Raw genomic sequence first — 135,200 nt, 5'->3', positions numbered from 1 at the left:
ATTTGTTATTATTAAAATTTATTATTATTAAAATTATTATTAATTTATTGTTATTATAACTTTGTTTCGCGGACCTTAATTTAGTTCTCGCGGACCCCTGGGGGTCCACGGACCCCTGGTTGGGAACCAGAGCTTTTTTTATCTTGGCTAGATTGAATGCTATTGTTGTGGTGTTGGAGGAAAGAGTTACGGATTCTGTGAACTGCCCAAAAAACAAATCAGTGGGTTATAGATCAAATCAAGCCTGAACTGACCCTAGAAGCTAAAATGACTAAACTGAGGCTGTCGTAGTTTGGTCACGTCATGAGACGACAAGAGTCACTGGAAAAGACCGTCATGCTAGGAAAAGTTGAGGGCAGCAGGAAAAGAGGAAGACCCAACAAGAGATGGACAGACTCAATAAAGGAAGCCACAGCCTTCAATTTGCAGGATCTGAGCAAGGCTGTCAAAGATAGGACATTTTGGAGGACTTTCATTCATAGGGTCACCATGAGCCGGAAGCGACTTGACGGCACTTAACACACACACACAGATTGAATGCTAACTAAACTGAGGCTGTCGTATTTTGGTCACATTATGAGAAGACAACAGTCACTGGAAAAGACAGTCATGCTAGGAAAAGTTGAGGGCAGCAGGAAAAGAGGAAGACCCAACAAGAGATGGACGGACTCAATAAAGGAAGCCACAGCTTCAGTTTGCAGGATCTGAGCAGGGCTGTCAAAGATAGGACATTTTGGAGGAAAAAGTTGGTTCTTTTTCACCACGTTTGGTGGCTTTGTGACAAAGCGAAAAACCTTTTGGGATATGATATATAACGAGTTAAGATTAATTTTACAACAAAATATCCCTAAAACTTCGGAGATGATGTTCTTAAGCATTATGCCAGACCATATTTTAACACAAAGAACTTTTTGACTTTATGCCGCCACAGCTGCAAGAATGGTCTATGCAGCTAAATGGAAAATGACTGAGATACCGGACAAAACTGATGGGATAAATAAAATGTTTGAACTAGCAGAAATAGCGAAACTGACGGCGTTAGTAAATCAAAAAGACAATGATGAATTTGTGAAGGAGTGGGAGGCATGGATTGTATACTGTAATGATGAACTTAATATGAAAAATGTTAAAAGTTATGATTTAGGCTAATTCAATTGTTAACATTAATAATAGCTATATTGTAGTAATAAATGTATGAGGAAGTTAAGTTTTTTTTTAATAATTGTAGAATGTTTTATAATGAATTAGAAGATAACTGCAAAGAGGATTACGGAGATAAGTTAGCGATAGAAGAAGGAAGAGGGGAAGTCACAGTAGATTCGGATGTTAGTACTATGTATAGTAGGTTATACAAAGGTTTAGAAGAGATCAAAGGATAATAACTGAATGTATGAAATGTATAATAATTTTTTTTTTAAAAAAAAGATAGGACATTTTGGAGAACTTTCATTCATAGGGTCGCCATGAGTCGGAAGCGACTTGACGGCACTTAACACACACACAGAGATTGAATGCTAACCCTTCTTTGGTAATGCAGGGCAGAATTCTGAATATACCATACTCAGACAGGATCTGCCCTTGCTCTTCTGGCTTTATTGACTCATTAGCCCATGCCCTTTTGGAATGCCGCTTTTACGAGGAACTTCGGTCGCACTATATTTCCCTCCTTTTAATATACAAATCCAATCTGTGACTGACATAATGCCTTTTTTACTAAGCGATAGGGACCCCAAGGCTACATTGTCAGTGGCAAGATTTGTTTCAATCCTTATATCCCTCCAACACTAGATATATGCTGCTGAAGATCAATGGAGCAAGGAGCTTCTAAGGGATAAAAGGAAAGGAAAGGAAGGCGATTGCGACGCTTTCTGGGAGCCGCTGGTGCAAGAAGGAGAAATGCTTTGGCCGATTATGCACGGGAGGTTTTTGCCTCGGGTTTGCTGCTCTGTAGATGCACGCTTTCCCCATCCAAAGGCTCAAAACTAAACCCCCGCGCAGAGTTCTGAGAATTCAGATGGGGGGGGGGAATGTGCATCTAGAAAGCTGCACGTCCAAAGCAAAACCTCCCATGTATAAATGGCCAGTGATTCATGGCGATAGAGATGTTAAAATAAACATGAGCCTTAAGACCTTTACCACGAGCTACAGTATATATTCCTTTCCTTTCCTAGTGAGGCAGAGAGATAGAGGGGACAAGACACTGGGGCATCCTTTACTGCTCTGACCTATCCCTTTGATATGTAGATTGCTACTCTTAGGAAACTTCCTTCCTTCCTGTTTCTTCCCCACCTCCTCTCACACACCGGCACTCTTCTCTATCTTGCCACCATGAGGGAAGGATGCATGTCCTGGATCTCCCTCCATCCTAGTTAGTTAGAATAGATAGGCAACTATACTTTATCCTATCCAGAAATGGATTTCCTACAATAAATGAAGTATATTAGTTAAATAGACAAAAGGCTCCTAGCAATTTTGTTCCTGGCACTCACAGAGGTTTGGATGGGCTTCTCTGCGCACAACAGCCTTTGTGCACTCTGCTGATTTAACAGGGATTTGGGCATAACAAAGCCCTCACAATCCAACAAACACTGCCCTCAAGTTTTCAAGTGTGGAAGTATCTTGGAATGAAAAATCATTACAGAGTACTAGGCTTGCCAGGTCCCTCTTCTCAACTGGTGGGAGATTTTGGAGGTGGAGCCTGAAGAGGGCAGGGTTTGGGGAGGGGAGGGACTTCAATGCCATAGAGTTCAATGGCCAAAGCGGCCATTGTTCTCCAGGTGATCTGAGCTCTATCGGCTGGAGATCAGTTGAATTAGCAGGAGATCTCCTGCTGGCAGTTGGCAACCCTACAGAGTACTAATGCAGAATGTTTCACGTCTCTTCAGCCTTGAGCATAGAGTAATAGCAAAACATTAGAGAGTACTGGAAAAATAAATTTTGGCCTCAGTTAATGCTTATTTAATCATTGCAGCTATTCAAACTACTTCCCATTCATTTTCCACCACCACCCTGCCCTCCAAATTTTCTTGCATCAATTCTTTTTTTCTAAAAACAAAACAAAACTTGAGTTCCAACAAGTAGAAGAAGAAGAGTTGGTTTTTATATGCCGACTTGCTCTGCCACTTAAGGGAGAATCAAACCGGCTTACAATCACCTTCCTTCCCCTCCCCACAACAGACACCCTGTGAGGTAGGTGGGGCTGAGTGTGACTTGCTCAAGGTCACCCAGCTGGCTTCGTGTGTAGAAGTGGGGAAACAAATCCAGTTCACCAGATTAGCCTCCGCCGCTCATGTGGAGGAGTGGGGAATCAAACCTGGTTCTCCAGACTTCTCCACATGAGCGGGTGGAGGCTAATCTGGTGAACTGGATTTGAAGTGAAGTGTCTTAGGGCTTGAGAGTTTGTAAATCATCATGACCTCCAAAAGATTTATCACTTTTAACACATTGTCAATGTTTATCATACTGGAGGGAATTTGTTACATGTCTGTAAAAATCATTTTCTCCCTGAAGAGATCCTTAGTCTCTTTATAGTTAGAGGCAAGCATTGGCTTTAATGTGTTGGCGTGATAGTGTTAAGCTTATAAGACTTTAAAAAATAACTTCAGGCCACTACCAATGTAATTTCTAGTCTTCACAAAGTTACTTATTGAGGCACAGCTACATAGAATTGCTATGCTGGCATTGATTAGTGCAATATAGACCCCAAAGGCAATGGTTCTTGGTTCGTATAAGGGCATGCTTCAGCTGCAGAAAAGCCACATGGAAAAACCACCACAACAGTGTCTTATAACAAATTAAAGACTGACAGATTTATTGCAGAACAAATTTTTGTGGGTTTATGCCAGAATAAAGCTGTTAGTCTTTAAAGCATCACTGCTACTTTGGGGGAGGCTGAGCCGGAATGCCTACCCCCTCCAGTATGGGGACCCCCACAAGGGGTCTTGAGGGTGGGGCCATTCTGCATTTTGCCCAGCTCAGGGGCTGGCACCCAGCTCCCATCCTCAGGTAGCAAGGGAATCACGCAGTGATGTTCTCCCATGTGGTACCCCCGTATGTGCCATCCCACAGTGCTCCCCCAGCAGGTGGGTTGGGGTGAGGGGTTGTTCCATTGGCTGACAGGCAGGTCACTTGATTCTGGATCTGTGTCCCATGCTGCTCCTGCAATTGTACTCAATATTCTTCTCTTCACCCTCACTCCTTCCCATGCACCCTCAGTCTGCAAGCACTATGAGGTTTACTGCACCAAGTGTCCCAAACGTTTTCCAGGCCTTTTAAACACCACATTTTCAGCACTCGCCGCACCCCCCGTTTAGTTGTGGAACCATTTCCAAAGCGCTGAGTAATCGTTCTTTCCGGAAACCCTTTTCTGGCAATGTTTTTGGATGCTCCATCTCCATGATGTTTTCTCCACAGGTGCGAAGGGCCGAGAACGTTGCTGCGAATCCCAGCGGCTACACCCACTTCCCCATGTTTCCCCTCACTGACTCCACCCCCCTCCAGTTCGTCCCAGTTTATAGGTTCCCATTTCACTTCCTTCCATCTCCTCCGTAGTTTTTTGTTTTTTTTAACTGAACATTTGAGTCTATCACTGGGAGGAAAGAATGTCAGGACGAAGGGACAAAAGGACGTTGGGCCATTGGCAAAAAGAGTACAGCTGCACAATGACTTGGGACTCCCCGGGCCCCGCTCCTCCCCCCCAAAAAAAGTTCTGCTCACCCTGGTGTGTTGGAGAAATATTACGTATTGGTGCTAGTGTTGAAAGCATCAGTGTGGGAAAGAATGGTGAGGATTTCCCTAAACGGTTTAAAGGGTTGGGTGGCGAGGAAGCACAAATTTATTGGTGCGATGTCAAAACACTGCAGGATGTTATATAGAACTAAGGGGGGGGGGGACATGAGGCTGACACAGTTGTACAAGTCTCTGGGTTTGCCTTGGCATTTCCTCCCATGAAATGGACACAAGCCCACTAGACCTTTGAAGCAGAGATTGATCAAGGCAAACATTCACTCCATTTCTTCCAGTCCCCCCAGTTCTTGCCTTTCACGCTTTCTCACAGTGTGTCGGACTTTTTAACCCTTCCTTTCATAGCTGGGAGGATTTCTCTTTGACGTGTTCTGAAATTGGGTTTGAGTCCCCACCTGTGCACCTTTCTCCAGTCATACGAAGGTGCATGTTCCCAAACCTTTTATAGCCCAACTCAAGACTATTCAGTCTGGCAGGTGGGCAAATGGTGCTCTCCATCCGATTTGTCTCCCTAAATGAAAACTCATCTCCTCTCAGGCTGAAATCCAAGGCGTTTATTGCTTTGTTCCCAGGAAATAGCGCTTTCTCTGAAATCAGGGCTTCCTGTAGTTTCAATCAAGGTATCCTGCATCCCTCATCACAACATTCCCAAGTACATCACTTTATTTTGATGTTCTAATAGTATACATTAACTTTTGCTCTCTGCTGAATCACTTCCATGAAGATAGTTTCAGAGGGTAGCTGTATTAGTCTGAAGTAGCAGAGCTAGATTTGAGTCCAGTAGCACCTTAGAGACCGACAAGATTTTCGGGGTATAAGCTTTCGAGAGTCACTGTAACTGCCATCCAAATTAGCAAGAGTTTCCAGGGCAGAAGATACAGTTGTCAGGAAAGCATGGGCATTGCTGCCTCTCATTTTAGAAATTAAGAACAATACATCATCTGTTCTTGTAGGTTATCCGGGCTGTGTGACCGTATTTTCTTTCCTGACGTTTCGCCAGGAAGAACAGTGTCTCTCAGGGTCAAAGTGAGTTGGAAGAGACACTGTCCTTCAGTGTTACTCCTCTGAAGTTGCCTGCCACAGCGGCTGGCGAAACGTCAGGAAAGAAAATACCAAGACCACGGTCACACAGCCTGGATAACCTACAAGAACTGATGAACTCTGACCGTGAAAGTCTTCGACAATACATCAACTAATTATTTCTGTAATTTTGGCCTTCTTTGTCTTGATGGTACTTTGCTGATGGAGCACTTTTCTGTAGGGACCTGAAGCAGTCCTTGCAGATGGCTTGGCTCCTAGTGATGCACATATATATTTTAATTTTTCTAAAGGACTAGTAATTAAAACACCTTTTGTTTCTCTAGGAACACCTCAAGTTACACAGCTGCTTAGACCTTACAGTAGGATTACTAGTATGTAGAAGTTGTTTTTGGGTTCTTCTAATCTAGACATTTAATTTATGATCCTCCTAGCACTCAGCACTGTTGATTGTGGTGACAACCATATCCTACATTTCCCTTTCTGTATAGTGGGTAACAATGGCAATAGAAACGTGTCTTCCCGTCTGCCTGTTCTCTCACAGCATCTCCTCCCCCACCCAGCATAAGCTTTTTTGGAGTAAAACCCACTTCTTCAGAGGCAGTGAATGGCTCCTCAATATGCTGTTGTTTTGTGTAGGAGCCAGGATTCTGGGCCAGAAATGCCTTGGTACAATCCATTTTTAAAAGCACTCCAACCAAAGTTATTATGAGCTGCATTACTCTCTCTCACCTTAAAGGTAAAGGTAGTCCCCTGTGCAAGCACCGGGCCATTTCTGACCCATGGGATGGTGTTTATGGGGTGGTTTGCCAGTGCCTTCCCCAGTCATTTTCCCTTTACCCCCAGCAAGCTGGGTACTCATTTCACCCACCTCAGACGGATGGAAGGCTGAGTCAACCTTGAGCCGGCTACCTGAAACCTACTCTCTCACCTTACTAAATAAAAAACACCAGCATTCCTACTCTCCACAGCTGTTTTTCATTGTAAGAATGCCTCCACTTCAGAATTTTTACTTTAAAAGCTTTAACCTAACTGCATTAGTCACCTCTTGGTAGTAATGGAACAGAAGTCTTGCCTGAGGTGTTATGTTCAGAATGTGCTTCCAGAACAAGAGAATCAATGGTAATCACAACTGAAAATATAGGTGAAACAAGGTGAAAGAAACTAATATCTGAAAAATGGGAAGCTTATTCTGTGCCAACTCTTTTGAAGATGTATAGTTCTTCTGAATAGCAGCTATATGGAACGATGTGTTATTGTAAAGGGCAATATTTGGAGAAATTGCTTGAGGAGGCTTCATCAAATACATATCTTAATTTAGGATCAAATCCAAATATAATGGAACATAATGTGGGGGATTCTGCAATGATACACGTATTATAAATATTAAAATTAATGGGAGGTATGATTCAGAACTCTTGTAGAGTAGGAAGGCGCTGTGCGGTTGGATGACAGGAAAACAGTAGTTAAAGGATGGCTGGGGTGGTGGTGGATAGGTTTGCCAACCTCCAGGTGGTGGCTGGAGAACTGTTGCTATTACGACTGATCTCCCGTCGACAGAGATCCGTTCCCCTGGAGAAAATGGCCGCTTTGGCAATTGGACTCTATGGCATTGAAGTCCCTCCCTTCCTCAAACCCTGCCCTCCTCAGGCTCTGCCCCCAAAACCTCCCACTAGTGGAGAAGAGGGACCTGGCAACCCTAGAGATGGAGACAGAGGAACGGAATAGAAAAGGATTTTCAGGTCAGGAAATTCACTTCTTGCTCACCTCTTCCTATGGCTATTCACCCCCCACAGAGCTCAAGCAAGGCAGAAGGATTTTCTTATGTTGCCGGTATTTTTTCTTTTTAAAATTATCCTTTCACCCCCAGGCACATCTTCCTATCCATCTCCCTAATGCTAGGGAAGGAGATGAGGAATTTGGATTGTGCCTATTTTCCAGGGCTGCAATTCCTGGCTGGGGATATTTATGCTTCTTGTCTCTCATTAAACCAAAGTACGGCTATCCATAACTTTATTTCCAGGATTATCTTGCTGTGGGTTTGTTCGTTTTTAAAAACAAACATCATATTTGTGGTTGACTGGTCATTTTGAAAGAGATAATTGTCTCCCCATGGCAACCTGGGTCATGTCCACACTTGCCATTTGCGGCGCCAACTTCCGCGGGCTTTCCTTGCATGTTTGCACTTCAACTCACCCGAAGGATGCCGGACACGGCTTCAGTACACAGTTTCTCCGCGGTAAGAGGATCCGCTTATACGGCGAAGTATTAAAATGAAACGTGTTCCTCACGCGGAGCTGTGAAGTGCGATCATGCAACCCCGCTGAAAGTCCACCGCTCCGTGCCCATCCTTCCTAACCGCCCACACTTGTTCCCCCCCACTTTTCAGCTTTGCAGTGCTTAGATGTGAGAGGGTGGGATGGCGGCAAGTCACTTTCGCTTTCCCCTCGAACTCCCACCATGCAGTACAATTCTCGGGGTTTTTTTTCCTTTTTTCCCTTTTTTGCCACCATTTTTTAAACAGCCTTCCCCTTCCTTCGACCTCAGTACAGCGGAGAAAGGCGGCGCAGTGGGGACAGAAATCTTGCGGATTTTATGAAAAAACGGAGAAATGCAGTGCAGTGGGAACAGAAATATTATTTCACGTTGGATCCTTTTGTACTCGACACGTATAAATAGCGAGGTAAGTTGCTGGTGCGTTCACGGGCCTGCATTATGCTTTCTGCCTCTGTTCTTCTTATATAAGCCAATACTTAACTGAAACAGAGAAGAACTAAAGGAGTTATTGGCCCTTTAAATTCCCAGCAATCCACAAATCCCAGCAGAGATGGGTAGTTTAGAGCTCTGGCCAAATGTGATTATTCAAAACTTCAGAGCACCGGCTGGAATCACATTAGTTCCTGCAGACAATCGTTTAACAAAATCAAATCTTGGTTAAGGGAGCATAAAAGTTTGTAACTAATTTGAGTGCCTACTGCAAGCTCTTAGAAAGTTCAACCAGCATCTCTTTAACCTACTTACCTTCTAATAACCTTTTATTACAGATGAACCCTCCATTGGTTTTTTAAAAGTGGAGGGTGTTTTTTTTTTAAACATACTTTTTTTCTTTTGCAGATATGATATAGCCAACCATGCCAAATACCCTGACAACTGTTACAGTCATGGCAACAGCATAAAATTTAGTCAGAAACAAAGGGATTATGTAGGAAAGGTTTAGTGCAAAGCCGTTGCTCCTTACAACAAATTAAAGATTAAGTTGTTTTTATTTTTGTTAGTTTAGGCAAAACAGCAATCACATGAGATTAATGTGAGTTCACTATTTTATTTTCCTGTCTTTGTCAAGGTCGATTGGTTTGGTGGGGTTAGAAAAGATTTGTTTTTCTCAAATTACATAAAGATTTTTTAATCAAGCTAATCGAAGATATGAAATCATCAGCAGCGAAAATTGTTAGGTAGTTTGTTTAAAGGTAAAGGTACCCTGTGCAAGCACCAGGTCATTCCTGACCCATGGGGTGACGTCACATCCCAATGTTTATTAGGCAGACTTTGTTTACGGGGTGGTTTGCCAGTGCCTTCCCCAGTCATCTACACTTTACCCCCAGCAAGCTGGGTCCTCATTTGACCGACCTCGGAAGGATGGTAAACTGAGTCAACCTTGAGCTGGTTACCTGAAACCAACTTCCGTCGGGATCGAACTCAGGTCGTGAGCAGAGCTTGGACTGCAGTACTGCAGTTTACCACTCTGCGCCACAGGTTTAGGGTGTTTCAAAAATACATTATGAATCGCCATTTATAAATACAATGATTAAAACCTGCTAACAAAGATAAAATTAATAGCATTGCCATGATTTCTAGTCATACCAATCCAGACTATGACTGGACTATGGTAGCACATTGTTTGTGAGGCTGCTTTTGAAGACACAGGTGTTTTATGCATGGTCGCTTTAACCTCCTTTATTCCCCATTTCAGCCAGGATCAAAATTTTCAGTATGCACGATATCTCATTCCTTGGACTGTCATCATCATTAAACTATTCCCTCTCCCCACAAGACAATTATTTTTTAGTTCTTTAAAAAAATGGCCCTGAAATATCTACATAATGCTGTAGTGCTGTAATGATAGTTTAAACAAGTTTTCTGAATTCCCAGCCTTCATCTTTAGCTCCTTCTCTCGCAGAGATATACTTTTTTTTCTTATATCTCCATGAGGGAATGACTTACTTTTTTAAATGAAAGCTGGGAATTCAGAAAATCTGCTTAAACTATCATTACAAAACTACAGCATTATTTTAGGGCCTTTTAAAAAAAATAAGGGATGCTGTGACAACAACTGATGACGACTAGGGTTGCCAAGTCCCCCCCTCTCCTCTGGCGGGAGATTTTTGGTTCGGAGCTGGGGCGGGGATCACACACGCCGGCTGCACCGACGCGATTACATCACTTCCGGTTTACACTCGGAAGTGCCGCATTGCGATGGGCTCCTTTACCACTCAACCCCCCAAAGCGTTAGCATTTGGGAAAGTTGAGTGGTAAAGCGGCCCATCACGATGCAGCGCTTCCGTGTGTAAACCGGTAGTGATGTAATCTGGTAGTGAGCCAACCGATGGATTGGCAGGCAATTGAAAATCCTCATTATTTAAGCCACACGCGGAAGAAAATAAACTGACTCCACAACTGTAAAAATGCACAGGGGACAGAGGTGTGGAAGAACTCTGCCCAAACTGATTCCAATGCTTGTGGATCGACTCCCAAGAAAATCAGGAGTAACTTGAACATGTGGAAAAGGTCTATAACATGCCCAGTAAAAGCGCTGTGTCTGCCACACTCTTGCATCTCCTGAGATGAGGGCTTAAATTACCTCCTGTAAGCACATACAATTTTGACAGGAAGACTCACATGGCCACCCCTACCATATCACCCAGATACTTCCATGGCTCATAGATTCCACAGCCATGGCCAGTCCCACACAAAGGTTCAGGTTCTGGAAGGGAGGTTTATGATACAGAGAGTGGTAACATTTTGCAAGGCATGAGGAGGACCCAGACACTAGGACATCAACAGAAATATACAACTGAACATTCACAGAAAGCATTCCTGCAAGATCCCTGAGGAAAGTGCTCATTTGGAAAATAGGAGTGATGGGCTTTGAATCCAGCATGGTGTTGTGGTTAAGAGCGGTGGTCTTGAGCAGTGGGCGTTAATCTGGAGAACTGGGTTTGATTCCTTACTCCTCCACATGAGCGGTGGATGCTAATCTGGTGAACTGGATTTGTTTCTCCACTCCTACACATGAAGCAAGCTGGGTGACGTTGGGCTAGTCTCTGAGATCTCTCATCCCCACCTACCTCACAGGATGTCCGTTCTGGGGAGGGGAAGAGAAGGTGATTGTAAGCCGGTTTGATTCTCCCTTAAGTGGTAGGGAAAGTCGGCATATAAAAAAACCAACTCTTCTTCTTCTTCCTCCACTGCCGTGGAAACAGGAAATAATGCAATATGCAGTTAAGTAGGTAATCTTTGAGCTATCCTTGGCCCAAGCCATTTATCACTAGGGCTGTCAATTCGGTTCGGCCCGAACTGAAAATCAACCGAATTTCCCCTGATTCGGTGCTTTTCTGTTCGGACGGATCCGAACTCAAAACTGGCAGGCAACCGGGGGGGGGGGGCGAATTCAGCGAGTTCGGGAGTTCGCGAATAAATACGGCAAATTCGGCCGTCAGTAAGCAGCATAACCGTCAGTAAGCAGCATTCTCCTCCCCCGGCCAATCGGTGGGCAAGCTGGGTCTTCTTCTGGCCAATCAGTCAGGATTGAGTACTGGAGGAATCAGCTGATGTGCGGCCCGGCCAGGGAGAGAGAGAGAGAGAGCGAAATCCTCGTGTGTGTGTGTGGGGTGCTTGTGCACATTCGCTCCTTTCTGTGGCTGCAGGGGGCGTATTTTTTGGGGTACAGACACAAAACTTTCACTGGAGCTTCAGATGAAGCTTCTTAAGGTACCCCCCAAGTTTTGTAAACATTGGGTCAGGGAGTCTCGAGATATGGGCTCCCCCCTTTTTCTTTCCATGGCTGCAGGGGGCGCATTTTTGGGGGTACAGATCCCAAACTTTGAGCGGAGTTTCAGACCAGTGTTCTTAAGATACCCCCCAAGTTTTGTGAACATTGGGTCAGGGGGTCTCGAGATATGGGCTCTCCCCCTTTTCCCTCCCCCCTTTTTCCATTTATGTGGCTGCAGGGGGCGCTTTTTGGGGATATAGCCCCCAAACTTTTAGCATAGCTTCAGTGAATTATTCTTAAGATACTACCCAAGTTTTGTAAAGATGGGGTTCAGTGGGGGCAGAAATATCGCCTCCCCCCTTTTCTCTTTCCATGGCTGCAGGGGACGCATTTTTGGGGGTGCAGATCCCAAACTTTGAGCAGAGTTTCAGACCAGTGTTCTTAAGATACCCCCCAAGTTTTGTGAACATTGGGTCAGGGGGTCCCGAGATATGGGCTCCCCCCTTTTTCTTTCCATGGCTGCAGGGGGCGCATTTTTTGGGGTACAGATCCCAAACTTTGACCGGAGTTTCAGACCAGTGTTCTTAAGATACCCCCCAAGGTTTGTGAACATTGGGTCAGGGGGTCTCGAGATATGGGCTCTCCCCCTTTTCCCTCCCCCCTTTTTCCATTTATGTGGCTGCAGGGGGCGCTTTTTGGGGATATAGCCCCCAAACTTTTAGCATAGCTTCAGTGAATTATTCTTAAGATACTACCCAAGTTTTGTAAAGATGGGGTTCAGTGGGGGCAGAAATATCGCCTCCCCCCTTTTCTCTTTCCATGGCTGCAGGGGACGCATTTTTGGGGGTGCAGATCCCAAACTTTGAGCAGAGTTTCAGACCAGTGTTCTTAAGATACCCCCCAAGTTTTGTGAACATTGGGTCAGGGGGTCCCGAGATATGGGCTCCCCCCTTTTTCTTTCCATGGCTGCAGGGGGCGCATTTTTTGGGGTACAGATCCCAAACTTTGACCGGAGTTTCAGACCAGTGTTCTTAAGATACCCCCCAAGGTTTGTGAACATTGGGTCAGGGGGTCTCGAGATATGGGCTCTCCCCCTTTTCCCTCCCCCCCTTTTCCATTTATGTGGCTGCAGGGGGCGCTTTTTTGGGGATATAGCCCCCAAACTTTTAGCATAGCTTCAGTGAATTATTCTTAAGATACTACCCAAGTTTTGTAAAGATGGGTTCAGTGGGGGCAGAAATATCGCCTCCCCCCTTTTCTCTTTCCATGGCTGCAGGGGGCGCATTTTTGGGGGTGCAGATCCCAAACTTTGAGCGGAGTTTCAGACCAGTGTTCTTAAGATACCCCCCAAGTTTTGTGAACATTGGGTCAGGGGGTCCCGAGATATGGGCTTTCCCCTTTCCCCTTTCCCCTTTTCCCTATTGGGATGAATGGAGCAGCCAATCCTGTGAGCATCTCCTCTCCAGAGCAAAACGTCCGTGCCTAATTGGAATCATCTTGGATTACAGCCCCTCTTGATGGAACAGAAGACAGTAAGACCCCTTTGGGGGCTTTAATCTATAATTTTTCTCCTGTGTATGTGTGTGTGTGTGGGGGAAAGCAGAGTCTGTGTGTGTGTGGGGAGGGAGCAGTTTCTGTGGGTGGGGGGGAAGCCAAAGGGGGCTTTCGTCGGTTCTGCCTGGGGTGTGTGTTCCCCCTCGAGTCTCTCGCTCCCTGGTTTGAGGGGGGAAGTTTCAGTTGTGTGTTGCAAAGGTGTTGTTTAACAAGGTTGTGTTTGCAGTTGTTTTGCTAATTTCTCCGCTGTTGTCGGGGCTGGGAGCTTTGTGCGTGGGCGGCAAGCTCTGCTGAGAGATGCACATTAAGGGTGGGGGGGACCCCTTTCAGGGCCCATATCTCAGCCCCCCCCTGACCCAATCTTTAAAAAACTTGGGGAGTCTTTCAATAAACGTCCATTGAAGCTCTGCCAAAAGTTTGGGACCTCTAAGCCCAAAACTGCCCCCCCCCAGAGCCGCGGAAAGGCACGGTTGTGTTTTTAATGGCTTTATTCGGCCGAACTTGTTTCCGAACTTTGAATTCCTGCCGAATTGAACGGATCCGAAGTGGGGGAGTTCAGACTTCGGCACGTACCGAACCCACAAGGGCCAAATTCGGCCGAATCCGAACTGTACCGAATTTTTTTTTTGTTGACAGCCCTATTTATCACTTCATGAAGTGTGAGGGAATTATTATGGAGGGAGAAGAGTTAACCTTGCTGGTGTTTGGTGCTTCTTTTCAGGTACTCAATGCAATTCACAGTAAAGAAATTGCAGTCTAACTTAACAACAACACAAAAGAATATTTTATAGGAAATGGTGTTAAACTAAAAAAAATAAACTATATTAAAAGGTCACACACACACACACAAACCCTGCTCTGGCACAGCAGTATCTTAGCATACAAAAGAATTTGTCATGAACACCGATGTTATGGGTACTATCCAATAAATGATCACAACACTTCTGCCCAACATTCACTATGACAATAGACATTCCTGTTTGGTAAAAAATGCATTTTTCCAGCAATAATAGACTGTGGTTTGAGTTCCTGGAAAATGCTTTTTTTTCACAACAGACATTTGGAACCTTCTGCAATACCTGTGCAAACAACTATTGTACGTAAAGCAATTACCTGGAAAGGTTCTCTGATTCCTGTACATGCTAAACAGAATGCAGGAAGATCATCTCAATGCTTCTCAAGCAGCTAAAGTAATCATCACATTAAAGAACACCTACAACAGTTGTGCTAATCTTCTCTCATAAAACACAAACACACAAATAAGATGCAAGTAAACTTCCTCCAGCTGACTTTTAAATTTGAGCTAAAATGCATACCTGTGGGATTTGTAAAATAGTACTGCTACAAGAAACAGCTGTTTCTTTTGTACAGAAACTATATGTATTCCTGCAATCTTTCCCCACACCTTTAATTTAGCATATTCTATCTTCAGTAGATGTTGACTTTACATAAGCGAGCTTTTGGGGGTCTGGGTAGGATTGTTTACAGATAAACTGTGATAAATGTGAGCTTTTCAAAGAAGCAGATACATACTGCAGACGTACAACATATCATGAAGGGTTATATAAATCACTTAAAAATAGCAGCAAATAAGATCACCTAACCTAAAGAAGTCAGGTCATTGGGTTTGCTGACTTATCACTGTACATTTCCCCCCTTTCTGGCAAATGTGCTCTGCCCACTGGACCTGGGGCTACAGAAAGGAAACTACTAGGAATAGACTAGAAATGTGAAAAAATCTTCCTAGAAGCATGTTTCAAAACAAACATTACCACCACCAGATGGGAACGTTTCATTGATATGCCTATGGAATTGGAGAAATGATTTCACTGAGATCTTTAATTCTAGCAGAATATGCCAAGACAGGCTAGGTAGTTCTGAAACTGGACTGGGATGTTAAGTTACTTTATTTACATCCCACCTTTCTCCTATGTAGTAAATATATATTTGCAACATATATATATTTGCATCTCCTATATATTTGCAACATAAACTCTTGCTTTCCATTTTTCATCCTCATCTGCCCATTATATAAAGCCTCACATTGTAAGCAGATTTAATACATTTGTTGAAGATGCTCCGTGTCTGTTAAATAGACCCTCTGGCATTCATATTTGAACAATCTTACTGACAGAGAAGAAATAAAGAGATAAACAAGCAGAGAAACCTGCCTCTGCCCTGGGGAACCAAACAGGCAAAGAGCTGAGGGGAAATGCTTTGATCTCTCTAGGTTGCCAAACTCAGAAAAGATTAGAGCATCTGGGCAACATGAGGTCTTTACTGACTGCAGCTAGAGGCAAAAAGGCAACTTAAACAGAAGTAACATTCTGCCTGTTTCCAACAGTAGAAAACAAAACATAGCTTACTAAGTGTGTAGTCCTGACTGGAGATGGATGTCTTCTCACATCACAGCACCCGTGAATGCAACAGAGGGTTTAGTGAGGTTCCTTTGTGCAAATGTCTGCCATTTTTGTACATATTACTGGAGCAAGTGGATTGTGGCAGCCTTCCCCTTCTATACCTGCACCTCTTGCATCTCTGGGAGTCATTTGCCTTTGGAAATCCTCTATTCACACATTACTGTGTTCTGTGTCAGACATTAGTTGTAAGTTCTCCTCAATTCCCACATGCATGGTACCCAATTCAGGATAGTGTCCCCTGTACCCAAACCTGGGATCTTGGAATAAATCTCTTTCTGATAGTTTGACCGAATCTGAATTTGGACTCTTATACACACAGTATAACACCAATAACAGCAACAGGCTTTATTGAAAAAGATTCTTCTTAATTCCCACATGCATGGTACCCAATTCAGAATAGTGATAGTGGTAAGCACGAAGAAAACTCTTCAGTCTTGTCTTCAGTCTTGTCAAAGACAAGGGTTTCCAACCCACCTGTCATTGCCTGGATGATTTGATTCCCTGTTCCCAAACCTGGGATTTTGGAATAAATCTCTTTTTGATAGTTTGACCGAGTCTGACTTTGGACTCTTATACACACAGTATAACACACCAATAATAGCAACAGACTTTATTGAAAAAGATTAAAGAGTAAGTTCAGGCTTAAGCATAAGCCAAGAATGAGCAGGCGCAATAAAAATAACAAAACTAGCTTCCTGACACACACTTACAGACGTGAAGGTAGGCAGGTTACAACATCTTGAATGCAATATAAGTAACAAGCCAGCAGTTAGGAGATGCAGCAAGATGGTCTTGATGCGATCGGTGGGCCATGCATGGCAACGTGTGCCACTGACCCCTGGGCAGTATAAGCCAATGAAGAACATGATCCAGAAGGTGAAACCAGCTGAATATGCAGTTATGGTCAAACTGACAAATATGGTTAATAAAAGATCAATAGAAGAACTTCAGGAGAATTGGAAATTATATTATGAATATGTGACTAGTCAACCCCTGTGAAACAAGCTTATAAAAGGGAAGTTTTTATTATTACACAAAGATTCTAATGTAGGTTATTAATTGTAACCTATTAAAGCGGAAAGTAGTGATATGTAAATGAAGATCTTGTTTTAGATATGGAGCCACGTTTATGAATGTGGAGTGTACGTTGTATTGTTGTGTGTGTGTTGATACTTTATGTTTGAAATAATAAAAATTAATAAAAAAAGAACATGATCCAGAAGATGGTTTTCAAAGAGGAGCAAGATTCCTCCCTCCCATCTGACATCGTTGAGAGCTGTTAAGTTGGATTGCTTTGAAAGGTGCAATCTCAAGCTTTTCATCTCAACTTGGAAACAGCGGAAGAGTGGTAAGCGCATGTTATGCAACTCTCCCCATTTTATTCTTGATCGCTTGGATGACATATCAGGAAACAGGCTATGGCTTTAAATTTGTGACATGGCCAAATGCTGATATTTAAACTGTCAAGTTGAAATGCTGACATTTGAATACTGATATTTAAACTGCCAGGTTTAAATGCTGATTTTTAAATGCTGATATTTAAACTGTCTCTCCAGGATTAGAGGAGCGTGTCTATTATATTAGATGCTGTGGAATACAGGCAGGATAATGCTGCTGTACCAGCGTGGTGTAGTGGTTAACAGCGGTGGCTTGGAGCGGTAGAGTCTAATCTGGAGATCTGAGTTTGATTCCCCTCTCCTCCACATGAGCGGTGGAGGCTAATCTGGTGAACTGGATTTGTTTCCCCACTCCTACACACGAAGCCAGCTGGGTGACCCTGGGCAAGTTACAGCTCTGTTAGAGCTCTCTCAGCCCCATCTACCTCACAGGGTGTCTGTTGTGGGGAGGGGAAGGGAAGGTGATTGTAAGCCAGTTTGAGTCTCCCTTAAGTGGTAGAGAAAGTCGGCATATAAAAGCCAACTCTTCTTCTTTTGCTTGTGGGCTTCCTAGAAGCACCTGGTTGGCCACTGTGTGAACCTGATGGGCCTTGGTCTGCTCCAACATGGCATTTTTATGTTCTTAGGATGACTGTACAGAGGAAACCATTTCTCTTGACAAGCCTCCCCACACACAACTTTTTACCAACCTGAAATGTTCCCAGGGGGCACTCCTGGAGGGAAATCCATGTGTACATTCAATAGGGTTGCCAGGTCCCTCTTCGCCACCGGCGGGAGGTTGTTGGGGTGGAGCCTGAGGAGGGGGGGGTTTGGAGAGGGGAGGGACTTCAATGCCATAGAGTCCAATTGCCAAAGTGGCCATTTTCTCCAGGTAAACTGATCTCTATCGGCTGGAGATCAGTTAAAATAGCAGGAGATCTCCAGCTAGTACCTGGAGGTTGGCAACCCTAATATTTGAGGATTCCCAATGGAACAAATATTTTCCAGCCATTTTCCAGGCATGAGAATGCCACAAGGTAAGTGATGCCAGTCACTTTACCTGCAGCTGATGTCTGGGAACAAGCTAAACCACTGGGGAGCTTCTTCACTGGGCCACCCTGGAACCGGTTCTTATTCTCCACTGAGGCTCCCACTTCCCCCTTTCAGTTCCTAGTCAGAGGCCCTGTTCAGATTACCGTTCTAAACCGGACGTCATCTGTTGTTGGCCCATCTTGGAATAAAGCGATACAAAGATGGGTGTTCACACAGCTCCTTTCAATCCATCTATGAGCCGTCTCTAAAGCGCTCTGGCCGGTTCAAACAGCACAGCGATTTCCCCCCTGCCTTTTTTGCGGGCTCGTTCTTTTCCAGCTGTTTTTATAAAAAAAAGTTCCATCAGCACCACTGCTGATAAAAAAAAAAGTCAGAAAAGAATGCACCGCAAAAAAGGCGAGAAAACTATAGCCGTCTTTCCAAAGCACTCCAGGCAGTTTAGACAGCACACTGGAGCGATTCAGAGGCTAAAGAAAGAACTGAAAACGGTTGAAAGCAGTTTTCATAAAAAAAGCCTCAGCCTCGCTTTGCAAATGGGACACAAGCGGCTTTGTCTGAACAGGTAAAAGAAATCCGTTAGCAGCCAGAAGCCCAAGCGGTTGTGTCTGAACTGACAAAAAAAAAAAACCATTAGCAACCTGCTGCTCAAACGGATTATAAAGGCTGTTTGGATAGTAACACAGACTCAACACCCAGGTTCTTTGCGCTGCAAACAAGCGCCTCTTTACATGCTGCTTCATGATTGGCTGTTTCCCCTGCTTTCCCATCTGCACGGAGATTTGAGGTTCAGGTTAGGCTATGCATGGGAAGTTTGGCCTAGGATTTGCCACCTTTTAGGCGCACATTTTCCCCATCCATATTCTCAAAACTCAACAATAAGCCCCCATGCAGAGTTCTGAGAATTTGGACGGGGGAAATGTGCATCTAGAGAGTGGCAAATCCAAGGCAAAACCTCCCGTGCATAAATGGCCTTTGAAAGAAAAGTCGGATTAGCAGAGGAATGGGAGGAAGAAGAAGAGTTGGCTTTTATATGCTGACTTTCTCTACCACTTAAGGGAGACTCAAACCGGCTGCCAATCACCTTCCCTTCCCCTCCCCAGAAAAGACACCCTGTGAGGTGGGTGGGGCTGAGAGAGCTGTGACTCGCCCAAGGTCACCCAGCTGGCTTCGTGGGTAGGAGTGGGGAAACAAATCTAGTTCACCAGGTTAGCCTCCATTGCTCATGTGGAGGAGTGGGGAATCGAAAACCAGTTCTCCAGATCGGACTCCACCGCTCCAAACCACCGCTCTTAACCACCACACCGCGCTGGACATTGCTAGGGCCGGCAGAGAGCTCACGTCTCATGGAAGGAAAACACGTGCATAATTGCAAGGAATATCCGAGTCAGACGGGGTGAACATGAGTCCAAGGACCCATGCAGAATAGGCCCTTAAGGAGGAACATCAGAACATAAGAAAGGTCCTGCTGGATCCAACCAAGGCCCATCAAGTCCAGCAGTCTGTTCACATAGTGGCCAACCAGGGGCCTCTAGGAAGCCACAAACAAGACGACTGAAGCAGCACCATCCTGCCCGTGTTCCACCGCACCCAAAATAATAGGCATGCTCCTCTGATACTAGAGAGAACAGGCAGGGCCGGATTTATTTTTGATGAGGCCCTAAGCTATTGAAGGTAATGGGGCCCTTTATATCTCCAGCTGTCCTTTGTCAACAACAAATTGTCGCTGTTTTTTATGTTGAACACATGCTAGATGGTAATTTATGGATCTAATAGGTATCTAAAGCCATTTGCACATAACAAAATATGTATTTTATCAAAGTAATTGTTGAACTGAAATACAGTCCATGCAGAATGTAGGCACCCTATATATAGAAATGAGCAAACCAGTGATATTTTAGGGAGCGGGCTAGCAGGCAAGGCCCATTACTTACATCATAGGAGCCTACACAACACAAAACACCGTCGCTGTATGTAGGTTTTATTTTATTTGGTTTTTTATCTTATATTTTGGAAATGTATATCCAGTTTTTTTCCCTTTAAATTTTTTTGGGGGGCCCCAAGAGAGTGGGGCCCTAAGCTATAGTTTGTTGAGCTGATGCGTAAATCCGGCACTGAAGGGATGCAGCACGACCAGTATTCATTGTGACCAGTAGCCATGGCTAGCCCTCTCCTCCACGAGTATGCCCACTCCCCTCTTAAAGCTCTCCAAGCTGGCAGCCATCACCCCATCCTGGGGCAGGGAGTTCCACCACTGAACGATGCGCTGGGCGAAGAAAGGCTTCCTTTGGTCTGTTTGGAACCTCTCCCCCTCCAGCTGGAGCAGATGACCCCGTGTTGGAGGAGGAGCGGTTGCGGCTGCTCCGAGGAGGGCGGGGAAGGCGGCCAGCTGCTCCGGCGGCGGCGGCAGGAGCGACGCGCTTCCCACCTGCGCTTGGGCAGCGTCTGCTGCAGAGACGCCCTGGCTGGGAATCGGGGCCGGCCAGCCGTCCAAAGGGGGCGGCTTTCAGCAGGCGAGGCTCAGGTGGGTCGTTTCAGGAGCAGCCCCGGGGACTAGGCGGGCTCCAGGCAGGGTGGGCAGGGACGCCCTAAAACTAGGAACATCGCCTGCCCATAGACAAGACATCACTGCCCATAGAGAATGCATGCTTGTGTGTGTGTGTGTTTTAAGTGCCGTCAAGTCGCTTCCGACTCATGGCGACCCTATGAACGAAAGTCCTCCAAAATGTCCTATCTTTGACAGCCTTGCTCAGATCTTGCAAACTGAAGGCTGTGGCTTCCTTGATTGAGTCCATCCATCTCCTGTTGGGTCTTCCTCTTTTCCTGCTGCCCCCAACTTTTCCTAGCATGACTGTCTTTTCCAGTGACTCTTGTCGTCTCATGACGTGACCAAACTACGATAGCCGCAGTTTAGTCATTTTCGCTTCTAGGGTCAGTTCAGGCTTGGTTTGATCGATAACCCACCGATTGTTTTTTTGGGCAGTCCAAATGCACGCTTACCCATTGGGAATAATGGAAACCACCCTTGGAACAGGGAACTGTGAGAGCACGCTTGCCAATAGTGCCCTACTGGCAAGGGTGGTTTCCACTATTCCCAATGGGGAAGCGTGCATTCTCTATGGGCAGTTCTGTATGGGCAGGCGCTGTCCCTAGTTTTAGGACGTCCCGGGTGGGCAGGGCCGGGGCGCGCGGAGGTTGTGGCGCCGCAGGTTGTGCCTTTTGGTGCGGTGCGGGATGCCGGGGGGGGGGTGGGGGCTTGGCAGGAAAGGGGCTTCTGCGGGGAGCTGGCCACCAGCGCGAAATCCTCGCAAAGCAGGCAGCAGTTTCTACGCCCTCTTATGCACGGGAGGTTTTGCCTTGGACCTGCCGCTCTCTCGCTGCGCATTTTCCCCATCCAAATCCTCAAAGCTCAACAATAAGCCCCCAGCCCCCATGCCGAGTTTTGAGAATCCGGGTGGGGGAAATGTGCATCTAGAGATTGCCACATCCAAGGCAAAACTTTCCATGCATAAAGTGGCCATTGTTGAGTTTCCAGAATCTGGATGGGGAAAATGTGCATCTAGAGAGTGCCACATCCAAGGCAAAACTTTCCATGCATAAGTGGCCATTGTTGAGTTTCCAGAATCCGGATGGGGAAAATGTGCATCTAGACGGGGGCGAATCCAAGGCGAAACCTCCCGTGCGTAAACGTCGACATAATCAGATGGGGAAGGCTGCAGGTAGAGACCCGTTGGCAAAAAAAGGTCCGTCTCTCCCTCCTTGTAGTGCTCAGTTCGGCGAGGCAGCATTGGGCTTAAACTTGAATGCCCCTTTCACGGCACTCTCTTATAGAGGGCGATCTTAACCAGCTCCACTCAGCATCCTACCGCTCGGGTCCATTCTATGGGCCTCACTAAAAAAGTATTCTCATTTGATGGGACTGCACTTATGGGCTCCCCTTTTGCGAGTCTCGCGCAAGGTGTGATTTTGCACACCCCCATTTATTTATTTGTGGTCTACCTTTCTCGTGGAGACTCCAGGCGGAGGATACATACAATGTAAGCCAATACAATCGCCAGGCTGGGACAGCCAATAAACAATGCAGCAGTGTTTGGGTAGCAGAAATTTGAAAACAACGCCCTGGAAGGATTTTGTCATTCCTTCATGAGCTTGGGTAAAATTAGGGAACGGTACCACCTGAATAAAGGCATGAGGTTCAAACAGAATTGGATGTTAGGGCTTGCTTTTCAGGATGCATCCTTGCAGCCATACGGGGAAAAACGATTCCTGTGAAGTGGCTTTAACTGTAAACGTATTAGACGCTAGTGGGATTTGTTCTCCGGCTCACAGAAATGTTGGTTTATCTACCCAGAGGGGTATCCCTTTGGTAGCAAAATTAAACAGAAGTACAGGTGGAGTGTCCATCCGGAGCAGCTACATTTATATGAAAGGAGTGTACCTTTAACTGTTTTTGATGGATACTTCTGTGCATCTAAAGAAGTGAGCTTCTGTGACTCATGAAAACTTTTGCTTGCATAAGTTTGTTACTCTTTAATGTCCTACTGGACTCCTGATTCATTTTGGTTAATCCAGTAAGGGATTTAAATGGCAGTGTGTGTCTTGAATACAGTTCAGTAGCATATTTGGAGTAAAAAAGGTATGTGTATCATTCTCTGTTTGAAACCAGAATGTGTAAACGAGGTGTAAGAGTAGGGAACACTTATTAAAAGCTGATTTTAAAAACATTCACTGATCAAACTGGATTAAAATTTCTAGCAGGGTAGGAAAATCTTTCTGTTTTTATTCTTTCTGGTTAAGCCATGAGCAAAGTTTCTACCTGCGCTTCACATAGATACATGTAACACACCCCCCCCCCCACATTACCCCAAACTTCCATTTTTAAATAAAAGCAACTTTGGGAAGGAACCAGAGGAATGGTGAAGTATTCCCTCATTACTTCTCCATTCCAAATGACCCTTTTTCTTAGAAAAAGTGGTTGCTGGTAATTTGTTAGATATGCTTGTGTTGTTAGGCGTTGAGCTTACTTGGGATTTTTCTAACATCTGACTTTAAAGTTTTGCTGTGCGTTCAGACATGTCTTATTTGTACACAAAGGCATGTTTAAGGAGTTCAGTGTAGAAGATGTCTATTAACCTGTAAAACTGTTGCAGAGAGCTACAGATGATAATGCTAAATTGGACAATTGTGTCCATTATTGGAGAAGATTTGAATTATGATCTCTTTCAGCTTTCTTTTGCATTCCCTTCTGTTCTCAAGCAGCCAGATGCCACCCAGATGTGACCTGCAATGTTGAAACATTCGGATTTATCTCGGTTTTTCTTATTGTAAAAGCTTGTGGGATATAACACATCAAAGGATTGAGTCTCATGTCATCTACTTCCCTTCCCTTTTTAATCAGATAAAAAAGTAAAATCCTTATCTTGGGTCTAACTTTTCATATCACTTCCCAAGGAACTGCTTTGCACAGGTGTCAGTGATTTTCTTAAAAGAGGGGAACTATGTCAAAATTCATCCAAGAGCCAGTATAAGAATGCCATTTGTATAACTGAAAATGTACAACTTAATTAACATGGTGATTTTGTAACATCTAAAGTTTCTGTAGCCAGACACTGGTTATTGCAAGTCTTTTGTTAAGAAGTGGCACACAGGAGTTCTTACAGTAAGTAATAAATATACACTATACAATTATTCTTGTGCACTGGCAAAAATTTATACATTGTTTGCGTGTGGATTATTGGTGACTGTTGCTCTCTATAATTTCCCTTTATGTTAAGTGTCTCAAGGGAGGCCATTAATCCCATAAAAACCTTGGCATGCTGTCTTTCTAAAAGAGTCCTGTTTGGTTCTAGAGCCATAAGTTGCAGACCCTGACTTCTGGTAAAGACCGTTTTACCCCCCCACCCCATCAAGTAACAGTTGATTTATGGCAACCCCATAGGGTTTTCAAGGCAAGAGACATTGAGGTGGTTTGCCATCGCCTGTCTCAGTGTAGCAACCCTGAACTTCCTTGGTGGTCTCCCATCCAAATACTAACCAGGCTGACCCTGTTTAGCTTCCAAGATCTGACAAGATCAGGCTAGAGACTGGGCTATCCATGTCAGGGCTGTAAATATCATAAAACCTAATATATTCAAGAGAACCACAGGTGTACACCAAAATTCTATTGGTATTGTTTCTAGTTTGTTTTGTTTTGTGATAACTGCTCTTTTAATTTCATATGGTCATTTTCTTGTGTTCTGTTGGTTACGTTTTTGGTGCAGCTGTTTATTGTTTGTTTGTTTCCCCATATAGGTGCAATTTCCAAGGTTTGTAGCACACAGCCCATGGGATCGTTTTTTGCCAGATTTCAGATGGATAGGAGGAAACAGACTAAAAAATATGCTGACTTTTATATTTCACCATCTAGTTTGGTTGAAATTCTCAGGAATTGTCATGATTATCAGGGGGTCCTTCTTGCCAGTAAGAGAGAGGGTCCTGGTTTTATAGACACTTATGCCCCTTTCAAACAGCCTTCATGATCTGTTTTAGCAGTTGGCTCTTAATAGATTTTTTGTGTCATTTCAAACACAACCATTTTGGCTCCTGGTTACTAATGGATTTTTTAATCAAAGCCAGTTGTATCCCGTGGTCTCAAGGAAGTGAACTTGCTCCCTGAGAGCCAGGAGCTCCTTGCACTGAGCACACACCCACGACTTCTGTCCGGCAGGCAGATAGTCATACATGTGACATGCAAAAATACTTAAGAAGAAGAAGAGTTGGTTTTTATATGCCGACTTTCTCTACCACTTAAAGGAGACTCAAACCGGCTTACAATCACCTTCCCCTGCCCTCCCCACATCAGACACCCTGTGAGGTGGGTGAAGCTGAGAGAGCTGTGACTAGCCCAAGGTCACCCAGCTGGCTTCGTGTGTAGGAGTGGGGAAACAAATCCAGTTCACCAGATTAGCCTCCGCCACTCATGTGGAGGAGTGGGGAATCAAACCTGGTTCTCCAGATCCGACTCCACCGCTCCAAGCCACCGCTCTTTTTTAAAAAAAATTCTGTATTTTATTAATTAGTGAAAAACAAAAAACAAAAAGTGATATTTAAACAATAAACAATAAAAAAGAAATTACAACCAAAATACAGAAAAGAAAAAAAGAGAAATAAAAAGAAACAACAATTGTTGTTTCTTTTTGATACATTATTTTGATTACATTATTAAAACACACATTGAAACAACAAAAAGAAAACATACACACAGAAAATAATAATAATAATAATAATAATAATAATACATCTTAAAGATTAATAGAACCCTTTCCCCCCACCCTGTGATTGTGTGCCCACCTCCCTCCCACATTGTGACTTCTGGAGAAGTATCCCTTAGCTTTATATTATCCATTATATGTTTTATTTCCCATCTTCATAACAGTTCATTTACAACTCTTTCACAATCCTTGTAAAGTCAATCTTTGCTGAGTTAGTCCAGTGTACAAAGGCCTTTTGCCAATCTTTTTTTAAGTCTTCTACATCCTTCCTTTTAAAAAAAAATTTTATTAGATTTTTAAACAAAAAGAAAAAAACATAATACAAACAAACACAAATACAAAAGAAAAAAATATAACAATATAGAAAACTACATAATAAGAATCATCTATATCTATAAAAAAATAAAAATTCAAAATACAATCATTACATTCTTATTACAGACATCTTATCCATTTTTGTTTCCACCTCTCTCCACCAGTGTACCTTTAATCCCTCCCACCACCGTGTTGAACTTCCAGAGAAGTGTCTAAACATCCTTTCCATGTAGACTATTGGTTAGTTTGGCCATTTGTACAAAATAGAAAAGTTTCTCTCTCCATTCCTTTAAAAGGAGCTTAGTTTTCCCCTTCCAGGTTTTAGCTATAATTATTCTCGCAGCCGCGAAACTATAGTGGCAGATTACCTTATCCGCCTTCACCATTCTTGTTGGGAGCAGGCCTAGTAGGCAAGCTTCCGGCACCAGTTTAATATTTCCATAAATCAAATTGTTAGTTTCTCTAATAACCTTTTTCCAATTTTTTTTGACTACTTTACATAACCACCATGCATGGAAAAAAGTACCTTTTTTTCCTCTACACCTCCAACATTTATCAGAAATAGATTTATCAATTTTGGATAGTAATTCTGGAGTTATATACCATCTATAGAACATCTTATACATGTTTTCTTTTATACTGCTAGCAACTGTAAATTTAAATTCTTTTTTCCAGAGTCTTTCCCAGTCTTCCAGAAGAATATTACCGGTATGTCCTAAATCTTTTGCCCATGCAATCATGACCTTTTATCACTCTTTCTTGTTCTAAATTATATTGCAATATCAGTTTATATATGTTGGATATCATACCTTTATTTTCTGATTCTATTATTACCTCAAAAGTTGATTTCTTTTTTGTGAACCCTAGCCTTTGATCTTTTTGAAATATATCATTTAATTGGAAATATTTAAACCAATCTACCATACCCAGTTCTTCCCTTTCCTTTAATTTCCATTGTCCATTTTCAAACTTCAAGCTGGTGTTTTGCAGATGGGTGCCTTAAATTTAAGAAGCGATTAGGGGCATTGTTCCAGCTGTTTTATCTTTTTTAACAAATAGAAGATTTGTCTAGAATAAGAGATCATGAGATTAATTTTTGTTCTCTAAATATTATTAGATATTACTCAGGATGCATTTGGTTTGTTTCTACTCTGAGATATTAACTATTAAGCAATTATAATTTGTATGAAGTGTGTGTGATTGTCTTATATCATATTTTAAAAAAACAAATAGTTGGGATTGTTTGTGTAATTATAAACCTAGTAGTGTAACATATGGCAACATTATGATCAAGGAAACTCATATTTATAATTTAAGCTTATGAACCCCTAGCTTTAGCTTCAGATAGGCTGCATTTTGATTTTTGCTTTATATTGTCTAACCTTTTAAAAACCTTGTTACTTGTTTTGGGGGACAAAACTAGATGCAACATGGAGATCCATGCATGGTTCAGAGATCCAGCTTGGACTAAGTTCTGGGGAAGAGAGGATTTAGCCCTTCCTTCCTGAGCTGATTCCCTAATTTATTTACTTTGTTAATACCCCCTTTCTCTCCATTGGGGACCCAAAATGGCTTACATCATTATCTTCTCCTCCATTTTGTCCTTGCAACAACCCTGAGCGGTAGGTTAGACTGAAAGTGTGTAACTGGCTCAAGGTCACCCAGCAAGCTTCCATGGCAGAGTGGGGATTCAAACCTGAGTGTCCCAGATCCTAGTCTGATACTCTAAACATACTCCACCCTGCATTGCTATTATCCCTGCAATGGAAAGAAGACAGGTTATCTGTTTCTGTTGCCTTCCATGCTAATCATGCAGGGGAGAGAGGAAGGTTGTTATTAGCTAAACTCTACAAAGAATAAGGGTTAAATCCTTCCTCGTTCTCATTGTGACCCCAGATCTGTTATTTCCAAAATCCCTTTCTCCCAGTACAATGTAGTTTTGCCTTCAGCGTTTCCACATGTGGAAACACTATACAAGGATGGAAAGCATAATTACAGGAAAAACCCCTCAGTAATAAATATAATTCCTTAGTGTAAAATTACTGCCTTCATTATAATGCCCCCCTTTCCTTACATGTAGAATTGAAGAACTGGCATGAGAGAGCAACTTGGCAACAGCACACCATCAGGAGAATATTTTTTGGATTTGGAGGATGAAAGGAGCAACCACTTCTGTGCAGTTTTGAAAGTTACTGTCGGTGATGTAACGAAGGCCAGCCGCAATGGCATAATTTGCGTTACTCTTCAGATTATCGGCATCATCTGTCTAACACTGATAAGTCAGTCGCAGAAAAGCAGTGTAATGTGTTTACGGAATTTGCAGCTCAGGGTTTGCTGTTAACTGCTAGTCTGTCATGGCTGGCATATGCTTAGCAATTACAAGATAGCTATCTTCGGACGGTGATAAACCTGAAAACGAAGTCCTTCATTATCATCTCACCATGATGTCGGAAACGAATGCCAGCTGGACACTCAACCTGAACACATCTGCAGATGGGCTGGGAACTGGCCTCTCTAGAAGGGGCCACACCATTGTGGCGGTTTTTCTTGGACTAATAATGATTTTTGGCTTCTGGAGCAACTTGGTCGTCCTCATTCTCTTCTGCAAGTTTAAAGCTCTCCGTAACCCCGTGAACATGATGCTGCTTAACATCAGCCTTAGTGACATGCTTGTCTGCATCTCTGGCACTACCATCAGTTTTGCATCCAATATCTCTGGCAAATGGCTTGGAGGGGAGTACGGCTGCAGATGGTACGGCTTTGTCAATTCTTGCTTTGGTAAGAGTTCAGCATTTTAAAATTTCACTGCTGTTGTAATACCGATGCTTCGTGTAATGTTGTAATACTTAATGCAATTATATTCTGTGAAGATGCTCATTGGTGCAATTAACAGCACAGTCCACAGTGAAGTTATACCTCCAAATGCATTGAAGTCATTGGGCTTAGAAGGACACAACTCTGTTTAGGATTGTGCTGTAAATCATTGTACTTTTCTAGGTAAACTTAAGCCTTCCCCCCCACCCCCCCAGATTTAAACCATGCAAATTTATCAGGCACAAGTGTTATAGGTATACACCTGGTTGGAAGTAGATACATACTGGCAGAACCAGACCTGGGAGATTATTTTCCCCTCTGTCCAAGTTCCAGTTGTACATTTGCTACACTATGGGGGAGGGGGGGAGAAGTGACTGAATGCAGAGGAATATGCAAAACTAAATTAATTGTGACCATCAAAACTTTGCTATCAAGCCGGCCCATTATTGGCCAAATTCTTTTTTTTTTTTAACCATGAGCTGAACAGAGATTTGCTCTGCATTTAAGCTTCACAAGTTACTGTACTATACGTAATCTTTTCCATCAAGCAAAAGGCTTTTGTCTGATTGTGTATATCTGTTAATACATTGCTCCCAGATTACAAATTCTTCTATTTGGTTTTGCAGTGTGCCTTGGGCTTAGTATAATGTTTTTGATTGAAGTGTGGTGAACACTCAACTTTATAAGGTTGTTCTTTGCATTAATGTCTTGGAGAGGAAAAACAGCCTTGTGCTAGAAATGATGTTATTCTGTTAGCATTGAACTTTAATAGCTTCACTGATGCCTTGGTATTTAATGGATAGGTAAGCCCCATTTGTCCAATGCCGAAACCTGTCTTCTGTTTACATATGATTAAGACTTTCATAAGATCAGAATTAAAGCATATGCTGCAGAAATAAGCAAAGAAAATTGCAATAGAAGCACCCAGAACTCATTTTTAAATGAGGCTGCTGAGATTCTACTCCCCCACCCCCATATGACCCTGATCCAAATCACATATCATAACAAAACAAATCTCTTGGCTTGCAGTTACCATGAATCTATAGTAATAAAAGAATCAGTCTGTCCGTCCATCTGTCCAGTTGTGGAAGTTATAACTCATCAGAAAATAAAGCAAAGAGACTCAAAATTGTCCACCAGCTTCAGGATGGTTGTGGGAGTTCCAGGACCAAAAATGAAAGGCAGGGAAATTACCGGCCCAGGTTATCTCCAAACAACCCCCGCTCCCGTGTTATTTGCAGTGGAAGCTAAGGGTCTCCGTTTGTGGCAGGCATAGCTCATCAGAAAATAATGCTACATATTTAAAAACTGGCCATCAACTCCAGTATGATGATGGGAGATGCAGTGCCAAAAATGAAGGGAATCAAAAAATCCTGGAACAGGTTATCTTCACGATAGGCAACAGGTAACAAGAGAGCTTTTAAGCAACCTGTCTTGTGCCTCTAATACTCATATCCCCAATTTGCCCTGGAAGGGTTCTGGGTGACACACTGTCAGCCAGACCTACCTCGCGGGGTTGTGAGAACGAAATAGAGGACAGGAGAACAATGGAAGCTGGTTTGGGTCCTCATTGTGGAGGAAAGACAGTATGACATTTGTTATAAATGTATTTTTGCATACAGATCACCAAAAAATTAAAAAGGATGATAGCTACGGCTGTTGCTTCATCAAGTATTACTGCAACCTTTTTGGCAGATGGAAGAACTGATCATTCAGTATTCAGACTACGGTTAAATATTGCAAGCACAGGGATCAGGGGCAGGCCCCTCATATCTATAGAAGCCTCCATGATTACGTAAAAGAAGCAGGAGCAGCTTTCCTCCCTCTTTCCAGACAAGCTGTGCCTGCCAGAAATACCCTCCTCATCTACTCTGTTTGCACAGCCTATGCCTCTCAATATTACTCTCTATAGCCATGTGTTTAATTTTGTAATTTTATATTTACGCATACATGTATATATCGCGACCAATATAAGATATACTTCTTACATCTGATGAAGTGGGCTGTAGTTCACAAAAACTAATTCTGGGCTCTCGTTCATAATAAATGGGTTCTAGGCTGTAGTTCACAAAAACTAATTCTGGACTCTCGTTCATAATAAATGGGTTCTAGTTCACAATAAATCTTTAGGAAGTAAACAAGTCAGAATCCTATTTCAGTTGACCCTTATACCTTTGTTGTTGTTGTTTTTTGCCGTCAAGTCACAGCTGACTTATGGCTACTCCGAAGACTTTTCAAGGCAAGAGATTTTCAGAGGTGGTTTGCCATTGCCTGCCTCCAAGTCATGACCCTGGTATTCCTTGGAGGTCTCCCATCCAAATACTAGCCAGGGTCAGAGCTAAGTGAGTGTGTTTATTTTTCGTTTTTCTGTCCAGGAAGCCTCTATGGAAGCAGTGTAGTTGCAACACTCTCTGCCACTGTCTAACTCCCCCCCTTCTGGAATGGGCTGCCCGTCGTATTTGATTATACCAGTATTTTCCAAAATATATAAAATAGGGCAGATCATCAGTGCAGATGAAATTGCCTTGGAGAATCATTAAATTACTTGTGAATCAATAAACAAGAGCATTTATTGATTCACTGACCATACCACAATTACCTGATTAAATAATCTATAAATAACTTCCTAGTTATCAGTTGTTTTTGTCTGTCTGTAATTACAAATAACTTTTCACTAACAGCCCCAGAGAAGGTATTTTCTATCAGAGATGTGGAAACCGGGTTTGGTTCCCCACTCCTCCACATGAAACCAGCTGGATGACCTTAGCCTTGTCACCGTTCTCTCAGAACTCTCTCAGCCCACATAGAGGTTAAAGGTGACAGTCCCCTGTGCAAGCACCAGGTCATTCCTGACCCATGGGGTGACGTCACATCCCGACGTTTCCTAGGCAGACTTTGTTTGCGGGGTGGTTTGCCAGTGCTTTCCCCAGTCATCTTCCCTTTACCCCCAGCAAGCTGAATACTCAATTTACCGACCTCGGAAGGATGGAAGGCTGAGTCAACCAATGGCAAACCACCTCCAACCATCTCTTGCTTTGAAAACCCTACTGGAGCGCCATAAATCAGCTGTGACTTGACGGCACTTTCCACCACCACCACCACCACCACCACCATTTGTATAATACTCTCTTAAGGAGTCAAATAAATATTTTGCAAATTAGATCTCACTTTCCTCTCCAGCGGGGTCTCAAATGTGGCTTACACACTTAAAAAATGCATCAAAAACAGGAGAAGGGTAGGAGGCTTCCAAGTGAAAGGTAGTTCTGCCTCTCTCTTTTAGGAGCTTTGGTAGGTTTTAGATTACTGACACTTTTGAAGCAGTGGCATTCAATTTGAGTGACTCCCTCTCTTTTAATACTGCTAACAGCAACTGTTTTACAATCCTGCTGTGAATAAAAGTGAACATTGATTTTGGAATCTGAGTGTTCTTGAATCATATCCATATATTATAGATACTATCCTGCAGGGAGAAGCAGGGTGAGATGCCAATGAAATATAATAATAGAACATAAGCATGAAAATGTTCTGTTTCCCTCCAAGATGTAGACACAGTCATACAAGATGCAGACACAGTCATACAAGATGCAGACACAGTCATACCTTCTTTCTATAATCAGAAAATAGACTTCTATGATGGACTTTTTTCTTAACCATATTCATTCCAGAGACATATGAAATGTCTCTCATGTTTTTCTGTCCCAAACATAGGAAGATGAGGAATCTGCCCTAACACCTTTATTTGTATAAGTCAGAATGTGGCACATGAGAGGCTTATTGAATTATAAACACAAAACTGTTTTATTTTTTCTCTTTTGGGGAAATGGTAAAGTTAGGTTGTCAAGGAGGTTTCAGGAATAAACTTGCCGGGTAAAACAACAAGAGGAATGAGGAAACTTAGGATAATTATAAACAATAGATATTTTGTATTCAGTATGTAGCTGATGTATTTCACACACAGGTATTTGTTACTTTAGAGATAGATTGAGATAGAAAACACTTGGCAGTGAGTGCTTAGTTGAACTAACATAAGCTTCTTCAAAACAATATTTCAATTGTTGATAGAGGCAGGAACAAAATACACAGGTTCCCAGTTTTCTTCCTTAAAATTGGTTAGGGATCACCCCCTTTACTTTGGAGCTATTTCTCTCTGGGAAGGATATTCAATTCACCTCCCACACTGAGGGTCCTCCTTGGTCCTAGACAACTGTGTACCTTTCACTCTGGCTACCAGCCTCTAACCCTCTACCTCTGTTAACTTCCAACTGTCATTTCCCAACTGCCTCTCTCAACTGCTAATTGTAGAATTCTACTTGAACCCCCTCTCAATCAAGGGCTCCAAGACCAGGACAACACATCAACATTCAGCTATCCGTCACAACTTCCTATACCCTGAAGAATATAGACTGGATCCTAATGCGCTCTAATAATTTCTGTAGGAACAAACCATGTGTATTGGGTTAATTATATGATTTTTTTTTCCAAATCAGCAATCCTCCAAATTTTTTTCCAAATCAGGCACCAGAAAGGAATGATGCAGACATGCAAGGAACCATATCCATTGGCCGTCTGTCCAAAAGCCCACACTGAAGCTGTCTCCCAGAAGTTTCTGTTTTTGGATGCCAAGGCTAAGCAGTGATATGAAGGGAGTGCAATGTAGTTTTTAAAATACCTTCCCATTAATAATTTATAGCGGATGTTGTCTTAAGGCAGGGGTCTCTGACCTTTTTGAGCCTGTGAGCACCCTTGGAATTCTGACACAGGGTGGTGGATGCAACTATTACATGGCTGCCACAGGAGGCAGAGCCAACCATAAAATGGCTTCCACAGGAGGCAGTGCTAACCACAGAAAGTCAGAAAGTGGGGTTATACATAACTGTAATAGTAACACTTCAACGTTTTGGGTAGAAGCTCTACTTAGAGGATGTCTTTAAAAATGATCATACTCTTTAAAAATATTTTATTGCATGCACACATCTTCAGTCACACAGTGAAGATCCTTGTTGCTTAAAGCAATCTTAAAAATCTACTCAACTAATCAAATCGCCAAAGGCAGATGAGAGGTATTGCTGGGCAAAACCCCCCACCTGGCCCTGCCCACTTTCTATAAACACGTGGTAGGCACTAGGAAAGGTGTCGGTGGGTGCCATGGTGCCCTCAGGCACCACATTGAGACCCCTGCCTTAAGTCATAATGAAAGAATAACAACCATATTCATGATTTTCTAGTTATTTAACTATTTATATCCCAGTTGTGTACAGGCAGGGACCAGGCTGAGGTGCTTGGCCTCTGACCCTACTCCCAGCAGTGGAGGGTACTGGGGGGAGCAGAGCCTGTTGCGGTTTACTCTTCCCGGTAGTGTGGGCGGACTGAGTGCGTAACCAAGGCAGCACTCTAAACAAGGAACAGGTTCACTCACCAGCACGAGTTCCTTTTCTTCAAGGTCTAGGCTAGGTCCTCCCAGGTTCTGCAGGGATGCCAGAAGGGCAAGAGCGGGTAGCTGGCACCTAAGCAAGACAATACTGTGCACAGAGATCTCAGCACGAGCAGCAGAGCTTGTATTAATTAGCAAAGTTGTTCCCACACTGAATGACTTGACAGCCCAAGATTTATGGCTGTTGCTCAGCACTCCCTTCCAGGGCCAGCTGTTCTGCATCACTTGCTGGTGTCAGTTCTTGTAAACACTTATGACCAAGTGCTTGTAATCTCGCGCTTCAACGCCTCTCCGGCAAACTGAGCTGAACCTTTGATCTTTGCCAGCTAACTGGGCTGGGCGGGTCTGGAGGTGATAACCTTCTCTGTTCCTCTGCTCATTGCCAATGTGCACCACTTTCTTCTGCATCTGTCGTCTTTGCTGGCTCAGAGCTACGGTCCAGTTGTCCTGGTAAGACTTCCACCAGTGCACCACCCTGCTCTGCCACACCTTCCTCCTCTTCTTCCGAGGAGAGTTCAGGCTGACTCACGACACCAATTTTCTCCCCAGTAAGTCCCAAAGCAGCCCACACTATGAAAAATATACTGGAACCAAACAAATAGGAGAAAACTGGAAAAGGTTTCTGAATGCAGAGGAGATCCTACTCCTCAACCCCACTAGAAGATTTTCCTGTTTTTTCTAGGTTATAAACCACAGCTGAAGAGCTTGGCCTTCAGGCCAAGACCCCTTTGACTCGCACTCAGGGGTTCATGCCTCTGGGCACATCCAGGCTTTAAGTACTTGTAAAAGAGGAGAAACAAACTCTGTCAGGTGTTACTCAGCTAACTAGACAGCATAATCTTTCCCACTTCCACCCCAGCTAGGGATTCCAATGTAATTCTATTTACAGTCCCAAATAGAAATTGTTTCCCTTGTGACAGATCCTAGAATTTTTGCAGATGTTGCTTGAATGAGAATAATTCTGAAGCTGGTAAAGGCTTTAGAAGGAAATTAGGCAAAACAGAAATGAACACACTATTTTGCGCTGGCTATTAATGCAGAGATCCCTTGACATTTTAACCATGAAGCAGTGTTTTGCTTTCTGTACTGTGTGAAATACATACTGACTTCCTGTATGATTTCTTTTTCTTTTTTGTTATTGCTTGTTTCAGGCATTGTGTCCCTGATCTCGTTGGCCATTCTGTCTTACGAACGTTACGGCACGCTCACGCTCGCCAAGAAACGTAGCTCTGATTATCAGAAAGTCCTGCTAGGAGTTGGTGGCTCCTGGTTCTATTCTCTGATTTGGACTGTGCCACCTCTCTTTGGCTGGAGCAGCTACGGGACTGAGGGGGCGGGCACCAGCTGTTCAGTTCAGTGGAGCTCTGAATCACTCGAGTCGGTATCCTACGTCATCTGCCTCTTCCTGTTCTGTTTAGTCATCCCAATAATTGTCATGATATACAGCTATGGACGCCTCTTTTATGCTGTCAAACAAGTAAGTGATGCCACAAGCTAATCACATGTTGTATTTTTTTTTTTTTTAAAGAATGGCATACTGCCACATGCAGTGCCTCACTTGGATGTGTTTGGAGTCTTGGAAGCTTGACTACCCTACGTTCTCCTACAAATGGACCTTGTTCTTGTTTGGAGGTTCTAGCAGGGGAGCGCAGCTATCGTATATCCTTGACTGAAGAACGGTAAACTCCTTCTATCTGGGATGGTCATCCTCTTCCACTGAGTGCACAGATTCGGGAGGGATGCACATGGAGCAATGAGGGAGGTAGGGGACACCCGCCTAGCCAGCCAGATCAGCCGAATCAACCCTGGCGATCAATGGGGTGACAGATGTCGCAGCCAGATTGCCCTCACATCCATGTTGTATGTGATATGGAATGCTATCTCCAGGCAAATTTCTGTTATTTGCCCTCAGCCGTACATGTCTACAATACTGTGTACATTTACTTGGGAATAATTTCCACTGAACTCAATGGTCCCTAGTTGTATTTGTCACACTTAATTAATTGAAAATTCACGCCCAACCTTTCCAAGTTTGTTTAAAGTGTCTAACAAACAGCTAATTAAATGTACTCTAAACCATAGTATTTTTCTGGACAGACAGACACAGATGAATATTGGAGACACCGGGCTCTGGGGCTTTATTCCTACCTGTCTGACCTGTACCAGAAGGTGGTCCTAGAGAACTTGGCTTCATTGCCCTTGTGCTATAGGATCCTTCTGAACTCTACCTTGTCCTTGCTGTTTAACATCTATGCGAAACCCCTGGAAAAAGGCTGTCCATGAATATGGAGTAATGCATCATCCACATGCAGATAACATACAATTCTTTTTCTCGTTTTCAAGAAACTCTTGTGAGGCATAGATGCTGTGACCACGTTTTGGCATTTGTAGTGTTCTAGATGAAGGCCAATAAACTGAAGCTCAATTGAGAGCCAACGTGCTGTACTGGTTAAGAACAGCGGACTATAATCTGTAGAACCAGGTTCGATTCCCCACTCCTCCACATGAAGCCTGCTGGGTGACCTTGGGCCAGTCACAGATCTCTCAGAATTCTCTCAGCCCACATGGAGGCAGGCAGTGGCAAACCACCTCTGGATGTCTCTTGCCCTGAAAAGCTTATAAGGTCGCCATAAGTCAGCTGTGACTTGACGGCGCACACACTGCTGTTCGAGAACAGAGTGAATCCCAGAATCCCAGTAGTTTGTCATAAGAAAGCTGGTAAAGCAATTGCTTGTTTGTTCTGAGATGTTACAAAGTTTTCGTCATGCGCTCGTCACAGCCTTAACTTACTTTGGGTTCATGCAGTGTATTTGGCATAGTTCAGAATCTGTCCTGCTTGAGTGATGGCAACTTCTGAAAGATAACATTGGAGGCTCTTTGTATAGTATGGCTGTCTCACATTGGAAGTAATGTGGGTTTTTAAGAAAAATTTGGATGTGGGTAATCTGGAGGGGGACACAAGGTGGAACCTTTGTCTAGGGCCCATGGTGATTACAGCCTTAGTCAGGTTTCCAGGGACAGGGATGATTCTGGTACTCTGGGCAAAAGTCTAGAATGGATTCCAGAATCACTGCCCACATATGCCCCACTGAGAACAGGTAAGGGGTGGCCCTTGCCCCGTGTGACACAGTTGGGAGCTGCTGCCAGAAACTGGCTGCCTGAGCCCTGTACATGGCAGATAGAGTGGCCACTGCTAGGACAGCTACCCAAGCCCCAGATGAGGTGAACTCAAGTGTATTGACATAACCTTTACATTGCATAACTTTTGACCTTGGATATTAATTTTTTTCTTGACCTTTGGGTGCTTAATTCCGCAAGCCAAGTATACAGTAACACCAGTAAAATGTTAATACTACAACCCGCTATTACCTAAATATCCATGATTGGGGAAAAGATCTTAAAAGGAAAAAAATCTCATTCTATCACAAATTTTCCACAGTGTTTGCTTCTCTGCTAAATAGTATCTGTCACTGCAGATTTCTCAAACTATTTGAGTTGGACCCTGATTATTAAAAAAACAACACAAAACGTGTCTTTTTTTTTTTTAGTAATTTTTTGTTACTTGGAGACGTGTGTTTTTTTTTCTTTCTGTCAAGAAGAATCTGGGGATGGCTTGCTGGAGGCAAGGGACATCTACAAAAGCCTCTTTTTCATGCAGAGGGCAAGTTGTATCCAGATATATAGGGAAGTATTGTAAAATCGTATGTGTTTTAGATGTGATGTGCCTTGTCTAGTCCCATATGGCAACCAATTTCTTGCTGGAATGAGAAAACTGTGAAGAACATCAGTGTTTCTTGAGCACAGTTGGATGAATGTGTTGTGACAGGATCTTCAGCAAAGGGACATCACAGCACTTTGTGTCTCCCCGGGGATGCGTGAAGTGAGTTTATTTGTGGGATAAATTGATTTTTCCATTTGGCTTTTAAGGCGAATGGTGGGTCTAAAGGGAATTGTGCCTTTGCAGCGCAGTCTCTCAAGTTGCAGTCCTAAAAGGGTCCCTGATGTAACTTGTTCCCAGCTCTTGAACACTGATGTGCAGTCCAGCAGCTGAACTGAAGCCCATGTAAAGCCAGTTGTCCTCCCTGCCCCTTAGTTTCTAGATATTCAAACATAACTAGTACCCATCCATTTCTTAATAGAAATTTTATTACAGTCAATGACCAGCACAAGTAAAACAGGTAAGTTACCAATTAAAAAAAACAACCTCTAAATAAAACATGCTGGTTCATTAGTTATTATAATGAATGAACCACTTAGTAAAAAAGGAGAGCACGTATAATATAACTGTTTGCCTTCATTTTCAAGACTGCTGGTTAGCACAGCCCCTCCTCCATTGTATGTCAATTGCAGAGGCACAGGATCTAGCAACTGAATGCGTTATCTGAGTTGACATCTTGTAGCAGGGATGATATATGGAACTGTCCAGACTGGCTGGAAGGTTTATGAATTAGTGGTGAGATGAACCTTTCTCTGACAGCTGTATAATATTGACAATGAAAAAGAACATGTTCAAGGGTTTCTATATATCCAGAACCACAGGGGCATTTTCTCTCCTCATGTGGCATGCCATTCATTTCTATTGGCAAAGATCAATTCTGAAAGTCATATAATGTTGTCTTGTCTCCACAATTATGCTGAGAAGTCTTCCTATAAGTAAACAGAGTCTTTTGATGATCTCTGCTTCTCATCAAGAGAACTTTCTGGGCACGCTAACTCCTTTATAATTATAATTTAACTGTGGGTGGCAAGTTCTGATATTTTTTTTAAAAAAGAAGAAATATCTTTCTTTTTTTTCTTTTTTATTATTATCGAAAATAATGCAAACAGATAATACAACACTAAAAGTAGAAACGATTCGATTTATTATTACAGCATTAGCCAGAAAAGATACAAACCTTGTCAATAAAACCAATCACATGATAAATAATCTCTTTGTACAAAATACAGATTAAGAAAGTAGAAACAATAAAGTTTAGGAAATACAATACAGTAACACATGGAGATCTTACGGCGAATGGGCTAGATCAGATTTTTACAACAAAGAAAATAATCAAATTGGCACAGAGAATATGAGGAACATTGACTGGTTCACTTGAAAAAGCTGAGATATCTATTATCTGACATTTAAAGCCGGTGGCAAACTGACCGCTGACCTTTTCATTCAGGATCAAATCCTGGGTATAAGCTAATATTCCCAGGACCAACCTAACATTCAGTATATTTATAATGTATTGATAAACCTACCATGATCCCTGACCAAGAAAACCATGGTTATAGATAGGCAACCTGGTCCCAATACTAAAAAAAGAAAAAAAGAGAGAGAAAGTTGAAGGCTGTCTGATGTTTTGTGATGCATTTTGCTTCCTTTGCAATGCACAGTTCACCACAATAGCAGCCTGCTTACACATACACACACACAAAAAAAAACTAGGTTATATAATTATCTTCTCCGTATCTACCTTATGGTTAGTGAAGGGCGGTTGCTTTTGTGCCAAGTAGATCAATTCAGAAAGAATCACAGTTGAGAGATTCTGAAATGAATTTCCACTGAAGCAGCTCCCAGGGGCATCCTTTGCCCTGTTATAGGTGCACTGAATGTCCTGACCCACAATGGGGCTAAAGCGCACCCCCGGGCTCTTTTGCTTGGGAAAATAGTGCAGGGGGAAAGGCTGGAGCCCCTCTTTTCCCAGCTATGCTGGGGTAACAATAAGGTTGCCAGCCCTTGGCTGAGGGGCAGACTTACATAAACCATGCCTTGTAATGTAACTTCTGGTGTTGCAGGATTTTGGGACACTGTTTCAGCCTTCCAGCATGGCATAGTGGTTAAGAGTGGTGGTTTGGAGCGGTGGACTCTGATCTGGAGAACCAGGTTTGATTCCCCACCTCACAGGGTGTCTGTTGTGGGGAGGGGGAGCGAAGGTGATTGTAAGCCGGTTCGATTCTCCCTTAAGTGGTAGAGAAAGTCGGCATATAAAAACCAACTCCTCCTCTTCTTCGGGCGAAAACGCATGGTCGCTTTATCCTCCTTTCATCCCTGTTTCAGCCAGGATCCAGCCAGGATCGAACGCATGCGTTTCGCCTATTGTGCATTCGATCCTGGCTAAAACAGGGATTAAAGGAGGATTAAGCGACCATGCGTTTTCGCCCTTCTTGCCACCCCCCCCACTGCCCAATTGGGTGGGGGCCAGGGGCTGAAGATGAGAAGTTGCCCACCGACGCAGACAAGCTGGTGCCCCTAAGGAACCAAATTTCCCACAGTTGCTGTGCAGCTGCAGGGAAAGAGTCAACTTGGGGAATCCATTTGTGGCCAAATGTACTGTGGATTGTGACCAAAGTTTTAATTTTTGACGGAGGTGTTTTTGCTGTTGGTGTGGTTTGTATATGTTCTAAGGCAGTGGTCAGCAAACCGCATATTGGTAGCACCCAACCCCAAACCTCTTAACAATCTCCCCCAGAGGGCTCATATAAATATTAAACAACATTCAGGTTAGGGCCTGGTGAGCAGATCTCTCTCCACTGACACCACAGCAAAAATGTTCTAGAATGCATTTGATTCTCTCTAAACACAATCACAAATATATCAGGTACAGGACTTAAGAGTATATGTTGGGGGTTCTTTGGGATTAATAACATGTGTCGCATTGTGTATTAGTTAGAGGAACCTGATGATATCTGAAAGTTTCAGCAGATGTTAGACATGGAAACATGGCTTTCCCAGTTTCTAAAGCTGCAGCCAGTCTAGAGCAAGCATTGCCAAAAATTGTTTCAAAATAGGGTTTAAGATTTATCACTATTATGGAAGATCCAGCCATAGACAGCATATTAACTTACACATCCTTGGGATAATGGTCTGTTTCTGTACTCTTTCGTTTTAAGTGCTGCAGTAAAAGCCATCATGGTTTTGTATGAAAAGTAAGTTATATGCTGGGTTTGTACAGAGATGGAGGGAGGAGAGGAAGCTGTTATCAAGTGTTTTTTCAGAAGCTTGAAAGAGGGGGAAAGGAATGGAAGCGTTTATAAGGCTACATGGTGGCAGAACCCCCAGATGCTCTTGATGCTGTCAGTCCCACCAATTGATTTTGATTGGCACTGAAAATTTTAAAATACCCAGGGCCACCTGGATCGCACCAATCTTATTAAAATGCCATCTCCCTGCTGAATCCTGGGTGGCCTCATATCTGATGAGTGATGTTGATCCAGGAATAACTAACTTCGTCGTGAAATATTTGGTAATAGTAATTTCTCTAAAGGGGCGACAAGATTAAAACCATTGTCACCACGTCATGTTTACCATTGTAGTTGCTGTTGTATCTGTTGCATCTGTAGAGTGACGTGAGTACTATTGCAGGCTCTGCTATGTCTGTAGAGTGATTGAACTCCGGTCAAATGATCTTGATTTTTATGTTTAAGCATCTTAAGAATCTTAAGTTGCTCTTGTTGTATATTTTTAATTTGTATACTGTAGTATTTTAATTTATATTAATTTATGTATTTGTGCTTAAGACCTTTGGTCAAAAGAGCCTGAAATAAAAGGAAAGGAAAAATTTAAAACCTCATCCTGAACACAGATTACATAAAATCTGATGACGGGTGCTTTGACTCTCAATAGCTCATACCCCAGAAATCTTGTTGGTCTTTAAGGTGCTACTGAACTTGGATCTAGCTGTAAAACCTTTTAAAACCATTTGCATTTAAACAGCCTCAATCTGTGCAGGATAGCGGTTGGGCCTTCACCAACTATACGATGATTCTTATTTTATGTATGATGTTTTCTTTGACTCTGTTTGACTAAATGTTACATAGAGACAATTTTTTTAAAAAATTGAGTATTAAGGATGTTTTTAGTTCAACCTCTTTCTAACAAAATATGTGACCAGTAAAGTGTTATGTGATTTTTACCAGGTTGGAAAAATCCGGAAGACTTCTGCCCGCAAACGAGAATTCCACGTGCTCTTCATGGTGATTATTACTGTCATCTGCTACCTGGTTTGTTGGATGCCCTATGGAGTTATAGCACTGCTTGCAACGTTCGGTAGGCCGGGCTCACTGACTCCGGTAGCAAGTATCGTACCATCCATTCTGGCAAAGTGCAGCACTGTATGTAATCCAGTCATCTACATACTTATGAATAAACAGGTGAGAACAATGTTCAAATTAGCTACTGCCAGTCTTCCCCCCCCTCAATATTTTCAAATTCTCCTCCTAATTAACAGCCCCTGTCCCGTATGGCTTTCCTCCCTGGAGGTCTAACAATCCCCAGCATAGCTTTATTGGGTGGGCAAAGGAGAACTCTCCTCTTATTTTTATCACTGAAAAATCTGGTAGGATCCAACCCACTCACTGTTGTTTATATTCAATAGACAGCAGAAGCCAGCTGGGTGCTCTTGGGCTAGTCAAAGCTCTCTTAGAGCTCTCTCAGCCCCACCTACCTCGCAGGGTGTCTTTTGTGGGGAGGGGAAGAGAAGGTGATTGAAAGTCGGTTTGATTCTTCTTCTTTAAGTGGTACAGAAAATTGGCATATAAAAACCAACTCTCCTCCTCCTCCTCTTCCTCCCCCTCCTTTGATTCTTTTACCTGTTAGCTAAAAAAGGTTTAAACTTATTACACATATTATTGTGGTGTGGGTAACAGTCTTGAAAGAAAGGCATTTCCTCCCAATGTCTCCCTGGGATGACCAAACAGATGACCAAACTGGGGGGAAATTGACATTTTCCCTGGTGGCGGGGGGAGCTGGATCATTTACACTTGCCTCATTCTCAAACTCCACATGGTGACTGGGGTTGTTTATGCATGGGTACTTTCACTCACGTTTGCTCCTGGTCTGTCTCAGTTGTTCCTTGGAGTTATGCATGAGTTTTCTGTCCATTAGAGATGACCTCACTGCCAGCTCTCACAAATCCCGGGAGTTTCCATTCCTGTTAACCCAATTCTTCCATATCCCCTGAGCTCAGCCCGGGTGAAATCCCTATGCATAAGGTAAAGCTCAGGACATGGAAGCTTGGTTTCTCTCACAGAAAGAACTACAGCCAATTACAAAGCAGTGTGTCAAGAGGCGGGGATTCAAATGTTTCCTGCTTCCTCAGAGTTCTTTCTGAGCAGAAGAAATGCTTTTAAAAACGAGGCTTGATTTCTCCCCCCCTTCCTTTCAGATTGCTCTGTTTTTTGTTTTTGATATAAAGTGCTTTTTTATGTGGGAAATGGGCTGGGGGGGATTTTCTCTCACAGGAAACACTACAAAGCAAGCTAATTACAAAACAGCATTTCAAGGGGCAGGGACTCGAATGCTTTTTGATTCGAGCTTGGAGACTGTTGGTGCATAGATTCCCAACAGGAAAGTGTGGTTCCAACAAGCAATGAACCTCAGGCAAAACTCCCATGCATAAACGAACAGTGTTTAGAAGGTCCCTGGGTCTTTTACACATAGGCTTGAATTCACCAGAGATTTACACAGGTGGAAGGGATTTCTGTTTATGGAGCACAAATTCCCCCCCTCCCAATCCTAATATACTCCAAAATAGCCCAACAATGTTGCTCCTTGGGAAAAGGGGACCCTTAGGAACAGGATGCGGGGAGCAAGCTGAGTGAAGTCCCAGTAGCTCTAGGGACACAGCTTGGATCCAACTCCTCCTGTCAGCTCCTCCTGTTCATGTAAACATCAACTGCTGTCACTTCATCTTCTGCCGCCCTGGGAGGAGGCCGTGGGTGAACTGACACACGGTGCTGGCATTGCTGGCGGGGTCTGAACTAGGGTTGCCAACCTCCAGGCGGTGGCTGGAGATCTCCTGTTACAACTGATCTCCAGCCGATAGACATCAGTTCACCTGGAGAAAACGGCCGCTTTGGCAATTGGACTTTATGGCATTGAAGTCCCTCCCCTCTCCAAACCCCACCCTCAGGCTCCACCCCCAAAATCTCCAGGTATTTCTCAACCCTAGTCCAAACAGGGTGGCTGGCCTTTGCAGTGCTCATTTGCAGAGCTGACGGGATGATTACTTGGGTTGCTCCTGGGTCCATCCTGGCCCTTGCAATGTTACAGGAGCTGCTAGGATGATCTCCCACTTCCTGTTGGGAGGAGTGGTAGAGAAGCAGTGGCCGTGACTCTATTTCCTCCCTTTAAGATGCAGAGGTCAGGCTCAGCAGCTGCCCACGCATGCCAACTTCATGCTGTCTCAATATTTGCCCTCATCATGTATGGATTCCCTTACTGCACTGAATACTATGGGTGTGCATCCAGACACGGGATATCCGACAGACCCCCGTTTGTTCAAAAGGGCGGGGGGACATTACCTGTTCATATTTCCGTGCTGAAGGGATGCATATTCCCAACCACTGTTTTAGGCTGAGTGAGTGACTATAATATCTGAATCACAGACATTGGCAGATCATTACCCGATGGATGAACAGCATGAGGGATGTAGCAGAGATTGACGTTTACAGATGACATGTGTGAATTTGCGGGTGTCTATAATGTAGCAAGGGCATTAGGAAAAGTTTTGCTCATATGGTTGAAGCAAATCCCTACTGTATTAACAACTGAAAATTTGTTGATAATTGGAAAGAACAGTTACAAACACAAAGAGGCTTCGCACTGCCCCCTGGTGTTTAAATCCATGAGGACATGAACGGAACGTAGGCCGTTGCAAATGAAAAGAAGGACTGCAGATAGGGTTACCAACTCCAGCTTGGGAAATTCCTGGAGATTTGGGGGAGGTGGCTAGAAGTGGTGTATTTTGAGGAGGGAAGGAGCTCAGTGGGGACGTGATGCAATACAGTGTCCTCCAAAGCGGCCGTTTCCTCCAGGGGAACTGAACTATGTTGTCTGTTCATTCCAGTCATCTTTGGAGGCCCTGCTTCGGTTGCCCCTGCCATCTGGGGCTAGACAGGTGGCAACTCCAGGAAGGACTTTCTCGGTCATGGCACCAAACTTCTGAACTCCCTCCCCAGGAGATTTGTCTGTCTCCTTCTATTGCTGTCTTCCACCAACAGGCGAAGATTTGTTGTTTTCTTTGGCATGCCCTCAATATTTATTATTGGCCCTCCTCCCTGGCTTTTTTTTTATTGAATTATTTTACACTTTGAAATATTGTTTTTAATTGTTTAAATGTTTTTTATGTGCACTGCCTTGGGGAGCTGATCGGGTGGAATGGCAGCATAAAAATACATATAAAATACATATAAAAATATAAAATATAAAAAACCAATATTTCAAAGTGTAAATTAATTCAATAAAAACACATAAACACACTGCCAGGGAGGAGGGCCAAAAATAAATATTGAGGGCATGCCAAATTGCCCTTTCCCAGCCTGGTGTAGTGGTTAAGAGAGGTGGTTTGGAGTGGTGGACTCTGATCTGGAGAACCGGGTTTGATCCCCCACTCCTCCACATGAGCAGCAGAGGCTAATCTGGTGAACTGGATTTGTTACCCCACTCCTACACACGAAGGCAGCTGGGTGACCTTGGGCAAGTTACAGTTCTATTGAGCTCTCTCAGCCCCACCTACCTCACAGAATGTCTGTTGTGGGGAGGGGAAGGGAAGATGATTGTAAGCCGATTTGAGTCACCTTTAAGTAGTAGAGAAAGTCGGCATATAAAAACCAACTCTTCTTCTTCTTCTGCCACTATTTTGGCAAGTATTCAGGCTCTCTTCTTTCAATGGAGATGTTCTTACAGCATGCACACTTGTGTGTGTGTGTGTGTGTAGTATCGCAAACAGTTCTGTGATTACTGTTGACATGTGTATTGATGTTATAACAGGACAGAAGTGCTCCATTGCACAAATATAGGATGCTGTTGAAGCTGCGATGGGCAGAAGCTGATCTTGTAGAGGTGCTAGTGTTTAAATGCAGAACCATCCCTCCTTACTCAGTGACTTCATGTAGGTCCATAACCAACTCATTCAGAGCTTGCTAAATAGTAGCAGCTGATGGGCAATTCTGATTTTAGCAGCTGTCTTCCCTGGAGCATTTTCAGAATTATTTTAATGTTTGAATACATATAGAAATAGTTTCATCAGACCTGAAAATGCGAACGGATTCTACCGGGAAAGATCTGTGAGCAGGAGTTGGCAGGAGAAGTAATCTTCTGGTCTTTCCTGGAAAATCAAAGTGGCCATCATTCAGAAACACTCCATGGAGTCAACGTTACGTTGGAATTGATCCTGTGAGAATATCTGTGCACAGCACTTTATGGAGCTGTAGATTCAGCCTAGATAGAAATGATTAATGATTCATAATGGTCTCTAATAGAATTTTCAATTAGTCAAGCCTGGGGCCATTTCTTATAAACCTGCCCAGGGTGTAAATTTAATGTTTTCAGTAATCTGGTAGAATTAATTTAAAGTCCAGGATCTTCTATTTAAATGTTGCGGTTTTCATTGATGCCTGACTTTGTAATTTAAAATTATGTTCTGCACCTTTACGTTATTTTCATTTGTTGTGTAGCGTGGCTAAGTTACTATTTTAATAATGCAATTAACTGCTTCATAGTATATGGGATTTTTTTGTAATAATTTTCTTTCCGGTTCAAAATTTTATTTGCAAACCTGTAAAATTATCTGAAAGGCTTATCATTTCAATAAAAACACATACAGATATGTGTAACAGCTCCTCAAGTGTACTCCTGGGACAGCTGAACCTGTTACATCTCTTCCGGTCACACAGTTCTCTTGCATAACAAATTAAAGATTCGATTTGTATCACCTCAAATTGAACTTGAAATTAGTAAAGGACCATGAGACAGATCCCTGGATGGGTCCCATCACAGACCCTCCACCCTGGCTCAAGCTTGGACCTTTACGAGCTTCAGTGGCCTCAGAATGGGTGGGAGTAGCAAAAGCCACTCAGCTCTGACCCCTGGCTGTACCATAGAACCTCCCCATCCCATCGCCTCCTTGGCCTTGGCTCTGGTCCTCATTTAGAGAGAAGTTGCTTCACTCCCTTTGTGTGTGTAAAGTGCCATCAAGTCGCAGCCGACTTATGGCCACCCCTTTTGGGGTTTTCATGACAAGAGACTAACAGAGGTGGTTTGCCAGTGCCTTCCTCTGCACAGCAACCCTGGACTTCCTTGGTGGTCTCCCTTCCAAATACTAACCAGGGCTGACCCTGCTTAACTTCTGAGATCTGACGAGATCAGGCTAGCCTGGGCCATCCAGGTCACTCCCTTTACCCCTTCACTAATGGACCTACCCCTCCCATAATCTTTTTCTCCCCAGAGGAAGAAGAAGAGTTGGTTTTTATATGCCGACTTCCTCTACAACTTAAGGGAGACTCAAACCGGCTTACAATCACCTTCCCTTCCCCTCCCCACAACAGACACCCTGTGAGGTAGATGGGGCTGAGCGAGCTCTAACAGAGCTGTAACTTGCCCAGGGTCACCCAGCTGGCTTTGTGTGTAGGAGTGGGGAAACAAATCCCATTCACCAGATTACCCTTCTCCGCTCATGTGGAGGAGTGGGGAATCAAACCCGGTTCTCCAGATCAGACTCCACAGCTCCAAACCACCGCTCTTAACCACTACACCCCCCCCTCGTCTAATCTCTTGCTGTGCCCTACCTTGCAGTCTGCCCTCACTCCCAGGATTACTGGATTCCACCTTCCTCTGGGGAAAATGTTCCCCTGATGCCCAATGGGGCTTCTTGTGAGGTCTCTCGCTCTCTTGCTCTGAGCCCACATGCGTGTTGCCCTATTAAAATACTGGAGTGAGCATCATAAATTCTCCACCAATATACTTGGCCATCTTAGCTTTGAGGTGATGCTTTCAAATGATGGGGCCTGGTTGACATTTTATAACAACATTCTCATTTGCTATTCCATTGCGAATGATTTGCAGGGTGTTCCTATCTCAGGTTTCATTATGTGGAACTGGGTATTTAGGTGTGATGCTGCATTCGATGGTTGGATGATCTACCAGTCTAAATTTTCGCCTTGGTTCAAGTTGTTTTATAGGAAACATGAAAGGGCCTCCATTTATCCAATTTTTGTACGGTCAAGCTCAGGGCTGCTTTCACATCAATTAAATTTCAGACCATGCCAACAGCCATGTTAGCTGGATGCTGTGCCCAAATCCTGACAGCCTCTTGCTTATGTATTTGCAGATCCTCAGAACCCGAGGACCTCCCCCATTATGTGTTGTATTGTCCCTTGAAGCATGAACCCAGATCTAATGCAAACAGAGAATCCTTGCTGTGTGGATGCAGCCTATATCTTATTCATTTTAAGATTTTCCACTCCCCCTTTTATCTCTTCTTCATAAGTTTTCAACCTGTGGAAGCTGGAACTAAATATGGTTTCACTAACCATCTATGGATTAGTTATCATGGATTCCCAGACCAACAGCGATTCAAAACCCAATTTTCTGATTTAAAAAATAACTTAATACTTACATCTAGTTTGCAGTATAAGCTAAATAACAACACAGATGAGTACTTCTAATCAAATAAAAAACAAACTTTATTTACAAGAAAAATCTGTACACTGTGCATACATAAAAATATATAAAACCAAAATAGAAAATACAAAAGTATTAAAATGTATACAAACACTGTTTAAAAATGTGACTCCTGGAAAATCTCAAACTTTCATTTGTTGAAGAGTGCACATTCACTTAAAAAATCATCATACAAAATAATTCTCAAGGCTATTAAAAAGTACACAGTCTTCTAGTTGAATAGCTCAGCCGCTACAGCTTCAGAAAACGAGATGATAACGCATGACTCTAAGGCATGTGCACAGGATGATCATTCAAGAAGAGAATAGCAGTTTATGTGGACAAGTTAAAGAGGAGAAATCTCTGATGTAAATAAGCCTTCACCAGACATGGGCGACTTAAAACCATGTGTTAAACCAGGTGTCCTCTTTGCACAGAAGGTGGTGAGATTATGGATCTATCCCTTCCCTCTAGGGCAGTGGTTCCCAAAGTGTCACCCCCTGGGGGGCAGTGGGATTACCTAGGGGGGCACTAAGAGGCAAGGGGGCAGCAGGGGGGCGCTAGAGGTTGCCCCCTTCAACTGTCCTGCTGGATAGGGTAGGGGGAACTGGGGTTGAATTTGTGGAACCAAGGGGGCGGTGGCCCCAAAAGTTTGGGAACCACTGTTCTAGGGGGACATTTCAAAGGTCAAAATTTATATATGATACAGCCAATATATAATACCTCCAGTAGTAGAGTTTGAGGAAAGAAATATTAGAATGTGTGTTTAAAAATGTATCTAATATTCAGTTCTTTTTGTATGTCATACAAGGGGCGGACCCTTTGCTATCCACAAGATAAAGAATGGGAAACTCCATTCCGTAACTCTCTCTGTGGTCAGTTTAAGCAACAGTTCAACCACTCTTTCTGGTGCAATGCTCCTGAATTACTATTTACTGAATTACCGTTCTTGGACTTAAAAGTGATGCATGAATGTGTCAAAAAGCAAATGTGAACTGGCTAAAAATTATGGATCACAGCCAGCTAAAAACAGATACCTTATGGATTAACAAAGTCAAAATTCAGCAGCCCTCTTGAACAGAAATCAAAAGCTTTCCGAATATAGATTTATCAAGTAGTGCGAAGTATGGTCAGAGCAATATTTGCAGAAACACCCAGTTCTATTTATTCACCAGAGGTTCAGTGATTTGTGAAATGTGAAGGGGGAATCAGCTGTATTTGTTAGTATCACTTCAGATCTTTTACTTGATAGGTGTTTCCTCTGTATCTTAGGGATGAGTGCTGGGGTTCCGTGATGGTTGCCCATCCAATCTAGCTTCTGGCTTCAGGCCAGCCTACGCCATCCAGGATAGGGCATATTTTTGATTACTCTTGAGTAAAGGCTCTGACAGCGTGCATACAACCTGAAATGTACTTCACATGCTTCAGCTGCAAGCATCAGCTGCCAAAGATCTTAACGTTTGGCTCCTATTTTCTATTATTATCTTGGTAAACAGTCACTATATATAACTGCATTGATACAAGTTTTCCATCTTCACGTTATTGCCAGTGTTGCAACTATAACAAGATTAATTTAATGTATGAACAGGACTATATAGACGCAATGCTTAGCTACCTCAAAATTAACATTTTGGATTGAAAAGCAATTCAGAACTTAATTATGTGAGAAAAGCAAAACAGTCTTGCATAAACTCTAAATCTGTATACTGTTTTGCATAACTTATTCTGGTTTTGCTAACCATGGGGAGGAGACAAAGGGCCCTTAAGCATGGCCCCAAATCACTGAGATCTTGTTCTGTCACTTCTCTGGATTCTGAGATTTCAGAGGCACACTTTCAAACATATTTGCAGTCATAAGGGCAAGCAACATGCTTTAAAAAACAACAACAGCTGAAAGCTAAGATTCTCAGAAAGCTGAATTTTGCCTTATAATATGTTCCGTATTTTTTCCTTGTGCTTTCAGCGCCTCATAGTCATAGTGTAGCACAGCCCTGCAAATGAACCCTGGTAACAGAACAGGTTATGAGAGCACAAACCAAAATGAGAAGACTAATATGCCCCGGTCACATACAAGAATGAGAAGGAATGCCAGCAATCTTTTTTTTTTGTCTAATAACAAAAATTGGCTCAAATAGTTCAGCTAAACTCCTTGTGCCAAACAAAGGAACACCTTGGTTTAGCCATTTAAAGTCGTTATGCATAAAAATCGAGAGAGAGCACCAGTTAAATTCACAGTGGGAAGCCCAGACCATAGCAAATGGTAATAGAAATTCAGCATGTTTTACTCCAAGATGTGGAGTGCAACTTTTCATCTGTTCAGCCATCAATGCAGACACATTATGAAACCTTCACTGTCTCTATACCAGTCAAAACTCATCTCTTTCACCAGTTCCTGCCCATTTTTTTTTTAAAAAAGAAAGAAAGTAGAGGTTGCTTTTTAACCAACAAATAAAGCAAAAGTTTAAACAGGCTTCATATTTTTAAGTTAGATTTTTACTGACTTCAAGTAGGAGTTATAGACGTATGCACAATATTTATAAATCTGCACTATATGCACTATAAAATGCACTATACAACATATGCTGGTCTAAAAAATATTTAAAAATCTGTTTAACATCTAATACACATTCATTCACTGTCTTAAACTGATTGGATTGTTTGCATTTTCAGAAAGCCACTATTGATTCTGCTAATGCTTTTCTTTCACTTTTGAGAAGGAGAATGGTAGACTGGTATTGGCGGTAGCCCAATGCCTATTTTTCCTTCCACACTTCCCACTTTAACTGGAGTTCTTCACCTGTTCAGTTTTGCAAAGCCAACCTTTGGTGTTTTTAAGATCTCCAGAACAACTGTTAGCATTTTAAACTTTACACTCCAAAACTCTGCTGAAGTCAGTGGAATGAACAAGTCGTTTAAATGGCGACAGTTATGTTGGAATACTTAAAAGATGAGATGGGAAACTTGCCTTTGGAAGCTGCTTCTTTCAGAGTGAAAATTTGCGTTTGTCTATCTTTTAGAGAAGGTTGAAATTTCTAAGTTACTTTTCAGAAGATATATATCAGAAGATGCTATATAAATTTTGGTTAAGGTTCTGGCAGAAATGTCTGAGAGGTCTGTCCCTTAGAATATGTCTTAATAAAAATAACATAGATAAAAGTATCAAATTCATGGTTTGCTATCATGTAAGAAATAATATCCCTGTTGAAAGAGCTCAAGTAGTATTGATAAACAGAAACGCCTACATGTAGGCACCAACAACAAAGATTCTTTTGTACTTAAGTTGTTTGAAAACGTTGAAGGACAGTGTTTTACTTGAATAGCTCAGGGAGATACTTCATGTTGCCCTTTCTTTAAGTAAACCTTCCACGTTTCTGTTTCTAGATCGTCCTAGTGGATCTGGGGTGATAGTGGTGGTGTTCAGATGCAAATACAGATACAAAGGAATGAGCCTGATTTTTACACTACTTCTCACAAATCCTTCCACGGATTACAGTAATGTGTTTCATGAGGTCAGTTCTCATCTTGGTTCGGAACATAGCATAGACAAACTAGACAAGATGGGCATCCTGGACAAGGCCCAGGATGGGAACTCCTTTAAACTTGCATGGGTGGGGGAGGATTCTGGTTGGGACCACTGTGGGAGAAGAAGCAGATTGTGCCTTCATCCCTGTACCATTTTTCTGACATGAAAATCCTCGGAGGTGTTATTTGCCTGCATACCCTCCACTGCTGTTTCAGGTTAGAAAAATGGTGTGAGGAGAGCAGGAATCCCGTCTTGCCCTCATGTCTTGGAGGTCCTGACCATAACAGGGCCTCCACGACACAGTTTAAAGGAGTTCCTGGCTGGGAATTCACTCTTTTAAAAAATGGCAGCATTCCCCCCTCCCCCCCACACATGGATGCCCATCTCATCTAGTTTGGCCCTAAGACAAAACATGAATTCACCTCACTGGGTGTGCAAATGAAATCAAGACATTCAAATAAAGTGTAATAAGAACAAAGGAGGACAATCAGTCTTTGACTATGGGATCAGAAGTGGCCAAGATATATGCCATATTAAAATTGTGGTTTCATCCGGTTCACCAACTACGAAGCACCAGGGCACTGAAGTATCGTCATAGGGATAACAGCGACCAAGCAGAGGAGTGGGTTGGATTTAGAAGTAATGGATTTAGAAGGACTTCCATTTCCTAGAATTGCCTGGTAGGGTACTACTCCATATGCTTCTGAAATCGGGGGCAGTGGGGGAAGGGCAATGTATGTGCTGGGCTTGCCAACCAAGGCAGCCACCCCCTGCTCCCGATCTAGGCTGGCAAGCCCACCGCGGGCTCGCCAGCTGAGGCAGAAACCCCACCCACAGTCCCAATCTGGGCTGGCAAGCCTGCTGCATGGCCTGGCCTGGCCCAATTATATTTACATCTGATCCGGCCCTCGTAACAAATGAGTTCAACATCACTGCTTTAGGGTGATCCCTCCAAGCATTATATAGGTGCTGCATCGGACAGAACATTTAATCTAGAGGTAATAAAAACTTGGTCATTGTCCTTCCCAAATAAATAAGAAAAGAATTCCTCTATGTCAGAGCTGAATTGCTTCTAATAATACACCTAGAAGGTGACATTAGAAGGTGAGCTTATGCAAGATGATGGCTTTACTTCCAAGAAAACCGCAGTTTCCTATTCCTCATTTCATGGAAAGAGAACCAAGAACTTGCATGAATTCTTGGAGCCCATGTTAAACTGCTTGTGTTAGACTGCTTCTGTAGCAGCTTATTTAGTGCAAAGCGATTTTGGCTTATTGTTGCTCTCAGACCTACCTTATTCAAAATGAAAATTCAACTCTCAGATGATAACCTAATTACTTGAGCATTTCATCACATGATAGCTCACCACTGGATACCTAAGAGCTGCGGCTGGAGAAAAAGCTCTCATGTGGTAAAATTCTTGTGACATGATGATGCATTGTTTGACAGGTCAGCATCAACCCATACTCCTGTACTCATGACAGTATGGCACATTCTTGTTTATACATTCAGCCCAAAATAGAAGGCCAGCAAATGTTGTTTGGTCTTACTTAAGCACGGGTTCCAGCATGCTGTGCAGGCACAAAATTTAACATGCCGTTCTTCAGAGTAGTCAAGTAGATTGCCTTTCCATGACACAGCAATATAGCCAAATACATGCAATCTTACTGCACATTAAATTAGACTGGCACAAATGATTTTTGTTTTAATCAGAGTGTCACGCTTTGCCGCGAGGAGAGTATAAATAAAACAAGTGTAAAATTAATAGATTATGGCTCATGATAGTCAGTTCACATCTTGTACAGCTATGTTGTTTTTATGTGTGAGGAGAAATCTCTAAGAATCTTTCTTTCTTTCTTTCTTTCTTTCTTTCTTTCTTTCTTTCTTTCTTTCTTTCTTTCTTTCTTTCTTTCTTTCTTTCTTTCTTCCTTCCTTCCTTCCTTCCTTCCTTCGTTTCCTTTCCTCCTCTCTCTCTCTCTCTGTCTTTCTCTCTGTCTTGTTACATGGATTGTTTCAGGTTAGACTTAGCTGCTAGAATACCTTTTCTAAAGAGCTGCAATCTGGCACAAGTGGTATAAGCGTCTGCTGCTCTCTGACAGGCCACACGTACAAATACTCTCTGTTAGTTTGCTTTCACGGCTGTTTGCATCTCTCAAAAACTAAGCCTTAAAAAAAACACATCTCTATCCGCAAAGCTATAATAAATACTGAGGCCTCAGAAGCAAGAACTCCCCCCCCCCATGCCTGCTACCTAATTACAGTTTATAGACACAAGACTAGGTTGGTCTAGGATCCATTTTTTTCAAGTATTTTTTTGTTTGTTTATAGTATGACAGTAGCACCTTATTGCACATTGTTTTCAGAAAGTTTCTCTCTTTAAGTGTAGGGGAATCGATTTTGGCCAGGGCATTTCACTGACCTGAACCCTGGCAAAATCACTTTTCCTTTCCGGTACAGATCATCCTGTAATCCTTTGTTCATCCTCTGCACCAACAGTTTCTCATAGAGCAGTGGATGGTAAGCCCCCAAGGTACAAGCTGCATCATAGTAGGGTTCATGGTAGTGGCAAAGCTCAGTTTGTCGGACTGAAGGAATGTATTCGTACACGTGTACTTCACTGCACATTGACATCATGATGAGGATTCCTTAAAAAAATAAAAAATAAAGTGAAGCATAGATAGTGTAAAACTGCAGCGGCACTTTAAAATACAAAGAGTTTAATTTCTTGCATTTACAAAAGTGTTGCAAAGCTCTATTTACTAAAAACCACTGACCACTGCGAACATGGTACAGAAACAGCATTTGATTTTATACACCGTGCAGCGGACCAGGTGCAACATTAAAAAGGATGTCAGACAAAAATGCATTTTTATCTTCCTACCTGTTGTATGCAAAACATAAGGAAAGCTGGATTCAGTTTAGATGAAGTTGGAGTGAAAACTGGTGGAAGGAACATTAACAGTTTGAGATATGCAGATGACACTACACCACTGGCAGAAAATAGTGAAGACTTGAAACAACCATTGATAAAGGTTAAATCAAAAAGTGCCAAAGCAAGATTACATCTGAATATTAAGAAGACAAACATAACGACTACTGAGGAACTATAAAACTTCAAGGCTGACTAAGAAGAAACTGAAATTGTTCAAGATTTTCTATTCCTTGGCTCAATCATTAACCAAACAGGAGAATGCAAACAAGAAATCAGAAGGAGATTGAGACTGGGAAGGGCAGCCATTAAGGAGCTAGAAAAGATCCTGAAGTGTAATAAAGTATTGCAGGCAACCAAGATCAATATAATTCATGCCACGGTATTCCCCATTACTAACTATGAGTGTGAAAGTTGAACAATGAAGAAAGCTGACAGGAAGAAAGTAGATTCCTTTGAAATGTGGTGTTAGAGGAGAATTTTATGGATACCATGGACCCCCCAAAAAAGACAATGGGTTCTAGATCAATTCAAGCCTGAACACTTCCTAGAAGCTAAAATGACCAAACTGAGGCTACAGTACTTTGACCACATTATGAAAAGACAAGGCTCACTGCAAAAGATAATAATGCTAGGAAAAAATGAGGGCAGTAGGAAAAGAAAACCAAACATGAAATGGATTGACTCAGTCAAGGAAGCCATAGCCCTCAGTCTGCAAGACCTGAGCAAGGCTGTTAACATGTGGACATTTTGGAGGAAATTAATTCATAGGGTCACCACAAGTGACTTGATGGCACTTCACCTACACATATATACATACATACTATCCAGCTGATTGCGGTTGAACCTTAGTATAATGTTCTCACATTGCAGCTGTGGGCAAACAAAGCAACCTTGCATGTTAAATATTTATTTGCATCAGATGGTTTTCTGATAATCATTTAGGAAGAAACTGTTTACAAAAACCAGTTAAACGTTTACATTCTGTGGAACAGCATAATAAACTCCATTTGTACTGTGTTGCTGCAAGTAACATTCAGTGAAATCCTAAGCAGAGTTACACCCTATGTTTATTCAAGTCACATAAGGGTAGTGAGACAGCAGGGGGGAAATGTTTGCTTCAATACAAGCTAGTTATGTGTGTGTTAATGTAGTAGAGGAAAAGTCATGGTGAACGATAATGGGAACTGGATGGAACCGCTGAGCTCTTAGGCTCCAGACTATGTAAAACAACCAGATAAGCACGGAATGTTGACGTGCCCCGTCAGAGCATGGATTTGGGATAAATGTCTCTTCCCCAGTACAATCGGGGCTCAGTGATTTTTGCTTGCTAAAGCAGCTGAGCCGCACCTGCGAATAAAAAACTGTTTTTCTTGACAAAGGTCTCGGGTCTCTCTCCCCCCCACGAACCCCAGTTTTCCGCTACAGTAGAACAGCTAGATTTGGGTTGAGTAGTGCCCTAAAGGCCAACAAGATTTCCAGGGTGCAAGCTTTTGAAAGTCAAAACTCCATTCGTCACCTGCCAAAGGGAGCTTTCACACCCGAAAGCTTCTACCCTGGATATCTTGTTGATCTTTAAGGTGATACTGGATCCAAATCTCGCTTTTCCACTGCAGATTGCTACAGCTACCAGCGTGGTGTAGTGGTTAAGAACAGTGGTTTGGAGCGGTGGACTCTAATCTGGAGAACCAGGTTTGATTCCCCACTCCTCCACATGAGCAGCAGACACTAATCTGGTGAACTGGGTTGGTTTCTCCACTCTTACACATGAAGCCAGCTGGGAAAGCTTGGGTTAGTCACAGCTCCCTTAGAGCTCTCTCAGCCCCACCTATCTCACAGGGTGTCTGTTGTGGGGAGGGGAATGGAAGGTGATTGTAAGCCAGTTGGATTCTCCCTTAAGTGGTAGAGAAAGTCGGCACATAAAAACCAACTCTTCTTCTTCTGAAGCACTTAAGGATGTAACTTTTCATTCTTAAATCAAATCATAATGGGACCTGGGTATCAGAAGGACCATCTTCTCCCATATGTTCCTGCCCAGGAATTAAGATCACATGGAGAGACCCTCCTGACCCATTAATCAAAGATGCTCGTTTGGGGGGTACATGAGAGAGGGCCTTTTCAGTGGCAGTCCCATGATTATGGAACAACCTCCCCAGAGGTGTGTTTCTGGCCCCCTCACTTCTGATCTTTAAGAAGCAGTTGAAGACTGTATTTGCTTAGTTTACTGGCAGTCCTAAATTGTGATTTTAAACATTGTTTTTTTATAGCCATTTATTCAGGGTCAATTTTGTTGCTTGCTCAAAGCTCTTTTTTTAAATGCAACCTTTAAAATGCCTATTCACGATCCTGATACAAAAGGAGAAATTCTACTCCCCCCTCGCCTGCTCCTTCATTCCTTCCATTAGCAACGGTTTGCATAGCTAACACGCTGCTGTGATTTTGCCTGCTTCCTTGAGAGGATTCTTTGAGGCGGGGCTGGAGTGAACACAAAAGGTCGCGTTAAAGGGGCTCTTCAGAAATGCCAAGCAGGCATGCGCCGGTTTCTCAGTCACTTCCTGAATGACGGTTCAGCGTGAAAAACTCAAAAAAATATGTGGGGCACTTCAGCCTGGAACATGCTGCTGATTACCGAGCATAAATGGCCTATGTGTTCTATGTATTCTATTTTATGTGTTATTTTATCAACATTGTAAACCATGTTGAGTTCTGTAAGGTAGAAAGACGCTAATCAATGTTTTAAATAAGTTAATCACTGGGTTTATAGGCATTTGAAAATATTTGGACAGATTGTAATTTGAATAGAAGCTTTTCCTGGGGTGGAGTCATGAAACACAGGGTGGGATCAGGCTTCGCTGTGCAAAATTTATGACCGGCTTGGAAATATACATATAAATCCCCTGCCAGTGCATTTTTTGCTTCCCATCCTTAATTCCAGTGCAATGCCAATGTTAGTCTGTGGTAGGAAAACAGCAAAGACTAACAGACTCATTGGAGTGTACGTTTTTGTGGGCTGTAACGCACTTCATCAGAGGCATGAAGTTAATACATCACTAAGCAGACATAGAGAGTCAGCATGGTGTAGTGGTTAAGGGCGGCGGTCTCTAATCAGGAGAACTGGGTTCGATTCCCCACTCCTCCACATGAAGCCTTCTGGGTCACCTTGGGCTAGTCACAGTTCTCTCAGAACTCTCTCAGCCCACGCAGAGGTAGGTAATGGCAAACCACCTCCAAAAGTTATCTTGCTTTGAAAACCCTACATGGTCACCATAAGTCAGCTGTGACTTGATGGCAAAATCACACACACACACAAGCAGACAAAATATACACAGCAAGGAGAATAATGCGAGCAGTAGGGCTAAAAGGTCATGAAATGCAGAAGTATCGGTTGTGGCAAAGATAAGTACATTCACAAGAGCTGTAACTGGTGATAGCCTACTTACAGCCCATTCCTGAGGTTCGGGGGCTTAGGAGGCGGCATAACCCCTATGCCGACGTCCATGCCACTTGCGCTGTCTAAACTGGCACGGGCGCCAGCGCAGGGGCACTTACACTGGCCTCTTTGGACTGCGGTGGCAGCATGGCCCTTGGACATTGGCTCGGCCTCCCGCTGGCGTCCTCCCAGCACAAGTCCTCGTGCCGGCATCCCGGGAGGCATTCCTAGGGCGTTCTGGGGGAGGAGCTGCCGTTAGGCAGCTTCCTAACCCCTTTCAGCCCGGAAACGCCCCCTTGAGCAACAGCGGTGCTGCACCACCTTTCTGTTGGGACAGCATCACTGTTTTCAATGGGGCTTTCCCCCCCTTTCCCTAATTTTTGTTTTAAAATAGCCCTCCACCCCCCCCTGCTACAGTGGTGAAACTTCTTTGGAGGCACTGTGATGCCGCCATGGCCTCACAGTCCCGGGCCACTGCGGCTCTCAGGAATGGGCTGTATGTTATGCTAAACAACTGAATACCTATTGAAGTTATGAAAATTGTACTTGTTTTAAGTCCTGTTTTATACAATTAAACTTTTTGATATATTCTATCTCAACAAATGCTAGAAACACTACATTTTGGTATTTTTAACAAGAAACTAATGAATTAAAATTCATCAGTGGTGCACAAAGACATGCTTCAAGAACTGGCTGCACAGGAAAATTGAGGAGTTGAATGATTACAAAAGTATAGTAGTCAATGGCCTTTTATGCATGGCTGTTTCCCTCGTGGTCACTCCTCCGTCTGCTTCGGGTCTTTGTTTTGATTATGCATGCTATTTCTGACCTTGAGAGCTTACCTTGCTCCTCCCCTGCATCTTCTCACGTTTTGCCAGCGTTTTCAAATTCAAGATAAAACAGGTCTCTAAAACCGCGGGCAAAACACAGGGGGAGAGCGAGGCAATCTCTGATGGTCAGAAACGGCATGCATAACCAAAACAAAGACCTGAAGTCATCAGAGGGGTGACCATGAGGGAAACAGCCATGTATAAAAGGCCAATGTGTGGCTCCTACCTCAGTAGCATGCAAATTAGCTGTCAAAATTCAAAATTTAAGATCTCTCCCCAATCAAACTATGTACAAATAAATGCTGTTGCATTAAATCTGTTTGTCATTTGTGGATTGAGAGGAAAAAGTTAACCTGAACATTATTGGTAATGGGGGTGGAGTGGTTATAATGGTAATATGCTAGACTCCCTAACTTTATTACTTGGTTAATGATGTATAGACAGAATGCTATAGTTTAGCAAAATTAAACTGGATGGCTTTTGTTTTTCAGTTCTACAAATGCTTTCTCATGCTTTTTCACTGTCAACCTTCATCAGCTGATGGAGAAATCAAGTATCAGTCAAAGGTCATGATCATCCAGCTAACCCAGAAAGCAGAAGGTGGAGTTACATGTGATAGCCAAGTACTTCCACAAACAGATGGAAAAATGGTCTGTCTTCTGAGCAGAGAATCAAGCATGTAGACAGCTTCAGAGAGCATACCATAGACCAGAGAGCATACAAAGGAAAATGTACTCTTGTAAATGAGTGCAAGCTGTCACCAACATATAATCACAATATGTTACAGTTTTACTACCAATTTGTTTTATTTTCCCTAAAGGAAGTTGCTGGGCTTTGACCAGAAATGAAACCAAATGTATTGCTATTATTCAGACAGAAGTAGGAATGATTTGATTACTGTGCTGAAAAACATGGGGAAAAGATGAAATGTCTTTGAAACATCTTGTAACCCAGCCAAGCCCACCAATCGAGCACAGTCCAGTATTGTTGTATGAAGATTTTTGTTTTAACCCCCTTCTTCCTACATTTCCCCCTCAGGCAATAAACACAGGGGTTTAGTCAAGCCTCAGATGATCCACCATACACGGATTGTGGGTTATGTTAAGCCTGGTAGAGCGGTTTCAGCAGCCCTTTCCCAAGACCACACACAATCAAAGATTGCTCCTTCTCCCACACCCTGTCCTGATGAACTTGCAGCAGGATATGGAGACTCATCCAGACGCTCCCTTTTTAAAGGATGACTCCCTTTTTGCTTCCATGGGTCACGTTGTCTGATGGTTGCCAAGAATGGCACCATTTTGAAAAACCCCTTAGCCTGGATCCTGTGGTAAGTTTCCACTAACTGAAGGGATTTCTGTCAGTGGAATGAGACTTTCTTACCACTGTTCTCCTGCTGTAGCGTGAAATGTCCCCTAAAATACAGCTCCTTTGGGACAGAGGACTTCATAATAACATGAGCGGAGAATGAGTTCTGCAGTGGGAAAAGGTGATTGGTTAAAATTATCTCTCCCTCATTAACATAAATTTGCCATAAGATCCAAGTAGTTCTTTAAATCTGTTCACTCTGCAGTAGCAATGTCCACAGATCTCACAAATAAGCCCACTGTCAAAAACAGCTTAAAATGCACCTTTGTCTTAAATAGTTTGTACTTGTTTCATAAGATGCTTGCAGAGAGCTACCTAAAGATAGTGTTCCAAAATATAAAATTGTTAGCTTCAGCTCTTTGTGTGCTTCATATTATACATGAGCAAGAATGTGTTTTACCCATATATTTCAGCTTTGAATACCCTCTTGTCTGAAAAAAAAAACTCACAATCATGCGACCTTCTAACATGAAAGTATCTTTCTTTTCAAACAGGTATATTTTAACACAAGAGTACTCTCAATCCACTCTCTCGAAAGGGGTCTTCATATGATACTCACATGCTTTTGAATCCTTTGTTAATTTTTGTATGGATGCTGTTAATGGAAAGGAAAGTATTCAGAAGGAAAAACCACATATACCCTAATGCAGGTTTTACATTCATGCTGAGAGCCTATTTACCACAAAGTCTATTTACTTACTTGATTTATTTACTTACTCTCCCACCCCCACCCCGGGATCTTAAAGTTGTCCCATCACTATTTTAATTTTACAACAGCCCTATGAGGTATGTGAGGTTGAGAATGTCCCATCTACTCTTTTAATTACAGATCCCGGAAATAGGATACTTGGTAAATTTTTTATTCATGGTTCATACAACAGAAATTCAAGACTGCCACATGACTGACGAGATGGACATTATTCATAATATGCTCTCAGTTACAAACTGCCAAGAATTCTTCCAGGAGCTTTGGGGGAGAGGAAACTTTGCTTAAGACAGAAACCTTAGCATCACATGGAAAAATCATATTTATCTCTCATTCCTGTACTGTTTACTATAAAGTATAAGGTTAGATTCGTTCAGATGAATTTCAGGCATGGAGACCCAGAGAGAGAACAAGATCATGCCTTCCTGCCCACTTGTTCCATTGCTAGGCCTACTGGATGGCTGAGTAAGAATGCATAAGGTCTACATGCATAAAATCCACCCTATGCAGGCCACAAATTTCCTGATCAGTAGCATACACTCTTAAAAATCAACGGATTGAGCTGGACTTGCACTCATGGGATTTTATGTGTGTAGATTCTATGGAAAATTTATACACTTACAGAGATGTGTGACATGTCAGTAGGTGGAGGCAGGAAAGCATGCTCTTACTCTTTTACCATGCAAAGTTTCTATGGCCAAACTGTTTGTTGAAACTGGCCTCTGTATGGTCTTAGCTGAATTATGGAAGGGTTCAAATGTCAGTATTTATAAACTGATGCTTATAAAACAAAATATGCAGAACGGGTTCAATTAGCATCCGATTGTTCTGGAAACCAGCCCTCCCCTGAAATGCTCTGTCATGTTAATTCTGCAGTGAACAAATGAAGATAATTCACAGTGTTTACAAAGGAATTACAAAGGAATTTCAAAGGGAGATTGGAAAGAGAAACTGCTGAATTACAGTTGATATTCAAACTAAAGTCAATGCATTTACCTGGGCTGAATAAAGACCTTGCATTCATGGCTCATGACCAATGCTGATTTCTCCACACCCATCTCTCCCCTGGACATCACAGACTCTTCTGCATACCACACCTAATCCCATCACGCCTGCTATTCACATTTACATACTGTTAACATTTACATACTAATGCTTGTCTGAATTCACTCTCCTCTACTTAAAGACAGATGGATTCACATTCTAGCTGTATCTGAAGAAGTGAGCTGTGGCTCACGAAAGCTCATACCCTGCCAGAAAATATTTTTGTTAATCTTTAAGGTGCTACTGGACTCTTGCCCTTTTCTACTACAGTGAACAAATGAAGCTGCCTTATACAGAACCAGACCCTTGGTCCATCAAAATCAGTATTGTCTACTCAGACCAGCAGTGGCTTTCCAGGATCTCAGGTAGAGGTCTTTCACATCACCTACTTGCCTGGCCCCTTTAACTAGAGATGGCAGGGATTGAACCTGGAAACTTCTGCATGTCAAGCAGATGCTCTACCACTGAGCCATAGCCCCTTCCAAACACATTTAGTTTAACCAACGTGCCTGACTCCTTAATAAATATCACCTCCTGCTGTTTTCACACAGAGAGAGGAAAAGAAGAAAGAACACTTCCCTTTTTATACAACACTAACACACAAAGACACACCCCAGGGTGCTGTTTTACTTATGTCTCATGCAGTGAAATGTGTAAAACCTGTAGCTACTTAGAATGAGCCTTGTGCTTCTCTTACTTTAGATAACATTACTATTTGGATGCTACAAAAATAACCCAGATTTGTTGCATTCTGGAGTGGACTAAAGTAAGATTAATGGTGGAATGACCTATCTCTGGTTATAATTTTTTTTACTTAAATTGGCTTCAATCTAGACATCTCCGATTGCTGTCAAAACACTTCATTACAGTTGCTGTTCTAAAGGACCACTGTCCCTTACTCCCATCTCCCACTACAAGCTTGCTGATGTTTTTGTTGAACATATAATGTGTGAACAATGCTATCCATTGTGACAGTACGGACTACAGTATGGGGAAGGGAAGACATAGACTGAGCCTGTTTCCCACTTCCCCTGCCTAGCAGGTGACAGAACGGACAACACCATATCACATCTTGGGCCTGCACAAGGAAGGCCACTCTGTAGTCTGTCCCTCAGAATTTTATGCTAGCAGTGAAACTGATTCAGGTTAGCTTCCCAAGATCTGTGTAAATGGTTATACAAATGGTCCTGACACAGAGACTCTCATATACATAAAACAGACTGAACACATGCTACTTCACATAAGAATCTTCCCCATAATAAAGATGGGAGTAGTCAGCTAGATGTTATGCTCAGTGTAGACTTGTCTCCCAAAACAGTGTTTAGCCACATATACTATGCCATGGCATCATATCATGTACTTCTTTGCTGTGCTCCACATTATGGGCTGTAGCAGGCAAAGAAAACCACAATGTACTGATGCAACAACAGAGACAAATGTGTCAAAGAGAGAGAAAAGAAAACTTGACAGCTGTCATGATATCCAGTCCTACCAGACTGAGAGGACCGGTCACCAGGGAGTTCCTAGGATTAATAGTTCTACTTCCCAAAGTGACGCAATGGCTCTGGAGCTGTGTAGTTGTGGTACAGGAATAGTGTGTACCCATCGTCCATACTCAGGGTTAGCTTGCTTCTATGCATGAATTACTTTTGTAGAAAGGCGTATAATTGTTTTCTGGCGTGGATGTGTTCTCCCCCAAAAAACAATACTACAAAATATATGCTACAATATGAACTCTGTATGTCCTTTCTCATTACCTGTTAAAGAATTTGAGCACAGAACAATTCAAACCAGGATCATTGAAAACAGGTCTCGTATTAGAACTGGTTATACTGAAGTTCCTCTAGTGAAACACTATTTGGATAGAAATCACTCTGATCATGACATTCAGTTTTTTGTTCTGTGGCAATTGTCTAAGGTGGATTCTAATCATGTGGATGTTGAACGATTGTTGCTACAACAAGAAGTGAAATTTATGTACATGTTCAACACACTAATACCTAATGGACTCAAATCTGAGATGGACTTGTCTTGTTTTCGGTAACATTTGGAGATTTGTATCCCTGTACCTTTAAGGAGATAAATTGATGAGTCAGCATCCTATCCTGGTTACACCTGGGGAAGGTTAACAGACGTATACCCTCTTTCTATATTTTTTGTACTGTAGTTTGCCATCTCATAAGAACTCAACATGTACTAGCAGCTTGCTCTGCAGTTTAACTTTATAAGGATAAGTAATAAATTTGCAGCTTACCTTAGAAGGACTTCAAAATTATGGTCCTCAGAGGTGTGTAACTATTGTAATTCATTTCTTGTGGTCTGTGTATTATGTATATATGAAATGCAAATACCATGTATTTTTGTCTTTAGCTAAAGATATGAAACAGGCTGATGAAGTATTGATATGAAACAGACTGTTTCCAGACACCCGTACCTGTCTATTCATATACCACAAGGAGTCTTGAAGATTATTGCAAGAATGGATATTTGCAATTTTATGTAGTTAGCAATTATGCTATTCTATACCTGGTCAAGTACTGCCTGCTTTGTGTATAAAACAGCAGCTTGATGTGGTTATATGTCTTTTCTACTTTACCTGATGAAATGCTTTCCATAGTATGAAGAAAATTTTTATTTTAAGTAAAAGATATATTTAGATACCTGTTAATAAGGATTTTCCTTTGTTGTATATAACTCCCTATCTTGGTATGGTATTTTTTCCAAAACAGGCATGGCACAAAAAAATTCACTTCCTTTTTCACAGTTATGAAATGAAGACTTCTTAAAAGTTTGGTTCAAAATCAATTTAATTAGCACAGATTCAACTCTTGGTATTTTGCAGTCTGTATTGAAAATCTTTTAGTAGCTGAATCAATGTTAAAATCCTTGCACGTATATACATGAACATATATTAAAGACACTTAATCAAACTTTATTTTGTTTTTGGCATTTACAATTGCTCTAGAGCTTTTCAATTTCCAGCATGCATCTTTTGTGCACTGCAATTTGATTTTGTAATTAACAAACTAATTAAAAAGCCATTTTCAGAAGTCTGGAAGTACACAAAAATGATTTAATTCAATTCGCACTAACTCCCATCCAAAATCAGCTGGAAAAATAATACAGTTCAAAGATTTATCATAAATTCAGCCCAGTTACTCATTTAAGCCATCTATGCTTCAAAAGTTAATTAAAATTCTAAGTGTCCTCAAAGTGATGAGGATATACAAGTTCTTGTTCAGAATTATGAAGTAGCCGTATCTTTGAGGGGGAAAACAACTATCTAATTTTCGGGGGGGGGGAAAATTATGTATAACATTTCTGCAGTTTGAAAATGTTTCAGTGTTTCACATCAAATCCATATTACTTTTTCATAGAAAAATCAACCACCAGAGTTAGCTACTCAAGCCAAGGAATTTGCAACAGAATCTTTTATGCCTGTTACAGAGATCTGACAGAAACAGGAAGTCATGGTCACAGTCATTTTTGGGAGACTGATGGGAAAACAGACTCTGCACAGAAGACCCACAAGTAAGGGGAAGTTCTTTGAGCAAAGAATTTACACAAATAGAAACGGAAGGCAGGAAACAGCCTTTTTAGAGCACCAGGAATTTGTCCTGACCTGGATAGCCCAGGCTAGCCTGATCTTGTCAGATTTCAGAAGCTAAGCTGGGTCGACCCTAGCAAGTATTTAGATAGGAGACCTCCAAGGAATACCAGGGTCATGATGTGGAGGCAGGCAATTGCAAGCCACCTCTGAACGTCTCTTGCCTTGAAAACCCTACCGGGGTTGCCGTAAGTCAGATGTGACTTGATGGCAACAACAACAACAAAAAGTTTCAGAGTCCAAGGACAGCTGTCTGGCAAATTCTTTGTTTGTGTTTCTTGATATCCTAGGCAGTACTCATCCGATAAGCCTGATTAAAACATGGAGACGACTAATGCCTCATGAGCTTTATCTACACCTCTTCTATCAAGACTCTCGGAGGAATTCACTGTTATATTTAGAGTTGTCCCTCTTCTCTGCCTGAGCTCAAGAAAGAGCTCAGATCTCTGTAGGAATTCGTTTAGGAGTTCTGATGAACTGGTCCTGATCTGTATCAGATGAAACAGCATTTCTTGGACAAGAAATCTGGGTGAGGAGAAGAAGCTAGCTTACTCGTATTCTCGGGATGATGAACAGTCTCTGTGTTTTAGGATTTGATTAAGGGAGATTTGACTATGGAAATCCTGTTGGACTTTAAGGTGCTACTGGTCTTGAATCCATCAGTTTATATGTTGTTAAGGTGGGCTACTAATACTCTTAGTGGGTATGCATTCACTTCAAAATGAATGAAAGCCAAACCACTTACATTGCCTACTTACATGATGATTAGGGTTGCCAGGAGATGGGGCTGCGGCAGCCACGTGCATACGGCAACGTCACTTCCAGTTTTACTTCTGGAAGTGCCACAGCCAATTTAGCAGTCAACCCACCCCCCATTTTTGGGGTTTGAGTGCTAAAGCAGCCGTGGCGATGGAGCGCTTCTGGGGGTAAATGTGGAAGTGACATCACATGTGCGTGGCCATGTGTGCACACAGTCGCCGCTGCGGAGCGGTTTGGTGGATTGGTGTGCAATTGCTCACCAAAACCACCCACCTGGCAACCCTAATGACGACCCTTTTCCTGACTAATTAAGTGAGGATTATCTAAATGATGATGTCTTCCTTCTCTGAAAAACAAGATGCAGTAATCTTGCACAAGAAGCACAACCTGGTTAGAAGACATTTGAAATTGGAGTTACAGATGAACAACTGTACATTTATTACCCCCAAAATGACAATCCAGACAGTAAAAGCAATCGCTCTTTAGATGTTACTGTGATAATCACACAGAGATAAATGTGTTTAAAACTGGTAAGCATCTACTGAGACAATGTACCTTGGATGTTTCTGTGTCAAATCACGTTATGAAGATTTATATAGCTATTTTACTGGTGTTCAGTGATATGATTCAACATTTGTTGCTGCTGAAAAATGCTGTGCAAGTGGAAGTATGGGGACATGGCATGCAGAAAACTGGTGGCAAAGCTAAAGTTGCCAGTGTTGTGCTAAGTGGAATTACACCCTTCTAAGTCCATTAGTGTTAGACAAGGATTTTTTAAAATCTCCCTATTTCTTCAATCTGTATGCAGATCATATAATTAGGAAAGCTGGATTAGATTTAGATGAAGGTGGAGGGAAAATTGTGGGGAGGAACATTAACAATTTGAGATATGCGGATGATCCTACTTTACTGGCAGAAAATAGCAAAGACTTGAAATGACTACTGCTGAAAGTTAAAAGAGAAAGTGCCAAAGCAGGACTGCAGCTGAACATCAAGAAAACAAAAGTAATTACTATAGCAGAATTACTCAACTTTAAGGTTGACAATGAGGAAATTGAAATTTTTCAAGACTTTCTATTCTGTGGCTCGATCATCAACCAAAAGGGAGACTGCAGCCAAGAAATCAGAAGGCGATTGAGACTGGGAAGGGCAGCCATGAAGGAGCTAGAAAAGATTCTGAAGTGTAAGGATGTGTCACTGGCCACCAAGATCAAGTTAATTCATGCCATCGTGTTCCCTATTACTATGTATAAGTGTGAAAGCTGGACAATGAAGAAAGCTGATAAAAGAAAGTAGATTCCTTTGAAATGTGGTGTTGGAGGAGAGTTTTACGGATACTGTGGACTGCCAAAAAAACATCAAATCAGTGGGTTATAGATCAAATCAAGCCTGAACTGACCCTAGAAGCTAAAATGACTAAACTGAGGCTGTCATACTTTGGTCACATGATGAGAAGACAAGAGTCACTGGAAAAGACAATCATGCTAGGAAAAGTTGAAGGCAGCAGGAAAAGAGGAAGACCCAACAAGAAATGGATTGACTCTATAAAGGAAGCCACGGCCCTTAATTTACAAGACTTGAGGAAGGCTGTTAAAGATAGGACATTTTGGAGGACATTGATTCATAGGCTCGCCATGAGTCGGAAGCAATTTGATGGCACTTAATACACACACACACACACAAGTCCATAAGTTAACTCTGTTCAGGATTGCCCTTTAATTCACACAGTTGCTATTTTATGTTTAGAACAATTGGATTTCATACTTGTTTTGGGGTAATAAAGTAGAAGTGAGCATCAGCACTTAGAGAAAGACAATGTCTACAGCTGTGTTAAAACATGCAAAATGCTACATGGCATAACAGCCATAGAGTTCTGGAACTTAAACCACAGCTGTGAATAAACCCTGTGCTATTCACAGAACAAGTATGATTCACAGAAAAGGTATAAAGCTTAATTTTAACAAAGCAGAATTCTCAAAGCAATGAGCTGAATCTAACCAGCTTTGTGAAAAAGGGTGTCTCCTTCAACCTCTCCAAAACAATCTATGCTGGAGATCATAGATCTGAATGGACAAAAGCCATATAGGATGCAGTCTGTTGTAAGTAAGAGAACTGAGTGAGAATAAGCAAAAAGCTAACTGCATGCAACCCAATGTAATTTTTATAATAGGCCCATTCTGAAATAATGTGGTAGGTCAATTTTAATATCTTTCCTCAATTATTACATTTCTTATTTATTTCCTTTATTAAAGCTGAATTATGCAGCCAGAAAATAAATATGACAAGATTTTAACACTAAAAATTATCCAGCAATACCTTGCAAATTATCCAGCAGTACCTTCTGATAACCCCCATTTCTTTGATTCTGCTAGCATTAGTTCAAAGCATTTATCACTAGCATGAATAGAAAAAAATACACAACCAATAGTAATATATGCAGATAGAATTACATGCTTGTGTATTATCTTGGCCTCTACACCCACTCTTAAAATAAACTGTTATAAAAGTATCCTTTCAGCTGCATTCCATGTCACCTTGTTAGAAGGGGTGTGTGCTTTGAGTTTCTAATTTCATTTTTGCTATGATTCATAGATCCCGGCACCTATTTCACCAGTATACTCAGGCACCCTAATCCAGATAGGGCTCATGCATACGTGGATTGGGAATCACATGTTCAACAAGCTACTGCTCAATTATCACCACAGTTGAGATACTCTGATAACAACACATGCTACTGATACAGTCATTCTTCAAACACAGCACTGAAATCTATAAATGACACACCTACAAGATGCAAATACACGTACCAATAAAACCTGAAGAAGGAGGGTTGGGCTGAATCTTCTCCTTGGTGTTCTCCTGAATAATGTCCCAGAGCTGCCATATGAACTTTGGATGGAGAATGTAAAATGGCTGCTTTGGATTCTTCCTGCGATGCTCAACGTAGGGAGTAAACAAATTGTAGTCTGGATTCTCATACCACTGGTGCGGGAAACAGACGGAACACGTATTTCCTTAGAGTGTTCAATACAAACAAACCTCTAGAGCAGCGGTTCCCAAACTTTTTGAGTCATGGAGCACTTTGCAGGAGAGAAATTAATAACAGAACACTAATTTTCATCTAGCACCTATATACTAAACCAAATTACAGTAGTATTTTTCTTTTCAGTCTCTTCACGGAGCACTAGGAGATGGTTCACAGAGCACCAAGTGCTCTGTGGAGCACAGTTTGGGAACCTCTTCTCTAAAGCATCACATTGGCAGCTGTCTATTGATACAGAAATGTACGACAATGATCTGCAAATTTCATCTGAAAGCTAGCCTTTCCATTAGATGCTCCACTGTCAACAAATGCTTAGGCAGGTTAGCAGCGCTGATGGAGTTTGTACACCTGCCACATATGTCCCTTGCTAGACATTTGCCTCTAAGGAATCTAGAAGAATCAGAGCCCACAGATGCCAGGAATTTGATAAGCCTCTCTACCAAAGACATATTAGTCAAGCAGTTCTGAGAATTACAAGAATCTTCTGCTGTCTACATAGTGCATGAAACAAATGTGGAGTCCTACTATGAATCTGGCTAGGAAGAACTTCTGAAGGGGTTACACCAACTGTGGGCAAAATGGTACCCGGTCCATTCTTTGGGTAAAGGCCTTTGCACTAGCTGTCACTGCAGCCATGTGGTGAATATCTGACTTATGACTATAGGCAGACAGCTTCCAAGATGGCGACCGGCACGCTGCTGAGTCACGTTCTCCTGCTAGAATTTTAGAGATTTAGCATTTATTTTATCTTATTTTAGTTTAATTTTAATTGGAGAGGTTGCTGTTTATTTCTAGCAGGCCCAGGTAATTAATTTCCTGTACTCCAGCTGGACTTATCTTTGCTGTGGTTGTAAACCATGAGCCCACGTCTGAGACGGAAAAGAAAACGGAGGAGGAACTCAGGCCAGCTTTCCCCAATGAAGTCTACAAAACAACTGAAAACTGACTATTTTATTCCTTCTAAAGTCGATGTAAGTGGCTTATCAGCTTTTTACTCTTTAAATAGATACGAGGAAATTGACTTATGACTATAGAAGAAGAGCTGGTTTTTATCTGCTGACTTTCTCTGCCAAGTAAGGAAGAATCAAACTGGCGTACAATCACCTTCCCTTCCCCTCCCCACAACAGGCACCTTGTGAGGTAAGTGGGGCTGAGAGAGCTCTAAGAGAGCTGTGACTAGCTCAAGGTCACCCAGCTGGCTTCATGTGTAGGAGTGGGGAAACCAACCCGGTTCACCAGATTAGTGTCCGCAGCTCACGTGGAGGAGTGGGGAATCAAACCCAGTTCTCCAGATTAGAGTCCACCGCTCCAAACCACCACTCTTAACCACTACACCACGCTGGCTCTCTATGCTGGGCTTGCAAAGAGAGTGATGACCACTACAGGTATATTGATGCAAGCGAGTATTGCAGCAAAAACGCAGCATATGCTATTGTTGTGGCACAGGAGCTCACTCTTCCCTTCCTCGAGTTGTATTTTATGTATGGCTGGGCTGACCCAATCTTCACCAAACTTTGGGGTTCGTGCAAGGAGAGTCCCTGAAAGCTACCCTGAAAATTTGGGACCTCTACCCCCAAAAATGCCCCCACAGGAACTTAGCAAAAAATCTCCTGAAGCGAAAGCCTGTGGAAGCCGGCTGATTGATAGTTCCCACAATAGGAAAAGGGGGGGGGATTTTTTGCAAAGCTCCTGTGCGGGCATTTTTGGGGGTAGAGGTCCCATATTTTAAGGTAGCTTTCAGGGACTCTCCTTGCACGAACCCCAAAGTTTGGTGAAGATTGGGTCAGGGGGTCCAGTGTAATGGGCTCTGGAGAGGTCACCCCTCCCATCTCCATAGACAAACAGTAGCCGAGTTGCGAATGACCAGACAATCTGACTCTTACCTTCCTGCTTGTGTATGGAGGTGGGAGGGGGCGACCTCTTCCAGACCCCATGACTTCGGACCCCCGACCCAATCTTCACCAAAGTTGGGGGTTCTTGCAAGTAGAGTCCCTGAAAGCTACTCTGCATGTTTGGGGGCTCTACCTCAAAAAATGCCCTCCAGGAGCTTCGCAAAGCCTGGGGAGAACCTGAAAAAGCCGGAAAAATCACCTGTTTTTTTCAGGAATGGCCAATTTGGCTTTGGCTTTCCCTGCAGATTTTTGAATTCGGTAAACCCGAACCCAAAATTTACCGAAATGGCTTTTTTCCGGTTCAGGTTTATTGATGTGCACAGCCCTAGTTCTAATGACAGCTATATTGGCTTGAAGGGAAGTTTACAAATAATTTATAAAGGGTCTCTACTTTATAAAGGGGCAGTGAGCTCCCCTGGTCTTGGTTAGACATGCTCTGAGATTGCAAAGCATCTTGTTCTCAAAACTTGCAATTTTCTCTGAGCTATGCCCTCTGAGTCAATAGCTCATGAATTGCACAATTCCCTGGCACTGTACGAATCTGCCTGTGCAGTAACTAATATCCCGCATTTTGACTTAGAGAAACATTTCAAGGAGGTGAAAAGTGCCTAGCACAAGAGAAACACAGCCGATGAAGAGGAGCCCAAGTGAAAACAAGGGATAGGATCCACCCGTGAATATGGACATCAGCACTACTTACCACATCCAGATTAGAAGAATAGGGAGCTGGATCCCAAGCGACTAAGATAACATCTTTATATAAGGAGTTCTCGATGAAGTGATGGTTAGGATTAGTAAGGATCTATAAATATTTTAAAAATGCATTTTAGAAACAAATGGGTACAATCATTCTGACAAAAAAGGGGAAAAAAGCAGCAGAAGAGTTTGAAAAACCCTGCTTTTTAGCTTTGGACGATATATACGTATGGTTTATAAATGGTTCCAACATGTCCTAGTAAAATCCTTTTACACCTCCTTCCGTCAGCTTCCCAATTAAGATCCTCCTCTCAAATCTACTCTTATGTGCCTGCAGAGATGAGGTGGGTGGCAACTAGAGAAAGGGTTTTTTTTTTTTTTGGGTGGTGGCACCTTAACTTTGGTGGTGGCACTTGACTCCCTCCCCACACACAAATGGAGGTTTACCTTGAACACATTAACATACGAAGCTGCCTTATACTGAATCGGACCCTTGGTTCATCAAAGTCAGTATTGTCTACTCAGACTGGCAGCGGCTCTCCAGGGTCTCAGGCAGAGATCTTTCACATCACCTACTTGCCTAGTCCCTTTAACTGGAGATGCCGGGGACTGAACCTGGGACCTTCTGCATGCCAAGCAGATGCTGTACCACTGAGCTATGGCCCCTCCCCACCTTACTCTCCTTTAGGTGCTAAGCCAACATATTTCTGTTTACCCAGGATTTAAACTAAGGGGATCTATTTTTTTTATTATATTTTATGGTCTGCTTCACCTGTTTTATCAATATCATTTTAGATTGCTCTGTTTATTTTATGCTGCTTTTAAGGTCCTGGCAGGTTTTTATTTACCTGGATTTATGGGCCTAACTTGTTTGAATGTTTTATTGGCTTGACTTTGTACTGTTTTCCTGTGGGCAGCCCCAACCAGGATCTGGAGAAGCAGCATTTTGTAAATAAATAAAATGTTATTTGCAACTGCATTGGTTGAGAAAATAGCACATTCCCCGTACTCAGTTTGTAACACTGAGAAAATGCAATGTTCTGTCTCCCCTGCAGCCGTGAACATGAGCACTTCTGGCTGAGCTAGGCCTTTTATGCATGGGAGATTTTGCCTTAGATTTGCCGCTCCCTAGATGCACATTTCCCCATCCTAATTCTCAAAACTCTACATGGTTAATAGCCTCTTCATTGGTACCTGATACTGCCATGGAAAAACAAAACAAAATAAAACATGCCTAGTGCCAGTTTGGAACTTCTTTAGCTCCACTGTTATACCATGTTTTTGCCCCTCCACCTTATTATCCTAGTCCACTATCCTTGGGAGACTGTCTGCTCATCCTAGAACGAGTGCTAGAGCACATGTCTCTCCTAATGTCTCTTTAAAGGAAGCGATCACCATTCTTTTTTCAAGAGAGCTAGTCCATAACAGCAAACATTTCCTTTCACTTCTGTTTTATGGGGACGAGATACAGTGCCAACATTTTCATTTCTTTTTCTTGGTAATTATCAGTAAGTGTTAACGATCTATGACCTTAGGCAGTTCATGAGAGGGAGGGCAACTTGGCCATCTTCTGGGCATGGAGTAGGGGTTACTGGGTGTGTGTGAAGGGGAGGTAGTTGTGAATTTCCTGCATTGTGCAGGGGGTTGGACTAGATGACCCTGGTGGCCCCTTCCAAATCTATGATTCTATGTACTTTGTATTTCCCCAGTATATTTCGCTTCACATCTTGGAACATTCTGAGCTATTTACTATAAAGTTCTTGGCGTCTAACCAAACTGCACTTTACAGCATTTTTTTTAAAAAAAGAAAGTCTACTTATGGGCCAAATGCTTTATCACTGATTGATGATGGACACATCCTGATGAAATAGGAGATACATTACAAGACCTAAGTGTGAGCAAATTTAAATGGTGAATATTCCAGGCTTTACACCAATAAGTGACAACAGGCCACACAATATAGAAGACAATTACTTTTCAGCATACCTTTATATGTATTTCAGGATGAATTTTTAAAAATCTGGATATGTATGTATGACCACTGAAGAAGGCCCCATAGGCCGAAATGCGTTTGGTCTATTGGTCATTTACATATATTTATAATCATCAACCATGTTTGTAAATTAACAATTATCTTTTTAGATTCTTTTAATTGATCAGCCTAATTTTGGGGCCTAGTGTTTTTAATTGAGTGTACACTTTATAATAAACGATATCAGTATTTTGTATAAATTTGCAGCTCAACTTTTAGGTTCTCTGCCCACCCCCAAAATCTCCAGGAATTTCCCAGCCTGGGATTGGCAACCACATGAAAATAATTCTGTAGATTTGCAATTGATAGCAGTTCTGCTATCAGCTTTCATAGAATGAATCTGTTGCCCATATACAGTCAAATCCCATTCCAGTTTTCATGAGTGGAAGGAAGACTAATGGCCCTGTTGTGTTATGCTTGCACAGGGATCCTATCAGGAGATGAAAATGCAGACACCTATAGAACTTCTGGCTATGTGCACAATGTTGCCACTAAATGCAGAACGAAATCACTGGATGGGACTGGCGGGGGTGGGGGCTGTAAGAAGCAAACTGGTGTTAGCAGCTTCACTTTACAGATGCAAAATTTAAAATCAAAATACTTAAGTGAACTTACAATATAATAACCACAGGAGGGCACTGTGGATTCAAAAATCCTCCAATGCAGACACGGAACTATAAATTAAAAAATAGCACCTATATTTGTTTCAGTGTCCTTTCTTTGTTTACATGCCTTCCAAAGTCCACCTTATGTGAACGTTATCTCCAGGTTTTGTTTTGTTTTTTTCAGAACTGCGCAATAATGGAATTTTATATCCCATGTATGTTAAAAGCAAGAGCAAATAAAGGCAACGAAGACTCTGGGACAAGCATGTTTCCCTACTCCACTGCCCTCCTATTTATGCCAAGGAAGCATTGCCTGCACAGTTTAAAACTTCTTTTTAAACTTCTTTAAGGGACAATCATAAGGGACAGAAACTATCCTAGGAAACAAAAGCTCATTTGATAACTTTCTTTGTGTTGATTCTTGTAGGTTATCCGGGCTATGTAACTGTGGTCTTGGTATAGATACCAAGACCACGGTTACACAGCCCGGATAACCTACAAGAACCAATGAACTCTGACCGTGAAAGCCTTCGACAATATTCAACAATATTTCTTTGTGTTGTCAGGCAGGTGGCAGCCCAGTGGTTGAGGATAAGGGAAGGAGGGACACATAATATTCTGTTTGGAGTCTGCTATAGACTGCCTAACCAGAGTGAAGAGGGGGGAAACTGCCCTCCCTGAACAGCTTGACAGTGTATCCAAGCAACATGACCTTGTAATTATGGATGATTTCAACTTCCCTGATGTGTGCTGGGAGAATCTGGTGTCCAGAATCATACAACTTCCTGACCAGCCTGGCTGACAACTTTGTTTTCCAAATGGCGGAGGAAGGTAGGAGGGACTTGGCCATACCTGACTTAATATTAACCAACAGGCAAGAATTGGTAGATGTGGTGGAGGTAGTGGGGACCTTAGGGGGGAAGTGACCATGCCCTCTTAAAATTCCTTTTGTGGGGGACCAAGGACATTCATAGCCAGACGTGTATGTTTAGATTTTAGTAGGGCAGACTCTAATGAAAGAGGCATAATCACAGTATAATCACAGTCATTCTATGGTCAAGATTGCCAAAAAGGAAAGGAGCAAGTGAGATCTTGCAAGCTCAAGCCATCACTATCCCAACAAGATGGAAACACGGTATGGGACCCAAGAAGCCAATGTGGATGAACGAACAACTCCATGAGGAGCTAAGGAAGAAAAAGGAAACATTCAAGGAATGGAGGAAACAACATACCTCTAAAGAAAAAGTATTTGACGGTCGCTAGGCATTGTAGGTCAGCCTTCACGGGGCCAGAGTGAAATGAGGGTGGCCAGGAAGGCTTGCTACAACCAGGAGGGGAATAAGGAGAAAACGGTCTCAATAGGGGATGGATTAGGCTCCTTTGAACTCTGTGGGCACTTTCACACATGCTGCATAAGGCACTTTCAATCCACTTTCAATGCACTTTGCAGCTGGATGTTACTGTGTGAAATGGCAAAATCCACTGCAAATTATAGTTAAAGTGCACTGAAAGTGGAATGAAAGTACATCATTGGGCACGTGTGAAAGCCATCTATGATTCTGTGACAGAAATAAAATAGAAATCCTGAGGACATACTGAAAACATGGAGGAATTCAAGAGACTTACCTGAGAATTAATGATACGCATGGTAGTTTTATTTCCAACATCTTTTTCATAGCCTCGTGTGGGAGCAGAATTAAATCGAAGAACAGCATCATGAGAATCTAAAGGCAGAACAGGGGCGTATTAGATGTATTTTTATGCACTTAAATGAATGTAATTTTAACTGTCATTTTAATTTTGTTGTTTGAAGGATGATGAATACCACATGTCATGGGCTACTGCATTTTTATCATGGGCTACTGCATTTTTCAAACCCAATGGAAAGTCAGCCCAGCCAGAGACTAGCATAAGAAAAATCCTATGCAAACAAAATTATTGGTGAGTCTTATATGGGTCACAATTAGGGTTACCAACCTCCAAGTGGTGGCTGGAGATCTCCCGTTATTACAGCTGACCTCCAGGTGACAGAGATTAGTTCCCCTGGAGAAAATGGCCACTTTGGCAATTGGGCTCTATGGCATTGAAGTCCTTCCCCTCCCTCCTCAGGCCCCACCCCCAAAATCTCCCAACCTGGAGTTGGCAACCCTAGTCACAATCCACCATTAAGTTCTCATAGGCAAGCTGTAGTAAGATGAACAGAACCTCTGCAGATGCCACTTTATTTCAACAGCCTCCTTGCCCAGCAGAATTTTGGGTTCTTTTGTGCTCCTAATAAGTGCTCTGATCTGTTACTACTTGATACTGCTGTTTTTAGTTCCAAACTACTGGAAACTTCATCCGTGCAAGTCACACAGAAATGGGTGTGTGGAGCAAAATCATGAATGCATACTTCTTAGGGTAGCCGGCAGGAGGTTTTTGGTGCAGAGCCTGAGGAGGGCATGGTTTGGGGGAGGAGAGGAACTTCAATGCCATAGAGTCCAATTGCCAAAGCAGCCATTTTCTCCAGGTGAACTGATCTCTATCAGCTGGAGATCAGTTGTAATAGCAGGAGATCTCCAGCTACTACCTAGAGGTTGGCAACCCTAATACTTCTGCAGCTCCCATATTTGGGAGTTTGCACAAGACCTCCCGTCAGATTATGCTTCTTTTCTCTATGAGCACGTCCTGATTTGAAACTAGAGACATCAAAGCACTCCATGTTTAGAAAAGACTTAGTACCCTGTATTGCCTTACGATATTATTAGGCCTTTAGATGAGGCCAATTTTCTTTCTTCTAAATCAAATGTTGATTAAAAAAAATGTTTCCCATGGAGTACATTTTCAGTAACATTTTCTTCAAACACACCCAGTGCTCAAGTTTTAATTTTAACATCATGTTTTATTCCCACCGCATTATTGAAATTGGCATTTTTAAAAGCATCAGTTTCAACAGCGACCCCACCACCAGTTCATTAGCAAACTGGGCACAGTATTAGCACAACACATCCAAAATGTCTTGTATTGATAGCTCTTAACCAAATTTCAGCATTTCTAACCGAAATACAGAAGGGGGAGCCCAAAAACCACTGGCACACTTAAAAACCCATATGGTAGTTAATCTGTTAACCAGGCTGCCTGCTTTCAAAGGCCTCAAACACTCATCCTTTAATAGAACTTATTCCCAACTGTGGCCACCATGTTCAAGTCCCAGATCCTGGACTCAGCTTGTATGTTCAGGGTCACCTACAATGTAGGTGGAAAACAGACACCATCAACCATGGGAAAAGAATAACAGGACAGCTCACTGCACTGATGTCCCAGCCTAGAATTACATGCTTATTTTTTGATGGCATTTATGTACAGCAATCCTGCATCCTTAGGATTGCTAACCTTCAGGTAGTAGCTGAAGATCTCCTGCTATTACAACTGATCTCCAGCAGATAGAGATCAGTTCACTTGGAGAAAATGGCCGCTTTGGCAATTGGACTCTATGGCATTGAAGTTCCTCCCCTCCCCAAACCCCACCCTCCTCAGGCTCCACCCCAAAAACCTCCTGCCGGTGGCGAAGAGGGACCTGGCAACCCTATGCATCCTACATTTGGCCATTAGAAGTAAAAGCCATCCGATTGTCAGCTACTCAAGAGTGTCTTGGACCGCATGCATTTCAGGTTTCTGGGTGGTACAGAAGTGTCCAACAGTTTTGATGAGCTTATGTGGAAAAGAACCGGGCCAGTTTAGACGTCATCTCTGCGGCTTGGCTGCTGTTCACTGTGGTTCCCTTCCCTCATGTCACATCAGTAAATGCTGCATCACTTACTTTAGCAGGATCACCAGCGCCAGCAGCCTCAGTGGGGCACTATCATGGGAAGAACCCAACAGTAACTCTTGGACTAGGCCTAAGCCAGCAAGCAAGAAGATATACTTGTGTATGATGTAAACTAAGACTGGCTAAATTAGACAACAGATGAACATTACTACAAATATATGTGCAGGTGGTGCAATCAAGACTTGCCTTCCTCCTCTTCAGCTCCCTTTCCCCTGTGACACAGAAATGAAGGCAGACAGACAGGAAAAGGATGCAGCAGAAACAAGAGTGCAACATGCAATTCCCCAGTGTAAGAGGATCCCTGGGATTACTGGATGAGTCAGCAACGGAAGGAAAAGAGCAGCGCTCTGTGAAGGAAACAGGAGGATAGCAGAGGAGGGATCAGGATGCCTGCAAGGGAACCAGGCTGTTGTAAACCCTTGAGGTTCTCACAGAAGGACAAACATTTATCTTGAGCGATCAATTATCCCTGAGATAATGCCAGTGCTTTAAGTGTTTGAAACACTACTTCTATTACTACTACTACTACTCATGAGGAGGAGGAGGAGGACAGTGATGATGAATTGGAATTACAAAACTGAACAATTTAAAAAGCGGTTCTTTCATACCAGAATGGGGAACGAATGACACATTAGGTGGTATGAATTTGGAACAAAAAGGGTTTTGCTTTTAGTTTTTAAAGTACACCATCCTGTGCCTTGCCTTTGGAGAGAAACGAAACGAAAGGTTCTGCCAAAATACGAGAAGGGAGCAAACAAGCTAGGGTACCATAAGGTGAATGTGACAGCATTTATGCTCATTCAGATTACGGTAAATTTGAGGGGGCTGCAATTTCTGCGCCACTGTCCGCAGGGTAGTACTCCTCTCATCCAGAATTCTCCTAGAAACTGATACAGGGGAAGAGAACAGGGAGACTTAGGGTTGCCAAATCCCTCTTCACCACCAGCGGGAGATTTTTTCGGGCGGAGCCTGAGGAGGGCTATCAACATGCTTGTATTTGCGACAAGGGCAGAGTTTGGGGAGGGGAGGGACTTCAATGCCATACAGTCCAATGGCCAAAGTGGCCCTTTTCTCCAGGTGATCTGATCTCTATTGATTGGAGATCAGTTGTAATAGCAGGAGAGCTCCAGCTAGTACCTGGAGGTTGGCAACCCTAGGGTGACTCTATTTGCAACAGGAAGAGGAGCTGGGGTACAATATAGCTTGTGAGTGGCCCCTTAGTAAGCCCAGCATCAATAAGATGCAAAAGCAAAGGTTATAGTGAGTACGTCAAAGTTACGGGCTTTTAAAAATGCTAGATTAATATCACAAACAGCCGCCTGCCCTTATCCAATAGGAGCCAGTAATGCCTAGGAGACTATCCCACAAGTAAAACTGCATTAAAAATAACAATTAAAAAATCTGGACTGTTATGGGTACAATTCTGCTTGCAGATGGGAACAAGCAAGAGCTCCTCAATAACAATACCATGAACAGATTGAGAGGAAAGGGAAAAGTGAGCCCTGCAGCAGGATATGTTGGAGACAAAATATCAGCTCTTATTAAGAGGCAAAGGCCACTGGCTCAGAGGTATTTCAGCTGCCCATTACATGGTAAGGGTCAGTGCACCTTCCAAATCCTTCAGACCTAAAACACAGTTATAAACTACGTGATCTGGGCACAGTGGGAACTCTATAGAGCAAGGGCATACTCCAGAAAAAAGGTGTTGGGCATTTGCACTTTTCCCCTAAATTTGAGAAATGAAAATGTTTGGTTTTATTTTTAATGACAGCACAGTATGGGAAAGCAGGAGCTATTTCACCTGAAATATTTCAAAAACAGTGAGTCGTCTCTCAAATTGGAGGTTACTCCTGTTTTGATTTTTAGTGTCAGGGAAGCGAGGCACTTGAGCCAAACAGCGAGCCAATTAAAGAGGCTGGATGGTGACAGCAGTTTAAAGGGAAACCATCTGGGTTAAACAAAACCCCTAAGGTTTAAGATGCAGCGGAGTATTCAAGTGTGAAATTTAGGGTTGCCCACCTCCAGGTACTAGATGGAGATCTCCTGCTATTACAACTGATCTCCAGCAGATCGAGATCAGTTCACCTGGAGAAAATGGCTGCTTTGGCAATTGGACTCTATGGCATTGAAGTCCCTCCCCACCCTCCTCAGGCTCCGCCCCCAAAACCTACCACCTGTGGCAAAGAGGGACCTGGCAACCCTAGTGAAATTTTAAGTGATTGCAGGATTAACGGTTTAGAGAAATCCAGGGAAGAATCATTCTTGATACTGGAGACCCAAAGAAATAAAGTTGAAGGAAGAAGGTGAGAACTGGGGGGGGGGGGGAAGAGGGAGTATTAATTACAACTTCTCCAGTTTCAGAATGAAATTTAGGTATGCAAACATTTTAATCACAAAGAGTAAAACATGATCCAGCAAAAACTGATGGCTTAAGCCCCATGGGTTCCAACTGGACAGTTTAAGCATGTGTTTAAATATCTCTCAATGAATTTCACAGTGCTCAAATAGGTGACTGGATCACGCCCATAACGGGAATATTGTTTTCACTCTAATGTATGACATCTTAAATACAAGTCAACATGCACCGAAATCCTTTTCTAAATAAGCCTCCAAACCGCATTAACAATTGGGGTGGGTGGGTAAGAAAACACCCCTAAAATAAACAAGAAACGTATTCACAGAATTAGAAATACTAGAAGCTGATGATTCAATTAAGTCCACATCTGCTTGGCTCACGGCTCAACGCCAACGGCTCCTGCATAACTAATGACAAAGCGATAGTTCATATCAAGGATTCTTCAGTTTATCCAACTAGCCAAGAAGAAGGATACCTTCCTTAGGTCTGTTCCTGAATCAGCCAAACAAGAAAGCTGCTTTGTAACCGTTATACTTTCTCAGGCCCCAGCTTTCTAGTGACTTTGTTACTGTGATACTGAGAGGGCCACTGAAATAATCTTGTTTCTTGGTTGTTTCCATCAAGCCTACTATGAGGTTCCTTCAAGCCTATAATCCCGATAGTTAGGCCAAGTTTATTCTGGGCGTAGGGTTGCTAGCTCTAGGTTGGAAAATACCTGGAGACTTTGAGGTGGAGCCTGGGGAGGGCATGTTTGGGGAGGGGAGGGGACCTCAAGTGTGGTATAATGCTATAGAGTCCACCTTCCCAAGCAGCCGTTTTCTCCAGGTGAATTGAGCTCTATCGTATGGAGAAAACGTGCAATACCAGGAGATCTCCAAGGCCCACCTGAAGGTTGGCAACCCTAGCTGGGTGGCACCTTGACATTGCCTTCACTGAGGACTAAAGAAGTAAGCAGTCCCAAAAGCCTTGGTTATAAAAAACAAAGGCATGGGGAGGGGGAGAAGCAAAAGAAGGTTGCACGGTGTGATATTTAAGTCCCCGGTTTCTGGATCTTGAGATGGGATGTCATCCCAAAAGTACTTAAGAAAGCAAGAATAATACATGCACAAATGCATGCACATGCCTGTGAACACACATATACACGTGCAGACAGCAGCCCTATTTCTTGACAATAGTGACAACACAAAACAAAATGCTCAAAAATGCCTAGGCAGACAAGGCTAGGCAGACATTGCCACCTAGCCCAGTAATAATGAAGGTGTATAGTAGAAGGAATAGCGCTCATACTACCACAGGTCAGATTCACACTCTCTGAACTGTGGGTGAACAGAGCCACTTACCCAGAAGATAAAACAGAGCCGAGCCAAGAACGTGTAATTATCTACAGCCCCTTGTTCTAATTTTCTGTTTCATTCAGCCTCTGATAGTACCTCTGACCATGTAAACAAGTCAGAGACAATAGAATATGACCAGTCGCGAAGAGTGCAGACCATACATATTTTACCAATGGCTAAAAACAGAAAAGCAATGCCACTGACATTTATTATATTTCACTGAGAACAGGAGTGCTGGCACGGTCAGTCATGTTAAGTACTCTCTATATTGGGTGGAAGACCCTCGAAAACCCTCCAAAAAACCCCTGTGCATGCTTGCCATAGACCAGTGGTTCCTAAACCTTTTTGGGCCATGCCCCACCTAAGCATCTCTAAAATCCTGATGCCCCCCCCCCCCGTGACATGTAATTCTTAGCGGGCTTTCCCCCTCTCCATTGTCAGCAGCTGACCGCCGTGTAGATTCTGATTTTAATTTTAAAAATGTGTTTGTCATAATATATATTTATATACTGTATATGAGGCCCCTAGAACCATAAGAAATGCAAAAAGTTTACTGTTAATAACTCATTCTCGAATTGCCCCCCTTAAAAATCAAATTGCCCTCCTGTGGGGATTGTGCCCCACGTTGGGAACCACTGCCATAGACCATTCATGCAGATCCTGCTTTACAGCTCCTTTCTTGCAAAGCATCAGATGATACTTCGAAATGACTCCCAACTTTGAAGAGCAGCTTTTTGGATGGGAGCATAAAAGGACACCAAAAATAATCTCACATGCATGCAGAAGGCCATGGATGCCCCTTCGTGTTGATGCTTACATTTTAATTAAATGTTGTCACCCACCTATTTCATCACCAAGGGAAGAGTTCAGTATGGCACCAGCAGACATAACAACAGCACAGGTTCCAAACCCCCGTGGATACAATTTACTCAGCGATATCCGAGGGACACATTTTTCCCAGCCAAGCATAGAAAAAGGGGCTTCTTTGCCATCTATGGTCCTGATATTCACCCGAGCCTTGAGTTCACAGAAGAGCTGTTTGGAGGTCAACTTGGAGTTTCGCTTCCCTTTGAACCGCACCCCATGCTTATTGGCATTCAGGTAATCTTTCATTGCTTTCTGCAGGCGAGGATTCAACATCTTGGAAGAGACATTCCCTTTCCAAAGCTTATACAGGAAAGATTTTGACATGGTAGAATATATTCCATCCCATTCGTCAGACTCTTCAAACATTTGGCTTCTCCTGCGTCTCCTGTGCCTTCTGTTCATCTTCTTTCGAGAGAGCCAGTTATTCTGCGAAGCATTCTCTTTCTGATTCTCCCCCTCTGCAGAGATTAATTTCGCTGTTCGCTGAACACTACTCTGTGACCGAGGCTGACCAGCAGCAAATAAATAATCATCACCCCTTTGAGAGAAAGCACTTTTTGATTTTCTTTTTGACTGGGAAGGGAAAAATTCTTCTTCACTTTCAAAGCCATCTTTGAAGTCTGTCCACTTTTTAATGTTTCCATTCCCAGATTTAAATGAATCTAAGATATCTTTGTTAAGGAGCACCTCATTCCTATCAATTGGTTCAGAGAAAGACAGATCATGTGTTGCTCCCATGATAACCCTCTGCTTGCCTTGAATGGGCAAAAGCCTTTTGGTCTCGATGTACGTGAAGGAACTTGGAACTGCTTCAGCGGTGTTGCTGTCTGTGAAATAGATGAAAATCACCAGGAACAGTAGGCCCCATGCAAATATTCCAAATAGCATTAGTTGTTTCCATTGCTTCAGGTTAGGTTTCATGGCAATATCTGCACCAGCTCCTCCGTAGCTTAAATGCCTGATGAAGGAAAATCGAACCTGGAAAATAATATTTAGTATCGGTTAAGCCAGTTGTACAGGTACCATGGAAACAAAGCAAGATAAAATGATAGCACTAAAAGGACAAAGATAATGAATCTGAAAGATCTGTGCAGTAGTAGTTAATATAAGAACACATTCTGACACGTTATTGCTCCCCCCTCCCATTATCTTCACAATACTCACGACTTTTATTCTTAGCATCATGGTATCAGTTTGTAAAGTCTTTCAACAAACCTACCTAGTTTTGATTTTACCCTTCAAGGACCTCAGGCTCTCTCCATCATATAAACTTTACACACCACTGCCATATTACTCAGCTGAACTAAAATTAGGGTTGCCAACCTCCAGGTGGTGGCAGGAGATCTCCTACTATTACAACTGATCTCCAGCCGACAGATATCAGTTCACCTGGAGAAAATGGCCGCTTTGGCTACTGGACTCTATGGCATTGAAGTCCCTCCCTTCCCCAAACCCCGCCCTCCTTAGGCTCCGCCTCTGGTAGTGAAGTGGGACCTGGCAACCCTAACTAAAATCTATACATGAGAATTCTGAAACTGAAAAGCCCCATGCAATGCACTTTTAATATGATTTTAATTTCATGAAACATAGAATTAAGGGGCTATAATAGGTCTAAAGGACTTATATTCCAATTCACTATATCCAACAAAACCCTGTAGAAAACTTCAGCCCTGGGAGTTGGTGTAACAAAGGGTATAGCAGACCAAACGATAAATCCGAAACTCTCCGTTCAGATCTAGGGCTGTGCATATTGATAAACCCGAGCCGAAGCTGAAAAATTGCCATTCCGGCTTATTTTCGGCTTGGGTTTACCGGTAGCAAAAGGCAGGGGGAATAAGCCAAGCCGAATAGGCGGTTCCCGGTAAAGCCGAATAGAGACTCGGCTTTTCAGGAATCGGCTTTTCCCCTGGCTTTTGATGCAAGGAGAACTATCTCCTTGCTTCCTGCTGCAAGCCTGCAACCTACCTTGATTTTTTGCTAGGGAGGACAATCTAATGTGGGGGAGGAACGAGGGCCATGAATTCTCATTGGCCAGGTCAGGAAGAACGGGGTTCTTTGGCCCATCTCAGAAACTGGAATTATTTTAAAACTTTTCTGTACTTGGCCAAAGACCAGGCCATTCCTGAGAGGTTTGAGAGAGTTTGGTGGCTTCCTGATTCTCCCTCTGCATTCCTGGGTATTGGTGCCTCATCCTGACCTGCTGGATTACTTACCTGCTGCATGGATTGCACTGGATCGCTTTGGATTGCATTGGATTCCTGCCTGCCTGCCTGCTGCCTGGAGGAGAAGACATCAAAAGGTTTGAGAATATCATCACTTTCCTTTTCAACTAGTTGCATTTGGGGGCTTATTTTCTAAATTTTGCTAGAGGGGGGGAGTTTGAAGGGCTGATTGGGGGGAATCCTGCTTCTTTCTCCTGTCTGCTCTAACACAGTAGGATTGTGGGCCTTTCAATTTGCTACATTTTGCTAAAAGCAAGCAGGCCTTTGTCCTGCTGTTGCTTGGGAGGGGGAAATTGCTTCTTTGAGGGGCAGGTTTGTTTCCCATTCCCAGTTCAACCTCTTGGATTCTGGCTGGGCCTTCAGTTCTGAATTCTGCTTGAAGTCAGCAGCAGGCCTTGGCCTGTTGGTTGGTGGGGGGTTCCTAGTTTTTTTTTTTGGTTTTTTTTGGAGGGGGGCACCGCTTGGTTGTTGTTGTAATTGGTCTCAGTTTGTTGAGAGAGAGGTTTTTTTTTCCTGGAAGTTTGGTGTCTTCCAGTGTGCCACATCTGGGCTGGCAGCAATGCCCCGGACCTCCAGCTACCTGGCATCATGTGGCTGGACATGGGTTTTGTGGGGCGTATGCTGGCAGAGCATGTCTAGGTGCCAGTGTCTGGCCTCTGCCCAGTGCATAGTGTTTTGTATGGGATGGCAAAAGGGACCCCACTTTTGATTTTGTTGTGGTGTGGTGTGTTTCACCATTAGACTTATCTATTGGTTTCTTGAGTTGTTGGATTGGGTTGGTGTCTGCTGGTGTAGGTAAGGCTTGTGTGAGTTATTGGGGAGGGAAGCACTGGCCTGTGCTTGTCTCTGCTTTTCCACTAGAACACAGACCTGTCCTCCCATAGCTTTCAATGGGCTGTTTTCTTTTGCCTGGGCCCATGCAAAGCTATGGGAAAGTCTATGGGGATTTTTTTGCAAAGCTCCCGTGGGGGCATTTTTGCAGGCAGGTCTCAAATTTTTGGGGTGGCTTGAAGGGATTCTCCTTGCAAGAACCCCCGAGTTTGGTGAAGATTAGGTCAGGGGTTCCGATTTTATGGGGTCTGAAAGAAGTCACCCTCCTTCCTCCATAGAGAACCAATGCATTGCTTCTCTATGGAGGGGGGTGACCTCTTCTGGACCCCATAAAATAGGAACCCCTGACTCAATGTTTACCAAACTTGGGGGTTCTTGCAATGAGAATCCCTTCATGCTACCCTGAAAATTTGGGATGTCTATCTGCAAAAATGCCACCCCCCGGAGCCACGAAAAGTCCCCATAAACTTTAATGGGCCAATTTTTTTCGGGAAACCTGGAAAAACGCTGAATTCCCATGTTTACCAGTATGGGAATTCAGTTTATTTCGGGTTTCCCCAAAAAATTGGGCTCAATAAACCTGAACCTGAATTTTAACGTGGTTTTTTTTGTTTTTTGCACAGCCCTATTCAGATCTCAATTTTGCCCTACACTCACTAACAGAGAAATCCTAATAACACTTTCCTGGGATTAAGTCCCACTGAATAGACCTGAGTAGACCTGCTTTTGATGGGTTCCTTAGTGACTTTTGGTAAATATCTCTGTCTCCATGTGTGTCTCAGCTTCAGCTGCCCAGCTGAAATATGGGTGTGCTTACTGGGTTTGTTCTAGAAAACCCACTTTGCAAGGCTGTACTCAGGATTACTAAGGGTGCATTCCTGAGGGGGGGCAAGCTCCTTAGGAGCCGGCATGTCTCCACGCTGCCCACTTGATAAGGGGCACTTACACTTGTGTGGAGGGCATTTACGCTGGCGCCTGGGTGACCGTGGAGCTGCACCGGCCTCCCCCACAGTGCCACCACTCTGGGAACTAAATCCAGGAAGAGGCAGCCTATGACAGCGTGAGGGTGGTGGTCCCAGGGCATTCCCAGGGGAGGAGCTGCCTTTATGAAGCTTCCTTACCCCTTTCACCCTGGAAACACCCCTTGGCATGGTGGTGTAGCCCTGCTAAAGGAAATGGGTCTTTTTTTTTTTTTTGCCCTTTTTGTATTTTAAACTTTTTAAAAATAGGTTTTTTTTCTCTGCAGTGGCTGGGAAGCCTCTTTGGTGGCAGCATGGCTGTGCCTCTCCCAGCTGCCATGCAACTCTCCCCCCCCACACCCCAGGAATGGGCTGCCCATAATGTAAGTGAAACACTTTGAACACTACGTATTATCCTGAGGTAAGGTTTTTAATGACAATTTCTATAGGTTATCAATGTTCCCCTTGCAAAAGTTACACATTCTTTTAAGTACTCGTCATACATTTTCCCAGTTTGCATTACAACTAGGAATATTCTGTCGTGACAATATTGTACTCAAGGAGCTTTGATCCTATTCTTTGATCCTATTCAAGTAGCTGACTACAGTCCTTTTGTCATAACGCCTATTGTTTTGCAACAGAAGGCGCTTTTAATTTCTCTAAACTAGGCCTCCTATTTATTACAAGGGGAGAGCAGAACAAAGAATCTTGATTCCTTTCAAACTTTCCCCCTTTTCAGTAGCTTCTATTAAGTTCTTCGTTGCTAAGAAAAAATACAGCCGCTTAGAGGTCAGGATGGTTCAAGTTGATGTTCGGTGTTGGGCACAGTTATGCTAAACAGGGCTTTTTCCCCCAGGGGGGGAAAGAAAGAGGAGGGAGGAGGGATATCGCCGGTTTTCAATTAGAGGCTCATCCCGGGTTTTGAGGGGTTGTGAATTTTGTGGCCAGACATTCCCAGGGCGTTGCGAACTCAAACTTGATGGGAAGACTATGCAGCCTGATTGAGCAGAAAATGTTTCAGAAGAATTAACTGGCAAAAAAGGATTGAAGAAAATTATCCAGCACAAAGCAAAACAAATGAAGGTTTCTCTTCAAGCATGGAGAGAAACACCACAGAGAGAAATTTAACCTGCAGTGCAGCTGCTACTTGGCTTTTAATTTTGTCGGCCGCATGATCCCCTTCCTTTGAAGCAGAGTGCCCCAAGTTTCACTGCCACTGCTTCCCCCGCCCCCACAATAATCGATCATTTTGGTTGAAAATACAATTTATTAGGTTTCCAATAATTATAACAGACATCAGTACAAGGATAACTGTGAAAAGTTAGAGAGGAAGTGCTACATAAAACGAATGAGCTTATCGAGGATGAGCTTGTAACAAGTGCCAGGGCCGTTCTGCAATTTGTAGGGTTAGTGTTGGAAAGATTGCACAACACAACACGGTTCCCAGCTTCTATGTAATGTTCTCTCGTTTTGTGAAATCAACATAAATCTGTAAATATCTCCTGTTGTGAAACAGGAAACAAGATTTCCACAGTATGCAACGAACTTCTCTATCAAAGCAGAAGGACATAAATCTGTAAAGTGAGCTTTGGCTTTACAAAGACCTACTGCTTTTTAACATTTAATTCCATTTTAAGTGATTCTTATCGTGGTGATTGTGGTGATTGTGGATACCAGGCAGTGACAAACCGGAATCTGATTAATAATGCCCAGTACAACATTTTTTTTAAATCCAATGCTCCTCCACCCTCCAAGTCCATATTTTCTACAAAATTACAAATTTGTAAAAACAAAAAGTCTTCATTATTCAAATCACAGTATTTGAATGTATGGAGAATTTTGCAAGGAATAAAAGCAGTACTAGTAAAGACAGAGGAATGGGTGTGGTCTTAAACTAAAGACACAATACTCAAGTGGCATGGAAGCTGAAGCTGGAATGAAAAGTAAGCACATCAGCTGGTCCTCCGACATGATTAATTTCTACACAACTGACTGTGCCACACCAAAGTGGCACTTCTGCCACTCAAGTAGAATATAAATTGGTTCTAAACTTGGGAAAATACAGCATGTTCAGCCAAATAATTACACTCTCTCCACACCAATTGCTTTCTAAGTTCCTGTAGCCTGCTGACTACAGCAATAAGGAAAGCATGCAAATCAAAAAGTAGCAACAGAAGTTTCATATCAGCTTAAACAGAACACTTTTCTGTAGAAGACACGTTCTGAGTAATCGAGGGATTAAAAAAAAAAAGATCAGTGATATTTGTGTATGTGCAAGCCAGCCCAAATTCTTTCTTCAGAAAGCACTGAGCATATATACTGTTGCTGTCTTCCAAGAAGACATGTAACCACTCATGCGTATACAGTATGGACATTTAAATTGGCCATTTAATAGCTGTGATGCCATGCCAAAAAGGAAAACACAGTAGGACATAGAACAACAACAAACCAGCCACTGCCAAAAGGGAGGTTATTTTTTGTTAAGGATGCAAGGTAAAAAATTAATTAAAAATTATCAAGCTAACCTTCCATAAAAGGGACTAACCCACCAGCAGGAGTCCCATTGAATTAATTGGCAGTGGGTGCAACTGTATGGCAAACGGGCAAGAGGTCCACAGAATTTCCCTTCAAGCAGGGGCAGACTGGCCATTAGGCCACCGGGAAAAGTCACGATGGGCTGATGGCTTTGGGGCTGACTCCCCCCCCCCCACACACACTGGGGCCGCCCCAGCTCCAAGCATTCCAGCTTTCCTGGACCATTAGTGCCTCCCAGTCCACCCCTGATTTCAAGTTATTTTCTCCCAGGCAGGGAAACTATTCTGTGAGGATTCTGTAACAGAGGTCCACGTTGGAGTTCTGATAATCGTATTTCTCTAGCTAGTATTGTTTCATCAATACTGCTGTGAAAAAGGCAAATCCCATGCTGGCCATAATTAGACAAGGAATAGAGAATAAAACTGCTGCTATCACACTGTGTGTGTGTATGGTGAGACCACACTGGGAATACTGTGTACATTTCTGGTCACCACACCTAAAAAAGGATATTACAGAGCTTGAGAAGGTGCAGAAAAGAGCAACCAAAATGATTAGGGGACTACAGCAAGTGCCCTATGAGGAGCGGTTAAAACGCTTAGGGCTGTTTAGCTAGGAAAGAAGGCGCTTAAGGGGAGACATGATATAGGTCTATAAAATTATGCATGGTATGGCGAGAGTGGACAGGGAGAAGCTTTTCTCCCTCTCATAACACTGGAATGAGTGGTCATCTGCTGAAGCTGGAGGGTGAGAGATTCAAAACAGATAAAAGGAAGTATTTCTTCACACAACACATAGTTATATTGTAGAACTCCCTGCCCCAGGATGTGGTGATGGCTGCCAACTTGGAAGGTTTTAAGAGGGGAGTGGACATGTTCATGGAGGAGAGGGCTATTCATGGCTACTAGTAAAAATGGATACTAGTCATGATGTATACCTGTTCTCTCCAGGATCAGAGGAGCATGCCTATTATATTACGTGCTGTGGAACACAGGCTGGAGAATGCTGCTGCAGTTGTCTTGTTTTTGGGCTTCCTAGAGGCACCTGGTTGGCCACTGTGTGAACAGACTGCTGGACTTGACGGACCTTGGTCTGATCCAGCATGGCCTTACGTTCGTAATACCTAAATTTTTCAAAAATTCAAAATCTTACTCCTGAGAACTAAATACTGAAGTTTTCGGATTTGGAAACAAACAGATTACAGAGGCAAACATAAGCTGTCTTTACAAAATTGGGTCACATATATTCTGGATATCTGCCAGATTTCAGAGTCTGGTGAATATCCATTTGAGTTGTGGCTGAAGCACACAGTTAGCCAGATAACTAAACAGTTTCCAGTTTTAAAATAGGAAAGACCAATTGTACTAGGATTCAAAAGCTGTAAGGGGTCAGGAGTGGGTGTGAATTATGGCAGGCACCATCTGGATTTTTTTCCCCCCTGCTGCTGCTACCACCATCTGTCCAAGAGCCTCTGTGGTTAATTATGTCTTCTGGTGAGGAAATGCAAGCTTCTCTACCTACAACTTTTCTATGAACAAAATTTTCTTCCTCTAGTACAAAACCTACCATGTATTTTCACATGTGTCTGAAATGTTCAGTGGCGGTTTTATACACTCCGTGGTTGGGACAAGTGAAACACAAGTCGATTAACACAGTGCAACTATTAATTTGCAAGTCAAGAAAGGAATTGCGACCCATTCCCACCCTACGCCTATGGAACCGATTTCTCTCTGCCTAGCTCATTCTATTTACAGGAGTGGATGAGCTTAAAAAAAAAACACACATTTCAAAGCAGCACGTTCCTCTGCTCTGACATCATGTGTAACTGTGCGTGACTGCAGGAATATCCTATGCTATATTACAACCAGGAATGGCTGCTGAGAGAAGGAGTTACAGGTAATGAATGAACTATTATATATGCCAGAACAGGCCTATATAACCGCATGTTTTACAAACTGCATTAATCACACCTGCACAAATGAGCACATGTAAGTTTGGGGCAGACTCTGAGTTTGACTTCAGATACTTAATTCAAGAAACACATAATAAATAACACAATTCTGGACTCTAAAGATTCAGATAGCATAAATAAATTTGTGGTCCCAGTTAAGTCACATGTCTCTCTATAGTTTCTTATTAGAAATAAAACACTACACGTCCTTACAGAGTTCCATAATCTGTGTGCAACTGGTTATATTTCTGTTCTCAGAATACTTAGAAAAAAAGATTCTCTGCCTTCAAATCTCCAGGAAGTTCATGAGCCAGAATTTGCAACCCTACGTAGGATTGTTTGTCTCTTTGCCTTCTGCTAGTCCTACGCCCCATGCTAAGTAAGGTTCTGGACTTCCAGACTCCAAAACATCTGCTAACTCTGTTCCCTTGCTGCCCTGTCCTACCACTCAAGGAAATCATGAGGGAATGGAAACTGAAAGCAGAGTACATCTTAAATGCCACCCTGCCAAAAGACAAAACAAATAAACAAAACCTCAACCAGAAGTTACCTAGTTGGTTTGGGTTAAAAAACTGGAATTGTTACATTAATCTTCCAAGTTTAACGAATAGGGTTGCCAACCTCCAGGTAGTAGCTGGAGATCTCCTGTTATTACAACTGATCTCCAGCCGATAGAGATCAGTTCACCTGGAGAAAATGGCCGCTTTGGCCATTGGACTCTATGGCATTGAAGTCCCTCCCTCCCCAAACACCGCCCTCCTCAGGCTCCGCCCCAAAAACCTCCCGCCGGTGGCGAAGAGGGACTTGGCAACCCTATTAACGAACAAGGTATGCTTATCTTGGATTTGATAACCAAATGCTCATCTCTGTGGAGTCCTGGTGTTGTCTACAAAATTGATGCAAATGTATAACCTTCCATAAAATTTTTCAATGCTATTCTGATTCCTATTCTATTTGTGCCTGTTCCCTTCAAAAGATGGCAACAGCTCAATTTCAAAGAGGAGATAATCAGACTCTTGTGTTTGAATTAATTCTGGAGAATATTATCTCAAAGTTCAATATTCTGCCCTATTGTCTTTGCCTTAGTCTTATTAACATGACTTCGTCGGTGATGCTTTCAGAAATATATCAAAGTTTTAATTACAATAGTAATTAAGTAGTTTAGTTTACGATGTCACCGATATCAGAAATCTATACTTGTGTAAAGCAAGTTGTAATCTTAATGTTTTAGACATTACTACTATTAAGAATGTTCTTAAAACTAAGGCTGCCAGCCCCATGCACATGTGCTTGGAAATTAAGTGACATTGAACAAAATGGCATTTACTCCTTCATCAAGCTGCATGTGTAAACCTTCATCAAGCTGCATGTGTAATATAAACAAAATTGGGCACAGGTCTGTGCATCTATCTCCTGTAACAGGGGACTCCCAACCTTGAAGCCTGCTGGATGAGTTTGGGCTAGTCGCAGTTCTCTCCGAACTGTGTCTGTTGTGGGGAGAGGAAAGGGAGGTGATTGTAAGCTGGTTTGAAACTCCTTAAAAAGTAGAGAAAACCGGGGTATAAAAACCAACTCTTCTTCTTCTTGATGTGTCTGTAGGCACCTTTGGAATTCGGACAAAAGGTAGCGGTAAGTGCAATCACAAAAATGGCTGCCATGGGAGACAGAGCCAAACATACACACATACAGAGGAAGCCCGTGTGCAGGGGGCACAAGGAGTAATTGCTAAAAATACACTGGGGGCTCTTTCACACATGCCGAATAATGCACTTTCAAACCACTTTCAGTGCACTTTAACAATTGTTTGCCAGTGGATTTTGCCATTTCACACAGTAAAATCCAGCTGCAAAGTGGATTGAAAGTGCATTGTTTGGCATGTGTGAAAGTGTCCCAGGAAAGAGTGAGAGAGAATAAAACCAACATTGTAGTGGCAGCTGCCACCAAAACAACATTATTTTAATCTGCAGAGCCAATCAGAGATCTTCAATGGCCAGTCAGAAACCTTGATGGGCAGGAGCCTGCCTTTGTAGGGCTCCTTGGAGGGCACAAGACACCAGGCACTTGGAGGGCACCAGGACCACATTGGGGACCTGTCCTTTAACATTTACCACCCCACCTGTGATTGCATTTTGTTTAGCCACAGATGAGGAGACGGAAATGTCTGCAGACCCTACGTGGGAATACTGTCCATACCAATGGCATTCCACATCTTCAGAGCCAGACCATGGCCCCACTTATTGCCTGTCTTGAATGTGATTATATAGGGGGTATTCAGCCTATTTAAGAGGAATGTTACCAGATGAAAGAAACAGTATTTTGGAAGAAGAAGAAGAGTTGGTATTTATATGCCAGCTTTCTCTACCACTTAAGGAAGAACCAAACTGGCTTACAAGCACCTTCCTTTCCCCTCTCCACAACAGACACCCTGTGAGGCAGGTGGAGCTGAGAAAGCGTGACTAGCCCAAAGTCACCCAGCTGGCTTCATGTGTAGGAGTGGGGAAACCAGCCTCCACCGCTCCAAACCACCATCTTAACCGCCACACCACACTGGCTCTCAGCAATTTACAAGCATTACTGAAACTTGCTCAGCAATTTATAAGCAATTTTGAAACCTGAGCTTCCCTGGACTTGAACAATATTTTTTATTTTGTTTAACCTAATAAATAAAATAACACATAATATGGCTAAATTGCTGATGACAAGCCAATGAATACTAGCTGGGATATTTTATTTGGCCTTCTCAAAGAAAATATAGTTGTATTAATGTTTACATTTTCTCTTTTTCTGGTGCAGTTTCATGCATGGCTGATTTACTACTTTAAGCCAACATTTGATCAAGAGCCCTTTCTTTTGCACGTGATGCAGCTGTACATGTAACCTGACACCAGCCACTGGGATTAGACATGGTTCTTGCTTGGCTAAAACAACACACACACACTAAAAACTCTTGCAGTTTTACACAATCAATGTGAAGATGAAGACAACGTCTCTTTTTCTCTTGCCATTCACAATGGCATTAATCAGGGATCATCCAGAAGACATTCCTCCAGTTTTTTTCTTTAAATAAATTAAGAAAAAAAGTAAAATAAAGCCATTTTCTTTCTCGGAGCTTAATTAAGATATGCAAAAGTACATATGGCTACACAAGGTGCAGGAGGGAAGGCATCATGGTATAGATCGATCTCGTCAGATCTCGGAAGTTAAGCAGGGTCAGCCCTGGTTAGTATTTGGATGGGAGACCACGAAGGAATACCAGGGTTGCTGTGCAGAGGAAGGCACTGGCAAACCACCTCTGTTAGTCTCTTGCCATGAAAACCCCAAAAAGGGGTTGCCATAAGTCGGCTGCTACTTGACGGTACTTTACACACACACACACACAAGGTGCAAGACTATGTTTTAAAAAAATACTCAAATGTTAAGGGGTTGGATTATGTCAATTGGGTTGAGGAACCAAATTCCATTTAAGCTAGAAACCTTATTGTTGAACTGTCTTCCCAAAATTCCAAGAGATCAACTGTTAGTAGTGTTACATATGCTAACTGCAGCTAGAATAGTCTTTGCTAGGTAGTAGAACCAGAAAACCTCCCCTAAGATACATGATTCATTGTCAAAAATAAAAGAGGTGTGTATTTTAGTGAATCTAACCACTCATAAATAAAAAAGATATAAATAGTGTAGACTTGTTATGGACAAAAACCATTCAAAAAATGGAAATGTACATTTTATAATAAGATATAGTTTCAGTTAAGCGAGAAGGGGCTATGGATGCAGAGTTGTAAAGTATTTTATGTGACTATTTGTTTTTAGTTTATGTATATATTTACTGTTGACTGTCCATTTTATTAATAAAACTTTTTAAAAAAGTTAAGGAGTTGGATCCAGCCAATTTAGCTTTTCCATTCAATCCGATTTAATCCCCCCCCCCCGGCTCCCGTTACATATATCTTTTGTCAAAGCAGGTTCCATGATGCCATGCATAGCCTTCTTTGTGGCCAAAGGGGTTCCCCGTTTCACCAGCAGATCAGCTGGTTGGATCCAACACAAGGATTGCTCTAGCGAGGGAACCAAAGTACCTGCCATGCTCCCCTTTCACTGTAGCTGTGTCCTCTCCTCTACCAGTGTGCTTACGGGGGTATACAGCTTGGGTGATTGTAGATCTGTACTATTTTGGGGTCAGATGTAGGGATGTCAGGTCTCCTCTGGCTACCAGTGGGGGATGGAGGGTAGGGTTGCCAGATCCAGGTTGAGAAAGCCCTGGGAAACCAACCCAGTTCACCAGATTAGCCTCCACTGCTCATGTAGAGGGGTGGGGAATCAAACTGGGTTCTCCAGATTAGAGTCCACCGCTCCAAACCACCGCTCTAAACCACGACACCACGCTGGCTTTAATTTTTGATCATAAGCATGGCTATGGGGCAATCAAAGAAACTTATTAAGTTAACCTTTTCTGGTGAATAATGATTGAAAACTCGTAAACTAGAACTAAAAGAATGCTGCTTTAAAATTACAGCACGTGTCTTATTTTGTCTTATTTTGTCTTCACTATGTTTTTGCAGTCTATTTTTAAAAGGTGTTGAACGGAAGTCTTGAGTAAACACAAAAGAAAATTATCAAAATTATACTTTCCAAAGTACATCATTGCTGTCCTACATATCAACTTTTACAGCAAGTTCAAAGATTTCTTGCCACCATCATCAAGCTATCTCACACACAGCTTTTACTGGGGGTGTTTCTTCATACTATTAATTCAGTTTTTAAGTGACAGGAAATAACAGCCTTTTGTTAAAAACCAAACAGAAAACAAAAGGGGATTATAAAGCAATGATGCATCCTAGGCTAAACAAATACCAACAACATTCAGAGGACCTTCTATAAGGCAAAAAATAGATCTTTTTTTCTTTACAGAGCCCCAATTTGGTTTCCTATACTTCCCTCTAAAACTGAAACTTTGCAATCAAAAATTGTATGTGCCATCTTTCAAGTGCCTGGGCTGGTCTTGGCTCCATCTCCCTGTTAGCATGGAAAGCTGTGGTGAAATTCAGATTTTTTCTATTAAATCAGGATTTTCTTCCCAATCTTTTAAAACGGACTGAGCTTGACCCTTTTGTGTCTTCTTGGGAAAAGACAGTAGGCAAAAGACTTCCAACTTTACAGATTTTCTATCCAAGTTTTCCCTCAGACCTCCCTTTAGTAATGAATAAGATACTAACAGATTTAGAACAAGGGACCATCTTGAACTATGTGGTGATGGCAAAAGGAAATGTGCAGCCTCCTTCTGGAGACAGAGTACACCATCTTTTCCAGTGCTCCTGGATTATCTTGAATTTTTAACCATTCCAATCTTTCGAAGACTTTTCTTGGCCAGACATAATGCCTTACCCCTCAATGAATTATCTGGCAGATTTTTATATACCTTAATAAAAACAGAGAGTCTGCCCGTGTGGAAAGGCAGACAAAAACACTTACCTATTTTTTATTCAGTTGTTATATATATTATTCTATAAGATCTTCTTTTATTGCTCCATTGATTTCACTCTTTCCTGTATGTTCTCATGACTACCACTTAATCTATCTGCTGTCTGGTAAAGATAAAGTTTACTCTATCCGTAGTTTATTATTTAACGGCCGCTTTGAAGATAACGCTGAAAGTTATAATCAAGTTATGCCTAAATGCTCATTTGCATACAGGCGCTCTTTTTGCATTGGATTGACAACGTTTAAGGATCTGGAAAAGATCGTTTGAAATTACAGACCTTTTATCTTGGAAGGCAGGGATTGATCACAATGCAAATACTCTTGTTTTGTGTATCTGCAATCCATATTCAGTGGTCGTTTTAACCATGATAAACATCTACTACCACATTTCACAAATACCTTACTTGTGAAGCAGCTATCTTGTAATTCAAGATTCTTCTGAGAAACTGCATTCTTAGACACACCTTGTTAAATAAGGAAACTACGCTCAATTTCTTAGTAATATCGTCAATGAAATCCAGGATATGGGAGGTGTGTAAACCGGATTTTGATAAGTTTGTTTGTCTTTGGTTTTTTATGGTATAGTGCAGTACTACCCAGGATATATGAACCAGGCACCAAAATTGCCACAATAGCTTTCATCAGGTCTCTGCTTTACTTGGCACACTCAGTTCAAGGGTATCTTAGGGCTGCCAGGTCCCTCTTTGCCACCAGCGGGAGGTTTTTGGGGCAGAGCCTGAGGAGAATGGGGTTTGGGGAAGGGAGGGACTTCAATACCATAGAGTCCAATTGCTGATGCAGCCATTTTGTCCAGGTGAACTGATCTGTCAGCTGAAGATCAGTTGTAATAGCAGGAGATCTCCAGCTAGTACCTGGAGGTTGGCAACCCTAGGGTATCTCCATGAGAATGGATTGGGCCCTCCCTCCAAGTCATCCAAAAGTGTGGTAAAAAGAAAATCTACAACAGAAGTGGGCACGTTAATTTCCCTCCAGGTCAATTCTGAATCAGACTTTACTCATTTTTATCCTAGCAGTTTGAATCTTTATGGAAATTATACCATTAGGCCTGTAGTCCTTAACCTGAATCCTTGGAGTCCATATGTACGAGATGGAAAATCACACTGTACACACTCAATGGCTTTTATCACTACTTCGCATGTTCCTGGACTGAAAATAGTTTCTAGAGTTTCCAAGTAGGGTTGCCAACCTCCAGGTACTGGGGGAGAAAAAAGACACCACTGTACTAGTATCGGGAGATTAGGAAGTCAGTACAGGAGCGAAAAACACATATAGGTGCAAAGACTGTTTATATGCTACTGTGTCTAATATAATACACACTCATAAATACACAAGATGAACAACACATACAATCATATCAAGCACAAACATACAAAACCATCTCAGGGATGTATTATGATATACACATTGCATACATGGCTACATTTGTGAATGTTACCCTTCGTGGGAACTAACCTGTATCCAGCACTTTGAAATTCATTATTATTACTATTAAGATGTGCAATATAAGAGGAACATGCTCGAAGGACTGATGAAGAATTCAATTGCAAAGAATTTGAAACGGCCATATCCTCCATGAAGTTATTCCTCCCTGAATATTAAGTATCTGTTATATCTGCTCACTTACCTACATGAGATGTATGCAAAATACAGAAGATTGATGTGTATACTTTGAGAGACATTGCACTTTTGAATTGAACTGTTCCTTGTTACCACCATCCCTGAGATGGTTTTCTATGTTTGTGCTTGATATGATTGTATGTGTTGTTCACCTTGTGTATTTATTTTTTTTTATATATAAATTTTATTAGGTTTTATACTAAAAGTTTTCCATTACATTGAACAACATCTATAGCAATATCAAATTTCAATTCTAACCTAAAGTTGTTATAGTTCCATATCATATAATAAAAAAGGAAAAAAGAAAAATGGAAAAGTTTTTTGACTTCCCCTTCACCTCTATCTGCCTCTTAATAAAAAAATTCATCCCGTCGTAGGTAATCTAATCTTAATAAACTATCAATACCATATATAGAAAAAAAATACCATAGTCTGTTAGTAAATATACTTATACTTAATCATTATAAAAAAAATCAGAGATAATCCTCTGGATCAGATTAGAAAGTATTCTTCCATTCTTCCCATTTTTAACTCATATTCACAATAATGCATCCACGCCCCCCATTCCCCCAAAAACCGAACGTCATTTTCTTCGGTTCTTGTAGGTTATTCGGGCTGTGTAACCGTGGTCTTGGAATTTTCTTTCCTGACGTTTCGCCAGCAACTGTGGCAGGCATCTTCAGAGTAGTAACACTGAAGGACAGTGTCTCTCAGTGTCAAGGGTGTAGAAAGAGTAATATATAGTCAGAAAGGGGTTGGGTTTGAGCTGAGTATTGTCCTGCAAAAGTATTGTCCTGTAAGTATCAAGATAATGTGCTAATGAGGGTATGGTATGTTAATATGGAACCATTGTATCCTGAAGTGATCTGTTAATGTGTGTAATCCAAAACTAATCTGTATGGCTATTGTTGAATGTTGTCTTTGTCTGGAGGTGTTTCAGGGCAGGAAGCCAAGCCTTATTCATTCTTAAACTCTCCTCTTTTCTGTTAAAGTTGTGCTGATGTTTGTGAATTTCAATGGCTTCTCTGTGCAATCTGACAAAATAGTTGGTAGAATTGTCCAGTCTTTCAGTGTCTTGGAATAAGACCCTGTGTCCTGTTTGTGTCAGTCCATGTTCAGCCACTGCTGATTTCTCAGGTTGGCCAAGTCTGCAGTATCTTTCATGTTCTTTTATCCTTGTTTGTATGCTGCGTTTTGTGGTCCCGATGTAAACTTCTCCACAGCTGCAAGGTATACGATATACTCCTGCAGAGGTGAGGGGGTCTCTTTTGTCTTTTGCTGATCGTAGCATTTGTTGTATTTTCTTGGTGGGTTTAAACACTGTTTGTAGGTTATGTTTTTTCAAAAGTTTCTCCATCCTATCAGTGACTCCTTTAATAAATGGCAAGAATACCTTTCCTATGGGAGACTGTTTTTCTTGAGTTTTCTGATTTTTGTTTGGTTCAATGGCCCTTCTGATTTCATTCTTGGAGTAGCCGTTTGCTAGCAGTGCGTGATTTAGATGGTTAGTTTCTTCCTTGAGAAACTGTGGTTCACAGATCCGTCTTGCACGGTCCATTAATGTTTTGATTATTCCTCTTTTCTGTCGGGGGTGGTGGTTGGAGTTTTTGTGTAAGTAGCGATCTGTGTGAGTTGGTTTCCGGTAGACCTTGTGACCTAACTGAAGGTTTGATTTACGGATGACAAGGGTATCAAGAAATGGGAGTTTACCCTCAATTTCCTTTTCCATGGTAAACTGAATGTTTGGATGGATATTATTAAGATGGTTTAGAAAAGAGGAATAATCAAAACATTAATGGACCGTGCAAGACGGATCTGTGAACCACAGTTTCTCAAGGAAGAAACTAACCATCTAAATCACGCACTGCTAGCAAACGGCTACTCCAAGAATGAAATCAGAAGGGCCATTGAACCAAACAAAAATCAGAAAACTCAAGAAAAACAGTCTCCCATAGGAAAGGTATTCTTGCCATTTATTAAAGGAGTCACTGATAGGATGGAGAAACTTTTGAAAAAACATAACCTACAAACAGTGTTTAAACCCACCAAGAAAATACAACAAATGCTACGATCAGCAAAAGACAAAAGAGACCCCCTCACCTCTGCAGGAGTATATCGTATACCTTGCAGCTGTGGAGAAGTTTACATCGGGACCACAAAACGCAGCATACAAACAAGGATAAAAGAACATGAAAGATACTGCAGACTTGGCCAACCTGAGAAATCAGCAGTGGCTGAACATGGACTGACACAAACAGGACACAGGGTCTTATTCCAAGACACTGAAAGACTGGACAATTCTACCAACTATTTTGTCAGATTGCACAGAGAAGCCATTGAAATTCACAAACATCAGCACAACTTTAACAGAAAAGAGGAGAGTTTAAGAATGAATAAGGCTTGGCTTCCTGCCCTGAAACACCTCCAGACAAAGACAACATTCAACAATAGCCATACAGATTAGTTTTGGATTACACACATTAACAGATCACTTCAGGATACAATGGTTCCATATTAACATACCATACCCTCATTAGCACATTATCTTGATACTTACAGGACAATACTTTTGCAGGACAATACTCAGCTCAAACCCAACCCCTTTCTGACTATATATTACTCTTTCTACACCCTTGACACTGAGAGACACTGTCCTTCAGTGTTACTACTCTGAAGATGCCTGCCACAGTTGCTGGCGAAACGTCAGGAAAGAAAATTCCAAGACCACGGTTACACAGCCCGAATAACCTACAAGAACCAATGAACTCTGACCGTGAAAGCCTTCGACAGTCATTTTCTTCATTTAGAATAGCTGTGAGTTTTGCCATTTCTGCCACTTCAAACATTTTAACAATCCAGTCTTTTTTCTCAGGAGTTTCTAGCCCTTTCCATTTCGCTGCATAAAGCAGTCTCGCAGCTGTTGTGGCATAAATCAAAAAAGTTCTTTGTATTGCTAAGTCGTCTGGAATCATACTCAGTAGCATCATTTCTGGTGTTTTGGGTATATTCTTTTGTAGTATTAATCTCAATTCATTATAGATCATGTCCCAGAAGTCTTTGGCTTTGTCACAGGTCCACCACATGTGATAAAAGGAACCAATTTCTTTGTTACATTTCCAACAAATAGGGGACATCGTTTTATAAATCTTTGCAATTTTCTTGGGTGTTAAATACCATCTATACATCATTTTATAAATGTTTTCTCGCACTGACTGTGCTTTTATTCCTTTTAGATCTTTGGACCATAATCTTTCCCATTTATTTAAAACAATATCATGTCCCACATTTTGAGCCCAATCGATCATAGTTGGTTTAATCGTATCCTGCTCACAATATATTGTTAAAAGGAGATTATACATTTTAGAAATCAGTTTTGTATTATTATCTAGTAAAATCCTTTGAAAAGAAGATTTTTCCTTAGAAAAACCCTTTTTAGCATCTTGTACAAAGACTGATTTGATTTGGTAGTATTGGAGCCATTGTAAATCATCCTTAAGAAGTTGAAAGTCTTTTAGTGAGCATTTCTTTCCTTCCCATTTAATTAGATCTTGATAAGTAATAAATTTGTCTGGTCTAAGTGGGCGCAGAGTTAGCATTTCTTGAGGCGATATCCACATCGGTGTTTCTGGTTCCAGAATGTGTTTATATCTCATCCAGATACGAAGTAAAGAGGACCTGATTATATGATTACGAAATGTTGCTTGTAATTTAATTTTATCATACCACAAATAACCATGCCATCCACTTAAGTTATTATAACCTTCCAGGTCTAACAAACGTATATTTGACAAGTTCATCCAGTCTTTTAGCCATACTAAAGCTACCGCTTCAGCATAAAGTTGAAAATTAGGCAGTGCTAAACCTCCTCTAGTTTTTAGATCCACCAAGTATTTATAAGCAGTCCTTGGTTTTTTCCCTTGCCAGATGAAGTTTGAAATGTCTTTCCTCCAAGTTTCAAAATATTTAGTTTGTGATATTATTGGTAAATTTTGGAATAAGAAGAGCATCCTCGGTAAGACATTCATTTGGATCGTTGAAATACGTCCCATTAGTGACAATTTTTTGTTTGACCATATAATCATATCAGTTTTAATCTTACCCCATAACTTGAGGTAGTTGTTGGTTATCAGATCTTTATTCTTTGCAGTAATCCAAATTCCCAGGTATTTAACTTTGTTAGCTTTCTCCCAGCCAGTATATGATATAAATTCCTGTTGCTGTGTTTCCGATAGATTTTTAAATATTATCTTTGTTTTTTCTTGATTCACTTTAAAGCCTGACACTTTTCCAAAATCGTCCAAAGTCTCCTGAAGTATATTCATTGACTGTGTTGGATTTTCCAAAATCAGCAGTAGGTCATCCGCGAATGCTCTCAACTTAAATTCATGTTTTTTAATTCTTAACCCGCGGATGTCCTCCATACTTCTTAGTTTCACACATAGTGGTTCCAACACCAACAAAAATAAAAGTGGAGACAAGGGACATCCCTGTCTAGTCCCTTTCGTGATTTGGCAATTATCTGACATTGATTCATTAACCAAAATTTTAGCTTGTTGGGAGGTATAAATAGCCGATATACCTTTCTGAAAACGATCTCCAAAATTCAATTTATCCAAAATCCGTTTCAAAAAGTTCCAAGAGACCATATCAAAGGCTTTTTCTGCATCCAAAAATACAAAAGCCGCAGTTTGTTGAATATTCTGGTCATAATATTCCAGTGAATCTAGTAAGATTCTTACATTATCTTTTATTTGCCTTCCTGGTATAAAACCTGCTTGGTCCTCGTGTATGAGATCCTTAATGAATTGTTTTATCCTACATGCCAAAACCGAAGCAAAAATTTTGTAGTCCACATTTAACAGCGATATAGGTCTGTAATTAGATGTTTTTTCTGGATCTCTTCCTTCTTTGGGTATCAATGATATAAATGCATGTGACCAAGTCTCCGGGGATGTTCCCTCATCCAAAATTGCATTGTAAAGTGAGCCAAAAAATCCAACTAAATTGTCACTAAATGTTCTATAAAATAGTGCAGTAATTCCATCTGGTCCAGGTGTTTTATCCGTTTTTTGTCTCAGTATTGCTTCTTGTATTTCTTCCCTTGTTACTGGAGCTTCGATACATTCTCTCTGGGTCATTGACAGAGGTTTCATCTGTATTGAGTTTAGAAATTTATCTATTTTCTGTTTTGAAGTATTTTCTTTCTGATATAACTTAGAGTAAAATGAAACAAATTCTTTCTGAATTTCTGAAGTTGAATAAACTGGTCCTTTAACAGTTTGGATTTTTGTTATAATCTTCTTTTGAAATGAGTCCTTCAGTTGTGTTGCTAAAAATTTTCCTGGTTTATTTGCATATTCAAAATACTTTTGTTTAGCAAGTTTCAAATTTTTATTCATTTCCTCCATTATTACCAAATTTAATTGGTGTTTAGATGCAGAAATCTTTATTTGAATTTCTCTTTTCTCCTCTTCCTGTGTTACCGTTACCAATTTCTGCTCCAAATTTTGTAAGTTCCAAAGTATATTGTTTGTAAATTGCAATTGAGTCTTCTTCCAGGCCGAATGTTTCTGTATCATAAAACCTCTCAGAACAGCTTTGAATGCATCCCAAACTGTATTCAAAGAAGTTTCCCCATTAAGGTTAATTTCAAAAAAGTCTTTCATTAAAGCCTGTAATTCCTTTTGTACCTTGTTATCTTTTAAAAGTTTATCATTCATTCGCCATCTAAATGCTTGTTTGTTGTTCCAATCAAAAGTAACAGGATTGTGATCAGAAAAAGTTCTAGGTAAGATATGAATTTTACGTAGTTGCGTGAAGATTGATTTACTGGCCCATATCATATCGATTCTGGAGTGTGAATCATGTCTTGCTGAATAAAAGGTGTATTCTTTGGCTGTTGTATTCATTGTTCTCCAAATGTCTTGTAATTCTAATTCTGAAGCCATGGTAAAGAAAGTTTTAGGCAAGCATCCATCATTAATGTCTTTTGTTTTTGATTTTTTGTCCAGAGATGGGAGAATAATTCCATTGAAGTCGCCCATCAGTAAAATTTGGTCTTTTGCGTGCTGGGCTATCAAATCGTGTAATTTTTCGTAGAAGGATTTTTTCCCTTCATTGGGTGCATAAATTCCAACCACTATTGTCCTTTGTCCCAATATTTTAGTTCTGATAATTACAATTCTTCCTTCATTGTCTTTATATACTAATTCTGGACAAAGATTAGGGTGGGCATAGATTACCACTCCCTTTGTTTTAGTTTTGGCTGAAGCAATAAATGCTTGTCCAAGCACCTGTTTCTCCAAGTATTTTTTATGCTTTGAAGCTATATGGGTCTCTTGTAGACAAATTAGGGAGTATTTATATTTCTGTAGATATTTGAAGATTCTAGCCCTTTTAATTTTCTCATTCAGTCCATTTACATTCCAAGAAATTGCTTTTGCCATAATGTAGTATTTTTTAGCAAAATAAAAAGTCTATAATTTGGTACCTCCTTCTGCACCCTGTACCTCTTCTTCTTCCTCTTCTTCTTCCTCCTTCTCTCCAGGTAATTCTTTAAGGTCCATCTTATATTTTCTCAGAAATTTCCCCACATCTGCTTGAGATAGAATTGTCGTTTTCATTTCCTTGTAGGTGAAAGCCAAACCTTGTGGCATAATCCAACGGTATTTGATACCATTAGCTTTCAGTGTAGACACAAAGTCTTTGTAGTTATTCCTCTGTGAGAGTAGATGCCTTGGAATATCCTTCAGTAGTATAAGGGAGGAGTCTCCTGCTGACACTGGGTTTTCATAATGAATCTTCATAATCTTATCTTTAACTCTGGTGTCATAAAACACTATCATCAAATCTCTTGGCTTAGATCTTCTCATTCTAGCAGGTAATGGTATCCTATATATTCTATTAATGGCTTGTTTTAGTTCTTGTTCATCTATCTGAAATAAGTAGGCCAAGTTTGGTATTGCAGTTTCTTTATTATCTCCCATCATATCTGGAAAGTTGCGTATACGAAGATTGGTCTCTCTCACTCTCATCTCCATCATTGCCATTTGATTTTTTGCTGCCATCTGGTCAGTTTGTATTGTTTCAATCTGTTTTTCTTGGCTTGTTAATTTTTTCTTTGTGTCCTTGTGCTCATCCATCACTTTCTTAATTGATACATCCATCGCTTGCATATCTGTCTTCATAACAGTCATTTGAGTTTTTACTTCTTTCAAGTCTCCAGTGACCACATCCAACTTCTGATTAATAGCTTGGGATGCTTGACCAAGATTTGTCATCATAGAAGTCAACTGTGCCATCTGTGTAGACATCTGTTCAAACTGTTTATTTGTTGCCTCAGTTTGTTTAGTTAGCATATCCTGTAACTTTTTTTCCATGGTCGAGGTTTGTAAAGAGTCTCTTAGTTTAGTATAGGCAGGGCTGTGTAGTGAGCCAGAGCGGGGTCGAGACATTTACATTCAAAAAAAGCTGGTAAAATACATGTCCACAGACAGGGCCTTTAAGGTGCTGATTAGAAGATGATAGTTCAAACAACAGCCTAATAATTTTTTCGGGTTGAAAAGAGTCGAAATTGGCTTTAAAATTGCATTTTAAAGTTTTAAAATACCAGTAAGTTTTTTCGGTCGCTCTAGATCGGGTTAATCAGGAAGTATACCGGAAGTTGCAAGTGCTGCGGACCTTCTACCGCCTCTTCTCGATGGTTATTCCTTCAGGAATGGTTTCAAAGTAACTCGAGTGCGACGCATATTCAGTCCCACAGCTACTTCCTGTTGTTTTAGTTCCGATGATAGAGAGGGTGTTGTAGAGAGTCTTCCGTTCCAGGCGTTCCCTTACTACAAACGTGGCAGGAAATTCTTTTCGCCGGAAAATCAGGAAGAAAGATCACCCTCCCCTTCCCTCGGACCTTCTCATTGGTGATAGTTCTTGTCAATCTAAAAGGTATCCTTCCGACTCTTTGTTATGGTTTAGGCTGATCAATTTGATAAAGGTCCTGTCGCTAATCCCGATGACTAACTCAGATCAAACTTTTTCAGTTCGAATTAAGGAGGAATGGGGGTCTCAAAAATGTTCTTATCAGCCCCCCGTCTGTTCAAATATTCCAGTAAGTAGACGCAGAGTTCTTTGTACTCACTTGGGTGTCAAGAGGTGAGGTTCTTTTCTTTATGTAGTCCTTATGCTGGTAATAAGGTGGTGGAGGGTAGAGCTTGAGGCCAGAGTTGCGTTTTGGCGATGTCCTTCCCTAGTGCCCTCGCAGGACCGGCGTCCAGGACTCCGAGGGGCTTAAAAAAGCCCCCTCAGAGTGCCTAGGAGGTCAAACCGCGTTTGCGGGCTGCAGGGAGTTCCTGCTTTCCAACCCACTTGCAAGGGTCGGATTGGGGTATCTATGTACCCCAGAAATAACGCAAACTTGGATTTCTCCCAGGACAGCCTGGGGAAATGGAGTGCTCTCTCCAGCAACACCACCGGAAGTCCTTCACCTTGTGTATTTATGAGTGTGTATTATATTAGACACAGTAGCATATAAACAGTCTTTGCACCTATATGTGTTTTTCGCTCCTGTACTGACTTCCTAACCTCCAGGTACTAGCTGGAGATCTCCTGCTATTACAACTGATCTCCAGCCGATAGAGATCCGTTCCCCTGGAGAAAATGGCCGCTCTGGCAATTGGACTCTATGGCATTGGAGTCCCTTCCCTCCCCAAACCCCGCCCTCCACAGGCTCTGCCCCAAAAACCTCCCACCAGTGGCGAAGAGGGACCTGGCAACCCTACTTCCAAGTCTTGGTAGGCTCTGGCTTCAAATCACACTTTAAAATGGGGCCCATGGAAGCAGTCATCGCAGTTGTTAAGTTTAACCCATGATGCCATGAAACATCTGAAATACGTTTTTAAAAACCTGGAAACACCTCAGTAGTTTAAACACTCTCTTTCTGTGTTATTCCCCCCCCTCTTGTTTTTCAGGCACAAATAAAAGAGTGAACAAGTCTTCTGATTAGAAAAGGATTGCATTTCAAAGAGAAGGGGCGAGAGAGACATGATTACAAGCTCTATTTGGCAGACAAGAAATCACAAATTGACTATCAGCATCTGTCTTGAAGGTATCAGCAAGCAGAGGTGACAATGTGCAATTGTGGATCACCAAGGGGAGTTTTTAAAGATAAATGTATGATCAACTCAAACTCCTAGAACATCTATTACATATTGTCTGAGCTGCCTTTTGTTTGCAACTAGTGCTTTTTAATGGTGCAAAACAAATTTCTCCACCCCAGCTCCCAACTGTGAATGAAAAGTACACACTGAGGGCTAGAAGGTGCAAATGAACACATTACTTCTTTTCTCGTATATATAATTCCATCAAGAAAAGCTTGAGGCTTGCATGACAAGAACATGATATAATTGGATTAGCTGACAGAAGCTCTAGGTACTGTAGGCTGCCGTTCCCTGTCTGGTTTAGCAGAACTGTTGCTATATCTGCATTTGTCTTACATGTAGTACAGGGGAGTGAGAATTGCTTTGCAGGATCAATGGGGTCGTAAGTGGTGTACCCATCATTCTAACTCAGTTTTGATAAGCAACTCACAAAGATGCGGAGAGAAAAAATGATGCAAAACGTAATCTAGTCCTTTTTATTCTAAATCTCTATTTTTGGAACTTTACAACACTATTCACTCAGAGATATTTCTCACCAGTTTAAAGATATGAGTCCATTTTTGATATTCGCTTTAAAGCATCTACACAGTGTGTATACCCCATTCTGTTAAAAAGCTCTTAATATTCCATAGAACTGGATGTGCAAACCTAGAATTCCTCAGATGTTTATTAGGGACTCCTCAGTGACAAGGGGCGAAAACGCATGGTCACTTTAGCCTCCTTTATTCCCTGTTTCAGCCAGGATTCAGCCAGGATCGAACGCTTGTGTTTTTGCCGAACGTGCGTTCAATCCTGGCTGAATCCTGGCTGAAACAGGGAATAAAGGAGGCTAAAGCGACCATGCGTTTTCGCCCAAGATCAGTAACAGCAGACATGTTCAAAGGTACCTTGCCCAATGATCTTCCCCTATGATGAGGTGGGTAAAGTAGGGTTGCCAGGTCCCTCTTCGCCACTGGCGGGAGATTTTTGGGGCAGAGCCTGAGGAGGACAGGGAGGGACTTCAATCCCATAGAGTCCAATGGGCAAAGCGGCCATTTTTTCCAGGGGAACTGATCTATATCGGCTGGAGATCAGTTGTAATAGCAGGAGATCTCCAGCTAGTACCTGGAGGTTGGCAACCCTAGGGAAACAGTAGGGCTAACAGGCCTGGTGAATGGCTGCTGTGAGCAGACTGTGTAATCTAAAACACACCCCATAATTCTTTGCTACATGTAGTGGCGGACAACTTCTCAAGGGTTCCCTGAATGTAAAAAGTTTGAGACAAACAACTGTTCCATACTATGGAAGGGCTAGAAAACAGAATAACTTGCAGGCTCAGTGTAGAGAGTTTTGGGTTTTGTTTTCCTTACTGAAATTTTGAGACATATTGCATTGGGCATTTTCATGATAAAAGTGTTCCAAAACATGAGGTGTTTTTTAGTTCTGGAAATTTTCCTAATTGCCTTTGGCTCACTATTACTTTTAAGATGACTCGCCTCAAAAAATAAAAAATAAAAACTTGCTATAATGTGACTTGGCAAAGACGAGTGCCTCTGATTCATTTAAGGGTATTTTGTTATTGCAAGTGAATTGTATGTGTGCTACATCAGCACCGCCTCATTGCCTTCGATGCATGCTGGCATTTGAACACGCTAGGAAAACTGATACCAGTGAAGCAAAAGTAACGCATCGGTTCCACAAGTACTTAGGATTGTGGTTCTCACATCATTATGTTATTGTTATGTCAAACCAAATTGGATTGTTTTGTACATTTTAATGGTGAAAATAGCCTGCTCATAAAAAAACTGGAAAAAAATTGAACAAACTGACCTTGTCTGGTATGCAAAAATTCTAAAGACTGAAACATTCTTACCTTTCATTTTTGCAGACTTTGGACTAGAAGAGATTTAAAATCAGAAACCCCAGATAAGAATTTTCCCACACTAACAGTTCAGTCCTAAGAATTGAATACAGCTGTATAGGATTCTGAGTAGACATGTTTAGGATTGCTCTCTAAAGCATCCTTCTTTTGTAAATTAAAACTGGAGGCACGCTTTGTTCCTTAACAGATTATTCCTTCCATGTGAAGCAATCAATATAAAAAGTCTAATGTAAAATAATGTGAAATACTTATCTCCAGATGAACTTATCTCTTTTGACATTTATCATATTTCTGAACACACGTTCTTACTGGAAGAAGACAAGCTCTTAAAAGAGGCTTAAAATGTCCTCTGAGGTCAGATAATGCTACTGGATCTTTACATTGGGAATGAGTGATTGACCCACTCGCAAGTGATGCAAAGAAGTCATAGGGTGAAAACGCATGGTCACTTTATCCTTCTTTAATCCCTGTTTCGGCCAGGATCAAATGCACATTAGGCGAAACGCATGCGTTCGATCCTGGCTGAATCCTAGATGAAACAGGGATTAAAGGAGGATAAAGCCACCATGCGTTTTCACCCATAGAATTACCTGCACTCAGCAGAAGTGGATTTAAAAGAGGCCGGCCACAGCTGTAAATCATGCAAAGATGGAACTCTGAACAGATGCTTTGGTTTCAGATGAGTATTTAATTTAATTTTTAAATTAAAGCATACTGTTTCATGATGTGCTAGTATGCCCAACACACAGTTTGGGAATGGCTACCCTGTAATAGTCAGAATAATAAAAAAACAGATAACATCAATCCCTAAAGTATTCATAATTCGAGTCAGTGTGGTATAGTAGTTAGCAGCTGCAGTCCTAACAACAAGAACGTAAGAAAGGCCCTGCTGGATCAGACCAAGGCCCACCAAGTCCAGCAGTCTGTTCACATAGTGACCAACCAGGTGCCTCTAGGAAGCCCACAAACAACAGCAGCAGCATCCTACCTGTGTCCCACAGTACCTAATATAATAGGCATGCTCCTCTGAGACTGTAAAGAATAGGTATGCATCATGACTAACATTCTTTTTGACTAGCAGCCATGGATACCCCTCTCCTCCATGAACATGTCCACTCCCCTCTTAAAGCCTTTCAAGCAGTAAGCCCCACTGAATAAAATGGGGCTTACTTTCAATTAGACCTTTTTAAAAAAATAATTGTTATTGTTTTTCTAAGTCAAATAAACATATACATTTCTACAAATGCTAACAATCATAAAAAGCATGTTATATTATTGTTGAAAGTATATCCAATATAAAAGAAAAAAGAAGAAAAAAGAAGACTTCCCCTACATCTTCCTCCATCCATCAATAAGCCTATGTACTCTTTAGTATAGATAATGCCAATCCTAATATTTTTAATTTTATTCATTAAACTAAATCACATGTATTCTAAAGATAAAGCATTGAATATATTCATTAAAAAATTAATTGATACTATCACAATTTTTTTAAATAAATCTCATTAATAGTCAATAGATTAGACACTAGGTAACATTTATTACCTCCTTTAAAAGTCAATTTCTCTGTAAACCCTCCATGTCTCCCAATCACCCATAATTGCAAATTATCTTTCTAGTATATTAGTATAGTAGAATGTTCCATTTTCACCAAAGCTAAGCCTTTTAACCAGTTCCTTTTTTATTCCCCCCCCCCCAAAAAAAAAACTCTTTTAACCAGTCCCTTTGTCCGGAATTTCCAGCGTCTTCCACTTTTCCTCTTTAACACTAAATGTCGAAGAGCATCCTTGGAGATTGTTGGTAAAATTCCCTCTGCAGACATAGGGCTCTCATAGTAAATCTGAATTGTGATTTCTTCCATCCTAAAGTCGTAGAGGGAGATCCCAGTAACTCCAGCCTTTCCACCCTTCAAGTCCTCCAAGCCAGCATTAAAAAGTTCTTCAGGCAGATTGCAAAGACAGAAATCAAAGTCTCTCACATTCAGATCCATTGTAGCCAGCTGATATATTACAGTTTCTTATTGAAGTTATGCAGCCTCTGGTTGTTTATCACGGCTTTCCAGTTCCTTTATAGGATTTTTCTGTTCTTCAGCCATCTTCTCAGTTAGAAAATCCACTGCTCCCACATCTGGCTTCATTGTAGTAGCTTGGTTATTTATATCCTAAAGTTCGTCTAGGATGATGTCCAATTTTTGGTTGATAGATTGATATTGAGAGTTTATCATAGCAAGTAGTTGATCCAGCTGATTAATAGCACGTTCCATGGTTGCTGCTTTTAAAAATTCTGTTAAAGCTTAGTTGGTAAAGTCCAGACAGATAGACCGAGAAAAGAAAGTTTGTAAATAGTTTGGCATGGTTCTTGTATTGTGGGTAGTACTTTAGTATTAGAATACCATCGAGTTGAAGACACTCTAGCACAGAGATGCTGCAGGAAACAGGATATACACAGGAAGTTGCAGGATCATGGACCTTCCGTTACCTCCTCTTGATATCCAGGAACTTGGGAGACATTTGCCAGTTGCACAAGGGAGACACACTTCCGGTCCCTCTGATGATACTACGATGGTATTAGACGTCTTCCGGATCTCCAAGACAAGTCACTTCCAGGGAAAATGTGGCTGGAGGACCTACTTAGGTCGGAAAGACGTCACCACTGGGGTGGGGGGGGTTTCTCCTCCTCCCTCCCCTTTCTGCGTCGTAGTGTCTGATTGGTAGTTGTAGCGTCTTTCAAAAGATCCTGTTTGTTATGTCTACCCACCGATCAAATTGATAAGTTTCCTGCCGGTTTATCAGATATTTTCTTGTTTTCAAAGAGTCATTTATACATTAGGTGGGGAGACGTGGATTTAATAGATGTATTTAACAATCCTTCAGAGCTTCCAAATCCAGGTAAAATGAAAGAGTTCTTGTAACTTACTCAGATTTTAGAAGAGTAGGTATTCTTGCTTCCATGCAGTTGCTTAGATGGTAATAGATAGAGGAGATCTGAGCCTGATGCCAAGGAGACGTTCGCGGTGATGTATTTCCCCTCGATGCCGGTGGGACCACACCCAATGTTTCTGACCCCTCCCTCCCTCCCACGTGTGCCACCCTTCTTGGCGATCTTTGCTGCCACTTAGAGGGGTAGAGAAGCGGAGACATTTGGGGTGGGGGAGCAGAGTGGGAAGCTGTGTGTGTGTGTGTGTGTGTGTGTGTGTGTGTGTGTTTGCTTTCAGTTTACACAAGCGGGGACCTCTCTTTCCCCTGCTGCCCCCCTCATGGGTAGTCAGCCTAGTTACAAAGCGCACTTAAGGGAAATGAGATGTCAAGAAAATGAAATGTTAGGAAAAGGTTAAATTGGGACCCCGCGGAAATCAACAGGGTTCGTTCAATATTCCTTTGGTAGTCCAAATGCAGTTGAACTAACCCTGTTGATTTGCATGGGGTCCCAATTTAACTTTTTCCTAACTTTAGAAAAAAAAACACAAAGCAATGAAAATGGTTGGTGGAAGAAGAGGAGAGGGGAGGGAGGACAGGAGGAGTCAGGTAACGCATTGGTTGTTGCCAACAGAGGGGCGGAGAAAGGGAGCATCTCCAGCTTGTCCGCACCCCAAGGATGATTGTCTTTGAAATGGAGTAAAGAAATACACCTTCATATAAGCATTTAAACGCTTGGAAAACGTTTCTGAGATCAAACCGTTGGGAGGAGGGGGATGGTGTGGACACAAAAAAGACAAGACGTTTCATTAAGTTACAAATAATTAGTGCAGAAACCCTATTTGACTCTTCCAGAAATTTAAATGCAGAAATAGATGGAATAAAATCCAGGACTCTATTTTGCCTTAGGTTTTCCATCCATTTGTGCAAATACAAATGAAAAATCTTCCAACTACAAAACAGTCTATTCTTTTCAGCTTCATGCATGCATGACTACCACTGATGGTTGTTACAAGAGTGCATCAAAGGGAGAATAAGCTTCCAAGTGCCTGCAATTACCTGCTGCATCTTCAAAAATCAATATGCTATTATAGCTGACCACACTCCAAGAAATCCTTACATTTAAATAACGTTAAAGTTATGACTCAAACCTACATAACCCATAAAATTTAGATTATTTACTCAAGAGACTAAACTGCACAAAGCTTTCCCCTCATCTCTTGGCTTAGCTAATCACACATTTGTCAGAAATGTTTTATTTGTAGGGCTTAAATACTGTGTATATAGTTCTTCATGGAAAGCACACTGGGACAGTGGATATGGAGACGGAGCTATTTTCTTGTCTGGAGTCCAGTCATCCATTACCCACATAGCCCTACAGGGCAGTAGTTCAAAATTAAACTCTCCCGTGTTGTAATAAGTTTTAAACCACACTCACGTTTCCTGGAAGGGATACCTGTTACTATATTCTTTAAGGAGATACTATGAGGCTGCAAATACCCTGTCAATAGGTTCCCCAAAGAAACTTCAGATATTATTAAAGTCAACTTTCAACCTGATCCTGTTCTTTCATAGGCTGGAGATTTTGCCTCCTGTGCCAGCGTAAATATTTAAGTTTGGGGAGGGGGGGAAAGAAGGTAGTGGAAAAACAGAGAAATTGGTGAAGAGCCAGATTTACCAGTCACCTTCGAGAATCGGACAGGAATATGAGACTATAGTGGCAGAGCTCTTGTGTTTTCCTAGCTCTCGGCGGCAGCTTGAGCCTGCAGTTGTATAAAGCACCCCAAGTTATACCTCACGCAAGCACAGCTGACTTGCTCTCTCTCGGCTGGGTTCTGTGCAATAGCTCTTAAAATCCGTCCTCTAAAGATTTTCACAAAGACGAGCTCAGTTTTAACATAAGGAGGAAAGCAAAATCTAAATTGACGCATTTGTACTGCATTTTGTACCTTTTAATTAATGTATTACTATGAAATGCAAATTTATTAAGTTTTAAAAATTTGCGGTGCCGCAATAAAAATTCCTTTCTCTTCTTTTATTAGACCCCCTTTTAGAGGAAAGAACAGGTTTTATTGAAACAGAGCAAATTTCTTTTTCGATGCCCCTCCAGAGATGACAAAACAGATGGCCAGGTCTTGCAGACGGGTGTATCATCAGAAAGGCCAACTGAGTCATATTTTTATCTCAGAACAGGATAGGGACTTATGATCTTATTACGCAGTCTTTTTAGAATTAATATCTGTTTGTTATGAAGTGCGTGAATTTTAAATAATAGTGCATTTGTACATTTTAAGTGGGGAAAACTGAACGTTGTAGAATTTTAAAGTTTGTGTTGAACTGGTCTTTTGACCGCAATAAATGATTTGTTGTTGTTGACTCGCTCTCTCCTTCAGATAAAGCATGCCAGGACTCATGATTGCAAAGCAGAATCTTGGAAAAATTATTGCACTGTATTTCTACAGTCACGCCAGTGACATAAGGCCACCAGGGGGCACTCCAACACACTGAAGAGGTACATGAAAGTCATAACTGATCCACTTCCCTAATCATAGGCAGTAGGTGGCTACCTCCAGCTGGTGGAAGTGGGGGGGGGGGCAGAGAAACAGTAAAACTGGAAAAGATTGTAGACCACAAGGATTTAGGAGAATTGAGTATTGAGATTGCCAGCTAGGGCATTCCACTGATCAGTAAAGAAGGATGGGCACATTTGAATAAGAAAGCGAACGCTACCGGATTCTGCACATGAAATGTTTTCATCTCTTTTGTGAGGCTGTTTTTAAATCTGGGCTGTGTCATATGATACAGCAGCCACTGAGACGGCTGCCACAGCATGTGTAGCACATACATATATCTATTTCAATAAGAGCCTCAAATGGAAAGTCTCTTTGCCAGCGCTTCATCTATCAGGGGCTGCTGGTGTGGCCACAAACACCTTTCTATATGACCCACGGACTGCTCTGCAATGTGCATCTGGCCACGTGGGCCAGCACACGGGGGAAACATTTTTCAGCAGCAGCTGTGCCTTCACACGAGTAGCCGTCCTACGAAGGATGCACAGCAAAACAACATGGACGGCACTGAAAAACCCCTTGCTAGTTCTTCTACCTCTAGTAGCCCACAAATGAAATCCAGTTAAAATCCCTATTAGTTGTCACTTTGGGCAGGTATGTAATAAAGACCCATTTCATTCCAGATACTGCATGAAGGGTAAAAAGGTAATGGTAGCCCCCTGTGGAAGCACTGGGTCATTACTGACCCATGGGGTGACATCACAGCCCGACATTCACTAGGCAGACTATGTTTACGGGGTGGTTTGCCATTGCCTTCCCTAGTTATCTTTACCCCCAGCAAGCTGGGTACTCATTTTACCAACCTCGGAAGGATGGAATGCAGAGTTGACCTTGAGCCAGCTTCCTGAAACCGACTTCCATTGGGATCGAACTCAGGTCGTAAGCAGAGCTTTGACTGCAGTAGTGCAGCTTACCACTCTGCGCCATGGGGCTCCTAAATACTGCATAGCCACAAGATAAGTAAATATCTTAACTATCTTAACTTAACCCTGGATAACCATCAATGCATGCACAGAAACTATTTTTTTTCAAAATACAGCCATGGTTAGGCAATCCAATGGCATTTAAAAAAATCTAAGGCATTGTGAAGACAAACCGTAAGGCGGTGAAAAAAGGCATTTGGTTAAACTATGATAATATTTGTGCATTCACCAAAGGTATTCTTACTTCACTGTAGGAGGCCAAGCAGTATGCCACAAAGAAACAGCAATGGAACAATCGTCTGCGAGGGTAAGAGCCAGTATACACAGGAAAGGGAGGGTTGCCGTTCCAGTGACAACGACCAGACAACTCTCTAGCCCACTGGCTAAGAGAAACACAGCATATAGATGCATAGCCAAATCACACCCACCCACCCCAGAAGTATTCAAGTCCAATTGTAGAAACAAGAATTCTACACTGACGATGCTAACAGTGTTCTGGAATAAAGTAGATGGCAACCAGAGTCAGGACTCTCTCAGTGGTGGTGCCTCGGCTACTGTATGCCCTCCCCACAGAGCTTCACCTCACACCTAGGCTAGATGCTCAGGGAGCAAAACATTTGGATTTCTGTTAATAGTGTTGTGTTCATGGATGGTTTCTACTGAGCACGTTTTATTACTGAAACTGCTTTATTGCCCTTATAACTCCCTGCTGAATTTGCTCTCTGTGTTTATATGCAGCTATTTTTTTATCTTGCTGTTTTATTAATATGACTGTGTATTGTTTTTAACGTATGCCAGTGCTTTTAGTGATTTGATTCTAAGCTGCTTCAGGCATATTTTATGGAGAAGTGGCAAACAATAAACAGGTTGTATAAAGGGAACAAGCTTTTTACAAGAAGTTGGGAGCCATCTGGACATGAAAAATGGAAGCTACCCACTCACAGCAGGTAACCCTTCAAACTGCCCGGCGGCTCAGTGGGAGTCGGCACTGCAATGAGAAGCAGGAGTGGGCGCGGGAAAGGGAGAGTTCAAATCCCACCCCAGAGTGATGGGAATGCCAGGCCAAAGCTTACCCATTGGATGACAAACATAAGAAAAGCCATGCTGGATTAGACCAAGGCCCATCAAGCCCATCAGTCTGTTCACACAGTGGCCAACCAGGTGCCTCTAGGAAGCCCCCCCAAACAAGATGACTGCAGCAGCAGCATCTGTGTGTTCCACAGCACCTAATATGTTAGGCATGCTCCTCTGATCCTGTAGAGAATAGGTATGCATCATGACTAGTACTCATTTTGACTAGTAGCTATTCTCCCCTTCTCCATTTTATCTTCACAACAACACTGTGAGGTAGGTGAAACTGAGGGGGAGTGACTGGCACCAAAGTAGGGCTGCCAACCTCCAGGTACTAGTCTTAACACAATGTCTCCTTGGCTGCCTCGTATATAGGGTTGCCAACCTCCAGGTGGTGGCTGGAGATCTCCTGCTAATACAGCTGATCTCCAGCCGATAGAGATCAGTTCACCTGGAGAAAATGGCTGCTTCGGCAATTGGACTCAATGGCATTGAAGTACCTCCCCTCCCCAAAACCCGCCCTCCTCAGGCTCCACCCCAAAAATCTCCTGCCGGTGGTGAAGAGGGACCTGGCAACCCTACACCAAAGTCACCCAGCGAGCTTCTATGGCAGACTAGGGAATAGAACCCAGGTCTCTCAGATCTTAGTCTAACCATTATATCCTATGAGAAGTAGGGGGCTTGAACTCTTAAATCTGAGCACCCCAGGATACCATTAATTTTGTACAGTCTATCCAGTCACACCTCTCACATTTTCATTGGTTGATTGATGCTGACTTGTTATCCATCTCCCTAATCCTCCATATCAGCAGTACCCAAGGAGAGAAGCAGGAAGAAGTGAGCTGCTGGAGCTCACCCGTCATCTTGCTGGTGCTCCAGTGACCAGATTGTGGATGAGAGATAGTCCCTTAGCCCTGGTTGTAGTGATGGAGAAGCCTATAGGCTCTTCCTGTACTGTGTCTCAACCTGAAGACGGCTGACTGATTTTCAGGCAGGGTCCCTAACACATGACAGAAGAGACACAGCTAAGACTGCCATAGCTTTTATTGAAGGGCACAAATGGTACAGTGAGTTTCAAAAGGATCATGGAAGACTTGGGTAACCTGCCCCTTTCTTCCTGCAGGGTCCCTCCCCAAGTCTGAGATCAGTGAATAAAAGGCATCTCTCTCTCCCCCCAATAATGCAGCTCAATGCTGGGATTGGCTGAATCTGTTACTTTAATTTAGAAATGCATAAGAAAAAGGAGAAAAATCCACAGAAGAGGTTAGCTTTTCAATGATTGCTGCTGGTATAGGCTTTCAACTCTAACCCTTCTATGGTTATGCAAGGCAGAATTTTGAATTTACCATACTCGGAAAGGACTTGTCCGTGTTCTTCTGGCTCCATTGACTCATTAGCTCATGTGCTCTTGGAATGCCGTTTGTATGAGGACCTTAGAGCACGATGTAACTCTTCTCTTTTAATATATAAATCCAATGCCTTCGTGTCTGATATAATGCCTTTTTAATTAAGTGATAGGGATCCCAAGGCTTCATTGGCAGTAGCAAAATTTATCTGTCCTTATATCCCTCAAACATTAGATTCAAAACTATGCTGCTTGAGATAAATGGATTAAGGAGCTTCTAAGGGATAAAGGAAAGGAAATGTATATGCTTTCAGTCTGCATGGTATTGTGGATAGTGGGGAGAGAACTTCTTGCCTCTGTTGGCTGGCTGGCTGTTGGCCTGTGAGGAGACCCAAGAAAGAAACTTGGATGGTGGAGTGTTCTGCTCAGGAAAATAGCAATAGAAAGGATGTTCAGGAGTCAAGCATGACTTTCCCTTTCTTCCCTGCTACCTTGTCCTTCAAGCCCCCATTTCAGGACTAGAGATTAGATTGTTATTGAGTGCTTGTACCTGGAGTTCCGTAGAATATATGAAAGGATTCTAACAGAATACAAGAGTTTTGTGTCCCCCCCGCCCCATCTTCCTTCTACTTTGTGGCTAGCCTTGGCTGTTTGTTATTTGTGCAAAGATGGAAAACTTCCAATGTTCTTCAAGTTTTCATTCTCGATATGATCTCACAGTAATCTGGACATGGAGCCAGAGTGTTGTAACCCTACACTAATAATTATGATAAGTGAAGGGGTTTTACTTTACTGGATGTTGTATTCTCCTGACATTGTTCTATGATTGGCTTCTACAGTACTGGGTTCCAATTCTGCCCTGCAGTTGTGGGAGCAATGGGACATTTCAAATTGGACCACAGGGAGGAGAGAACAAGCCCACAGGATTCCAGTGAGGCCTTCTTCCTGCCTCACCATGCTTCCCCTCTTCCTGCCCCTTCCTCTTGCAGTCCTCTGTTAGAGTCAAGACTCTGCCAGTAATGAGTTCTGCAAGCACAATGGTGGCACTGAACCGACTTTGATTCCTTACAGCAGTGTTTCTTTGATGCAAGGACTCGTATGAACATTGTAAGAAGGAATTGGTGGAATGTGGTCTTCTTGGTGCATTGTGTAAGATGTTGGAAGAAATAGTGCTGCTGATAAAAAAGCCAAACAATGAATATACCCTACTTGCTTATGGCACTGTCTATATTTAGTTATTTATGTCATTTATAGCCCACTTTTCTCCCCAATGGGGACCCAATGTAGCTTACGTGGTTTTCCTCTTCTCCACATAAGAAAGCCAGCATGGTGTAGTGGTTAAGAGTGGTGGTTTGGAGGGGTGGACTCTAATCTGGAGAACTGGGTTTGATTCCCCACTCCTACACATAAGGCCAGCTGGGTGACCTTGGGCTAGTCACAGCTCTCTCAGCCCACCTAGCTCACAGGGTGTCTGTTGTGGGGAGGGGAAGGTGATTGTAAGCCGGTTTGATTCTTCCTTAAGTGGTAGAGAAAGTCAGCATATAAAAACCAACTCTTCTTCCATTTTATCCTCTTGACAGCCCTGTGAGCTAGGTGAGGCTGACAGTGTGTAACTAGTCCAAGGTTACCCAGCAAGCTTACATGGCAGTGGGGATTCAAACCTGGGTTTCCCAGATCCTAGTCTGACAGTCTAACCACTACACCAGGCTGCAAACAATGAGCCGAAAGGGAAAGAACTTATAAAATTTGGGCTGACCTTTATAACCAACCAAAACTTGCCTTTACCCTGCCTCTTCTCTAAGTGAGTGGGATAGGGTCTTTTCCCATGCCCCGTCAAGCTCAGGTGCCAATATGAATAGGAAACCACGTGAGCCATTTCTCCCCGTGCCAGCAATGAAGAGTTTGTCATATTAATCTTACTGGAAAGCAGCAAGAAGTCTTAGAGCTGTCTAAGAATCTCTGAGGTTCAACTAAGCATCAGGGAAGGCGCCCCACCATTCTGCATTGTAAACTAAAATATGTGCCCACTATTACAGAATGTATAGGCAAACCCCTGAAATTAATTTGAACATCTAAGGATTATGATATTTTCTTTAAAATGTCAGCATGACTGTTATGCTTTAAAATGACATGTAATATCTACCTACATGTAGATATTGCAATATCATGTAGAAATAATAACAAACCCCTACCGCTATGATTCTGCAAAAGTTAAATTTTGTAACATTAACATAAAGCATTGTATTTAAGTTTTAAGAGTACAGTTTCTCTGGTGTTCTACTGCACTTCAAACGTGGACTCTACAAAGATCTCTAAGGGAGAAGAGGTTATCCATAAAATTCTACTTGAAGGACTATTATCTAAATTCTTAATAATCACATTCATACAGGATATTCTAAAGAAATAAAATAAACCCTATACAGAACTAATACAATTCTGGGAAACAACAATAGTTCAGGTTTACAACTATTATAGCCTCTCGCTTCTGCTGGAACTTTTGGAACTGGCTTTTATATAATGATGTTAACAAAATGCCCATCATTTTGTTAGGCCCATATACTACAAGAACCTATGTAGGATCTAATTGGATTTTGAGACTTATTGCACACCTCATAGTCACCCTTCCAGCAGACCCCCCCACACACAAACAAACACATCAGGAGACAAGTTTTGTGCCTACTACAATGCCCACCAGTTTTTTCCCTTTCATTTATACCTTACCTTTCTTCCCAATCATGACACAAAGTGGCATACATCATTCTCCTCTCCTCCCTTTTATCCCAAATGCAGAACTTTACATTTTTCTAGTTGGATGCATGGCATCTATTCACTTATCTGAAAGAGGTTTTACTTGGGATCACCACTACAGGTGGAAACTAAACATGTCCACCATAGCCCTAGTTTCTGGGTTAAGTAAGCTTTCAGCTTCGCCCAAACACCATCGTCCATAAACAAAATTCAGTGTAATTGACAATTATCTGGATCTTTTCATATTTCTGTTTTCCTACCCTAGGTAGTGTCTTAAGGCCCAAAGTTATACACATCTACTGAGATATCACACTGTTAACGGCACTCCCATGTTAAGTACATTCAGGATGTTAGCTTAGTCATGCTAGCATGCAACGAAGATGGGACTTCTTTTTTAATATAAACTTGTGAGGAGAAAGAAAATATTTTTTTATTATTTTTAGAAATCCATTTTACTTTTAAATACATACAGCATAGTTTTCTAGTATAATTAATTACATAATATTGATTTAAATAATACCAGTCTCAAAAATTGCACTCTTTGGCATGTTTTAAATTGTATTCCACAAAACTGCAAAATTAAGCATTATGAAGGTGCAGAGGTTTATGGCAGACTGCATACACACTTGCTGCTAAGCCAATAATACTGACATTTTAGGGACTGAACATTATTATTTTGGCTAAATAGTGTGCTACTCTTTAATAATTAAACAAGGATCAAATGATGCCTAATAAGCCACTTACAAGACATATTAACCATGTTGAGGAAGACTATTCCAACAATTTGTGGAACAGCAAGTGGAAATTATGCTCTTTAAGTTTACCTCCTTCCAAACTGTTCCTAATAGTGGTCCCCTTCTTCACCATTCTTTCATGTATATTGCAAGGGTGCAAGGTGATTTTTTCTCTCTTAAGTGATGAAACCTACAAACTGACTTGCAAAAAGAAAAGTGGCTGAATCCCTTAATTGTTTTTGTTTCTTTCTTGTGTACTGGCTTTCGCCAAGACATCTGTAAAGGAAGATGATATGAGTTTTAAAACTAGAATTGTAAAAAAATATATATGCTGCTGTTTATTGAAGCACTGACATTTGGGAGCCTGGAGATAATCGCAGCATCCTAAGTAATACTGAATTTGTTGCCTCTAACATTCATGTTCGAATGTATCTCCTTTCACTGCCTGTGGTTGTTACTGTGCATCTCCCCCCCAATGCAGTGCCAAAGTCGCCTACGGAAGATACAGACATAGGGCTGTGTCAATTATAGACAGAAGCTTGAGGTGAACTGCTGCTTCCAGAAACAAGACAAGGGGAGAGAGAATTGCCCAAGGCTTGCTGCCAGTTCATGACATGAAGGAAGTTCCTGTGCCTTTAAAATCAGTGTGATAAAAGGCAGTTAAGCAGGTGCATTGCCTCTCAACTTAGGCAGCTGCATACCGTTTTTTTGAAACTGGAATCCACAACAGTATTTATTTAGCAGGTGTTTGTCTTGAATTCTAGCCTACAAGCACTTTTGGTATCTGTTTCCCTTTGTTTTGTGTATGTGATTGCATACCTATGCCAACATCTTATAAGGATACATTTCAGAAATAATGACTTAGAAAAGCCTTGTTTCTATGACCAAGAGGGCAGATGAACGAAGGAACAGCTAGGAATTGGATAGCGTTATCCACAATTACAGACATACGTCTTAAAGTCCAAATGTATTACATTTCCTCAGGCATAAGCGCCAGAAAGTTAAGTGAGACTTACCCAGTAATTGTGCATAGCATTTGTAGCTTAAACCTCATAATATAGAAAATGTAGGCACTGTGTATTTCTTCACACAATGCATAGTTAAATTGAGGAACTCAATGCCCCAGGATGTGGTGATGGCTGCCAACTTGGAAGGCTTTAAGAGGGGAGTGGACATTTTCATGGAGGATAGGGCTAGCCATAGATAGTCAAAATGAATACTAGTCAGGATGCATACCTATTCTCTCTAGTATCATAGGAGCATGCCTATTATGTTAGGTGCTGTGGAACACAGGCAGGATGGTGCTGCAGTTGTCTTGTTTGTGGGCTTCCTAGAGGCACCTGGTTGGCCACTGTGTGAACAAACTGCTGGATGATGGGTCTTGGTGTGATAGGGTTGTCAGGTCCCTCTTTGCCACCGGCATGAAGTTTTTTGGGCAGAGCCTGAGGAGGGCGGGGTTTTGGGAGGGGAGGAACTTCAATGCCATAGAGTCTAATTGCCAAAGCAGCCATTTTCTTCAGGTGAACTGATCTCTATAGGCTGGAGATCAGTTGTATTAGCAGGAGATCTCCAGCTAGTACCGGGAAGTTGGCAACCCTATGGTCTGATCCAGTATGGCTTTTCTTATGTACACCCTTATGCCTAAGGTCAAAAGTCTCCAGTGAGGATGTAAACATTTAGTTAATATTTTCTAAGGAAAATAAGAATTGCTGGCAACACTGGGTCAGAAAGAAAGATCCTAAAGCCTCTCCATTTTATTTCTTTCAATCAGTTTCCAATAATTCAGTCCCACAGTAATAGACACAACACTGTCAACTCTCCTTTTTAAATAAAGTATTGACAAGCATATTGAAAGCTTAGGAGCTACCTGAGAGGCGATCGACATTAATGTACTGTAGAGCAATAGTGAGGATCTTTGAAAATACCAATATCGTAGAATCTTTTCCTCAAGACAGGAACATGATGTTTAGAATGTACTAAATTTAACCATGTTATTGCGGTCCTTCTCACTTTTTGGGGGGGAATGATGACAAAGTCATCTTATACAACTATTTCCATTACCAAGTACACATCATGTATTCTTTTAAAGAGAAGAAACACGTCTTCTTCCAAAACAGGAACTGCATGTCCTACCAAAATTGGGGAAGTGAGAACCATCTTTAGGAACACCAAAGCCATAGATTGGCTGTTGCCTTAGAGGAACATGTTTGTCCAAATATCAAATGATACAGACCCTAATAAGTAATATTCAAGAACTTTATCTTCATATTAGATTTTTTTTTAATTACCCCTTCAAATCTGTGTAAAATATACTTCACTAGCATGGGAAGAAACAGAAGCTCAGTTAAAAAAAACTTCCTCAGAGAAACTGGAAGGGATAAGGAGTGATCAGGTAGCAGCTAGCTAGTGAAAACAGAACCAGGTGTCTTTGGTGAAACCCAAATCTGCATTCCTTTTTCATTAGTACTGTCCACTGCTATTTCATTGGCTACGCTATACTATGCCAAGTCTCTCTCTCTTACTCTCCTTTCTGCCAAGTTCAACAAATACTTTTCTCATCATCCTCTTTCAATTAGAGGTTAATGCTATTTGTCAGTGGAGCCAATCTACCTATTCAGAGTCCATACCCGTCGTTCCTACACAGACTTCTACAAGTGTCTGTATACTTGTTTTAATATTATTTAATAGTTTGACATAAAGGAGAGAGTCCTCCATCACATGTGCATTTAGTTCTCTGCGATCCATTCACACTCATACCAAACTTAGGAGGCACTTAAGCTTCAGCTCATACATTAGAATGGCTACTTGCAACAGACTCTCCCACACTAAGGTTGCTGTGATGAGAATATAAGAAAAGCCATGCTGGATCAGACCAAGGCCCATCAAGACCAGCAGTCGTTCACACAGTGGTCAACCAGGTGCCTCTAGGAAGCCCACAAACAAGACGACTGCAGCAGCATCCTGTAATGTATCCAACCATAAGGTATTTCCAGTTGCAAAAGAGGTGGCGGCAATTTCCACTGATTGTCTCCTCCCATTACAGATTCATACTTTCCTGCCTATGCCTGAGGGCCTATTGAACTATAGGGACAAAATTTCAAAGGACTCAATGACCTGCAGAAAGAGGTGGAAGCGGGAAAGTCCTGGTCGGCGAAGTCCATGGATTACTGCAGGGGTAGTCTTGTGATTCTGTGGACCCAGGCAAAAGCCAAGAATGAGGCCCCAGAATCACTATGAGGGAGGGAGGGAGAAAGAGTCAGTTGGCTGGGCACCTCCTCCATGTGTGGGCAGCTTTGTGGTTTGGCGGGCAGGGAACCTCCTCCCTGTACTGCATGGACAGGGTGGGACCGCAGTGCCCAGGGTAGCTATCTTAGATGCCCCTGGATGACTGGACACTTGCCTCTAAATCTACCTACTATTTTGATGATACATTGATTTACACGCAGACACATTAAGCTGCCATATACTGAGTCACATCATTGGTCAGTTAAGGTCAGTATTGTCAGCTCTGGCTGACAGCGGCTCTCCGGGGTCTTTCACATTACCAACTATTTGATCCTTTCAGCTAGAGATACCAGGATCTGAACCTGGCTCCTTCTGCATACAAAGCAGATCCTCTATCACTGAATCGTGGCTGTTCCCCATCTTTGGATTATTCAACACTTGTTAACTTTCCATTTAAATTGTGAACACTCTCCTAAAAGTACTGAGTCGGCATCTGGTGATTAATCTGTGATGGTCAATTCACACATGATCACTTGAAGTTACAGTCAATGAGTGATGAACATGCATGTGTGAACCAGCCTTCATATATATATATATATGTGTGTGTGTGTGTGTGTGTGTGTGTGTGTGTATACCAAATCAAAAGCATTCCACAGAACATTTATGCAGAAACAGAACCTACGTTTATGTTCTAGTCTATTTAGTACATGTATAAACTAGACATTATCAGTTCCTCAGGATGAAAGAACAAAGTGGGCGTGCATGGGAGAGCCCTGAGAATATGAAAGGCTATGCTAATGTTATGTTTTAAGTGCTACCTACACAGGAAGTTGCATTATGATATCTATGTTCATATGCACTGTGCATGTTTCGAGAAGCAGCATGCATTCAAGCAGATGCATAAAGATGACATTATTACTGGTAAACAGCATTCACAGAATGAAGATTGATACACAACATCCACAGTGTAGCATGCAACTTTAATATTGTCTTAATAACAATGTTTGGTCCAACAGTAGGCATAGAGGGAGAAAAGGAGCTATGAGGAATTTCACAGGTCCGGCACCTCAAGGTACATCAATTTTAACCAGTGCCTCATAGAAATTCTAAAAATGTAGAACTTCATGGATTTCTTGAAATTTGCTTTGCACACACAAATACTTCTTCAGAGAAATGCCAACATGCAACTTTTTGGTATAAAAGAAGAGGGCAACAATACACCCCAAAAGCATTTGTAGGTTATGTATCAGCTGTGCAGACTGCACAAGGTTTCTGCAAGAATACTGTGTTGTTTTTACCTGAACTCATTGCAAGAAATTCAACTGCAATAACAAAAGGAGATTTATACTTGTAAGAGCTAAGCAATTAGAAAGAATACACGTAAAAAGCCAAGGAGAGATGTTAAATATTGCCCTCTGTATCATTCAATGAGGCTTATTCCTAATGTATTCAGTATGAAGGAGAGTCTCTGAAGAGTCTGGATCAGTGGCAAGGTACCCATATATTATAATCTTCTGCCCAATGAAATTTAACCACTCATACATGCACTGCTCATGGGTCCTTAGCTGTACAGTTGATGTACAGGAAGAAACAGAGTGCAAAGTGTTCCCCACTCTCACAGCGTGTGGCCCTTCTAAAGATTCTTTAAGTCCATACAATCAAATTCTAATTCTCTCAAGAGATTCAAAGGAGTCTTCTCGAATATAGTCCATTTCCATGACCTATTTCAACTTCGATCATTCATGAATTTAGTTTACAAGAAATGGCATTTTCTTCTAAATTAATTATTTTAATTTTCAGTTAGGCTTTTTTTGTCAGTCAAAAATCAGAACTACTTTCTTCAACCTCAAACAAATACCAATAAATGGGTTAGTTTTTGAAGAAATTTACGTTTCATTCCCTGTCTTGGTCCCGCAACTGGTACCCTAAGCCTAAGGGGCTTCCCTTGCAAATAAATCCCATAAATTTAAGTGAAGCATATATCCTAGGATTAGGATAGTTGTTCAAAATTCAAATCAACAGGAATTACCGTACTTCCACACAGGTGAATCTGTGATTGATGTACAAATGACTGAAATGGAATATTAGCCCATGACCTTAAATCACTCATGTCCTAATATGACATTTTAAATATACAAACAGTGAAGATGAATGTAAAGAATTTCATGGCAAGTATTGTAAAGATGTAAACCAGTTATAGCATATCATTAACAAAACATCTGTAAATCGTATTGTTTTCTCAGGATAGCCACCCATAGAATAAGTATATATTTCCAACTGCACAGACACACTCAAGAACAGTCACACAGATGTTCCCAAGCATGGTTTGCTCCCCCCCCTTCCCCAGTTGCTTAACTACTCAAAGGTCAACCTGAGAAAACAAAAAAGCTAACAGGAAAGCCCTGGAAAGCCATTTTTAAAGACCTAATTTAAATTCTTGGAAAGCGCTGCTTCTCTAAACTTATCTATTCAAGTCTTTGAACCGACAAACACACACACACTGCCTACTGTAAGGCGTGGAAGACTGAAAACAAAAAGACACTAAAACTGACACCCAAACGGAAACTCATATGGCCTTTATCCTTACAAATAGTACAAAAATTGGCGGGGGGGGGGGGAGTGACTCTACAACACATAGTGCCTTTGGTGTTTGAGACTGAAGATCTAAGCAATCTTGATCCCCTCAGATGCTCATGCTCAAGATCATTGAAGCTTTTGAGAGGTTCAAAAGCCTCCTAGTTTCTTGAATGACCACTGCACAGAAAAGCACCCGGTTATTAAAGATGCCATGAAAACTCCAAAAAAGGGGTCGCCATAAGTCGGCTGCGACTTGACAGCGCTTTACACACACACACACACACACACACACACACACACACACACACAGAAAGGCCAATTATGGCACGGGAGGTTTTGCCTTGGACTTGCCGCTCTCTAAGTGCACATTTTCCCCCATCTGAATTCTCCAAACTCAACAATAAGCCCCCATGCAGAGTTTTGAGAATCCGGATGGGGAAAACGTGCAACTAGAGAGCAGCAAATCCCAGGCAAAACCGCCCGTGCACAAATGGGACCGCTGCACTTTTCATTGGAGAGCCGGAGGGCAAAAGACTTCTGATCGCCCACCTACTTTGCAGCGCCCACAATCTTGGGGGGAGGGGGGGGGTCCGCGCTCCTTGCCAAGCGCGGGCGGAGGGGGGGGAGGAGGGGGGAGAAGAAGAAAGACAGCATCTTCCTTAATAACGGGGAGCGCCATTCCCTTCTTTTCGGCTCTGGTTGCCCCACACGCGCGCGCTCGCCAATAGGAAACCTTTGCCATTTATGCATGGGAGGTTTTGCCACTCTTCAGAGGCACTCCCCCCCCCCCATATTCTCCAAACTCAACCATCAGCCCCCCTGCAGAGTTCTGAGAATCCGGACGGGGGAAACGTGCACCTAAAGAGTGGCAAATGCAATGCAAAACCTTCCACGAATAAAGGGAAAGAGATACATACATATATACATATACACACATACATACATATATATACATATTATACATACATATATACACATATTATATATCTATATATATATAAACGGGGCTTACAGCAGATCTCCCCTCGGCTCCTGGATGGAGAGGGGGCGCGAACGCACGCGCCGACATCTCTCTCTTCCCCCCCCTCCCCGTCCCGCCCCCCGCGCGGACCCCTCCCGCCTCTGACCCCTGCCCCACTCCAGCGCCGCACATGGCCGTGGAGGGGGCGCGCCGGGCTGAGCGCGCGCCTGCGCCCGCCTTCCTCTCCATTCGCGGGAGGTTTCGCCTGGGATTCGCCCCTCTTGAGATGCGCTTCCCCCCCCCCCATCCAGATCCTCCACACTCAGCCACCAGCCCCCGTGCAGAGTTTGGAGAACGTGGATGGGGGAAAGGCGCATCCAGAGAGGGGCAAATCCAAAGCGAAAGCTCCCATGAATGAATGGCCACCGTCTCTGTCTCTCTCTCTCTCGGCTAGCAGCCGCCTCCCGGGACGGGGGGAGCCTCCCCGCCTGCCCTCCCGGGGGGGCCCTTACCGAAGGAGGCGCCGCGGCAGCCGGCTCAGTTCATCCTCGCGACCCCTCCCGGGGAAGGCGGCGGCGGCGGCGGCGCGGAGGAGCCCGGCGGGAAGGTTAAAGCCCCGCGCCGCCCAGCAGTCGCTGCTCTGGCTGCCGCCGGGGGGCCGGGGGCCGCTGGGGGCGAGGGGTCGGCATGCTGGGGGCAACCCCGCCGCCGCCGCTGCTGCTGCTCCTGGCGCGGCTCCTGCCTTCGCCGGGGTCTCTGTGGCTGCTGCTGCTGCTCCTGCTGCTGCTTCCGTCGGCTCTGCGTCCTGCACTGCGAGGGAGGGGAGGGGAGGAGGGGAGGGGAGGAGGGGAGGGGAGGAGGGGAGGGGAGGAGGGGAGGGGAGGAGGGGAGGGGAGGGGAGGGCGCGCGCGGTTGCTCCATTGTTCAGGGGAAGGGCCGCCGAGGCTGGGGCAGGCGGAGAGGGGAAGAAGGTGGTGGTGGTGGTGGTGGTGGTGGTGGTGGTGGTGGTGGTGGTGGTGGTGGGCGCTGCGCCCTCCCTCTCTCCCTCGCCGCTGCTTCTCCAAGTCTTAGGCAAGTTGTGATTGAGGGGCAGGTCAACTCGTCGCTCGTTCGCGTCTCTCTCTCTCTCTCTCTCTCTCTCTCTCTCTCTTTATTAATAAGTTTTTTATTAATTTATTAATAATAATAAATAAATATTTACTATTTATTAATATAAATGAATAAATATTTACTATTTATTAATATAAATGAATAAATGTTATTTATTCATCATCAATAAATTAATAAAAACTTATTAATTTATTAATAATAAATTAATAAACAGCGATATTTTTATTATATATTTTATAACATGAAACAAATGCAATAAAAATAATGCAAAAACAATGTAACCGAAGATAATGCAAAAGAGTAGCTATATAGGCTTAGGGATAAGTCCGTGGTTACAAAGTTATGAAGGCCACAACGATACCCCCTTCGAGCCTCCCCCCCCCGCCTTGAAAATGGGACCCGCCGCCCGACTTCCGGAGAAGGGTCCAAACAAGTTTTAAAAATATCTATCAACAATGAAATAAAATATAAAGATATTAAAACTAGTTTCTATGACTCACTAATTAAAGTAGTGAAATCCATTTTTGCCAGTTTATCGCAATATGTGATGACCTTTGCCCATGTTTTTTTTTTTTTATTCTTGGCGTGTCTCTCGTACAACCCATTCAGACGACCAAGCCACATATGTTAGAAGAAGAAGGGTTGGCTTTCATATGCCGTCTTTCTCAGCCACTTGGGGGAGACTCACTCCGGCTTCCAATCGCCTTCCCTTCCCCTCCCCACAACAGACGCCCTGGGAGGTAGGTGAGGCTGAGAGAGTGTGACTGGCTCAAGGTCACCCAGCTGGCTTCCTGTGTAGGAGTGGGGAAACAAATCCAGTTCTCCAGATTGGCCACTCGTGTGGAGGAGTGGGGAATCAGACCCGGTCCTCCAGATCAGACTCCACTGCTCCAAACCACCACTCTTAACCACTACACCACGCTGGCTAGAAGTGGGAAGAGGGGAGTGAAATCACCTCTGCTGATTCCTTCCCTGACCCTGCTTGGGTTGTCCAGAGTGTGCACGCTTTTATCTGCATAGGGAAGAGTGGAATTGCCCTTGCTGGCGCTGGAATCAGAAGCTCTACGCTTCTATGCAAAGTGCTTTGCAAAGTGATTGGGGCCCTGTTTTTGCTGGTTTGCACATCAAAAGCCTAGGGCTGCCTACAGACATTTGTTTCCACAAAGGGGAAGGGCCGTAGCTCAGTGGTAGAGCATCTGCTTGGCATGCAGAAGGTCCCAGGTTCAATCCCCGGCATCTCCAGTTCAAGGGACTAGGCAAGGAGGTGATGTGAAAGACCCCTGCCTGTGACCCTGGAGAGCCGCTGCTGGTCTGAGTAGACAATACTGACTTTAATGGACCAAGGGTCTGATTCACTATAAGACAGATTCATGTGTTCAGGCACCGACATCTGTGGGGCTTAGCCAGCAGGTACAGACGCAGTCCTCTCTACATGCAGAGTTGTATTCAATGCGAATGTCTGAATAGGGCACGGGTTCAGCCAAAAGTCTGAAATGGAGTCTCTACATAGTTACAGTTGTGCACACAATGTTCTTTGCAGTGTTTCCAACTACACAGAGAAAGCCTGTATATGTATGCATTCTTAGGTGAATATTCTTCAGATGAATGCATAATGGTTGGAAGCAAGGGATTGACCCATTCCAGACATTTGGTGAGTATGCAAGAAGAGTGGATAAAAAGTGTGAAGGGAAAGCACATATCTGCAAACACATCAGGGAATAGGATGCGGCCATACACAGTTTGATATGTTTGGGGATGTCTCTTCGCTGGGAGGCATTGCAGACTGGGTGCAAGTGACTTATTTGTCATGAACCGGGTTTGGGCAAGTGCCTCATGCAGCATAATGGATGGCTTTTTCTTTACATAAATTGCAGGATATCATGTGACATAGGATCAAAGCATCTGTAACGTTTAAAGAGCAGAATGAAGAAGAGAATGCCCTGTATGTGAAAAAGGCCACTGCTGAACAAGCCGCGTCTGCTCTATGTTACCGTATACTCACAGGGCAGTAGTGGCATTACAGTATTTGAGAAAGGAGTTGGGAGACTACTTTATGAGGAGGCATCCATACAAATTAATTAGCACCCTCCATCACATCAAATGTTCTAGACCAGATGAGATCATGCATAGATACTTGGTATATTTATATTGGTCTCAGCCAGCGTGGTGTAGCAGTTAAGAGCAATGGTTTGGAGCGTGGTGTTGTGGTTAAGAGCGGTGGTTTGGAGCGGTGAAGTCTGATCTGGAGAACCGGGTTTGATTCACCACTCCTCCACATGAGTGATGGAGGCTAATTTGGTGAACTGAATTTGTTTCCCCACTCCTACACATGAAGCCAGCTAGGTGACCTTGGGTAGTAACAGATCTCTTGGAGCTCTCTCAGCCCCACCTACCTCACAAGGTGCCTGTTGTGGGGAGGGGAAGGGAAGGTAATTGTAAGCCGGTTTGAGTCTCCCTTAAGTGGCAGAGAAAGTCAGCATATAAAAACTAACTCTTATTATTATTGTTGTTGTGTGAATATATATCAGTTCTTTCCATTGCAATGAAAGGAAACCTCCACATACGAAAGATCTAGCGTTTATTGGAAGAAAGACTAATCTCGCTATTGGGACACATGTGCTTGCATAATAGCCGCTGGAATGTCTGGTATTGGATGCATCTTTTATAATTTAATAATATTAATTATTTTCTCAAAATAATGTATAGTTATAGAGGTTTAGCTTCTATATATTTCTCTGTTTAAGTATTTATATATACATATGAGTGTGCTGCTGGATGGATTTGGCAGTTATCTTGTTATGCTCCATGTTTTTAATTTTTTTTACTCTCTTATGTTTTTTCCAACTCTTCTTTTCTGCCTTTATTGCACAGAAAGATCTTTCACCTTGAGGCTTTCAAGAGCAATGAGTCTCAGAAGATGTACCAAAGAAAATAAGTGCACAGTGAGCCAGACAATTAGAAATTAGACTGATTCAGAACAAGCTGCTTTGTTGGGATGATTACTTTTTGCTACATCAATAAATATCAGGAAGAAATAGCAGTTAAAATATGACCTAAGAAACCTTCCAAGCATATAATTTATCTTCATTAACACTTGGGGAATATACGCTAAATCAGAGTAATGGCAGCCTGGATAGGGAAATAAGCTTAGCTACAGATGTATTAAATTCCCAAGTTTTCATTGTTAAGAATGCAGTGTACAGTAAGGCTTTTTGTTGACTATGCTAGAGAATTACCAGTGGTTGTGAACACTGATTCAGCATATGTGCGAGGCAGAGCAAGTTGTCTTTTGACTTTCAGATAACTGCAACAGGTCAAGAAAACGCCCTCTCTAATTTATCTTGCCGCATAGTATATTTTAGTGGATTTCCCAGACATATAATTGTACTAGTCTACCACTGTCTATACTAGTCATGTACTAATTGGAGCAAGTCAAACAGGAGTTACCCATTGGCCAAAGTCAAATTGAGGGGTGTGTGTTTGCTGTAGTGTAATAAATGGGCATGGGAGCCCAGTGGCGCAGAGTGGTAAGCTGCAGCACTGCAGTCCAAGCTCTGCTCACGACCTGAGTTTGATCCCAACGGAAGATGGTTTCAGGTAGCCGGCTCAAGGTTGACTCAGCCTTCCATTCTTCCGAGGTCGGTAAAATGAGTACCCAGCTTGCTAGGGGTAAAGGGAAGATGACTGAGGAAGGCATTGGCAAACCACCCCGTAAACAAAGTCTGCCTAGTAAACGTTGGGATGTGACTTCACCCCATGGGTCAGGAATGACCAGGTGCTTGCACAGGGAACCTTTACCTTTACTTTTTAATAAATGGGCATACCCACAGGCAAGGTACCTTCATTTTACTCCTCATGCTAGCCTCCATTAATTCTGCACAGTTAAGATTAATTTTCAATATTGTTTTCAAAACCCACAAGTCACCTGATGGCCCTTGAAACTCACCATATTACACCAGAACATAGCCAGACTGGGTGGCAGGAACAGCTCTGTGAGCATATGGCATGGGAGCCCTGTATCTAGCTTCAGAATATGTGTCCACAAATGCTTTTGTTCACAATACAAAGTAAGTTTGATTTGTAATGACATTTTCATTGTCGTAGTTGGTAATTCCTTTCTAAGCTAAAATCAAGATACAGGAGACTGAAACATGAGGAAAGCCCGTATTCTGTCCCCTACACCTTTGCACTGCCATATCTTACTTAACCGCAAATCGTGCAATGTTGCACTGAACGGAATAAACATTTTCATTCTGGGAAAACAAAATGTTTAGCATTGGTCTGCAAGATTGTTCCTGGTTTCCAAGAACTTTAAGAAAACTACTGTTTATAACAAAATATTAAACACAATTCATGAAATGCCCACAAAATATGGAAATGTATACCCATTCCATAGAGATGGAATGTAGCTGAAGGGGTGAGACTTCCATCTTTCCTTGTTGGCTTTGCCCCTTTCTTCCCCCTAGACTTTAGGTCCTCCCTTTTCCTTGAGACTCTAGTGGGCAGTAGACCCCTGCCTACTATGTATGTATGGAATAGTTTTTCTAGAGGTCAGTAATTGCTTAAAAGGGTTGCTGAAAAGGGTCCCCCCCCTTACTCGTCCCTTGGCTGTGAGAATGTATTACTGCTAGAGTACGTGCACTTCATTACAGTTGGTAAGTGGGCTTATATGAAGAGAGGTGGTTCTTCAGCAAATGCAGGTCTGTTAAAACACAGCAGCTTTTCTTCCTTTTACTCAATGTAAAGAGATGTGTAGATTGCTGTGTAAAGAAATAGAGTAGAGAAGGAAATGGAGATTAGTTTAATGTCTCTGAAGTCCCTAGGAAAAGGACAGCAGTGATATTTCCAAATGCTGTCTCTGGAGAAAATGCACTTACAAGTCCCTTCCAAGTGAAAAATTACCCCCAATTCGTTACTTTCTTCTCCCTCTGCTTTCTGGTGGTACTTTTCCCATCCCCTGACCTAGGCTAGCCTGATCCTATCAGATCCCAGAAGCTAAGCAGGGTTGGCCCTGGTTAGTACTTGGAAGGAAAACCACCAAGGAAGTCCAGGGTCACTACACAGAGACAGGCAATAGTAAATTCCTCTGTATGTCTCTTGCCTTGAAAGTCCTATCAGGTCACAGTGGTCGTTTATACATAGGTACTTTAACTCACTTTCGCCCCTGGT

At 42.3% G+C, this 135,200-nt stretch overlaps 2 protein-coding genes across 2 annotated transcripts; one reads left to right on the top strand and one right to left on the bottom strand.

Annotated features, from left to right (window-relative positions):
* The first annotated feature begins 28,176 nt into the window (after window positions 1-28,176).
* On the top strand, window positions 28,177-59,800 carry LOC130488227 (vertebrate ancient opsin-like). Its single transcript, XM_056861860.1, has 4 exons — window positions 28,177-28,513; window positions 35,132-35,457; window positions 41,883-42,116; window positions 59,609-59,800. Exons 1-4 carry the CDS (start codon window positions 28,177-28,179, stop codon window positions 59,798-59,800), a joined length of 1,089 nt encoding a protein of 362 aa, XP_056717838.1.
* ST6GAL2 (ST6 beta-galactoside alpha-2,6-sialyltransferase 2) lies at window positions 54,093-84,206 on the bottom strand. The gene is made up of 5 exons (XM_056861859.1): window positions 83,207-84,206; window positions 76,493-76,590; window positions 72,234-72,335; window positions 69,406-69,580; window positions 54,093-54,573 (listed from the first exon to the last, which is right to left on the bottom strand). The coding sequence occupies exons 1-5, from the start codon at window positions 84,150-84,152 to the stop codon at window positions 54,305-54,307; spliced, it is 1,590 nt and encodes a 529-aa protein (XP_056717837.1). The 5' UTR covers window positions 84,153-84,206; the 3' UTR covers window positions 54,093-54,304.
* Window positions 84,207-135,200: the final 50,994 nt, after the last annotated feature.

The sequence above is a fragment of the Euleptes europaea genome, chromosome 16, assembly GCF_029931775.1.
Source record: "Euleptes europaea isolate rEulEur1 chromosome 16, rEulEur1.hap1, whole genome shotgun sequence".
Lineage (NCBI taxonomy): Eukaryota > Metazoa > Chordata > Lepidosauria > Squamata > Sphaerodactylidae > Euleptes > Euleptes europaea.
This window is presented reverse-complemented; position numbering and strand designations above follow the sequence as displayed.

What these genes read in the sequence shown, in the direction of transcription:
- LOC130488227 (XM_056861860.1), top strand. Translation starts at nt 28,177, where the DNA reads ATGATGTCGGAAACGAATGCCAGCTGGACACTCAACCTGAACACATCT. An exon ending in TCTTTTATGCTGTCAAACAA is followed by an intron (nt 35,458 to 41,882) that starts GTAAGTGATGCC and finishes GATTTTTACCAG; the next exon opens with GTTGGAAAAATCCGGAAGAC. An exon ending in ACATACTTATGAATAAACAG is followed by an intron (nt 42,117 to 59,608) that starts GTGAGAACAATG and finishes TTTGTTTTTCAG; the next exon opens with TTCTACAAATGCTTTCTCAT.
- ST6GAL2 (XM_056861859.1), bottom strand. Translation starts at nt 84,152, where the DNA reads ATGAAACCTAACCTGAAGCAATGGAAACAACTAATGCTATTTGGAATA. An exon ending in ATTCTTCTAATCTGGATGTG is followed by an intron (nt 69,581 to 72,233) that starts GTAAGTAGTGCT and finishes TTCCCGCACCAG; the next exon opens with TGGTATGAGAATCCAGACTA. An exon ending in TCCTTCTTCAGGTTTTATTG is followed by an intron (nt 54,574 to 69,405) that starts GTACGTGTATTT and finishes TATTTTTTTAAG; the next exon opens with GAATCCTCATCATGATGTCA.